The sequence below is a fragment of the Coregonus clupeaformis genome, chromosome 14 (assembly GCF_020615455.1).
Source record: "Coregonus clupeaformis isolate EN_2021a chromosome 14, ASM2061545v1, whole genome shotgun sequence".
NCBI classification, from domain to species: domain Eukaryota; kingdom Metazoa; phylum Chordata; class Actinopteri; order Salmoniformes; family Salmonidae; genus Coregonus; species Coregonus clupeaformis.
Genome location: NC_059205.1, coordinates 40,898,828 through 41,007,555, shown reverse-complemented (window position 1 = coordinate 41,007,555; position 108,728 = coordinate 40,898,828). Strand labels below are relative to the sequence as shown.

General features: G+C 42.8%; 3 protein-coding genes and 1 pseudogene across 6 annotated transcripts; 3 read left to right on the top strand and 1 right to left on the bottom strand.

The window, feature by feature from the left end:
- The first annotated feature begins 2,650 nt into the window (after positions 1-2,650).
- LOC121580888 (brefeldin A-inhibited guanine nucleotide-exchange protein 1) lies at positions 2,651-33,739 on the top strand. 2 transcript variants are annotated; one of them, XM_041896036.1, is made up of 39 exons: positions 2,651-2,936; positions 7,710-7,740; positions 8,854-9,010; positions 9,201-9,347; positions 9,992-10,171; positions 10,417-10,470; positions 11,200-11,560; positions 14,246-14,362; positions 16,729-16,919; positions 17,181-17,314; positions 17,842-18,076; positions 18,369-18,468; positions 18,790-18,929; positions 19,019-19,127; positions 19,712-19,916; positions 20,191-20,302; positions 20,520-20,725; positions 21,587-21,671; positions 21,771-21,936; positions 22,133-22,284; positions 23,512-23,799; positions 24,335-24,485; positions 24,845-24,935; positions 25,074-25,114; positions 25,348-25,517; positions 25,657-25,808; positions 26,066-26,238; positions 26,441-26,601; positions 26,897-27,027; positions 27,456-27,585; positions 27,757-27,892; positions 28,087-28,225; positions 28,340-28,406; positions 29,692-29,851; positions 30,610-30,749; positions 30,947-31,115; positions 31,718-31,856; positions 32,215-32,332; positions 32,604-33,739. In XM_041896036.1, the coding sequence occupies exons 1-39, from the start codon at positions 2,816-2,818 to the stop codon at positions 32,775-32,777; spliced, it is 5,733 nt and encodes a 1,910-aa protein (XP_041751970.1). In that variant the 5' UTR covers positions 2,651-2,815; the 3' UTR covers positions 32,778-33,739. The 2 variants fall into 2 exon arrangements, with proteins under 2 accessions (XP_041751970.1, XP_041751971.1); XM_041896037.1 differs by lacking the exon at positions 10,417-10,470.
- Positions 33,740-34,195: 456 nt separating this feature from the next.
- LOC121580889 (centrosome and spindle pole-associated protein 1) lies at positions 34,196-57,195 on the bottom strand. 3 transcript variants are annotated; one of them, XM_041896038.2, is made up of 30 exons: positions 56,966-57,192; positions 55,753-55,873; positions 55,525-55,600; positions 55,318-55,421; positions 55,020-55,085; positions 54,382-54,746; positions 49,251-49,409; positions 48,995-49,024; positions 48,626-48,717; positions 48,409-48,505; positions 47,484-47,813; positions 46,996-47,114; positions 46,593-46,734; positions 45,278-45,392; positions 45,158-45,196; positions 44,809-44,956; positions 44,503-44,637; positions 43,798-43,904; positions 43,208-43,357; positions 42,861-43,007; positions 42,345-42,461; positions 42,148-42,214; positions 41,922-42,048; positions 38,495-38,640; positions 36,937-37,089; positions 36,703-36,746; positions 36,523-36,583; positions 36,154-36,263; positions 35,703-35,853; positions 34,196-35,534 (listed from the first exon to the last, which is right to left on the bottom strand). In XM_041896038.2, the coding sequence occupies exons 2-30, from the start codon at positions 55,855-55,857 to the stop codon at positions 35,314-35,316; spliced, it is 3,723 nt and encodes a 1,240-aa protein (XP_041751972.1). In that variant the 5' UTR covers positions 55,858-55,873; positions 56,966-57,192; the 3' UTR covers positions 34,196-35,313. The 3 variants fall into 3 exon arrangements, 2 of the variants coding, with proteins under 2 accessions (XP_041751972.1, XP_041751973.1); XM_041896039.2 differs by lacking the exon at positions 45,158-45,196 and having other exon boundaries at positions 36,937-37,107; XR_006003144.2 differs by lacking the exons at positions 34,196-35,534; positions 35,703-35,853; positions 36,154-36,263 and having other exon boundaries at positions 36,536-36,583; positions 38,495-38,672; positions 56,966-57,195.
- Positions 57,196-59,272: 2,077 nt separating this feature from the next.
- Positions 59,273-66,720, top strand: LOC121580890 (deubiquitinating protein VCPIP1). Its single transcript, XM_041896041.2, has 3 exons — positions 59,273-62,170; positions 63,082-63,168; positions 63,318-66,720. Exons 1-3 carry the CDS (start codon positions 59,509-59,511, stop codon positions 64,151-64,153), a joined length of 3,585 nt encoding a protein of 1,194 aa, XP_041751975.2. The 5' UTR covers positions 59,273-59,508; the 3' UTR covers positions 64,154-66,720.
- Positions 66,721-68,669: 1,949 nt separating this feature from the next.
- LOC121581703 lies at positions 68,670-74,677 on the top strand (annotated as a pseudogene).
- The last annotated feature ends 34,051 nt before the right edge of the window (positions 74,678-108,728 follow it).

The following is a 108,728-nucleotide window of genomic DNA, read 5'->3' as shown; positions in this document are numbered from 1 at the left end:
TGCAGAATTCCTATACTCTTGTGATACTCACCCTCAAACCTACTGTTCCTCTGGAGCGAGGAGCTCTCTCTTACCTCCCTGTGTAGTGCTGTCATCAGTCATTGTATGTGGCATAAAACGAGGACTTGACCTGGATGCTACGATAAAGACTATTTCAGGTAGATTGTAGTTGTATCTTCTTTATCAGTATTGTATTTATTTCAATTCAAATGACAGTGTTAAATGCCAAGTTAATGCCTCAGCTATAGGGTTGACATCATAGAAAGAAAAATGTAGATTGTTTGCTGACACTGTTTACAAATGCCTTGGATACTTGACCTCTGTCAATAAAAAATTTGAAAAATAAATAAATCCAGTGTATTGAATCGGGATTTCTGTCTGATGCAACAAAAAGCCTGGAAGGTAGTTAAAGAAGTGCTTGTTGGAGCCGGTAATAAACATAACATTTGGGATGCACACGCTGTGTTTCCCAAACTCGGTACTGCCCCCCCCCCAGCAATTCAGCTGATTCAAATAACCAACTCATCATCAAGCTTTCATTATCTTAATCAACTGTGTAGTGCTAGGACAAAAACCAAAATGTGCATTCACTGGGGGGCCCCAGGACCGAGTTTGGGAAACCGTGCTCTAGACAAACCACAAGGTGGCAGAGTACATTTTACATTTTAGTCATTTAGCAGATGCTCTTATCCAGAGCGACTTACAGTGAGTGCATACATTTTTTTTTCATACTGGCCCCCCCGTGGGAATCGAACCCACAACCCTGCCGTTGCAAGCGCCATGCTCTACCAACTGAGCTACACGGGGCCTGTAGGGATGTGATGATGAATGATACATTTTTTATGTGACCAACGAAAGCAGTCACACTTTATTGTTAAAATTATTATTATTCTTTAGAACTCTAGTTTCCGTACACTGTGTAAGCTAGAAACGTAATTCAAACTTTAAAACGTGCAGAATGGTCTGGATTGAGTTGCTTGTATACAACCTTTTGTTACATTTATACTTTTTTAAACTATTACTTTTTGTCTTTCTCTATTCACTTTAATGGGATTTATTCAAATCCTAAAGCTTCAATTGTTAAAAACTCCCATGACTTCCAACGTTCTATTCACTGTAAACAATGTAACTTTCTACCCCCTTTTTCGATCTTGTCTCATCGCTGCAACGAAGGTCGAGGCATGCGTCCCCTGAAACATGACCTACCAAACCGCGCTTCTTAACACCCGCCAGCCGCACCAACGTGTTAACACCCTTCAACTGACAACCGAGGTCAGCCTGCAGGCGTCCTGCCCGTCACAAGGAGTCGCTAGAGCAAATGAGTAAAGTAAAGCCCTCCTGGCCAAACCCTCCCCTAACCCGGACGACGCTGGGCCAATTGTGCGCTTTGCTATGGGACTCCCAATCACAGCCGGTTGTGATACAGCCCGGGATCGAACCCGGGTCTGTAGTGATGCATCTAGCACCTTAGACCGCAGCGCCACTCGGGAGACCAACAATGTAACTTTTGACACAAATCAGTTACTTTGACCACTTTTCCAACAACATATGCAGAAACTTCGAACGAATTAAGTCTTATTCTACTTCTATGCTATTCAAATCTGAAATCAAATCAAATGATACAGCTGTTTTAGTAACCACATCAACTTATTTTCTCTCAACTTTTACAAACAACTGAAATGTTGACCAAAAAATCTGAACATAAATATATTCTACCAATCAAACTATATGTTGACTTAAGAGTTCAGCAAAGTTGGTAGAATCCTATTCAAACTGATTCACAGCTGTAATTGCTGCCAAAAGAGAACGTATTTTGTAATTTGGGCAGTGCTTGACTTGGGCAGGAGCTCACTGGAGCTGAGTACCGGCACCTCAAATGTTCTACTGCTTGAGCTCCTGTTCCTCTTATAAAATGTTAGATCAAAAGTATTGTGGAGCTCTTGCACCTAAATATAAACAGTACCGGCACCCAAAACGAATACTGACACCTATTTCAGTCCAAGTCAAGCACTGAATTTGGGTGAACTATTCCTTTAAGCTCCTATTTAATGGGAGTTATATTATATTTGATAGGAGATGGTTTAAACTTTATGGGTTTTCAAGGCCACTTTGGACAGCTGTAAATATGTAATATATGTTTTTTTTTTTTTCTGTATATAATACAGTGAAACTTAATGTTGGAACATTGATCAAACTGGACAGTGGTGATTCACAGTGGTGCAAAAGTTTTTGCTGTCCCTAGCTCTTGAGAACCCAAGGGGTACCAAGGGGTTTACAGCCAGTCGCCCTCTTGGGTTCTCAGTTTAAGATATGGACCACAGCTTGCTCCATTTGAATTACAATCCAGACGCTCTGTTTTAACGTTTATAAATGTCTCGCTCAGATTTGTTCCAAATGTTTCCAAAACAGTATCGCGTGTGAGGCATATTTGCGTTTAGACAGAGCATTTTGCCAGCGTCGGGGGATTTACCTCAGTCACCAGCATATAGCCAAATATTTTTATAACTAGCAATCTGTGATATAGCTATGTGGAATGACACAATGTAAAGCAATGGCATTGGAGTTACTCTGTCCCCCAACCTGCAGTAACAAGATACCATTGCTGACGTAAGTGACGGAATGACGTTGCTTCCTTTCAACATGGCGCTGACAGGTTGCTTATAGAAGTCGGTGGGATTTCCTTTCTGGAATAAAGGATATTTTTATGTTTCTTCTTAGTGCTCCAATATTACCCTCTGCTAAAAAATAAAAATAAGACTACAACAACACTATTCTGTCCTCGGGACAGCAGCTTTGAAAACAGTTCCATCACATCATGTATGAGAGTAAAACGAGAAACATGTTTTTAACCCGAGCACTGGAGAAGATTTTAGCCGATAAGGAGGTGAAAAAAGCTCACCATTCCCAGTTGCGCAAAGCCTGTGAGGTGGCACTAGGTGAGTTTTATTGTGGCAATGTGTAAGTTTGGGGTGTCATCGTCATTTGTCATAGGCTACACACATCGTGCTACTGCACCAATGACTATCGGTTCGAGACATTAAGTGCTTGGATACATTGTTGCAATTCGTTCATTGTAGTATCAATATGGGCTGCGTTCAAAACAAGTATTGCTTTTAAATCGCTGCAGAATCGAGATTCGATTCAAATGCTAGGCTTAAAACGAGTTTATCCCAAATCAAGCATGATCACTACCAGATATGTAGTTTGTTAGGAAATGTATGGTTGTTGTCATCTGGGGTGTAGCCTGGGAGAGCGCGCAGGTGTGAGAGGGTTCGTCCACTCCATTGTGACCACAGCAGTATCCCGTGATTGCCCTGTGCCTTCCAATGCCGGTGTTTAGTTACGAATCCATGCTAAATAATTCGTTTGATATGTTGACCAGCGCAAGACTATTTGTATGCTGCCATCATCGCTTTAATAATATTGGCAGATTCACACAGATGCGTAGATTGTATAGATTTTGATTTTATTCTTTAGGGAGAGAACATGGTAAAAATATAGTCTATTACAATATTTTAATTCAGGATTACCATTTGCAATTGATGCAATTATTCACTGATAGTTTGGTCCCACCCTTTGGAGACAGACAACAACATTACGGTGAATGATGTGGCTCAAGAAGGGTACTGTGGGCAGGACTGCTCAGTTGCAATGGGACAAGAGTTTGCTAAACAAAACTAGACAGGGGATGTATCCCAAATGGCACCATATTCCCTATAAAGTACATTACCTGTAACCAGAGCCCTATGGGCCCTGGTCAAAAGTATTGCACTATACGTGTGTGTGCGGGTGCACCACTAACCCACTAATTGTGTCAACGGTTTTGGTCTCTAGTCTAAATAGGCTATGATCCCAAAAATGTCCCAACTAGTGAACTATCCACAGACAGCTCTGATCCATAATTCCTTCAAGTCAGTCTGTGGTAGTGCTAAAAAAACATCCCGTGCCAGGAGGTTTATGCTTGCCAGCCGTTGACAACAATAACGAATATGCAATTGCATATACACTGAACAAAAATATAAACACAACATGCAACAATTTCAAAGGTTTTACTGAGTTAAAGTTCATATAAGGAAATCAGTCAATTGGCATAAATTCATTAGGCCCTAATCTATGGATTTCACATGACTGGGAATACAGATATGCATCTGTTGGTCACAGATACCTTAAAAAAAAGTAGGGGAATGGATTAAAAAACAAGTCAGTATCTGGTGTGACCATCATTTGCCTCCATAGCATAGAGTTGATCAGGCTGTTGATTGTGGCCTGTCGAATGTTGGCCCACTCCTTTTCAATGGCAGTGCGAAGTTGCTGGATATTGGTGGGAACTGGAACACGCTGTTGTACACGTCAATCCAGAGCATCCCAAACATACTCAATGGGTGATATGTCTGGTGAATATGCAGGCCATGGAAGAACTTGGAAATTTTCAGCTTCCAGGAATTGTGTACAGATCCTTGCGACATGGGGCCGTGCATTATCATGGTGAAACATGAGGTGATGACAGCGGATGAATGGCACGACAATGAGCCTCAGGATCAGCAAACCGCTCGCCCACAAGACTCCATACAGGCTGTCATTCATCTGCCCGGTACAATTGAAACCGGGATTAATCCGTGAAGAGCACACTTCTCCAGTGTGCTAGTAGCCATTGAAGGTGAGCATTTGACCACTGAAGTCGGTTACCACACCGAACTGCAGTCAGGTCAAGACCCTGTTGAGGACAACGAGCACGCAGATGAGCTTTCCTGAGACGATTTCTGACAGTTTGTGCAGAAATTCTTCAGTTGTGCAAACCAACAGTTTCATCAGCTGTCCGGGTGGCTGTTCTCAGGTGAAGAAGCCGGATGTGTAGTTCCTGGACTGGCATGGTTACATGTAGACTGCGGTTGTGAGGCCGGTTGGACGTACTGCCAAGTTCTCTAAAACGACATTGGATGCGGCTAATGGTAGAGAAATGAACATTCAATTCTCTGGTAACAGCTCTGGTGGATATTCCTGCAGTCAGCATGCCAATTGCACGCTCCCTCAAAACATGAGACATCTTTGGCATTGTGTTTTGTGACAAAACTGCACATTTTAGAGTGACCCTTTATTGTCCCCAGCACAAGGTGCACCTGTGTAATGGTCATGCTGTTTAATCAGCTTCTTGATATGCCACACCTGTCAGGTGGATGGATTATCTTGGCAAAGGAGAAATGTTCACTGACAAATTTGTGCACAACAGTTTAGAGAAGTAAGCTTTTTGTGCATATGGAACATTTCTGGGATATTTTATTTCAGCTCATGAAATATGCGACCAACACTTTACATGTTGCATTTATATTTTTGTTCAGTATAATAGGTCAAACTCAAACGGTCTCCTGTGTTGCACCCGGCCGTCTCCATTGAAGTCAATGGGTCTGCAATGGGTGGGACCAGTTCTAGTAATTATATTTCTATGGTTGCACCTGCTTCTAAGCTTGGTAAACATCTGGAACACACTAATACAACACTATATGTACCAGATGGTTTCTTGTGTCTCAGTTGTGTGTTGTTTAAGGAAGAAATCTAGAGGGGAATCGAGAGAATGTGTAGGTTAGACAGTATCTTACCAAATGAGTTCATCTTATTAGTCACTTATAATATGGACTTCTATACATAGGTTAAACATTCAGCTGTGCTATGAAAGTCATTCCAGAACAGAAAGGCCAGTTTGTCAAGACCCAAGACTATTTGCTTACTAATGAATCAGTATGACACATGCATAGACTTACATATTTTATGCACACAACTTCACTGTTAGCTATGTAAGCAGCCAGCCTAACATGCATCATTGCTTATACCCTCCTAAGTAGATCAAAAGTGAAATATTAATCTTTGTCCTGCTGAAGGAAAGACGTCCAAAGTACACATTTCCAGTCTAGATAATTAGGTAAAATTGTATCTCATTTTAATTGCCTCCTCAAGACTAGAAACCCCATTCAATAAATAATGTTGCCTATTATTTGAGACACTGATTAATTAATTATTGTTCACCTGCAATGGTAATGAGAGGGTTAACAAGTTTGACGTCTTTGTTTGCATCCCACATCGCACCCTATTGCTTATGTAGGGCACTACTTTTGACCAGGGCCCATAGGGTTTTGGTCAAAGTAGTGCACTATGGAATAGGGTGCCATTTGGGATGCAGCCCGGATAGAGTTGTTTGTGCTCCCCCTCTCCCCCTTCAGTTGATACAGTGCAAATGGCGGAGCTATGATGATGTGTTTTCAGTAGAGGCTGTCATCTTATCTCTAGACATCTAAAGCATGCTGATACAAAGCTGATGACGTATCACCTGAACAGAGAGCAGATGTAGTCTGCTTATTAGTATGAACTGTCTCTCCCCCTCTCCTAGTTTCAGAGACTTTATAATAAGGGAGCACTGTACCTATGCTAGAATGAAATATATGTTACCTGCATTGAACCCACTCAGCTTTGTTGTGGCCAGCCTGTAGATTCAAGAGAGCATTTATGTAGGCGCCATTTGGGATGCAGAATTAGTATTTTCCAACTTGATTGAACTAGAACAAAGGGTCACCACCGTTCATATGAGCACCCATAACCCCCTGCATCTGCAGTCTCAAATTATAATCATGCAGTACATTGGTCTGCTGGCTGCCATCCAAGATTAAACCTAGTGGATGATGACCATGACCCCAACCTCCCCTTCACTGGCTCCTGCTCCACCGATACTGGAATGTTTAATTAGCCGCATTAAACATCTGGATGATCTACTGCCTCTTAACTTGGAGTGAATGGTTTTTGGGGTAAAATGTGGTGCAGATTTTGGTGAAAGGATATTGATAAAAAACCTCAGACTTTTTCTCAGATTGTTTACTGATTGCCTATCAGGTTGACAAGTCATGGGGTGCATTTGTTTCCTCTGAATTCCACCAAACACTAGGTTTGTTATTTAGTTCGTCTTCATTCTGTATTGATTGTGTCTGGTACACTGTTGAGCGGTCAGTGCCTCCCATTCCTTTGTAATGTAAATGATGGAGGAGGAGTGGAGGTTATCTCTGTATCTGGTCCCACAGTGTTGCTCTTATTATTTATCTGGCCCAGAATGATACCCATCCTACAGGTCTTGATAGTATTCACTAGACACCAAACAGAAGAAAACCAACCAGTACAGGGACGGACCTATCAGAATTTGTCCAATAAGAAACTATTGTTTTCTTTTTTTCTTTTTGCAAAATGTTTTGCTACGGTGTGCACTAATGAATACAACCCAGGTTGGTGGAGGCCAGGGGTGATGATGTCACTTATGGTGAGGCCATTAGTGATGATCTCATCATGACTCATGAAGTAATCATAAAATGGACAGTAGCTCCTATGAGGAGATAATATTATATTACAGAATTGGATGTTTTTCTGTCCTGTTCACAGAGCGTCTCAACTGTAATTGTATTGCCAGCAGACGTCAATATATGTATGGAGTATTCAATTTGGCAGGATCTTCTATGAAGGTCAAGGGCAGGAATGTATAGTCGTGGAGGACATGGGCTAATTTGACAAAGTGCCCATGCCTTCATGTAATGAAACCCTCTACTGCTGCGATATAACGTTGGCTGTTGATGTACTGACCTTGATTATTGTCCATGTAGCTATAGCGGCATTATACAGGCCATGCAGGGCCAATATCAAAGGGATTTGGTTAATTGTTTCTATCTATCTGTTTTCAGAGGAAATTAAAGAAGAAACAGAGAAGCGGAGGTAGGTTTACTTTGAGATGTAGTGCGTGTGCATGCAAGCGTGTATGTGTCAAATGTCATCTGTAGTAAAACATTTTATGTTTTGATGTCTCCTTCTCTTGGCTCCTGAGAACAACACTCTTCCTTTCTGAACATGTTATTGTTTTGTCCCCCAGTCCCCTGGTTGGTTGGTTGGTTGGTTGGTTGGTAAACCAGATAGGCTTGAAGTTCAATGCAGCTCAGTGACCCGCACACCTCCTGTTGGCTTCTGTGTGGAGGTTTCATCCCTGTCACACCTGAGGTCTCACATGTCTTAGTCACCACCCCTAGGCTCCAGGCTGGAACACTGACCAGACACACTGTGATTCCCAAATGAAAGCCTACCCCCTATATAGTACACAACTTTTGACCAGGGCCCATTTGGAATAGGGTGCCATTTGGGACACACACTGTAGCACAGCAGTCTATAAAGCTTTCATCACTTCTCACTCAATGTTAAAAACAAGACACTTTTTTTTGTTGTTGACAAAAACAAATGTGCTTTGGGGAGATTAACGCCTCTCGAGTCTGCGATAATATGCAATTAAAGTTGATTATAAAATGACTCGGTAAATCTGCTTCGTAGCCAGCCTAATTAAAGTTTGAGTAAATGAGAGGGAGGGTGGAGGGTGGATGGAGCTGAGAAGTGTGATACAAAATAATGACTCAGTAGACTGGACTCAGTAGTGATGGTCAGCTTCCCCAGCTACTGTAACTGACAATGACTACATCCTGATTCTCTACCCTTCTCCCGAAATGTGTGCACTCGTACACTCCCCCTCATGGATTTAAAAGCATTGGATTGATGTAAGCATTGGCTGTAGGGAGTTCCGTCATTGTTCCATAGGAGGAAGTGTTCAAGTGCACACTTCTGGAGAAGGGGAAAGAATTGGAATGCAGCTATTGTGTTTGTGACATTGTCCACCAAGCAGACACTGGTACTCCTCCCCTGTACTCCTCCCGACCCCTGTAACCAGTTTGCCATTGCTCACCGAGGCACAAATGTCCCATATTAGATGGTTGAGTTCCTCAGACATGTTGTTTTTTTGGCCTAATGTTTTAACCATTTAGTTGCCATTGTATTTCCCCCCCTCAGTCCCCCTCCTGGAGACGACAACACTGATTCCAGTGCTCTACCACCGGTCAAGTCCAAGGATACCGTCATAGAAGCAGACAAGTACTTCCTGCCGTTTGAGTTAGCCTGCCAGTCCAAATGTCCTCGCATTGTCATCACATCTCTAGATTGTTTACAGGTCAGTGTAGGTTACACTACACGCATGCACACACACATACACACACATACACACCAAAACAAAAACAGCTTCATTAGATGTATGTCTAATCTTGGCAAATGGCAATGATCAAAATGTGTCTACAGTATTTATCTTTATTATTGTCCAATACAAACACCATTGAGGGTTAACCTGACTTTTCTTTCTCCAGAAACTCATTGCTTATGGCCACCTCACTGGAAACGCACCAGACAACACCACACCTGGTAAGAGGTTGATCGATAGAATCATCGAGACGATATGTGGCTGCTTTCAAGGCCCTCAGACAGACGAAGGTATTCAGCTGCAAATTATAAAGGTATGTGGTCTATGAGCTCCTGTCATCTCTTCCTCTCCTCCTCCAGACTGTGTGTGACAGACAGACCAGCCTGCCTCTCCTCTCCTCTCCTTTCATCTCCTCTCCTCTCCTCTCCTCTCCTCTCCTCTCCTCTCCTTCCCTCCCTTCAGTGTTAATCTTGTGTCAGGCCTGACTGGCCTGTGTCTGTCTGTCGTCTTGCCACTGAGCAGATAACACACATCAATGGCGTGTTCAGGCCCTTCCTCTCAAGGTTGTGCCAAACTGGTCAATCTAACATTTGGCAGATACATAGTGAACATAATCCTCAGTTGTTGGTTTTTACTGTTCAATATTACTGCCCACTAAGCAATGGCATCAAAATCATGATTTTCAGGGACAGGAGGCACCCATAATTGATTTGTTAATGATAGGAATGATTGAAAATGGCCATTCTCATGTTGTTATAATGCTTGGTTTGGTCATAAAAAGCCTATCTTGTTAACTGTGAGCGGTAGTGACTGTTAGTTCGGTGCCATAGAAATATAATGAGTAGAATGGGTGTCCACATTCAAGTCAGTGATGCCATAATAGGTATACCAGCAGTCATTTAGGGTGTACCCATAGGAGTAAAGTATTCTATTTCTATGGGTGCTGTCACTCTGCAGGCTCTGCTGACATCGGTGACCTCTCAACACATCGAAATCCACGAGGGCACAGTGCTGCAGGCGGTCAGGACTTGCTACAACATATACCTGGCCAGCAAGAACCTCATCAACCAGACCACGGCCAAGGCCACCCTCACACAGATGCTCAATGTCATCTTTGCACGAATGGAGAACCAAGCAGTAAGCTCTCTCGCTCTCTCTCTCTGTCATAATTGGGCCATAGAAATAGAATGACTAGAACAGGTATCACCATTCAAGTCAATGTGCCATGATGGGTGTACCAGCGACCATATTGAGTGTACCCATGAGGGCCTTTTTACCCATTCTAGTAATTATATTTCTATGATTTTGGCATCAATGGAAAAGAAGCTGGAACATAATTATTAGATATTTCAAGTTTATTTTAACTCTCCGATGATATCTAGCATTCAAATCACAGGATACGTTGGTCTGGGTCGTCCAGAAAGCAAGTGCGTCAGGTAAAGTTTGCAGCTGGGAAGTGCGTTGCGTTCCGCTGCTTGGTGTTGAAGTGGCTGATGATATATGAATTCTCCCCTGGGTGTGTGTGCATCTTGGCATGACTCGTTTTCTGCTATCTTTGCCAAGTGGGATTTTCTTTCCAGTAAAGACGCGCAGGCCTGCCTATCTGCTGGCTGCCAACCCGACCAGGGAACCAACCCTGACTAAGCCCCCTGCATTACAGAGATACAGTATAGCATTCCCTAAAGTATGTTGCCATGGTCAGTGTTTGCATTGCTGCACTGAATGCCTTGACCTTTTATGAGCTGTGACATAGCCACTCGGCAGCCAGTTGAGTTCAACAGATGGGTATCATCATTTAAACCTAATCTCACAATGTCAGTCAGAAATCAAGAATGTAACAGTGTTTATCATTTATGAGTTGAAGAAACTGGATTCAGAAAAATGTGCTTAGTACCAACATTGTGATTGGTTTTCCTTATATTGACTTGTATGCAGAATACAGAATACCAGACCCCATGAAAAAAAAAAAAAATGATGCCCAGTGCTGTTATTGTTTTTGTGCTTGGTTTGACAGTGCATGGTCTAAAATAGTTTGGCCTATCATTATGTTTTGTACAATCTAAGGCTAGGCATTTCAAGTAGGCATAAAGAGAAAACGTGTGTCTGTGTGTGTTTCCGTCTGTGTCCGTGTCTCTGTGTGTGTGTGTGTTCCCTTGTCTCACCAGCTCCAGGAGGCCAGACAGATGGAGAAGGAGCGTCTGAGACAGCAGCAGTCACCAGTCAGCCAACAGGGGCAGGAGCCTCCTGCATCGCCCCGACAGGACCAGGAGCCTCCTGCATCGCCCCGCCAGAACCAGGAGCCCCCTGCCTTGCCCCAGCAGAAACCTCCTGCCTCTCCTCATCTGGAGCCCCCTGCCTCCCCTAAACAGGAGCAGCACACCGCCTCACCCCCACCTCAGGAGGAGGCCACCAAGGTGCCTGAGCAGAACACTCGTGAGGACCTGGAGCCTGAGAAAGGCTCTGTGTTCTGCAGTGCTGAGAACGAGCAGACTGAGGCGGACCAGGCTACTGCAGCTGCTGCACAGGGTAAGTCTGTCTCTCTGTCTTATTCACTCACTCACTCACTCACTCACTCACTCTCTCTCTCACCCTCTCTCTCTCTCTCTCTCTCTCTCTCTCTCTCTCTCTCTCTCTCTCTCTCTCTCTCTCTCTCTCTCTCTCTCTCTCTCTCTCTCTCTCTCTCTCAAAGGTCGTCTACTGTATGTCTCTATGGAAATCACTGTTCCATATTTCAGTGTGTGTAACCTTCATCACTGCATTGGATTAGGAGACGTAAAATCCATGCACATGAATTAGTATTCCTATACATTCTCTGCTGAGAGAGAGAGAGGTCTGCCATGGTAGCCCTTTACTCAGGTTGAAAATGGCAGATTCTGTCACAGATAAGCGCCTAAATTGGAACGCAGTGGCTGTACAGTAACATGCTATTTTTTGTTGTCTGAGTGAGAGTAATGCTGTAAGTTAAGATGACTCGATGTATTTTGAAAGATGAGACGTTGAGGATTATAATAAATACCGCTTTGATGTCATACAAGCAAGCCAAACACCTGTGAGTCCAAATGTGCACTTCACATTTCCATATCATAAAACTCATGTCATATACAGTGTCAACAATGTTTGATGTAGAGTTACAAGATGACATGGCATCATACCCTGGGTTGTTCTGAACGGAATGAGCCTATGTTTGTCTATTGTGAAGAACATTTGCAGCAGAACACACACCTGAGTGCACTCCTTTCTATGCAAACCGAAATTATTATCTATAAGGTCGTATTTTAGAAATTAGCTAGCCATGTTGGCAATAGCACAAGCTTTCAAATTACACTCACTTTACCCAGATTACGATTTATAATGGGCTGTTTTTGGATTGCGTAAACAACAACAGTAATTGTGTGATGGCCGGGATGCAGGGTTGTGTTCCAAACAAAACAACTACAAGTGTGTTTTCTCTAGCTCCTCAATGGCACAGCTAGGAGAACTAAAAATAAGCATCTTATAGCTGAAGACTCTTCTTTGATTCATAAAAGTACATTGAAATGACTTAGGAACTGTGCACACTTTGGAGAGGTGTGGCCACTTGGAGACACCAGTTAGTCCTCTCACTCAAACCCTTGTAATTGTTTTGTATTATGTTGCACCTACCCCACATTTTCCAGGAATATTCTTATCATGTTACTGAATGTATCCAGAGTATTTTCAGATTTCAATATCAACAAATATGGCGAAAAGCAGTGGTAGAAAAAGGACCCAATTGTCATACTTGAGTAAAATTGAAGATACCTTAATAGAAAATGACTAAATTAAAAGTAATCTAGTAAAATACTACTTGAGTAAAAGTCAAAGTATTTTGTTTTAAATATACTTAAGTATCAAAAGTAAATGTAATTGCTAAAATATACTTAAGTATCAAAAGTCAAAGTATAAATCATTTCAAATTCCTTATATTAAGCAAACCAGACGGTACAAGTTTAGTGTTTTTTTAATTTACCGATAGCCAGGGGCACAATCCAACACTCCGACATAATTTACAAATGAAAGCATTTGTGTTTAGTGAGTCCGCCATATCAGAGGCCATAGGGATGACCATAGAGGGATGTTATCTTGATAAGTGTGTGAAATGCACCATTTTCCTGTCCTGCTAAGCATTCAAAATTAGTACTTTTGGGTGTCAGGGAAAATGTATGGAGTAAAAAGTACATTATTTTCTTTAGGAATAGAGTGAAGTTAAAAATATAAATAGTAAAGTACAGATACCCAAAACAACTACTTAAGTAGTACTTTAAAGTATTTTTTAAAGTACAGTAAATGTAAAATGCACATAAAATCAACAGTGTAATGTTTGGATTCAGTCTTGTGTCAGGTGAGCTGTTGTGTTCTCAACTTTAGTCTAATAATTTTCCCATAATCTCCAAACTGTTCCCTTTCAATTTCTACCATGCTTATGCATATTCTTTTCATATTTCTTCTGTAAGAAACATTTCAATTTAGACCTATCCATATAGCCCAATTACCACAAGTGTAAAGGGTTAATAGAGCTCTTAGATGGCGGGAAGGAGGTAATATATGAATCCATCAGAATCCAAGGGCTGTGTTCTAAATGGCATCCTGTTCCCTTTATAGTGCACTACTTTTGAAGTAGTGCACTTAGAAGTAGTGCACTTAATATAGAATAGGCGATCTCTGAATATGGCGTACATTCTAGACTCCTTGGTCTGATCAGAGGCAGTTAAACTCTACAAGGCATTACAAGGGAGAGGTCCTTTATTGGGATTCATAATGAAATGGGCCTCAGAGACCTCTGCATTTTAATATGTTTTGTACACATATAGTCGTGCCGTGGTAGCAATAGTGGAGTGATGATAAAATAAATGGAATGTCTCACAAAGACTTATGTGCCTTGGTTTATATATATATATATTTTTAATGTTTTACTGTCACATACACAAGATAGATTCAGTGGCGCCCCAGGAGCAAATTTGATTTAAGTGCCTCGCTCAAGGGCACATCGACAGATTTTCACCTTGTCGGCTCGGGTATTCGAACCAGCAACCTTTCGGTTACCGGCCCAATGCTCTTACCGTTAGGCTACCAGCCGCCCTTAAGTCCTACAATTTACATTTAAATCCTCAGAATATTGTCCTCTACTGAAACTTTAAAGTAATTGTAATCTGATTTAAGAAAGTATGGTGAAGTGTATTTACATCGCTCTAGGTTTGTCACAACAAGATGCTGAGGGGATTGTTGAGGAAGAACCAGTCAACTATGAGGAGCAGGCTCAAGAGATGGTCCAGACCATTCTGCAGGAAGTTGTCAATACAGTTGTTGGAGGTAACATGCCATTTTCTTAACTTTATACTCTTATATAGTCTGCCTTGTCTGTAGAAGATTGGACTCACTGTAGTTACAGTGGGGGAAAAAAGTATTTAGTCAGCCACCAATTGTGCAAGTTCTCCCACTTAAAAAGATGAGAGAGGCCTGTAATTTTCATCATAGGTACACGTCAACCATGACAGACAAAATGAGGAAAAAAAATCCAGAAAATCACATTGTAGGATTTTTAATGAATTTATTTGCAAATTATGGTGGAAAATAAGTATTTGGTCAATAACAAAAGTTTCTCAATACTTTGTTATATACCCTTTGTTGGTAATGACACAGGTCAAACGTTTTCTGTAAGTCTTTCACACACTGTTGCTGGTATTTTGGCCCATTCCTCCATGCAGATCTCCTCTAGAGCAGTGATGTTTTGAGGCTGTCGCTGGGCAACACGGACTTTCAACTCCCTCCAAAGATTTTCTATGGGGTTGAGATCTGGAGACTGGCTAGGCCACTCCAGGACCTTGAAATGCTTCTTACGAAGCCACGTTGCCCGGGCGGTGTGTTTGGGATCATTGTCATGCTGAAAGACCCAGCCACGTTTCATCTTCAATGCCCTTGCTGATGGAAGGAGGTTTTCACTCAAAATCTCACGATACATGGCCCCATTCATTCTTTCCTTTACACGGATCAGTCGTCCTGGTCCCTTTGCAGAAAAACAGCCCCAAAGCATGATGTTTCCACCCCCATGCTTCACAGTAGGTATGGTGTTCTTTGGATCCAACTCAGCATTCTTTGTCCTCCAAACACGACGAGTTGAGTTTTTACCAAAAAGTTATATTTTGGTTTCATCTGACCATATGACATTCTCCCAATCCTCTTCTGGATCATCCAAATGCACTCTAGCAAACTTCAGACGGGCCTGGACATGTACTGGCTTAAGCAGGGGGACACGTCTGGCACTGCAGGATTTGAGTCCCTGGCGGCGTAGTGTGTTACTGATGGTAGGCTTTGTTACTTTGGTCCCAGCTCTCTGCAGGTCATTCACTAGGTCCCCCATGTGGTTCTGGGATTTTTGCTCACCGTTCTTGTGATCATTTTGACCCCACGGGGTGAGATCTTGCGTGGAGCCCCAGATCGAGGGAGATTATCAGTGGTCTTGTATGTCTTCCATTTCCTAATAATTGCTCCTACAGTTGATTTCTTCAAACCAAGCTGCTTACCTATTGCAGATTCAGTCTTCCCAGCCTGGTGCAGGTCTACAATTTTGTTTCTGGTGTCCTTTGACAGCTCTTTGGTCTTGGCCATAGTGGAGTTTGGAGTGTGACTGTTTGAGGTTGTGGACAGGTGTATTTTATACTGATAACAAGTTCAAACAGGTGCCATTAATACAGGTAACGAGTGGAGGACAGAGGAGCCTCTTAAAGAAGAAGTTACAGTTCTGTGAGAGCCAGAAATCTTGCTTGTTTGTAGGTGACCAAATACTTATTTTCCACCATAATTTGCAAATAAATTCATAAAAAATCCTACAATGTGATTTTCTGGAAAAAAAATGCTCAATTTGTCTTTCATAGTTGACGTGTACCTATGATGAAAATTACAGGCCTCTCTCATCTTTTTAAGTGGGAGAACTTGCACAATTGGTGGCTAACTAAATACTTTTTTTCCCAACTGTATCTTTCTTTCTCATTCATTTTTAGCCCCACGGTTATGTTTTCTGAGATGATCCTTAGCTCTATTTTAGCTGACGGCCCTTTGTGTGTGCCTGCGTCCCTGTGTATTTGTATTTATTAAGGATCAGCAGCTACTCTTCCTGGGGTCCAACAAAATTAAGGCAGTTATACAATTTTTAAAACATTACAATACACTGACAACAGATTTCACAACACATTGTGTGTGCACTCAGGCCACTACTCTACTACCACATATCTACAATACAAAATCCATGTGTACATGTGTGTATAGTGCGTATGTTATCGTGTGTGTAAGCATTTGTCTGTGCCTATGTTTGTGTTGCTTCACAGTCCCCGCTGTTCCATAAGGTGTATTTTTATCTGTTTTTTAAATCTAATTTTACTGCTTGCATCAGTTACTTGATGTGGAATAGAGTTCCATGTAGTCATGGCTCTATGTAGTACTCTGCACCTCCCATAGTCTGTTCTGGACTTGGGGATTGTGAAGAGATCTCCGGTGGCATGTCTTGTGGTGTATGCATGGGTGTCCGAGCTGTGTGCCAGTAGTTCAAACAGACAGCTCGGTGCATTCAACATGTCAGTACCTCTCACAAATACAAGTAGTGATGAAGTCAATCTCTCCTCCACTTTGAGCCAGGAAAGATTGACATGCATATGTGTGTGTGCCTGCGTGTGTGTCTGCAGAATGCAGGGAGAGTGTGTGCAGCGCTACAGAGTGTGCAGACGATACGGCAGTCGTGGTGGAGGAGGAGGGCGGGCTGGGCAGGGACACAGAGAACGTCCATGCCAACGGTATCCCTGGCACGCCCATATCTACCGGCTTCACCCCCTCACTGACGGATGACAGGATCTCTGTCTCCTCTAACGACACTCAGGTGCCCACCCACACTGCTCCCCAACGTAGAACGGCATTGGCTGCATCCTAAATGGCAACCTATTCTCTATATAGTGCACTACTTTTGACCACAGTCCTTTGGGCCCTTTGGGATTCAGACATTGTCTATGGAGTATTAACAGATTCATTGATAAATCTAGGTCATAGTGGCATCAGTTTGGTGTATTAATGTACATTTGTGTATATGAAAATGTATACTTTTTTGTTAATATAAGATGAATCTGTGCGTTTTGTTTTCTAGGAATCTGGAGCTACGAGCGGTTCGTCTCCTGTTGCTAAGTTCTCCCATATCCTCCAGAAGGATGCCTTTCTAGTTCTCCGCTCTCTCTGTAAACTGTCTATGAAGCCACTGTCTGATGGACCTCCTGATCCTAAGTAAGCTCTCCTTCATACCCTGTCACACTTAGTTACTGTACGAATAGACCGGTAGGCTATGGCCACAGGAAATTACTGTGTGATTGAACCTCTTGTTAAAACTTTACTTAAAGCCTACAGGTATAATAACTTAGCTTTATAACTTGTTATAAACTTTTTTTTATAATATCTTGTAATAAGGCTTATAATATGTTACGTCCCTCTATGCCAGGGCTGTTCAATTCCGGTCCTGGAGGGCTGAAACACAACTAGTGTTTGTTTCTACCTGGTAGTTAATTGGTGTCCCAGGTCTGAATTAGTCTCTTATTAGAAGGAGAGGATGAAAACTAGAAGTGTTTCAGCCCTCCAGGACCAGGATGGAACAGCCCTGCTCTATGCATAACATTGTCCACTGTCTCACTGTCTGTAAGTCCGGATCATTATGAGATGATTGTGTGACATTATAAAGATGACATACATGCTCATGGCAAGTCTTAACATGCATTATATTTGGATGCTTTAAGTAAATGTTCTGTTTGTCTCTGTAGATCTCACGAGCTACGCTCCAAGGTGCTGTCCCTCCAGCTGCTCCTGTCCATCCTGCAGAACGCGGGGCCCATCTTCAAGACCAACGAGATGTTCATCAACGCCATCAAGCAGTACCTGTGTGTGGCGCTGTCCAAGAACGGCGTCTCCTCTGTCCCCGAGGTCTTCGAGCTCTCGCTCTCCATCTTCCTCACCCTCCTCTCCCACTTCAAGACTCACCTCAAGATGCAAATCGAGGTACTGTAACTGGCTCGAATCATTATGAATGCGTCCCAAATGGCACCCTTTTCCCTTTGTAATGCTTTAATTTTTGCGTAGGGCTCTGGTCGAAAGTAGTGCACTACATAGGGAATAGGGTGCCATTTGAGACACACACAATAATGAATACACAGTGCATATCAACACAACAAGATTACGTTAAATTATTGATTTGTGTTTGAATGGCTTTGTAATTACTGTGTAGTAAACCCTTTACAAAATGATTGTTAGCAGATATGGTGGAGTTTCATCACTGAGTTTTTTCCCTCAGGTGTTTTTCAAGGAGATCTTCCTCTACATTCTGGAGACGTCCACCAGCTCCTATGATCATAAATGGATGGTGATCCAGAGCCTCACCAAGATCTGTGCAGGTTGGTGTCTGGTCTGTCGACTATACTTCACACTACCAGGCCTTTGTCTATCTGTAAAACCCTGATGATGGGTTGAAGCACGTTGGCTGTTCCAATAAAAAAACATGTTTTATCAAGTTCCATTGTCCTCCAAAAGTTGCTGAATTCCGTCTTCACTTCAGTTTGCTCCTCTGTTCATGTACCTTGAAGGGAGAGCGAGGTAGCGGCATTATTCCTTTCTCTTTGTTTTTCTGTCTCCCCGGCCCCAGATATGATAAAACCTCACACTACTGAGAATTTGACAGACTGACACTCACCTCTGTCTCTTGCTTCTCCTCACAGACGCCCAGAGTGTGGTGGATATCTATGTCAACTACGACTGTGACCTGAATGCTGCTAATATATTTGAGAGGCTGGTCAATTACCTATCAAAGATAGCACAGGGTAGAGTGGGGCATGAGCTTGGCACCACACCTTCTCAGGTAAGAGATGCTTCCAATGGACACTCACCCTCCATAGATCTCCTTTCCTCTTGTGTGTCCATTTGAATGTGTGTTCTTTTTGTTTGTAGGAGCTGAGCTTGAGGAAAAAGGGTCTGGAGTGTCTGGTGTCCATCCTCAAGTGTATGGTGGAGTGGAGCAATGATCAGTATGTGAACCCTAACTCTCAGACCAGTCTAGGTAAGATACCACTTACTTACTACTGTTGAATAAGAGCTGCTGTGTTTCCCCTGAGACCAAGCCATCCTCATTCACAACCAGAGCTACTGCATTAGCCTTTCTTACTGATGCAAACCCTCTGAGGCGCGACCTTTAACTACACATCTGAGATCTCTCTCCAGCTCACACGGAACTACATTTTTGTTTATCGGTACATGTTTCACCACCATTACTGATCTGGATCTGTTTTGCTCTCCATCTTTGATCTTGTAAGGAAGAGCAGGTAGAGCAGGTAAATCCTGAAATGTATTCCTAGCCTTAGAAACCCATCGTTCCAGTTAGAGCCTGAGGTTGATCTTGATTATCAGTTTTAGCAGAAATCCCCCCTGGCTTAGTGTTAGGTAGTAGCTACCTTTCAGTTTGTTGTGTGGCCTTGTGTTTGTTAACCCGCTGTGAACACTGGTGTTCAGGCTTATAGCAGCAGACCTGGTACAGTAGTGAGCCCCTGAGATGATCCAGGTTGAGACTTCTAACAGTGTTTATAAAGGAAAGGGTTATTCTTAATATTATGGGATGTCCCTATGTGCCGCCCCTCTCCTCTGTAGGCCAGGAAAAGCATGTGGATCAGGAGCCCAGTGAGAGCACCAAGCCCCCAGAGAGTATCAACCACTACGGCAGCCTAAACTCTCTGGACTCCACCGCCTCCTCAGGCATCGGCTCCTACAGCACCCTCATGTCAGGAACGGACAACGCAGAGCAGTTCGAGGTCCTCAAGCAGCAGAAAGAGATCATCGAGCAAGGCATTGACCTGTAAGTGTGTTGGAGACTGGAAGTGTAGCCAGAGCAGCTATCAGTGGCCCAGAATGCTCAGTGTGGCTGTGTTTGAGAGCATCAATTCTGCTCAGTCCGACTGAGCAGACTGACTGATCTACAAATCATAATGATTAGTTATTTAGGATGCAAGGTGATTTGTAGATTAGTCAATCTGCTCAGTCTGTGATAAGTGACTGAGCAGAATTCATGCTCTCAAACATGCCTGTGTCATACAGATGCGTCATTTCCCCCTCTCTCTCTTCCTGTGCAGGTTCAACAAGAAGCCAAAGAGGGGCATCCAGTACCTGCAGGAGCAAGGGATGCTGGGTACCACACCAGAGGACCTAGCCCAGTTCCTGCACCAGGAGGAGAGGCTAGACTCTGTAAGCATCTGCTGAAATTACATGCAATCAATGAGACTAACTTCCTCTTAGCCTGTAAAAAGACCATCTTTATCGGATATAATATATATTTCTATGTACATATCTAGCTTGTGTTCTTCTTACTGATGTCCACAAATATATTGAATATACACTGTATTTGCATTGTGTTTGTGTATATTTAAATGCCTCTGAATGGACTTCCTTCTTCGCTTATCAGACTCAGGTTGGTGAGTTCATCGGGGATAACGAGCGCATTAATAAAGAGGTGATGTACGCCTACGTTGACCAGATGGATTTCCAAGGCAAGGACTTTGTCTCGGCTCTGCGTCTGTTCCTGGAGGGCTTCCGTCTGCCCGGAGAGGCCCAGAAGATAGATCGGCTCATGGAAAAATTTGCGGCCAGATATTTAGAATGTAACCAAGGGTGAGTCTCTATCTGCTTTCCATCTCAGTAGACAGGATGCATGGTCTGTGTCCCAAATGGCACCCTTTTCCCTTTATAGTGCACTACTTTTGACAAAGGTATAGGGTGCCATTTGGGATGCAATCCATGGTGTGACTTAATAGATGTAGGTTGTTCTAATGTTAGGCCAAGGCTGCAGATCCGAAGGTAACCGCCCCGTTCCCCTGGAAGCCTCTTCCCCAGAGCTGAAGATCCGAGTCACGTTCTGTTCATGTGTTTCTTTACCTCTACCTTACACACAAATGTTTGTGGTCACCCTCCCTTCACATTTCTCACTGTCAATCGGGAATGATAATTCTTCAAGTTTTACCCATATATCTGCATGCCAACCATTTGATCTCAATCAGTTTAATGATAATTTGCATTTCGATCTTCTTGAGATGTAGAGTGTTGTTACTAAGATCTTGTAAGCCTGGTGGCGCACGCTGTTGCGTTTTGGCCGCATGAGAGAGAAATGTGACCATTCGCATAATCATCCTGAAATCTCCGTAAGAAATTAGGTGGTATTTGTTGTCTTACAGTAACGTTATACAAGCTATTATATTCGGTTCTGTTATGTAGAATACTATCATTATGATCTTGCAGGCATTGATTCAGTGTTGATCTAACTTTATTAAACGAGCACCTTTCTCCATTCATCACTGAAATTCACCAGAGTAGCCTGTTCTCTGGGCAGCCGAACGAGTAGAGCAGAGACTGCGTAAAGCTTCTGACTTTTAGCTGTCTGGAAGAGGGTTCCAGAGAATTCGTATCCGCAGCCACTCCGATAATGTTATTACACAGTACATGTTATGACATTGGTGTTTTTCTCTGTTCCTTCAGGCAAACTGAGTTCGCCAGTGCAGATACAGCCTACGTCCTGGCTTATTCAATCATTATGCTGACAACAGACCTTCACAGTCCACAAGTAAGTCTCTCAAGCATTTTTAATGAGTGTTTATTGATTAAGAGAGGTCATTTTCACGTGTTAATACATGAGCTGTGACTAAACATTACATTTTTTTAGGTGAAGAATAAAATGACTAAAGAGCAATACATCAAGATGAACCGAGGAATCAATGACAGCAAAGATTTACCTGAGGAGTACCTGTCAGCCATTTACGATGAAATCGCAGGGAAGAAAATAGCCATGAATGAAACCAAAAAATTAACCCTCAAATCCAGCAAACAAAGTAAGTTGCTGGATGACAAAATGGCAAGGGTCAAGAAGAAACAAGCACACTAAATGGATCCAAAGCTAGTCTGTCCTCAGAGGCACAGTGATGGCATCAACATGGGGTCTTGTGTGGTTAGTTGTTGACAGTGTGTGTACAGTAGGTGTGTTTTGTATGTGAGAGCATGCCCACCAAGTCTCTGTTTCCTCTCCAGGTGTGGCCAGTGAGAAGCAGCGGCGTCTGCTGTATAACGTAGAGATGGAGCAGATGGCTAAGACAGCCAAGGCCCTGATGGAGGCAGTCAGCCACGTCCAGGCTCCCTTCACCAGCGCCACGCACCTAGACCACGTCAGGCCCATGTTCAAGGTAACTCACCTAGACCACGTCAGACCCATGTTCAAGGTAACCCACCTAGACCACGTCAGACCCATGTTCAAGGTCACCCACCTTGACCACGTCAGACCGATGTTCAAGTTACCCACCTTGACCACGTCAGACCCATGTTCAAGGTAACCCACCTAGACCACGTCAGACCCATGTTCAAGGTCACCTTGACCACGTCAGACTCATGTTCAAGGTCACCCACCTTGACCACGTCAGACCCATGTTCAAAGTCACCCACCTTGACCACGTCAGACCCATGTTCAAGGTCACCCACCTTGACCACGTCAGACCCATGTTCAAGGTCACCCACCTTGACCACGTCAGACCCATGTTCTAGGTAACCCACCTAGACCACGTCAGATCCATGTTCAAGGTCACCCACCTAGACCACGTCAGACCCATGTTCAAGGTCACCCACCTTGACCACGTCAGACCCATGTTCAAGGTAACCCACCTAGACCACGTCAGACCCATGTTCAAGGTAACCCACCTTGACTACGTCAGACCCATGTTCAAGGTAACCTACCTTGACCACGTCAGACCCATGTTCAAGGTGCCCTACCTAGACCACTTCAGACCCATGTTCAAGGTTACCCACCTTGACCACGTCAGACCCATGTTCAAGGTAACCTACCTTGACCACGTCAGACCCATGTTCAAGGTAACCCACCTAGACCACGTCAGACCCATGTTCAAGGTAACCTACCTTGACCACGTCAGACCCATGTTCAAGGTAACCCACCTAGACCACGTCAGACGCATGTTCAAGGTTACCCACCTAGACCACGTCAGACCCATAGAATTTGAATTCTAATTTTTTTAATGAATGAAAACAATTATAACACTCCTTCTATTTCTATGGTTAGACCTATGTTCAAGGTAACTCACCTAGACCTTCTCAGACCAATAGAATTCAAATGAATTACCGGTAGGACAAACATTTGAATGAATCTCATTCTGTTTATGTATTCAGACCAATGTTCATATGTTACCATTACTCACAGTACTAATGCATTCCTTTCAGTATAAAATGGGATTGTAGCTGATGCTGTAACCAAATGCAGAATACCATTTTAAGATCGTATTACACATTTTTACACTCAAATGTAGTTATATCTTTTTATATTTGTTGCACCAGCATCCTTGGTCTGGACAACCCTCATAAAATCCTTCTTTGTGTACTGACTTTGTGTGTGTGTTCTTCCCCAGTTGGCATGGACCCCGTTCTTAGCAGCGTTCAGTGTGGGTCTTCAGGACTGTGATGACACTGGGGTAGCCTCTCTGTGTCTGGAGGGGATCCGCTGTGCCATCAGGATAGCCTGCATCTTCACCATCCAACTGGAGCGTGATGCGTACGTCCAGGCCCTGGCGCGGTTCACCCTGCTCACAGCCAGCTCTGGTATCTCTGAGATGAAGCAGAAGAACATTGACACCATCAAGACTCTCATCACCGTTGCCCACACTGATGGAAACTACCTGGGCAACTCCTGGCATGAGGTTAGTCTCATTCTGTCTTCTATAGCAGTGCTTCTTAATCCTGGTCCCGGGGACCCCAAAGTGTGCACATTTAGTTTTTTGCCCTAGCACTACACAGCTGATTCAAATGATCAACTGATCATTCAGCTTTGATGATTTGAATCAGGTGTGTAGTGCTAGGGCAGAACATTCAATGTCCACCCCTTCGGGACCCCAGGACCAGGATTAAGAAACACTGTTCTATAGCATATTGTTACTGCATTTCAGTGGTTCACCTCTTGATCAACCAGGATATTAAGACAACATTTTCATTGACTTCTCTCTCCCAGTATATTGTCACTGTTTTTTAATTGTTGACCGACTTGGTTGTTGTCAGAAAATACATTTGTTTTCAATCACTTACCTGGCTAAATAAAGGTTAAATAGTAGTAACTCTCACTTCTCTCCTGCTAGTTCACAAATGAGAATGAGAATGTTTTTAATGACTTACCTATCTAAATAAAGGTTGAATAGTAACAAACAGTATTAATCCCAACTCTTCTGTCCTCTTTCACAGATCCTGAAGTGTATCAGTCAGTTGGAGCTGGCCCAGCTAATCGGGACAGGGGTGAAGGCTCGCTACCTCTCAGGGACGGTCCCAGCCAAAGGGGGCCTCCTGGCCAGCCTGAGAGAGCAGGCCTCAGACAGCTCAGAGTACCTGGGACTGGGTCAGTCCTCTCGCCTCTCCAAGACAGAGGCCGCGTCCCAAATGGCACCCTATTCCCTTTTCCAACCTAACCCCATAGGGCTCTGGTAAAAAGTAGTGCACTATATGGGAAATACTACGGTGCCATTTGGGATGCACCCAGGCTTTTAGATTAGATACTCTCTGGGCTATTGTCACAATGCCTGGTTTGGTTGTACATGTATATCAATGTTTATCTTATAATTAAATGTCCTATCATGGTTGATGTTAATTTTTTTGATATTTTTTACATAATGTGTAATGTATCATTTTCTGACTATTGGGGTTTTCTTAAAACATGTACCTTCAGCTATTTCTCATTACACATTGTTTATCTTGCAGTTGGAGGTAATGTGGACCGTAAACAAATAGCCAGTATTCAGGAGTCCATTGGAGAGGCAAGCTCCCAGAGTGTAGTCGTTGCTGTTGACAGGTAGGCTGATAGAATGGGCCCTATGATGGAATTGATTCAATATTTTGTTTCCTATCTCCAGTTTTATAATGCAAAAACCTCTAAAAGAAGTCACTATTGCAAATGGAGAAAATGTAATCTTATGTTGTTTTTTTTCAGGATATTTACTGGTTCTACCAGACTTGATGGCAATGCAATAGGTTGGTATTGATTGAAATGTCTCTACAAATAAATGCTGTGTAGATTTAACCTAATTTGTGCTGAAAGTAATTGTTTAAAAAATAATGGTTTAAACAACTAAATAAATCAGTTTGAATCGAGGGAGGTAGTTTGTACACTGAAATTATACAGGGTAGATGCATGATATATTCAAACATTGTTTGAATATACATGGATATTAACAGGTTGATATGCATTTGTTGTCTTTTTGCAGTTGATTTTGTCCGGTGGTTGTGTGCTGTATCAATGGACGAGCTTGCCTCACCAACACATCCGCGTATGTTTAGCCTTCAGAAGATTGTGGAGATTTCCTACTACAACATGGGCCGCATCAGGCTTCAATGGTCTAGAATTTGGGAAGTCATCGGGGACCATTTTAACAAGGTACTGGTTTCGTATTTTTTATTACGGTAGCAATTTCTGTTGAAAGAAATGCATCATCTGCATGTATTTATATGGTGCTGTTCAATTGCTGGTTTTGGGGTGAGACAACAGTGGTTGAGATGCATTTGTATCTGTACAGGTTGGATGTAACTCCAACGAGGATGTGGCTATATTTGCTGTTGACTCCCTGAGGCAGCTGTCTATGAAATTCTTAGAAAAAGGAGAGCTCGCAAACTTCCGATTCCAGAAGGATTTCTTGAGGCCTTTTGAACATATCATGAAAAAGAACAGGTCAGCTTTGTTTTATTTTGTAACCTGCACTAATTAGTGCATGGAATGAAATTCCAATGCTTGTCAAAATTGCTGCAATTGTATCCTTTGTGGCCTTCTAAAATGATTCAATGATTCAAACCGTGAAAACTATTCAGACCTTGAAACAATTCAGTGATTCAAACCTTGAAATTATTCAATGATTCAAACCTGGAAAATTATTAAAACACTGAAATGATGCAATGATTCAATAATGATTCAAACTGTAATGCCCACAGGTCTCCTACCATTCGAGACATGGTGGTGAGGTGTATAGCTCAGATGGTGAACTCCCAGGCTGGGAACATCCGGTCGGGGTGGAAGAACATCTTCTCAGTGTTCCACCTGGCAGCCTCGGACCAGGACGGGAGCATCGTAGAGCTTGCCTTCCAAACCACCGGCTACATCGTCAGTAAGTGTTGGGTTATCTGACTAACACTAGCTACTCCTTGGTCAATGACATGACTTACCAATGTAAACATTAAGAATAATAGAGGATGGTAGTGCAAAGAGAAACTCAAAGACACTTATTTATTACCCTTTCCTATTTCTAGATTTTTTTCAAAGTATATTTTGTGCAAGTCATTTCTCTGTTTTATCTTTTTGTTTCTCAGCTAACGTATTTGAGAAGCACTTCCCGGCCACCATTGACTCTTTCCAGGATGCTGTGAAGTGTCTGTCTGAGTTTGCCTGCAACGCCTCCTTCCCTGACACCAGCATGGAGGCCATCCGCCTCATACGCCACTGTGCCAAATATGTGTCTGAGAGGCCACAGGTGAGCAGTGAGCACTATATTGTGAAGGACTTGAAATACTCCAACAATAAACAGTTTGATGGTGTACATCAGAGATAAAACTAAGATTTTTAGTAGTTGGACAGAAGTTATAAAGTATTAAATACTCAAAACAAACAAACTATTGTAGGGGAAATCAGTGATAATGGAGATCACCTAAACTAAAAGGGAATGTATGGATTCAGGTATAATTTATTCAGGAGAATCCAACTCTCTGAATGGACATGAGATTCCTCTCTTACCCATGGATGTAAACCTCTCCTCCCTCTCTTGCCAGGCCTTCAAAGACTACACCAGCGATGACATGAATGTAGGCCCGGAGGACCGGGTGTGGGTGCGAGGATGGTTCCCCATCCTGTTTGAGCTCTCCTGCATCATCAACCGGTGTAAACTGGACGTCAGGACCAGGTAAGCCCCTTCTCATCCTACCTGGAACAAACTTCTAGGGAGTTTTTCCAGGCCACTGTGCTTCTGCATTGCTTGCTCTTTGGGGTTTATGCCATTTATCTGTAAAACACTTTGTGACAACTTCTGATGTAAAAAGGCCATTATAAAATACATTTGATTGATTTGATTGAATACCAGTGTCCCTAGTCCTTGTCTCATCTCCTGACTGGAGAAAGATGAGTCAAATCAAATATATAAACAATGAACTAGCAGCAATAGTCTTCTTTTTCCTTTGTCAACCTGACTCGAGGCATGAATAAATGAGTTTCACAAGTGATGTGATCATCCCTGCTTTTGTTGCCTTAATGAATAAAACAGCATAAAATAAATTTTTCTGAGTGTGGACCCTCTACTAATATATCATCCCTGTTTCCTTAACATTGCTCTAGGGGCTTGACTGTGATGTTTGAGGTGATGAAGACCTACGGTCACACCTACAAGAAACACTGGTGGCAGGATCTGTTCAGGATCATCTTTAGGATCTTTGACAACATGAAACTTCCAGAGCAGCAAACTGAGGTCAGATTAAGCTCACGATTTTCAGGAACTATGTGTCACAGCCATAAAATACATAGTGTGTGTCCTAAATGGTTGGGCACTATGGGTCCTGGTCAAAAGTAGTGCACTACAAAGGGAATAAGGTGCTAACTGCTACACACTAATGAACTTCCTTTTCCTCTTCAAACCCAGAAAGCTGAATGGATGACCACCACCTGTAACCATGCACTTTACGCCATCTGTGATGTCTTCACTCAGTACTTTGAGCCTCTCAGCGATATTCTCCTGGATGATATCCTGTCCCAACTGTACTGGTGTGTGCAACAAGGTGAGAGGAGGGAGCTGGTTGGTTCCCTGTCTCATCTCAAACACCTCAGAGTTTAGAACTCTCTCTTTCTTCCCTCTCTCTATCTTTGACCTGCTCTCCCTCCCCTCTCTCTCCCTCCCTCCTCTCTTCCTTTGACCCTCTCTCTCTCCCCCCGCTGTCTCTCCCTCCCTCTGACCTCTTCTGTCTCTCCTCAGACAACGAGCAGCTGGCGCGCTCAGGGACCAACTGTCTGGAAAATGTGGTCATTCTGAACGGGGAGAAGTTCAGCCCAGAGATATGGGACAAAACCTGCAACTGTATGCTGGACATCTTCAAAACAACCATCCCTCATGCGTAAGACACTTTTTATTCACAGGGAGTTATTACTACAGTTGAACCACTGTAAGTGTGCAGAGTTCATAGCAAGAGTAAATTGACTCTGTTCTCTATTGGGCTTGCTCTCCTTAGGTTACTGACGTGGAGACCAGCAAGAGCAGAGGGGGAGCTGATGTCACAGTACGACCTCTCAAACCTGGTAGGTTTACTGCTCATGTGTGTTCGCCATTCCATTTTGACAATTTATTTGGTTTATGTTTGAGAATTTACATTGACTTCCCAATACAGTACTTCTTAACGCTCAAATTAATCGAAACAAGATGCTAAGTTGTGATCAACGTTCCATCAATTTTTTGGCACTGAGCAAATTTCAGGTCTGCTGAGTGCAAACTTTAACCTTGTGAAATGTCTGTGCAACTTCCAGTGCTGGTTTACTGTGAACACTGAGGCTGTACCCACTTTAATTTACTGTTTTAACAGTGGCCAATCAAGCTGCTGTGGCTAACTGATCATAATGTAGGCCTACCAGAGTGGCCTACCATAAAAACAATGGAGAAAATGCAGCCTATCATTCAGCCTACAAAAGCAGCCAATGTGTGGTGTTCAATGTAGGCCTACATTACATTAGACCTTTGAAAAAAACATGCAGGGCTTGACATTAACCTGTTTATCCACTTGTCCTTCAGACAAGGAAGTGACTGAACATTTTGTTGTATTGTTTGATGCAAGAAACCACTTTACAAAATGAAATTGATTATTATTCCCATACCATTATGACAGAGAATCAGACAAATTATGCTACCCTCTGCCTATTGGCTACTTAGTTTATTCAAGCCTGTCTCAAAATACAACACTGCCCCTTTAAGACATAAAAATAAGCTCTTTACCTGAATTGCTATAACTGGGCTAATAACTCACTAACTAGCAAATAATATGAACAAATGTGCACAAGTGGCTACATACAGCTCTCACTTTGATCTCAAAACAAGCGCATAATAATCGCGACCGCTCATGCTGTAAAACAATCCAGTTCAAAGTGAATGGCACAAATCCACATATGGCAATGGTTTATTTGCATATAGGCCTATTGCAGCTCTGATTGGTTACGACACACCGTTCTGTGTAGAGTACGGGCTGAGTCTTGCCTGTCAATGCAATAGAATCCTACTCCGATGCGCTCTGCCTACAACAAAATCTCTTGCGTAGTTAGTTTTGCATACTAAGTCTTGCATAGTTTTGGTATGTTGCATTGAAAGTGGCTAATATTGCGTTGATTCGATCACAATTCCCACAGTAAAGGGAAACGTTGATAGTGTTAACTAACGGGGAAAACTATAGAAAGTTGAGTGAAGTTCAATCTCGTGCTTGGGCTGATTTTTCTTCTGAGCGGAAGTCCCTGGGGAGCTGCGCGAAGTTTAGAGGAAACATTGGTTGAGATTATGTATGATGAAGTGTTTGGTGTGGACCCTCTCTGGTGTTCTCAGGACTCCATATCCCAGAAGTCAGTGGACATTCAGACTCGTACGGAGGACCAGCAGTCAGTGTGCAGTGTGGACAGGATCTCCCTGGAGAACCAGAGGCAGAGGACGTACAGCGGCTCCTCGGGCACATATGAGGATGGCCCCAGAGCTAGGAACCCAGCCAGTGAGTTTGTATGGAGGTTTATGGGCAAGTCCTAGGCAGCCCTCCCCTGATTAAGTCTCTCCATTGTCAATGACCCATGCCTCTCACCTCTCCCCCGGTCCCTGTCTCTCACCTTCTCTCCCCCGGTCCCTGTCTCTCACCTTCTCTTCCCCTGTCCCTGTCTCTCACCTTCTCTTGCCCTGTCCCTGTCTCTCACCTTCTCTCCCCCTGTCCGTCTCTCACCTTCTCTCCCCCTGTCCGTCTCTCACCTTCTCTTGCCCTGTCCCTGTCTCTCACCTTCTCTCCCCCTGTCCCTGTCTCTCACTTTCTCTCCCCCTGTCCGTCTCTCACCTTCTCTCCCCCTGTCCGTCTCTCACCTTCTCTCCCCCTGTCCGTCTCTCACCTTCTCTCCCCCTGTCCGTCTCTCACTTCTCTCCCCCTGTCCGTCTCTCACCTTCTCTCCCCCTGTCCGTCTCTTTACCTTCTCTCCCCCTGTCCGTCTCTCACCTTCTCTCCCCCTGTCCGTCTCTCACCTTCTCTCCCCTGTCCGTCTCTCACCTTCTCTCCCCCTGTCCGTCTCTCACCTTCTCTCCCCCTGTCCGTCTCTCACCTTCTCTCCCCTGTCCGTCTCTCACCTTCTCTCCCCCTGTCCGTCTCTCACCTTCTCTCCCCCTGTCCGTCTCTCACCTTCTCTCCCCCTGTCCGTCTCTCTCCCTGCCTCCTATTCATCTCCCCCTGCCCCTCAAACTGGCTGTCCTGTGTCTGTCAATGTGTTGCAGAGGTGCAGGAGCAGAGGTTATTCTCAGCGCTGCTCATTAAGTGTGTTGTGCAGCTGGAGTTGATCCAGACGATAGACAACATGGTCTTCTTCCCCGCCACCAGCAGGAAGGAGGACGCAGAGAACCTGGCTGCTGCACAGGTAACCACAGAGTTTTTACTGAAGTCACACTGTTTCAATAACTGAAGCAAAGCCAGTAAGGGCAAAATGTATTTTATGGCAAATAATATTTTGAGAGGGGCTATAAATGTTATTACAACTGAAAAAAGGATGTGAATTAGTATGGCTTACTAGCATTTGGTTATAACTGAGCACTGTGTTGCTGTCAACCTCTCCAGAGAGACACAGTAGATGCAGATGTCCAGTTGGAGGCCCAGGACCAGGGAATGTACCACTATCTGACCTCGGATCAGCTCTTCAAACTGCTAGACTGTCTGCTGGAGTCCCACTGCTTCGCCAAGGCCTTTAACTCCAACAACGAGCAGAGGACTGTCCTGTGGAAGGCAGGTGGGTGACTCAGGACCCTCGATACCAGGGGTGTCAAACATGCGGCCCGGATACGGCCCTCGAGGGGGTCCAATGGATGGTTTGAGTAAAACATTTAATTAAACAAACAAATTGTATTAACTAATTCAATATACTTTAAAATGACTAAAACCAAATCAAAACTGTGTAGAAATGATAATGGGCCTTTATTCATACAGTTTCTTGACTGTCCAGTTCGCTAACAATCACTAGACTGTCAGGGATCATCAAAAATTCCAAACATTATGGATAGAGGAATTTAATTTTCTGTTGCCAATTTTGATGGCAAGGAAATCTAACAAATGTTTAGTGCGGCCCTCCAGACCTCGTTGAAGACCGAATGCACCCCCCGGGGCAAAATGAGTTCCACACCCCTGCTCTATACCTTCACACTATCACAGCAAACTCTAATCTAGAGCTGTATGTATCAAGCGTTGTGTCTATGTGTCTTTTAGATCATAATGAATAAGATTACATGGACAGGTAGGACCTGATCCCAGTTCAGCACTCCTACTCTGAGACACTTGATACATACGGCCTCAGACTAACATGCAGTTGGCTCACAGCATGTTGGTGTTTCTAAGGTTTCAAGGGGAAGTCCAAACCCAACCTGTTGAAGCAGGAGACCAACAGTCTGGCCTGTGGCCTCCGCATCCTGTTCCGCATGTACACAGACGACAGCCGCAAGGCAGCCTGGGAGGAGGTGCAGAGACGACTGCTCAAGTAAGAACATAAAGATAATGTTTTTTTTTTACTGTTCTTTAACAAGACACTGTTCAAGTAAGAACTTAGCTAGAGGAAATGGTGCTATTGACTTGTGTTAAGAGTTTGTCTGTTCAGCACCTTTTAGTGCCTTATTGTGGACAAGAGTGAATAGTACAGACTTTGAGGCAAGAACCTATATTTTGCTAGCCTGGTCAATCAGACTGACTGTTGCGCTCACATTTTGTTTAAAGTGAAACAGAATGTGAGTTATCCCGAGATCAGGCTGGGTTCCACCAGGCTAATATTCTGCTGCTCGGATCTGGAAATAAGTGCCACACTCACTCACTCTTCCTTAACGTGTCTCTGTCTATTGCAGTGTGTGTGGGGAGGCCCTGGCCTACTTCCTCACTCTGACGTCAGAGAGCCACCGAGAAGCCTGGACCAATCTCCTCCTCCTCTTCCTCACCAAGGTCGTAAAGATCAGCGATGACAGGGTGAGTCAATCAGAAAGTATAGCCACATACACCTCTGATGTGAAGTTTCCCCTAGGTACAGATCTAGGATCAGCTTCCCCTCCCCCAGTCTTAACCTTAACCATAGTGGGGGGAAATGTAAAACTCACCCAAGATCAGCGTCTAGGGGCAATTTCACCCTAAACCCCATATACAACACAGTACCAAAAAAATAAGATGTGATTTTCCCTTCCCATGTCTTTGATGGAGAATGAGCTAATCGGGTCCCCTCCTGTATCCCTGTACTATCCAGTTCAAGGCCCATGCATCCAGGTACTACCCGCTTCTCTGTGAGATCATGCAGTTTGACCTGATTCCAGAACTCCGGGCCGTGCTACGTAAGTTCTTTCTCCGCATCGGCAACGCCTTCGACATCTCACTGCTGCCTAGTCACCGAGAGGAGCAAGGGCCTGCTGGGAGCCAGTGACATCATCACTAGTGGACCAGCACAGGACACAGGCTGCTCAGTCTCTCTCTGGGGTGGGTGAGGGGAAGGATGCATCCCAAATGGCACCCTTTTCCTTGTGTAATGCACTACTTTTGACCAGGACTCATAGGGCTCTGGTCAAAAGTATTGCACTATATAGGGAATAGGGTGCCATTTGGGACACAGACGAAGAGGTGGAACCCTCTGTTACTGTGAACTCTGCCCCAGTGAGGGCCACAAGGGATTCTTAAAGTGGACTGCAGTTAGCTGGAAGTGGTGGATCCTGCAGAATGGTACTGGAAGCTCCTTCATGGATCCTCCAGGCTGCACACAGTGATGTTCCTGTCTGAGATTAACTATTGACAGTAGTGTGGTGAGTGGGGCCCACAAAAGCACTGAATGAATGGCTTCCTTGTACAGCATAGAAATACTCCACAAGATCATACAGATGGTTATAAAGGTGCAATTATTCTGGTCATTTCTCCCCCTCTGACCAGAGGGCTAACTAACATTATGGAGGGTGTGATGTGTGCTTTTTGGTATCTCTTGGCATTCTTTTATGGAACAGAGGTATGAAATTGTTAGTGAAAAGGATGAGTAACGTTAGCAGTGATTTTCTTTTGCACAGCCATTAGGTACCAAACAGCAGCCCTCAAACTAGACAATTAAAGTAGCTTTGTAGTATTGTAATATACTAAGGCTGTGTTTACAGACCAGACAGCCCAATTCTGATATTTTTTCCACTAATTGGTCTTTTCACCAATCACAATCAGATCAATTAGTGTAAAAAAGATCAGAATCAGGCTGCCGGTGTAAACGCAGTCTAAAACCTGTCATTTGTGTTTTCTTTTGAAATCTAACAGCACTTGTCATTTCATAAGCGCACTGGCATTTTCTCACTACAACTTATCCTTACCATGACACTAATGTATGAAAACGAGTAAATGTTATTCCATTCTGTATATACTGTAGTACTTTATTTAAATGTAAACACATTTGAATTTGCTCAATCTTGTCACCACACGTTTGATGTATTGTCATTTTCAAAAAGAAAACAATGCTGCATTGAATATATGGAGGTTAAATAGATGTCTGCTTGGGTTATGAAAACCAAGATGCACATGGTGTTTGAAGCTGTACTTTGAGGATAGTGTTTATTGGCGAGTCAGTTACATTAGGAAACAAGGTGTACATTAATGTTTTAATGTCAGATCAATACTGTACAACTCTGTACACTGTTGATTACCACCAAGAACATTCTCATTAGTCAGTCTTTGCATTGATGTTTAATAGAAGTTACTGACCGACAATTCACAGTTGCGTCACAATGCTTATTTAGGCTACTTGTCATGGCTTAGGAGCCTGTCGCAAATTAAACAGCTATCAGGTGAACTGAAACAAAGTACAAAACAACTTCCTTATTTAAAATATAATTTATTCAATCAAGTTGAAAAAGAGCTCACATCTAGGCCAAACATTTTCACACAGTACTTATAAAAATATTTTAAAACATGCCATTTGAACAATTTACATTAAATGTAGTGCCATTATTATACAATGAATTAAAACATGAATAAATATTGTAGAAAGATGTCCTGAACTGTTTCAAAGACTAAGGGCTCTATTCAATCCGTATCGTGGAAGTTCAGCGTGACTGAAATTTAAACGCAATGTTCAGAGGCTGCATGTGACTCAATCGGAAATGTCTTGCACAATCAGCGATACAGAATGTATAGAGTCCTAAGGCAACCCTAGCACACTGTCCAATTAGCAGCCTTTTAGAGGATGGCAACTGAGGCTGCAGTGTGTGCAGGCTTATTCCAGCACACTTCTTACACACCTGATTTAACAAATCAACTTCAATAGTACTTGACTGGCGCAAATGCCTGCACACAGTGTCCTTCTAGGAATGGAGTTGCTCTCCCCTGTACCGACTAACCATTCTCAGACAAGAATCTGCATATTTTTCATTACAGGTCCATGAAAGTACAATCTATGCGTTTTTCATAAGAAGCTCATAATTCTGCATTGCAAGAGGCATTTTCAGAGGTAGACCATGATACACAAGTCAAGCACTGCAAAAGTAAAGGGTTAAATTAGTCGACATCGATCTAGAAGCTAAAGCAGATGATCCTTCTGTGTTGAGGAGATACTGTATCTTCATGTACAGATTCTGCCAGCATGACCACTGATGTGGATGCATCAAGCCAAGTGACGGCAGTGTCCAAACGTAGGTCCCCTACACACTCAGGTTGTACAACTGATGTACAATGCATTTGACAGTAAAATACATATTTTACAGAGAGATGAATATTTATATATAGTTATATACTGTATAGAGTTGTGTATATTTTATACAACAGAGTTTTTCCTGCACAGAAATGTTTACACCACCATTATGTGGTTATTTTTGCACAGAAAAACTCAGGTCTAACACAGCTGTTATGTTAAAAGCGTTCAGTTGTACAACCTGAGTGTGTACGGGACCAAAGTGCTTTCAGTGACCCTGTTAAGGGGTAGAGGGGAGAGGTTTAGATTAGCCATGATAGGTAGAGGGGCCTTTCCAGTCCTGCACGGCCGACTCTCTGCTGGTCAGCCTCTCCCTGCGGGGGGTCTGACCAGTCATTAAGCGCTTCAGCGTCTCCGAGGTGTCTGGCCTCATCCACGGCTCCATGGCAACCGTATCCACAGAGCCCCGAGTGTCTTGGGCGCGAGGGGAAACCTGCAGAGACATGTCTTCATCACCAGACAGGTCTGCTGGAAGAGAGAGAAACCGTAAACAGAGACCTCCAACCCATCATCGTCATCAACCTAACAATGATTCATAGACAGATCTCCCAGGTAAGATGGCTGACAAATTGTTCCATTCCGGCATATTGGGGCACTGACAGCCTCTCAACAGTTGAATCTCTATCCAACACCCACCTCTTCTGAGGCCATGGCGGCTCATAGCCAGCAGCCTCTTGGTCCTATGGTGGTTACGCTCTCTGCCATGCTGCTCTGTGTTGAGACTGGCCTCTGACTGGCGGGAGTAGTTCTCTGGCTGGCCAACAGGCTCTCTGGAGCTCCCCCGCTCCTAAACAAGCCAGAGCACAAGGTATAATAATGGTAGAGGAATATATCATTTTCAATGGAGAGCTGCCACTGTCCTCTATTTAAGAAGTGAGGATATATTCACATAATATAGGGATCAGGGGTTGTATGTATCAAGCATCTCAGTGCCAATTTAGGATCAGTTTAGCCTTTTAGATGATGAAAAATATTACAAGGACAAGGGGTGCCTGATCCTAGATCAGCCCTCCTACTCAGATGCTTAGAGAATACTGTCCCAGATATCAGACTGAACTTTGAACTCTTTGAGGCAGAGGGTTCTTACATTGTGCAGGTCTGCCCTCTTGGCCAGCCCCCTCCTCCTCCTCTCCCTGGCTGAGAGCTGGGGCTTCTGCTCAGGTGGGGGGGACACTGGGAAGGCTTCACCCATGGGATCTTGGAGCAAACCACAGATAAATAGTTAGTGGTGTGATTCTCAAGGCGCTCCTTCCCTTACAACAACTGGTGTGCGTCCCAAATGGCACCCTATTCCCTATAGTGTACTACTTTCGACCAGAGCCCATCGGCCCCCCCCAAAAGTAGCGCATTATTTAGGGTATACGGTGACATTTGGGACGCAGCCTTAGTTGTGTGATTCTCAAAGCACTCCTTCCCATACTACACATGGATAGTAGTGAACCACAAGAGGCTTTACCAATGAAGGCACTGTCAGACTCCAACAGGGAACCTCTCATAGGATCCCCTACTGCATTCCTCTGGGGAGAATAGAGTGTACAGGCGTAGTGTCACACACAGACAAGCATGTACTGTACAGCAAAGATACTACTCTGTGGTTCAGGGCACTAGCTAAACAAACTGGCCAGTAGAAACTCACCAAATAATGGTTTTGTTGCTGGGGTGGTGACAGGTCAAAATAATCTGTAAAACAAAAAGACAAATGATTTAAGCCCTTAAAACGCAAGTGCTCCACCCATAAATATCCTCACGTTAGTGATGAAGCAGTGAACAGAGATGTGAACAACAGGTATTTAATAGTGAGTGTTTAAGCAGTTGGGTTGATAGAGTCTATAGGCAGTGAGTAGAGGTTGATATTGAGTGTGCTACTGACCGTCGGCAGGTTTCCTCCTCAGGCTGTTGTTGATCCTGCGTTGCTCCTCTCTGTAGTCTGCCTGTCTCTGGATGTCCACACACTGTCCATCCCTGTCCCTGTCGCTAGGGGGCTCACAGTAACCATGGCCTTCCTCCCCTCTGGAGTCAACGTCTGCAGTACAAACAAAGACTTCTCCACTCAATACACACATGACAATACTCATCACCCTGGTCAAAAGTAGTGCACTGAAAAGGGAACAGGAAAAAGGGTGCAGACACAGCCCCAGTTGCTGCATTTGTTTGAACACTGCTGTTAAAAGGGCAAATCCACCACTTTTCAACCTCATTTTCCTTATCTCCAGCACTATGAAAACGTATGCACTCACTAACTGTAAGTCACTCTGATAAGAGCGTCTGCTAAAATGACAAATGTTTACAAAAATACCAGTGGAAACATGTTTAAATGGCGCATTTCTACGTTTTGTAGAAAAAAAACATTTTAAAGACAGTGATGTGAAGAGCAATAAAATACCCTCCCGGGATGGAAACTCATTGCAGGTTTAGAAAATCACTTTTAATCCTACCCTGTGATGTGACCAAACTTTTTTTTGTAGGACTTTTCCTCTTAACAACAGATCATAGAAACACGTAGACACTGGTTTCGTGCTGGGAATTATGAATAGAAGGTTGAAAAGTGTCAGAATTGCCCTTTAAGACTTAACAATCAATGGCCTGGGTTACGTTCCACATGGTACCCCATTCCACATAGTGCATTACTTTTGACCTGACCCGATGGGCCCTGGTCAGAAATAGAGCACTACATAGGGCACGGGTTCTCAAATGTTTCAGGCCGGGGACCCCTTTTGTGATAGAAAATTCATCAGGGACCCCCTCACAACTCGAGTGAGATTACGATAGCAAAACAAATCATTTTACTATGACTTCGGCAACGCATGGCCGGACTAACCAAGTCTCGGGCCCTTGGAAGAAACCTTTTAAAGGCCCACCTCTTGGCATCGGAAAGAAAATGTTGCAGTTTTCAAGCTAATTCCCTGCAATTCTACACGCTTCTTTTGGTAAAAAGCTGCGGGATGGGCCTGGAGAAATGTAAGCACTCAAATTCATAGACAGAGCTATGGATGCAAGGACTGACCATCCATGATATCAACATTATAGTGTAACCATGTTTTGAGGCTATACAGTGTTTGTTTACATTTACATTGTTTACAAACATTGGAGTAAAACAAGCTTATATTTTGGGTTCTGATTAGATACGACAAGAACCAAACTCATTTATAAGTTATAGTCTTCAAGAATCAATGGGTATATATCATGGTATTCCATACCAAAAATGGATGTAGCAACTAAGGATTCTAGCTTTAAATTACCAACCCCAGAAAATGGGATGTTAAGTTGAAAAATGTATAATTGGTGGAGCACTGTGGATACCAACATATTTTTTTAAATATATTTTGAGATCTGTCCGCAGACCCCACTTTGACAACCTCTGACATAGGGAATAGGGTGCCATTTGGGACCGGCCCATTATTCATCAAACAGTCACTTTATTCCTTTACCTCTGTATCGGAGCTGTAGCGAGTCGTGGATTCTATGCAGGTTGTTAGGCTCCGTGTTCCTGGAGGAGGGTCTCCTGACGGGGGCCTGCAGCCGCAGTCTGGCCATGTCAAACACATCCACCTGGGGCCGCTCCCTGTCTCTGTGCCTGGACACCAGCACACAGCCACATCGATCAGCCTGGACACACAGCACTGGGGCTAACATACAGCCTGGACACACAGCACTGGGGCTAACATACAGCCTGGACACACAGCACTGGGGCTAACATACAGCCTAGACCAGGAGCAAAATGCTGCTTTTTTGGGGGGGATTTATTTTTTTATTTTTATTTTCTTTGGCCCCCAAAGTTTTTGGTCAGAAAAAGACTAAAACCACCAGGAATTCAGCTAAAATTTTGTTTAATTTCGGGAAAACTCTTACAAAGTATTCCCAGGAAGAAAATAAAAAAAGAGAGATGTGATCGTGTCTCAATGTAATCAAGATATGATTGTTATTTTTAAATACAATTTATTTTAGGGCTTAGTTGTGGTCAATTTGCAGTGTATAAATTATTATAATTATGTTCCGGCCCCCCGACCATCCACTCTGACAAAAATCGTCCCACGGCTGAATCTAGTTGCCTACTCCTGGCCTGCACTACAGCCAACATGCAGCCTAGACAACGGCACACAGCTCCGGTCAGCCTGGACACACAGCACTACAGCCAACATGCAGCCTAGACAACAGCACACAGCTCCGGTCAGCATAGACACACAGCACTATAACAACACACAGCCTATAGACAGGACACTGCAGCTATCACCTAACTTAAAGTCAACAAAGAGCACTACAGTTAAACGCACAGTAGTGGTGCGCGGGTCCACTGTTTGTTCACCCGCACCCGCCCACAATTGCTAATAACCCATCCACAACCGCCTGACTATATGTGATAAAGTGAAAATCGGAGTTCCACCTGACCCTAACCGCTAATATAGAAAATGCGCTGTAAGCTACAGTCAAAGACAGCAGAATTATTTTGACAGGGGGTGCAGGATTTTTTTTGCCTGATTTAGATATGTTTCTGCTTATAATTTCCAGCATTTCAAATCAAATCAAATCAAATTTTATTGGTCACATGCGCTGAATACAACAGGTGCAGACATTACAGTGAAATGCTTACTTGGTAGGCTATTTGTTAGTCAACTTGTCTATAATTAGATACATGCAGCTTCTCTTCTGTCATTAATGCCCTAGAACACTAAATAAACCCTTGCTCACCAGAATGTCATACATCAATAGAATGAATGCTTCAATCTACACTGAACAAAAATATAATACATGTAAAGCGTTGGTCACGTTTCATGAGCTTAAATAAAAGATCCCAATCCATCTACCTGACAGCTGTGGAATATCAAGAAGCTGATTAAACAGCATGATCATTACACAGGTGTACCTTGTGCTGGGGTCAATAAAAGGCCACTCTAAAATGTGCAGTTTTGTCACACAACACAATGCCACAGATGTCTCAGGTTTTGAGGGAGCGTGCAATTGGCATGCTGACTGCAGGAATGTCCACCAGAGCTGTTGCCAGAGAATTGACTTCATGTCTCTAACATAAGCCACCTCCAACGTCGTTTTAGAGAATTTGGCAGTATGTCCAACTGGCCTTACAACCGCAGACCACATGTATGGTGTCATGTGGGCGAGCGGTTTGCTGATGTCAACGTTGAGAACAGAGTGCCCCATGGTGGCGGTGAGGTTATGGTTTGGGCAGGCATAAGCTACGGACAACAAACACAATTGCATTTTATTGATGGCAATTTGAATGCACAGAGATACCGTGACGAGATCCTGAGGCCCATTTTGAGGCCCATTTTTATTAAGGTATCTCCGACCAACAGATCCATACTGTATCTGTATTCCCAGTCATGTGAAATCCATAAATTAGGGCCTAATTTATTTATTTCAATTGACTGATTTCCATATATGAACTGTAACTCAGTAAAATCTTTGAGATTGTTGCATGTTGCGTTTATATTTTTGTTCAGTATAGTTGACAAGTTCTCTGTAATCTTCTTTCGTGGAGGACAGACGTTTAGGGAACGGGGAGAAAGTGCAATAACTCAACAACAAAAAACTTGAAAGATTTTCAGAGCAAAATGTCCAAATTACATCAGTTTGCCCGGTTGTAAGGAAATAGACATCTGGGGAAAAGTCCCAAACATGTTTCTGATACAATTTCAGTTCGGCTTGGATGCATATGTTATGTGGTTGAAATACTATTAGCTTTTATGATGCTGATAAAGATAGATATCGTCTCCGGCCTTGACCAGGAGTCCCATAGAGCGGCGCACAATTGGCCCAGCGTCGTCTGGGTTAGGGGAGGGTTTGGCCGGGGGGGTTTTACTTGGCTCATCGCGCTCTAGTGACTCCTTGTGGTGGGCCGGGCGCCCGCAGTCTGACTTTGATCGTCAGTTGAACGGTGTTTCCTCCAACACATTGGTGCAGCTGGCTTCCGGGTTAAGCGAGTGGGTGTAAAGAAGCGCGGTTTGGCGGGTAATGTTTCGGAAGACGCATGACTCGACCTTTGCCTCTCCCGAGCCCGTTGGGGAGTTGCAGCGATGAGACAAGATCTTAAATCACGAAATTGGGGCGAAAAAGGCGGCAAAAAAATGTATACTGTCTGTAGAGGTGCTAACTGAGCATTCGCATTCTCTCAAGATGCTGAAAGAAAAATCATATTTCTCCACTGCTGTTCCAGAGTCAAAATGTTGCCTACATTTGGTGTATAACTTTACTGCAAGAAATGCTTAATTCTGCAGAAGTTAATATTAAGGCTATGCGAGCGGTTATAGACCTACAGTCAGTGTCCAGATTTCACTTTCCATTTAACCCATCTGAACAGTAGGCTACAGTTCCCTTGACATGCCATAGGCCTATTTGAAGTCCCAGTCTTGTGACAATCAAATTTGTATAGCGCCTCACAATCACCACACATAACACTGCTATCATCCTCTTTTACCACTTCACCAAATCTTTCCCAAACATTACTTTTCTGCCCCTCCCTTCTATATAATTTCCAACGGGATTGATGTTAACTTTTTCTGCCCATTCCCAAAAGCATTTGGCGATTGGTGTGTAGGCTATTTGGCACGCGTACAGTTAGGCCCTAAAGCTCACTAGATATAAATTGTACAAGAATTATACATTTATTGATTTAAGGTATTGTTTTCTCTTTTTTCAACCCACCCGCCACCCACTCTTCATCCACACAATATTTAATTACCCTAAACCTGTCCGCCCCACGGATATAACTGTGGGGACTGGGGGTTATGAGTCAAACACCGCATCACTAACGCACAGCACTACAAATAACACACAGCCTGAACCTTTGGATTGCTGAAGCCACGCGACCAACAGTGGAGGGTATCACCTCACCAGCCTTACCTGTCACTCATAGAGGAGTCCAGCTCCTCCCACTCTGACTGCAGTAGCTGGCCCTCCAGTCGTTTCTGCTCGCTACGCAGCTGTCTGCGCAGCTCCGACAGCTCGCTGATCACACCCCGCTGGTCCTCTGGCACACACATACACACACACGTCAGCATCACAGACGTTGAGAGATAATGGAGTTTCTACCTGCTGTGTACTGTACAATAGTGTGAGGCAGTGTTACCGGCAGCTCTCAGCTGGTTCCTGCGAGCTGGGACTGGGGGGGACTGGAGGCCTGACAGAGAACGCTCCTACAGGGGGAAGAGAGGGTGGAAGACAAGATCCAGTCATTATGCTCCACTGACATCTCCTCACAGTCAAACGATTTCCCTCCATGGTGGTGTGGAAGAGGACATACTGTGTGCTCTGGAAGTCACTCACAGACAGGGGGACGGTAGCAGCGCGAGGGCTGTCCATGGACGGAGGTCTGGGGGTGTACTGGGGAGCTTGACGCCTCTTTTGGAGGGTGGGAATGGGGGGAGACGGCTCCCTTGGTACCTTCAGACAGACAACCACATGAATGTCATCACTTATCTCATATGAATCTCTCAGGGCCTGCTTCCTGACTAAAAAGCCCTTTCAATAGAGATTCTTCATTTAGCATGCTTTTTAGTCCAGGACTAGGCTTATTTGGGCCAGTAACCGAAAGGTTGCTGGATCGAATCCCCAAGCTGAGATGGTAAAAATGTGTCGTTCTGCCCCTGAGCAAGGCAGTTAACCCACTGTTCCCCGGGCGCCGATGACGTGGATGTCGATTAAGGCAGCCCCCTTCTCCTCTCTGATTCAGAGGGGTTGGGTTAAATGTGGAAGACACATTTCAATTGATGCATTCAGTTGACTAGGTATCCCCCTTTCCCTTAATGTTCAGAGGGTCAAACAGTCTTCCAGTGAGCTCACCTCTAGGCGTGCCCGTCTCTCCTCCTCATACCGCTTCCTCAGGGCAGAGTTCTCCATCTCCTCTACCTCTTTCTTCTTCTTCTTCCTCTCCACCTCTTTCTTTCGCTCCTCAGCCAGACGGATCAGCGCCTCATTCTTGGCTTTTTGCTGGAGGGAGAAAAATGTTGCTCAGTCCCCTGAGTGAGTGAGTGTGTTGCAATAAAGTTTACTGAACTGAATGACTCATGTCAAACGATAGCATTCAGCTGATAGCAATGTTACTCGTAGTACTAGATATGAGTATTGCAGTGTAATCTAATGCTAAAGCCCCCTTAGTGAATCCAAGCCCTGGTCGAGTTAATACTGACGTCCATCTCCTTGCGTTTCTTCCTATCCTGTTCTTCTTCATACTCTCTCTGGATGCGTTCCCTCTGCTCAGCCAGCCTCTTCTCCTCCTTCTCCTCCTCCAACCTCTGGCGCTCTCGCTCTTCCGCATCCTTCCTCCGCTTCTCCTCAATCTTAGGCAGCAGGACAGACAACCAGGGTCATCAGTGAGACAGTCTGTATGTGTGTATCCAATCACATATCAAAGCTGAGTGTAAGGTTAACCAAACCATCAATGCGCTTTAGTACAACATTGTGAGTTTAAGCTCTGTAATAAGCTTTTTTTAATGTGATTTCTGATCACGCTTAGGGTAAGGTTTATTTCAGCTGATAATATGAAAACGCTACTCTAGCCATCTTTCACACAGTAATAATAATAATAATAATAATAATAATAATAATAATAATAAGCCATTTAGCAGACGCTTTTATCCAAAGCGACTTACAGTCATGTGTGCATACATTTTTACGTATGGGTGGTCCCGGGGATCGAACCCATTACCCTGGCGTTACAAGCGCCATGCTCTACCAGCTGAGCTACAGAGGACCAGCACTGATGTATAACATCCAGTACCTGTTGTTTGAGGTAAGCCTTGTACTTTTCCTGTTCATGGACCTGCAGTGGAGTGGGCAGGTTCCCAAAAATATTGCCTCTGGCAAACGAAGGGGCCTGAACAAAACCTGTTGAGAGAGAAACCCACCAGACAAAACAACATATTAGCTGAACCTGACAGTGAGTTGGACAGGTTGAGGCTGTAATCTCTCGTGGACAGACTACGTAAACATAAATAGTACCGTAGGTCTGTCATGATACAACGGGATGCGTGAGATAACGACAAGCATTAGTTCCGGTGCTTGGGTTTTACGTCACTGATTATTTGGACAAATCATGATTTCGCAGGTGTTAGCATCTTTCGAATTTCCGAAGGGGAGGGGACATTTGGCCCATAGACTTGCAAAGAGAGAGAGGGTGGAGCTCTTCATTCCAGTTCCGATCCTCATTCTCGCTCGCTCTCTTCTCTTAACACGTATGGACCCAGACCTTAATCGTGCATCTGACCAATTACACAAGACTTTAGATCTGGGTTAACAGAGATTACTGAGGGTGCCACTACCACTTTGGGTTGTGTCCCAAATGGCAGCCTAGACCAGGACCCATAGGGCTTTGGTCAAAAGTAGTGCACTATGAAGGGAATAGGGTACCTTGTGGGACAGCTTTCCTCTCTGTCCTTAGACTCCTGATAGAGAATCACATCAATGTGAAAACTACTGTATCTACCTGAGACTCTGTGGGTGGAGGGAGGTCTAGTGTCCTCCTCTCGGAGTACTGCCATGGTGGCTGTTGCGCTCTTCTGCCATGACTTGGGGTTGATGTAGGCCTCTTCATTATGCTTGTGCATCTGGTGCAGATCGGCTGGTGACACAATTCACACGATTATGATTAGCAATAATCTTAACAAAGATTAAAAAACATTACACATTGGCTTTTCTCTGCTATCAGTCTCCAAAACGTATGTACTGAAACAAAGTTTAGAGAATATGTGGACCATAGTGTGGAGGGAGGGAAATAGCAGAGGGAACACACTGATGAGGTTGCCCCTGCTGTCTCTGAGAGGGGCTCCTCCTCCTCCTCTCCCCCAGGGGTTGTGGTTCTTCATGTCTGCCTCCAGCTTGGCCTCATAGCGATCTGCCTCCTCCCTGTCCAGCCTCCGCCGCTCCCGTCTCTCCTGGATCTGGAGTCAGGTTAGGATGGAACACTTTGATCAGAATACCATAAACACAAATAACGGGTCATCACCGGTCACACAAAGAAGGCAATGGAAGAGGCTGGAATGCAATAGTATATTGTTGTTGGAATGTCTATACATATTCAGTTAAACACTTTTTATAACACTTGTAATATTCTATATCAATCTACAACTCATCTATGTTACCTGGCAAAAAATCTGACTCCTCTCTTTCCTGGTGTCTCCCTGCCGAAATAGCACACTCTGTGACAAAATGTATGTAGGCGAAAGACACTGCTGACTTCCACAATCACATTCAAAATGTACCTGTTGTCTTAGTGCCTCCTTGTAACTTATCGCACTCTCTTTAGATGGCTTGACCTGCTCTGCAGGGAATAATCCAATCCCTGAACCCATGGTAGCAGCATCACTGGCAGGTCTGCTGAACGAGAGTCGAAATGTTAATTCACTCATGTATTCCTTCTGTTCATTACTATAAAAAGCTGATCAATTTGAAATGATCAATACTATGCAAAAAGGTATGGGAAACGGGAGACACAATTGGTGGTTTGTCACTTTTCATGCCTTATGTAATGAATGTCAATGTATCACTGTGAAAGATGTTTATGCAGCCACTAGGAGGCGAGAGAGCGAGAGAGAGACAGCTCAGAGCAGACCAGACCAGTGCAGGCTGCAGCAGTGACTAGGCAGGGAGGGAACAACACTCCCATCTGTCCAGACCAGACCAGTGCAGGCTGCAGCAGTGACTAGGCAGGGAGGGAACAACACTCCCATCTGTCCAGACCAGACCAGTGCAGGCTGCAGCAGTGACTAGGCAGGGAGGGAACAACACTCCCATCTGTCCAGACCAGACCAGTGCAGGCTGCAGCAGTGACTCAGCAGGGAGGGAACAACACTCCCATCTGTCCAGACCAGACCAGTGCAGGCTGCAGCAGTGACTAGGCAGGGAGGGAACAACACTCCCATCTGTCCAGACCAGACCAGTGCAGGCTGCAGCAGTGACTCAGCAGGGAGGGAACAACACTCCCATCTGTCCAGACCAGACCAGTCCAGACCAGTGCAGCAGTGACTAGGCAGGGAGGGAACAACACTACCGTCTGTCCAGACCAGACCAGTGCAGGCTGCAGCAGTGACTAGGCAGGGAGGGAACAACACTCCCGTCTGTCCAGACCAGACCAGTGCAGGCTGCAGCAGTGACTAGGCAGGGAGGGAACAACACTCCCGTCTGTCCAGACCAGACCAGTGCAGGCTGCAGCAGTGACTAAGCAGGGAGGGAACAACACTCCCGTCTGTCCAGATGGCCAGTGGGCATGACCTTCTCATAATAGAACACTGGCCACCGATAGGGGGAAAAGCTCTCTGTTTGTAGCTTTAGAGGAGCCCCCTACTGGTGAATAGGGGATATACTCATTTGTAGGTGTTGAAAAGAAACAGTCCAAATTCTCTACCCTTCTCCAGAAGTGGGCACTCGTTCACTCCCCCATATTCCTCACAGCAGTCCATTCCTTTTCAATCAATGAGGGGGAGTGTACAAGTGCACACTTCAGGAGAACGGTAGATAATCGGAATGTAGCCTAGGTGTTGAAGGGAAGAGAAAGAATGTAATAGGTACGGCACATACTGTGGAGGGGTCTCTGGATGGCTGCTCCCACTGTGCTGGCTGTGAGGGCTGTGTTGACCCATCTGGCTGGGATGAGGCCCTGCAGGAGGCAGGCTTAGGTAGGACATGGGCTGCACCCCTCCTGTCAGCGGGATCTGACCATCTAACAATGAAACACAGAACACTCATTAGGCTGGATCAGAGAACACATGTATTGTATCCCAATGTCTAAATGTGTCCACTACTTAGTATGAAGTGACGCATTTCCTATGCATACTAAATAGTATGCTAGTATGGACATTGGGACAGTAAATTGCTTTCACTCCAATATCCATTTCCTTTTTTCTAAGTGTATTGTAACATGGAATCCTTTTCCAGTGTTAATATAGACTATATAATAGGCTGGTATGTAGGTGGTGCTTACAGTAGGCCAGGTTAGGGTCCAGTGGGTTCCTTGCACCATAGTAGAGATGGGCCTCGTCATAGGGACTTCTATAGGCATCTGCCAATGTGGATGGTGGATGAGGACGGAAACCTGGAATCCTGAAACAAATTCAAAATCATACAGCAATGTTTCATTATGTCAGACAAAACAATAATGTAGTGAATTTATCAGATTGTCTATTCAAAATGGCGCCCTTTTTCCTATATAACGCACCACTTTTGACCAGAGCCCGGGTGCCATTTGGGAAGCAAGCCAGGATTACTGTCATAGCTACCTAGGTGACAGGTAGCCTAGTGGCTCGAGCGTTGGGACAGTAAGCGAAAGGTTTGTCGATTTGCCTTTGAGCAAGGCACTTAACCCTACTTTGCTCCAAGGGCGCCGTACTACTATGGCTGACCCTGTAAAACAACACATTTCACTGAACCTATCCAGTGTATGTGACAATACAACATATTTTCTTTTTTTACCTGGGGGTATCCATGCTCCTGTGAATGGTCTGGCTGTAAGAGGAGATGCCTCCACTGCTGAGCCCCAGGGTGTGGCTGTAGTCCAGCAGGGGGGACTGGAAGGCCACGCGGGGCTGCTCAGGGGGAAGCCTCTCTCTGTTTTCCTCACTGGGTCTCCCATTCAACTCATCCCCTGGTAGGTCCACAGCTTGGCCTGGTGGGTACCAGCTGTCTTTTCTCTTTCTGGCATGGTCGCCAACATTCACTGCTCCAAACGGTTTGATCCGATCTGCCTGTTTCTCCGGGTCAGTCGCCCCTGTCACAGCAACTCTGAGCTCCAAATCCTTCTCCCTAATACGACAAAGGATATAACAGACAGCTCACATGAGGTGTCCATATCGGTTTGAAACCCTTAAATTGTCTATCTTAGTGAGATGGGCTACATGATCTACATAGACACATTTTAGCAGCATTGTGGTCAGAGGTAGATTTGTTTATAAGCTGCGTTTACACAGGCAGCCCAAATCTGATATTCTTTAAAATTATTTTCATTTATTATTATTTATTTATTTATTTTACTCCATATACAAACGTATACATATGAACAACAACTTACAGACGCACACAACCAATGACTACATCTCATCTGCCCAGACCCGCATGCTCACACCCCCATCCCTAGTGCCTGCATTATTGTTTGCCACTTGGCCTTTAAATGTTTTTCTCGTCACCCCATGCTATTTCAATATTTCAATAATTATTGGCAAAAGATCTGATCTGATTGGTCATAATATCAGAATTGGGCTGCCTGTGTAAAGGCAGCCTTATTAACAAATCTACCTCAGACTACAAAGCTGCTAAAATGTAGCCCATCTCACTAAGATGGAAAATGTAAGGGTTTGTTCTTTATCAGACAGCAGAATCAAACACAGATATTGACACCCACCTCTTCTTATTCCTCTGCTGTTCAGCTATCTGCTCCTGCAGCTCCTGCCTGTACCTCTCCTTCCTTCCCTGCAAGGCAGCATCTGCATCTGCAGCCCCTGTCAGATCATGCCATGTCACCGCATTTTAGAAGAATATCATCAAATGTTCAATTAGTCCAGAAAAAAACAATGTCGTTTTAATCTTAGTATTGAACTTCAGAACAGAGTTGGTCTTACCAATCATCAGCCCGGTAGCGAATTCAAGCTCTTCCTTCTTGGTAGAGGATCTGGATCTTCCACTTGGTCTCATCCCTGCTGGTACCTGCAGCCTGGCAGATAGGACGTCAATCAGCACTCACAGTACACTCATCATACCTCACAGACAATTATCTCTCTGTATTCTTCAATGTTCGTTTAGTGAGCGAGGGGTTGAATTGTGTGAGTGAAGGGTAAAACACGCTTACAGTCCACTATCGGTTTGTCCGATTTCAGGCTGGCTATGGGTTTTAATATGATCTTATTGTAGGAGCGGAATCTAAATCTCTACGAATAGCTGGCACAAGAAGCTTCAACAAGCCATGATCCGGGTACAGTGTGACATCAGACCTTTCATCTGTACTTTTCCATCCAATGTCCCTTAAAATTGAAAAATAAATTGTTTTATCCAGATTAGATTAGAGTAGATACTTTGTCTACTGTTTACATACATTTACTTTACATAGAGATGCTTTATAAAATCCATAACAAAAAGAGACATGGCAATCAAATCGTGTTCACTTGTCCAAATTGGTTTTAGAAGAATCCTTTGGAAGTTTGAGTTATCAAAATTATAGGTATAGTTATTCAATACTACTTGACGTACTTGGGTTTGGGGGTTACAGATGATGTCCCCCGGCGTGCCTCAGAATAATCCTCATCAGGAGCAACAGACCCGTTAGTCTCCTTCCTGTCTGCATATTGACTACTCTCTGTGTAATCATCAGGCAGTTCAGCACCCCTGTTCCGGAGCCTTGATATGTCCCTGGGCAAAAAATAGGAAGAAGATGAACAATACTTTTTCAAACAGACATAAAAACATATAGCAAATACCATGTCAGTAGAAATAGTTAACCAATTACATAGCTAAAAACGGAATCCATTAAAGGTAAGTGTAACATCATTAACAACTTGGGCCAACAGGGAATGGGTGGAGGGAGGGGATATAATGTGAATTGTTTTAATATTATTTTAATATTGTATGTTTTTGTGCCTTTTGCTTTGTTTGTTGCTCAGTTAAGAAAAAAATATGATATATTTGTACTTACTCATGTCAAGAATTGCATGACCATGGCAACGTGACTAGGAACATGGTCGTGTACAAACAGACCGCCTATGACCTCCGTAAATCAAGAGGCTAAACCACAGTACAGGGACAAAGTGGAGTAACAATTCAACGGCTCAGACACGAGACATGTGTGGCAGGGACTGCAGACAATCACAGATTATAAATGGAAAGCTAACCATGTGGAAGACACCGACGCCTCGCTCCCGGAAAAGCTAAACACCTTCTTCGCCCGCTTGGAGGAAAACATTGAGCTGCTGACACGGGCCCCCGCCGCTCACGAGGACTGTGTGCTCTCGTTCGCCGTGGTCATTTAAGCGTGTTAACCCTCACAGGGCTGCCAGCCCAGCCGCGTCCTCAGCATGTGCAGACCAGCTAGCTGGAGTGTTTATGGACATATTCAATCTCTCCATATACAGTGCTATGAAAAAGTATTTGCCCCCTTTCTAATTTTCTCTACTTTTGCATATTTGTGATACTGAATGTTATCAGATCTTCAACCAAAACCTAATATTAGATAAAGGGAACATAAGTGAACAAATAACACAACAATTACATATTTATTTCATTTATTTCATAAACAAAGTTATGCAACACCCAATTCCCCTGTGTGAAAAGGTAATTGCCCTCTTACACTCAATAACTGGTGTGCCACCTTTAGCTGCAATGACTCCAACCAAATGCTTCCTGTAGTTGTTGATCAGTCTCTCACGTCACTGTGGAGGAATTTTGGCCCACTCTTCCATGAAGAACTGCTTTAACTCAGTGACGTGTGGCTTTTCAAGCATGAACTGCTCGTTTCAAGTCCTGCCACAACATCTCAATTGGGATTAGGTCTGGACTTTGACTAGGCCATTCCAAAACCAAACTCTGCATTCCACAGTAAGAACATCATACCAAAGGTCAAGCATGGTGGTGGTGGTGTGATGGTTTGGGGATGCTTTGCTGCCTCAGGACCTGGACGACTTGCCTTAATAGAAGGAACCATGAATTCTGCTCTGTATCAGAGAATTCTACAGGAGAATGTCAGACCATCCGTCTGTGAGCTGAAGCTGAAGCGCAGCTGGGTCATGCAGCAAGACAATGAACCAAAACACACAATCAAGTCTACATGAAAATTGCTAAAAAGCAAGAAATTTGAGGTTTTGGAATGGCCTAGTCAAAGTCCAGACCTAATCCCAATTGAGATGTTGTGGCAGGACTTGAAACGAGCAGTTCATGCTTGAAAACCAACACGTCACTGAGTTAAAGCAGTTCTGCATGGAAGAGTGGGCCAGAATTCCTCCACAGTGACGTGAGAGACTGATCAACAACTACAGGAAGCATTTGGTTGGAGTCATTGTAGCTAAAGGTGGCACAACCAGTTATTGAGTGTAAGGGGGCAATTACTTTTTCACACAGGGGAATTGGGTGTTGCATAACTTTGTTTATGTAATAAGTGAAATAAATGTGTAATTGTTGTGTTTTGTTCACTTATGTTCCCTTTATCTAATATTAGGTTTTGGTTGAAGATCTGATAACATGCAGTTTCACAAATATGCAAAAGTAGAGAAAATTAGAAAGGGGGCAAATACTTTTTCATAGCACTGTACCAGTCTGTTGTCCCCACTTGCTTCAAGATGTCCACCATTGTTCCTGTACCCAAGAAAGCAAAGTTAACTGAACTAAATGACTATCACGCCGTAGCACTCACATCTGTCATCATGAATTGCTTTGAGAGGCTAGTTATGGACCAAATCAACTCCACCTTAACCGACACCCTAGACCCACTACAATTTGCATACCGCCCCAACAGATCCACGGACGACGCAATCACCATTGCACTGCACACTGCCCTATCCCACCTGAACAAGACAAATACCTATGTAAGAATGCTGTTCATCGACTACAGCTCAGCCTTCAACACCATAGTGTCCTCCAAGCTCATCACTAAGCTCAGGACCCTGGGTCTGAACCCCTCCCTATGCAACTGGGTCCTGGACTTCCTGATGGGCCGACCCCAAGTGGTGAAAGTAGGCAACAACACCTCCACCATGCTGATCCTCAACACAGGGGCCCCACAGGGGTGCATGCTCAGCCCTTTCCTGTACTCCCTGTTAACCCATGACTGCGTGGCCACGCACATCTCCAAATCAATCATCAAGTTTGCTGACGACACAATAGTGGTAGGCCTGATTACCAACAACGACGAGACAGCCTTCAGGGAGGAGATGAGAGCCCTGGTTGAGTGGTGCCAGGAAAATAACCTCTCCCTCAACGTCAACAAAAAGAAGGAGCTGATCATGGACTACAGGAGACAGCAGAGAGCATATCCCCATCCACATCGACGAGGCCGCAGTGGAGAGGGTCAAAAGCTTCAAATTCCTTGGCGTGCACATCACTGACGACCTGAAATGTTGCCTTCACACAGTGTGGTGAAGGCGGCACCACATCACCTCTTCAACTTCAGGAGAATGAAGAGGTTCGGCTTGGCCCCCAAGACCCTCACAAACTTCTACATATGCACCATTGAGAGCATCTTGTCGGGCTGTATCACTGCCTGGTACAGCAATTGCAACGTCCGCAACCGCAGGGCTCTCCAGAGGGCGGTGGTGCGGTCAGCCCAACGCATCATCGGGGGCACACTTCCTGCCCACCAGGACATCTACAGCACCCGGTGTCAAGGGAAGGCCAAGAAGATCATCAAGGACCCCAGCCACCCAAGCCACGGCCTGTTCACCCCGCTACCATCTAGGAGGCAGAGACAGTACAGGTGCATCAAAGATGGGACCGAGAGACTGAAAAACAGCTTCTAGCTCAAGGCCATCAGACTGTTAAACAGTCATCACTAGCCTGCCTCCGCCCAGTACCCTGCCCTGAACCTCAGTCACTGTTACTAGCCGGCTACCACCCGGTACTCTACCCTGCACCGTAGAGACTGCTGCCCTATGTACATAGTCATTGAACACTGGTCACTTTAATAATGTTTACATACTGTTTTACCCACTTTATATGTATATACTGTATTCTAGTCATGTCTCATCCTATACAACTACTGCTTTACACACCTTTTCTATTAATATGTTGTCTAAAAGTCACCATTGGTGACTTATCAATATATTGATAAAAGTCACCTTGTCCGAGAGAGATTTACATGGTTATCAAAACGTCACGGCAGGGTAAGCCTACACGAAACACAGCCCTTATTTTAAGTGTTTCAAAAATTCCCTATGGGAAAAATTAATGGTGGAAAAACTATTGGAACCAATTCCCTGTTTGACCGCTAGGTTTTATGGGTATTATGACACCTCCACTGTGGGGTTCTTTACTCCATAATGTAAAAGTGGAATTATGTTTAGACATTTTTATAAATTAATAAAAAATGAAAAGCTGAAATGTCTTGAGTCAATAAGTATTCAACCCCTTTGTTATGGCAAGCCTGTGAATTTCAAGCACAGATTTAACCACAACGACCCGGGAGGTTTTCCAATGCCTCGCAAAGAAGGGCACCTATTGGTAGATTTAAAATAAAAGAACACATTGAAAATCCCTTTGACCATAGTGAAGTTCTTAATTACACCAAGTCCCTACAAAGATACGTGCGTTCTTCCTAACTCAGTTGACGGAGAGGAAGGATACCACTCAGGGATTTCACCATGAGGCCAATGGTGATTTTAAAACAGTTACAGAGTTTGATAGGAGAAAACTGAGGATGGATCAACAACATTGTAGTTATTCCGTAATACTAACCTAAATGACAGAATGAAAAGAAGGAAGCCTATACAGAATAAAAATATTCCAAAACATGCATCCTGTTCGCAATAAGGCACTAAAGTAAAACTGCAAAAAATGTGGCAAAGAATTTACTTTTTTGTCCTGAATACAAAGCATTATGTTTGGGGCACATCCAACACAACACATCACTGAGTACCACTCTTCATATTTTCAAACATGGTGGTGGCTGCATCATGTTCTGGGTATGCTCATCATCGGCAAGGCCTAGGGAGCTTCTTTTTTTTTATAAAAAAAAAAGGAATAGAGCTAAGCACAGGCAAAGTCCTACAGGAAAACCTGGTTCAGTCTGCTTTCCAACAGACACTGGGAGACTAATCCACTTTCAGCAGGACAATAAACTAAAACTCAAGGCCAATTATACAATGGAGTTACTTACCAAGATGACATTGAATGTTCCTGAGTGGCCTAGTTTTGACTTAAATCGCTTGAAAATATATGGCAAGACTTGAAGATGGCTGTATAGCAATGTTCAACAACCAACTTGACAGAGCTTGAAGAATTTTAAAAAGAATAATGGGGATATATTGTGCAATCCAGGTTTGCAAAGCTCTTAAGAGACTTACCCAGAAAGACTCACAGCTGTAATCGCTGCCAAAGTTGATTCTAACATGTATGGACTCAGGGGGTTGAATACTTATCTAATAAAATATATTTGTGTTTTATTTCCATTAAATTTAAAAAAGCTAGCATTTTTCTTCCACTTTGACATTAAAGTATTTTGTGTAGATCGTTGACAAAAAACGAAAATTAAATCAATTTTAATCCCATTTTGTAACAACAAAATTAGGAAAAAGTCAAGAGTGTGAATACTTTCTATTTATATTCTGGACTCTGACATTGCTCGTTCTGATATTTATTTATACTTTATTTGAATCACATAGGAAGTGTAAAAAAATACCTTAAGTCTGTTTTGTAGTGTCTTCTTTGCCACGTCCGCTCTTCTACTCTCTCTAGCCCCATCTGTTTTGGTCTCCTTCTCACCATCAGGTCCAGCTCTTCCTCTGTGAGGTCCTCCTCAGAGTCAAAGTTCACTCTCACCAGCCTGGCCCTCTCTCTGGGAAGCAGCAGCTCATCCTCAGGCCACATGCCCTCCATCTTCCTGCCCTCCACTAGGCAGCGTCCTCCCTTATGCAGCCCCCTCCTTCCCTCTGTCAGCGTGTCTGCGTCTCTCCTGGAGGGGGCCCGCTTGGGGTGCACCGGAGGTCTGGGGCTGCAGTGGACAACAGGGAGGTCTGGAGGAGCTCTGAGAGAAGCAAGCTGCTCCTGTATGTATGAGGGGGAAAGGACAGGTTAAAGATGATCGACTTTTGGTTCCAAGCACCCTTTTTACTTTCAGAAGAAGATAGAGTTGAGCATGTTCTCTTCATTTACTGAGACATGTTTAAGATGACCTGATGTCTAAAGTTTACCAGCGCTCTCTCTCTCTCTCTCATAAGCACTTGGCTGTCTGATTTGACTGGTTGGAATGAACTCTAAGCAGCCTCAGTTGACTGAGCATGGTATAATATAGGCTATATGCAGAACTGTCTAGGTTACCTTAGCAGCTCTCCTCTCACCAAGGGGAAGGGATGGGTCTGGTTCAGCAGCATTGAGATGTTTTTTCTATAATTAAGGGACAAAATTGGCCAAATCAGCCCAAAGCAGAGATTATTGTTAAATACGTTTATTGGTTGAAAAATATTTGGAAGAAAACTGCACTGACTCCTTGCACCCGTACCATTCCAGTGATCTTGTTTATTGCACTCTCAAGTAAATCTTGTGGCCCATGCATGGATGCTGACAGGTTACAAAGTAGTAAAAACAACATAACTTTTGGCATTGGTAATATTATTACCTGAGCCATGTAGCATCTGTAGTCCAGACGGAGCTCTTGCTGTAACTTCTGTTTCTTCCTCTCATAGTCTTCACCCAAAGGTAAACTTACACAACAATTCTCCTCTGAAAAACATACATGAAATAAAAAGACCTCCCAACAGTCAGGATTTAGATCTACCACAAAGTGCTAACAAATTGGGTTCATAACTTCAAATCTATACTGTACCCTTCCCTTGTGCTGTGGACGACTTAAATGTCGGGATATTTGTGAGTGTGGGGTCATGGGCCTTGTGGTCTTCTGTCTGTTGATCAGTAAAATCCAGTCACAGGTCAGAAAATTGCAATAATTTGCTCAGCTGTCACCAAACACAAAGTAGCATGCATTGCACCCATGTCCAAGTCCAACATTTTCAGTATTCTAGCACCACAGTAAAAAAGGAGCATTGAAACACACCCTTATTTCAAGGTAAGGTGGATCCCGTTCCAAGCTGGCTTTATCCTCTGCCACTCTGGCCTTCTGTTGCTGGATGAATTTCTCAAGTTCATCATCCATCTCCATTTATAATACAGGCTCACTGAAAGACATTAAGTGACAAAATTAAATAATTTCTAAATACAGCTAAAATGTACTAGCAACGTACCCACATTATAACGTTATCTAGCTAGTAAACAGCCACTTCAATGGTTCTGTAAAATGGTTAAAATAATAGTGATGTTGTTGACGTTAGCAAGAAAGGTCTTGAATTGTAAACATGTAGGCGCTACTAGTAGCTAACTGGCTACATTAGCTACAGCGTAGTAGCAGCTAGCTACCCCAATGCTAGTTACCGGTACCGTTACCGAAACAGCACGTCTTTGGACTCAAGAAGTCTAACGTTAGCTATGTAGCTAACGTTACTGTAACTAAACCATCTAACTTATGCTGTTGTAATATCATCTGATCATCTCATTGACATTGGCAAACTTTAACTTTCTAGCCAGAAATGGGCACCATGTAGCTCAGTTGGTAGAGCATGGCGCTTGCAACGCCAGGGTTGTGGGTTCGATTCCCACGGGGGGGCAGTATGAAAAAATAAACAAAATATATACACTCTAACTGTAAGTCGCTCTGGATAAGAGCGTCTGCTAGATGAATAAAATGTAAATGGCCCACTGTCTCTTTAATTTCCGTTGTCAAGCAACCACTGAACAAAAAAAACAGGTTTTAGCGAGAGCCATGTGATCGTACTTCGTAACTCTTGCTTTGTGTAAAAAAAGAAAGAAAGAATGCCCAGTCAGCGGTCCCCGTTAATTGGTGTTTATTCTGAAGATAGACACAAGGAAGCGCATTAGAGTCAGACACTCTGGTTTACCTAGCTAACTATCATTTAGGCCATGCCTAGCTAGCAAGCAAACTGTAACGTTATGTAATGACATTACACGCAAACATTAATACTTTTACACGAGTTAGATAGCATGCCAGAATCTCATTATAAGCTCAATTAGTTAGCTAACGTTAGTAGCTGGCTAGCTAACTAAGTTACCTGCTGTCTCTAGTTAACCTGTTGGCTAGCTAGCTAATGCTACAACAACAAATAAATGCAGTCAGGCGTAGACTAGAAAACTGTTGCTGGGCTGGTTTTCTAACACGCCAAGCGAAATATTAAAATGCCATAAACAATACTCACCATTTGAGCAACGAAGTTAGTTAGCGAGCATGCTAACCTTTGCTACTCAGGTAGCTAAAGCTACAAGGCAACAGCAAAGATGATGGATATACTGACAAGATACACGTCTCTCCGCCCTAACAATAGAGTACCACGGTATGAGTCATAATCAAATGTTCCCTCTAATATTTAAATGTCAGGTCTGCTGAGCGCAAACTTGAACCTTGTGAAATTTCTGTGCAACTTCCGGTGCGCGTTTACTGTACCCGCTTTAATTTACTGTTTTAACAGTGGCCAATCAGGCTACCTGATCATAATGTAGGCCTACAGGGGCCTACCATAAAAAACAATTAAGAAAACGCATCACATAACATTTTAACATGGAAATAGCGGTTCTATCATTCAGCCTACAGTAGCAGCCAATGTGTGGTGTTCAATGTAGGTCTACATTCGATGTGGCTTCCCTTCCAACATCTCTGACCCTATCAAACAACCTCTCCCTTTCTACATCATAGATTTCACAAAATAATAATACATGTTCAACTGTTTCCTCTACCATACATCCATCACACATTCCAGTACCATGTTTCCCTATCAATTTCAAAGATGAATTCAATACCTTATGCCTTAATCTCATCCTACACAACATAATCTCCTCCCTTCTGTTCCCATTATATGACACTATCTCCCGTACAGATTTCCTTGTACTATAAAACATGTCTGCCCTTACTACTTTCATCCCATTGTCTCTGCCAGCAATCTAACCCATTTTCCCCTCTACCCAACTGCACCTGTATATCAACAATATTATTTTTCACTGCTCTTTTTGCTATTATATCATTTCCATAAACACCTGTATGAGCCGGAATCCAACATTACTGAATTTCAATAGCATTTCTTTGTAACCTCAAATGAAACGCTAATTAGCTGCTAATGTGGCTATCATAAAGAACTACAAATGCCATGATGATCTAGACGAGACTGCCGAATTGAGGCAAAGGTAAGACTCTCTGGATAACTATCTAATGTTTGTTAAATGTAGTAATGAATAAATTGGCTACATTTCTTTAAATTGACAATTATGTGAACTGTCTTGTGCAAGTTTTAAATTGACACAATACCTGTTAGCAAAGGTGTCAGCTAGAGATGACGTGCAGGAACTTGCAGGGATTTGTATGATGTCTACTTTGATGCTAGTTAGCATTTTCAAATCTGAGCGTAAATAGAGCCAAATATATTAATAAAAGTCACCTTGTCCGAGAGAGATTTAGGTGGTTATCAAAACGTCACGCCAGGGTAAACCTACACGAAACACAGCCCTTATTTTAAGAGTTTCAAAATCCCCTATGGGAAAAATTAATGGTGGAAAAACGATTGAAACCATTTCCCTGTTTGACCGCTAGGTTTTATGGGTATTATGACACTTCCACTATGGGGCTCTATTGGGAGTCGTTGTCCACAAAGCGACATATTCAATGGAGAGAGATGCTGTAATAGAAATAAGAATGAATAGAACGGGCTTGGAAGCTCTAACCCTGGCAATTGACTGGTAAACTCATGGGTACACTCGCAATGGCTGCCTGGTATTGCGATGCAATGATCAACTGATGCGATGCAATGATCAACTGATGCTGGATTGCCATGGTAATGTAGAATGTTCATTAAAATGATGCTAACTGAACAAACCACTGGACAGATTGAAGGGTACACTTCCTGCTTTTACTTCTTGGCATGGGTACACTCAAAATGTCTGCCAGTCCATCCATTATGCCATCATTTACTTGAATGGAGACGCCCTTTCTATTAATTATTATTTATATGATGATACTAGCCTCATGACATGAATATGCATAGCCATCTCGAGACAACTCCGATATTGTGTTTTTGTCAAAGTTGCCGGGATGTCACGTGTCCTACTTATGTCAGTACACTCTTAACAACTTAAGCATTACGAAACTTCTATTCGATCAATTAAACCTCATGTAGCAAATAAGCCATTCAATTTTTTGTTGACCAAATTCGACACTGTCATTGACCTCCTTACAAAAACTTGCTTGGTGGGCGAAACAACGAAAAAAACGTCACCTGCTGGAAGGAGACAAGATTTTCCGCCGAGTTGGGCCTCTTCCTATTCCTCTCTGAACAAAAACCCAACAAAACCAAAATACATCATGGTACTTGTAGTCAATTTGAAGCTAAATACACAATTAATTTATCAAATGTTATTGTAACAAGCATAGTTACGCAATAAGATTGACGCAATACGATAATAAGTCTTGCTTAGTATTTGTTAAATTATGGTATGTGCCTGGTTTGGACTATTATCAAAAGATAAACTCTAGCGCACCAACGCGCAGTTTAGAAAACTACATGCACCACAATCCATTGCAAACTAGGTTTCGCAACAGAAAAAACCAACCACTTCCGTGTTGTTATTCTGTTATTCTGGCAAATAGCTAGCTAGCTAAATACGTGAGTCAAAGTGCAATTGCTAGCCAGTTAATTGGTGATTTAACCATAATGGTTTTATAAGATCAATACCTAGTGTAGTTTTATTCGCCAGAATGTCGTTGCTACAAGGCTCCAAGAAAAAGGACAAGCGTATTTTGTCCGGTACCTGCCCAGACCCGAAATGCCAGGCGAGGCTATTCTTCCCTGCTTACGGCTCGATCAGCATTGAATGCACTGAGTGTGGCCAACGCCACGAACAGAATAATCTTTTAAATGTGGAAGAAGTAACTGATCCAGACGTTGTACTGCACAATTTATTAAGAAATGCCCTACTCGGTGTCACTGGGGCCCCAAAGAAGGGAACCGAGCTGGTGAAAGTGATGGGGCTTTCCAACTACCATTGCAAGCTCCTCTCTCCTATTCTCACAAGGTATGGAATGGATAAGCAGACGGGAAAAGCGAAACTTCTGAGGGAAATGAATCAAGGAGAGATGTTCGACTGCTCACTTCTAGGTGATCGGGCGTTTCTAATCGAACATGAGCATGTATCTACAGTTGGCTATGGCAAGGACAGATCCGGGAGCCTGATATACCTTCACGACACTTTGGAGGAGATTAAGAAAGCTAACAGCAACAAAGAATGCCTAATTCCTGTTCATGTGGATGGAGATGGACATTGCCTTGTTCATGCTGTGTCCAGGGCCCTGGTAGGCAGAGAACTGTTCTGGCATGCCTTGAGAGAGAATTTGAAACAGAATTTCAAGCAAAATCTGGATCGCTACAAGGCACTCTTTCAGGATTTTATTGATGCAGCCGAATGGGAGGACATCATCAACGAATGTGACCCCCTTTTTATCCCACCGGAGGGTGTGCCACTGGGACTTCGAAACATTCACATATTTGGCTTGGCCAATGTGCTGCACCGCCCCATAATCTTGTTAGATTCACTGAGTGGAATGAGGAGCTCTGGGGATTACTCTGCAACTTTTCTCCCAGGGCTTGTACCGGAAGAGCAGTGCAAGGGGAAAGATGGGAAGTTCAACAAGCCTATATGCATCGCCTGGAGTAGCTCAGGGCGTAACCACTACATCCCTCTAGTCGGAATAAAAAACACCGTCCTCCCCAAGCTGCCGCCGAAGCTTCTCCCCAAAGCATGGGGGGTCCCACAGGAGCTCATCAAGAAGTACATTAAGCTGGAGCAAGATGGGAGCTGTGTCATCGCGGGAGACAGGCGCTTACAAGACAAGTATGTGATGAGACTGGTCAATGCCATGGAGGAGATCTTCATGGAGAAGCATGGCATCCACCCCTCCCTGGTGGCAGACGTGCATCAGTACGTTTACAGACGGACCGGTATGATCGGCGTCCAACCCGAAGAGGTGACTGAGGCTGCCAAGAAATCAGTCATGGAAAACCGGCTACATCGCTGTCTGATCTGCAATGCACTCTCTGAGCTTCATGTGCTACCTGAGTGGCTGGCTCCAGGTGGTAAGCTCTACAACCTGGCTAAATCCACCCATGGGCAGCTCAGACCCGACAAGAACTACAGCTTTCCATTAAACAATGTGGTCTGCTCTTACGACCCTGAGAAGGACATCCTCATTCCTGACTACAAACTGAGCACATTGAACACCTGCAACTGGTGCCACGGCACCTCAGTGCGTCACATCCATGGCAATGGCTCTGTGGTGTACCTGGATGGAGACAGAACCAACACCCGCTCCCAGGGGGGGAAGTGCGGCTGCGGCTTCAAGCACTACTGGGAGGGAAAGGAGTACGACAATCTGCCAGAGGCTTTCCCCATCACTCTGGAGTGGGGTGGGCGTGTCGTGAGGGAGACAGTGTACTGGTTCCAGTATGAGGTTGAGGTGACCCTGAACAGCAACGTCTATGATGTTGCCATGAAACTGGTTACCAAGCATTTCCCTGGGGAGTTTGGGAGTGAGCTCCTCGTGCAGAAAGTGGTGAACACCATTTTACATCACACTGCCAAGAAGAACCCAGACGAGTATAACCCAGTCTCTATTGACGGGGCGCATGCTCAGAGGCTCACAGACGTGGTGGAAACCCAGCAGGCTGTTGACACACAGCCACCGACTAAGATCATACTAACTGGGCAGAAATCAAAGACCATTCACAAAGAGGAGCTGACCATGAGTAAAGCAGAGCGGAGCCTTCAGCAGAGCATTAGCGAACAGGCCCTAGTGACCCAGAAAAGGAGGACAGATCGACTGAAGCAGGAGCAGAAGGGAGTCCAGGGACACGGGCGGCCATCCTCTCCAAGTGCTGCTCAGGAACCTTCCTCCTCCGCCCCAGCCACGCCCACCAAATCCTCCTTCACCCCCACTGCCAGTAAGGAGAAGAAGATCCGTGTCACCACTAGCGACGGGCGGCAGGCCATGCTCACTCTACAGGCTCAGACCACCTTCTCTGAGCTCCAGAGGAGCATTGCTAACGAGTTCATCGTGCCTCCAGCCCAGCAATGTATTCGACATGGGTTCCCTCCCAAAGAACTTTTGCCTCCCAAGGATGGAGAGGAGAATGAGCCTGTGGCCCTCCAACATGGGGACAGGGTGACTGTGGAGATCCTGAGAGGTCCAGAGGACCACAAGGTCTCCGCCCCAAGTGCTTCCAGTTCCCATTCATCCCTGCATTCCCTCCACTCTGTGAAGAGTGATGATCCAGTGACTTCCAGCAGAATGAATACTAGCAGAGAGCTGCAGGACAACATTGACCTTGAGATGTCCTCCCTCTGTCTCCTAGCAACCTTAATGGGTAAGAAAGGGGAAGGGTGGGAAAATATTTTCTTACTCAAATCAGTAGTAATCTTTACTTTACGTCATTATTTACTGTAAAAAAAAAAAAAAGACAATCTAGCAACATGTAAGTGGCATACCTGTTTGAGTTATGCAGAACACTGCTGTGATGTCATTACAAAAAGTAAAACATGACTTGCTGTACAGGGGAACCTGTTTGTTTATTCACCTTTAAGACTATAGTTACAGGCATGCCACCTTAGATCATCCCCTCAGTAAATATAAGGCTAGCAACAGAATGTGATGGGTGTGATTGTGAGAGTGAGAGGCTAGTAACTGATAGGCCTATAGGCTTTACAGACGGTAGCGTTACACAGCATAAGGGCATGCTGTTCTTGGATTGGTTACAAGAAGCAGGATGAATGACAAAGTACTACAGGTATTGAGTGACTGGTGGGCTTACCAGGGATGGATCAAGGCCTAATCTTTGGGGATAATGACTTTTTTCCATTTGAAATAATTATAATATATCCAAGTGCTTTCTCTGTACCTCAGCGACGTGGCATTTGGATTTCATTGAAACGCATGCAGCAGCAGTCTCGAGGAGAGAGGAGAGGGTAGACTGTATGAAAGTGCTGATGTGGTCATCTCCACTCCTTCACCTACCAACAGAGTCTGAGTTCCAGTCTCTGGACACTCTTCCGCCTTCACCGTCTTACTAGCATATTGCAATGCAATCTTATCTGGCCCGTAATATTAGGGCCAGTAATGTAAGTTGGAATAGAAGCTAATTGCAAAGGGTGGCAAGGCAACCTATTTTTGCTGCATAATTAGAATTTTGATCTGAGGAAAACCACATGATGGCTTGTATTCTATTAATTTATTTTCATGTTTCACATGCTAATTGCAGTATTTTTTTTTCCTACGCAGGAGAAGATGTCTGGTCATATGCAAAAAAACTGCCCCACTTATTCCAGCAAGGTGGCGTTTTCTACAACATAGTGAAGAAAGATATGGGTATGTAGACATGTTTTCTGTTATTGTGCCCTTTTCATTTTGCATAACTTAAATGACAACTACAGTATATTTTTTACATTCAACTTTTGCATGTGATATGTACTGATCTGTGTTAACCCTACCTATAATGGCTCTTGTCTCGTCTGCAGGCCTGATGGATGGCAAACACTGCACCCTCCCACACCTGACTGGAAAGACGTTTGTGTACAACGCAGCAGAGGAGTGTCTGGAGCTGTGTGTGGATGCAGCGGGACACTTCCCCGTGGGCCCTGATGTGGAGGACCTCGTCAAGGAGGCCCTGGTGCAGCTCCGCTCTGAGGCTGCCTCCAGGAGCCGGGAGGGAAGCCCCTCTCACAGCCTGCTGAGGCTCGGGAGTGGAGGCGTGGTGCGCAAGAAGGAGCAGCTCCAGAGTGTCAACGCCTTCCAAGGTAAGGGCCACTCCCTGGGCACCGCCCCAGGTGGCTCTCCCCCTGAACACAAGCCCATCACCCGCCAGCACAGCAGCGGGGTGGACCTGAGCGCCAGCGTCTCAAAGGGACCCGACCTCTCTGACATCTCAGAAGATGCAACCAAGGAGCTGGTGCGCATGGCTCCCGGTTTCGTCACCATGAAAGACAGCCGACACCTGGACCCTAGTATGATCGAAGAGCAGAGGAAAAAACTACAGGAGATGGTCTCATCCATCCAAGCCTCCATGGACAGGCACCTGAGGGAGCAGAGCAATGCAGGGGCAGGCACTGGGGGCCCTGCAGAGAGGACAAGTGGGGCTAAGATGAATGCTTCCCAATCTGCCCCAGGGGTAGGTGACCAGGAGGCCTCTTCTATGGACGTATCTACTGCTGGTGCTCATGGCACACCACATGGCACACCAGTGAAGGCAGGGAACAAGCCTGATGGAAAGGATGCAGCGTCAGAGGAGCTGGAGGAAATGGATAGCCAGGATGCAGAGCATAGCAACGCCCTGGAGCCAATGGATCATTCCTGATGGGAAAAGGGCCCGGTCCTATAGTTTTCTCAGTCATGATCAGTCACCCCTCTATCTGGTTGGCATTTGTATGTGAATGCTTCAGGTTGTATCAATGCTTTGATATTCATTGTGTTTTGTTGTCTTTACTGCATGATTGACAGAGGTTGACCATTTCTGCCTTTGGTGACAGACTAATGTTATTATACAGAAACATGCACCAAGCTCCAAGGAGCAAAGCTGGTTCTCATGTGTGAAATGCATTCCTGTAGATATCCTCCATGTCTTAAGACAAGAGGTACAGCTTGAGTTGATGAGATCCCACGCCAGTATTGTAATGTCTGCAAACATCCACTTCAGCAAAGTGCACACTGTAAATGTAACATGAATACCATCATCACATTTTCTGGTTTACCATCATATTTGCTATAAACAACAACAGTGAAATATTCCAAATTAGTTTTTTTTTCTTGAACTTTGCTCTCCATGTGAACGTTTGCTGTCTTAATTCCTAAAGGAAGGAGTCACATGCCCTTATAAGCATATGCATCAATTGACATTTGTTGTCGGAAAACCAAGTGATCTTTTTTAGTTTGCATTTGGGCCATTTTATAAGAATTTAAAGATTCTGTTTAAAATGATAATTTAAATGTGAGTGCCATTTGAAAGAAAAAGTGTAGCACTGTTCTGAAAATAACCAAATTGATTGGTGGAATTTAGAGATTGACAGTGAAGTGTGTGCACTGATTGGGGAAAATGCCTGTTGATTCTTTTGGGTTCAAGGTTCATGCTACTTACTGATGTTTGAAGAGTTATTTATGTTACTTTTGATATTTCTCATTAAACCCAAACGAGTGGCCCAAGTTAAGTGTGCTGTGCAAGTGCTGAACTACTTGATGTGATGCTGTATTCTGTTGGAAGGACCTGCATAACATACCATACACACCTGGGAGTATATTCCATTACTCAAATGCAATTTCCTCAATCACTTTTTTGGCTTTAGTGAAAGATGGAATGCAGCGCAGGATTATACTTTTTTGAAACACACAATTCTAAAGTAAGACTTGATTTGTGAATTTTCCTTTACCATATCATTTTTTTTTTACATAGTTCAGGTTTATAGATTATCTTTTTAGGAATGATAAATCCAAGAATAGCGGATAATTATTTTTCCATGAACTGCCTGCAGTTTTTGTTGTTTTGTAAACATGCAATGCTGGCATTTTATTGTTCAATCTAAAAAATACATTTATGTTTGTACTTGAATTCCAGAGATAGAAATCAACAATAAGGCATGTTGTTGTGCAGGGGTGTGTTGAGCACTGTAGGCTCCCTTTAGTGTTCTTACCATTCATTCAGATATAAACTTGGGATGAACAACCATAGAAATATAATGATTCATTCTAATTTAATGGAAACCACAATCAGCTGGTAATACTAAGAATTGTACTGTATGTCTAGTTACTTTATGGCTATTCAGCTCTAGAATTTCAACACAACATCCACAATTTGAATTACTCAAAAGACAACTTGAACAATGGGATATTTTAAAGTGCTGTGAACATTTATGTTGCCGAATGTAACATGAGATGTCGTATCTTTTGGTTCCCTTGAGAAATCCTTGAAAGAGATGTCATGGAGGTTGTACATTTGATATCTCATAAACAAAGTACTACATCTTTCAGTGGTGTGAAGTATATTTCCAATTGGTTGTTCATCCAATCCAGTTGATTGTAAAGTTATAAACAAACCGTGTAGTACCATGTTGCATTCAGATCAGTTTTTGTGGCATTCAATTCCTCTCCAGACATTATATAACGTAACTCTTGGTTTGTTTGTTGGAATTTCAACAAAAAAGTGGGTTGGGGTGTTTATAGACCCTCACATTGGAAGGCAGAGGCCTCACTGTTAACTCATTTAAGTGGCCATCAAGATATAGGCTTAATGGGCCACATAGAGTTTACACTTTTGTTGCCAACCCAGATTTTGGAGTATTCCAAATCACCTTGTTGTTCTAGAATGACATGGTATCTTTGGATGCTGCCATTATCAGCTTATGGCCTTAAATCCTTGAGTCTTACTGATTCTTGTCCTGACTTCTGGACAGGGTTTCGTATTATGGCAAAAAGCAGTTCTATTTGTACCTGCTTTGAAAAAAGAAAGAAATTGCAGGTAATTAAAAAAAAAGCTCCACAGCTTTTCTTTCTAGTGAACAAAATGTAAAACTTAGCACTTTCAGAAAAATAGGAAATATTAGAATAGAACATATACTAGATATACTCAAATTATAGATATTGTCAGTCCAAGGAAACATTTAAAGGAAATATTACACTCAGACAACACTGTTTTGACAAACTTGAAGTTTGTTTCTTTGTGACTGCTGTACTAATTACATATATTGTAAGCCAGTTGTATTATAATAGTATATATTGTAGTATACTTTGATCTGTACAGAAGTTGTTCAGTTCTTTCATTTTTTGTTAACTTTTTTTCTTGTTTGCTAATAAAAGATTGAAGATATCATGGCTACAACATTGCTGTTTGCATGTGTGATGACCTTTCAACCCAACAATAAAGTAAATGCTTCACAATGTTGTATTGTGGTCACTAATACTGTCTTAACTACTTGCCTTTGAATTCACTTACACTTTTTTCTTTTAAAGAATCAATCATGTAGACCCACTTGATCAATAGCATACGTTTGATCCCATCATCTTGAAGTTGGTTTCTTATCAAAAGTTTGCCGCCCTATCAAATCACATTTTATTTGTCACGTACACAGGATACAACAAGTGTAAACAGTACAGTGAAATGCTTACTTACAAGCTCTTCCTCAACAATGCAGTGTTCAATATCAAAGGTAAAGAAATATAAAATTCTGAATAGGATCTTAAAAAGAGCACGGAATCAATACAAGGTCAGATAAAATTAAAACACAAAACAATGTATGCTATATACATGGCCAGTACCATATCAATGTGCAGGGATACGGTGGTAGTTGAGGTAGATATGTACATGTAGGCAGGGGTAAAGGTGACTGGGCAGCAGGATAAATAACAATAAATAGTAGCAGCAGCGTATGGTGAATGTGTGTGTGTGTGCATAGATAGAGTCAGTGCAGATAGTCCGTGGGTGAGGGTGGGCAGCATTGATTCAACCATTGATTGCCCTACACATCGGATGTGTGTCTGTTATCTACTTGACGGGTCTATCTTCATTTCACCAGGGATGGGTAACTGCATTGTGGCGCACAGCCATGAACGTGACAGAATATCAATTAGACTCATGACAGGCAATAATGAATTCAAGGTTCTCTGTTATCTGTCGTCCACCAGGTGGTAGCATTGCGTCAACTTTAAAATATCAGAAACGTTCCACGTTCCATCTTTCCCCTGTCATAATGTAATTGTAAGATTTTCATGAATGACTTGTTGACCAACAGCTCAGTTAAAGATACAGGTGTTGTCGTGGGCTTTGTAAAATACCTGGCTGCTTGAAAATTATTTTGATATCTTTGACAGGGCTGATTTGCTTTGAGATTCTGAACAATGGGAAGAGAGAGCGCGTGGGGCTGCTGATCCAAGCACCTCTCTCGAAGGTGTTGGGCGCGAGAATCGGCGGTATACACATTTCTGAATAAGTGTCCCCGAAAGAGACAGTACTAGCTAACGTTACCAGTATCTTTGGTACCACGGAGCTGTCAACAATGAGTGGCTTGGAAGGAATCAGTGACTAACTTGCAAAGCAATCACTAGCCTGCTATCCAATGGAGTGGGTGTGTGGTCCAAGTCTGAGTTTAAGGGTCTCTATTTCCAAGCTTAAAAGGATAAACATTCAACATTGGCTATGCTGTCAATCCAGCATGACTTTTGACGTGCTCAAGACAACTGGGAACTCGGAACAAAAAAGACTGGGAAAATAAGTTTTGAACGGTCATCCAACTCGGAATTGCAAGTCAGGAACTCGGGCCTCTTTCTAGAGCTCTGACCTGAAGATCACTGACGTCATCATGATTCAACCTTGTTTTTTTCAGAGTTCCCAGTTGTCTTGAAAGCACCATAAATCCAGAGAATGCCAGACTTTGATGACAAAGTTTGATGTCAAAATTTGCCAACGAAGGACCGCCGCGACACCTTCCTGTTCAAGTGAGCAGAGCACAACAAGGTGAGTCAAAAAGTGTCTTGTATGCTGCTGCATAAATGATGTAATATGCGAGGGAGATATGTGTACTGTAGCTAAGAAAGTAATACTAAGTGTATGTTGTGTAGTAAACTGTTAGTAGCCCATGTGCCTCACCCTAATAATTTGGTAAATTTTCCCTTCATAATTTAGCCTACTGTTCTGACTTGGTGGTGCACATGTAGCCTATAGCCTGTTTGTAGAGAAATGTAATCATTGAATATTGTAAGAGCTTTCATTGTCTGCTTATATGCCCCCTTTATTTATCCTACGGTTCTGACTTGGTGTACAGGGAGAATACTGTAAGAACGGCCCATGTTCTGAATTCTGTCGCTGAGTTTGCCCCACCAAGATTTACATGCTAAAATTACCACTGAAGAGGCTTGTGGATGAACATGGAGCAGATGATTGGAATGTGATCGCAGATAATTTCAAGGTGTGTTTAGATAGTTGCCATGCACTGCCTTGCCTTTTCCTCAGTAGAGAATCACCCACACAAAATATGACCAACTCTGACATCTTTGTCCCTTGTGTACCAGTACATTGGACTGATGTCTTCCTCCTTTCTTTGCATTTCTCCACTCTTGACAGAAAGGTTGGCTTCTCAGTGTCAGTACCGATGGCAAAAGGTGCTCAACCCAGAGATGGTGAAAGGGCCATGGACCAAGGAGGAGGGTGAAAGGGTGAAGACAGTTTCTATTCTGTGTGTTCTGTCTACCAAATAGGTTTATCACATGCTAAATTCTTAAACTCACTGTGTGTAAACGTATCTGTGCACAGGTCATCGAGTTGGTGCACAGGTATGGCCCCAAGCACTGGTCCATCATTGCCAAGCATCTGCACGGGCGTATCGGCAAGCAGTGCCGGGAGCGCTGGCACAACCACCTTAACCCTGAGGTGAAGAAGTGGTGCTGGACTCAGGAGGACCGGATCATATACGCTGCTCACAAACGTATCGGGAACCGCTGAGCTGAGATATCTAAGCTGCTGCCTGGCAGGTAATAACACTCTTATAATAAGTTATAACAATGTTATAACAAGCTATAACACTGCTTGTGTCCCAAATGGCATCCTATTCTCTATATAGTGTACTACTTCTGACCAGGGGCCATAGGGATCTGCTCAAAAGTAGTGCAGAATGTAGGGAATAGGGTGCTATTTTGGACGTAGTCTGATATGCAGTTGATACGACTGATATGCAGTCAATCTCATGATTGGTAGGCTGTCATTTTAAATAATAATTTGTTCTTAACTGACTTGCCTAGTTAAAAAAGCTATAAAAAAAGAAAAAAAAGATTGATCAAATATTTTATTTGTCCGAATCGCAGAGATATATAACAAATAACAATCAATATACTGTTGACAATATAGAACATAATATTGTTCTAATTCAATTTATTTGGTCTGACTCCCCATAGGACAGACAACTCTATAAAGAATCACTGGTAGGGCGGCAGGTAGCTTAGTGGGTAAGAGCGTTGTGCCAGTAACCGAAAGGTCCCCGAGCCGACTAGGTGAAAGATCTGTCGATAGCCCTAATTGCTCCTGTAAGTCGCTCTGGATAAGAGTGTCTGCTAAATGACAAAAAAAAAGAAAACATACAAAATAAAAACTCCACCATGTGTAGGAAGGTGGAGCATGAGGGCTACCTGCAGGACGTCCCGACGCAGGTCTACAAGACCCAGGCTCCCATCAAGAAGGAACAAGTCCTCCTGCTCCTCTAAGGGACTGCTGCGGAGCCAGAATCATTATGTCATGACTATCCCCACAAAGGTGATCACTGAGCACACATCTATGATTTTTACCGGTCACCACTGAAATCTATGATTTTTACAAATCACCACTGAAATCAGGATGAAATCAATCCCAAACTGTTTGTTCATTTTATGACACAAATGTTGTTTGTCTTGTGAATGTATGTTTTGGTAGATTTTAGGATATTCCCTTGGCTTGTTGGATGGCCAGTACATGGACAGTGTTCCTGAAACCTCTTACTTTGACCCAGTGAGTGTCCCCTCTCTGCACTCACTCAGCTTAGCTTAACCATGTTGCAAGTGAACCCCTTCCCTACCACCATCGTACAGTAGCTCCTCTGTAATTCAGCATCCATTGTAAGATAAGAGAGGAATAAGACTTGTAAATGAGTAAATTAGCTGTTTTTCCTTTTCCTGACCTCCAATCTCTCCCAGGCTACGTGTACCCCAGGAGTTGTTCACTGATGGCTCTCCCAACAAAGAGTAGAGAATTAAGGAACTCGAGCTGCTCCTTATGGCAGCCAAGAGTGAAGTCAGGAGACGGGCAGCTTCATGTGTAAGACAGAACCCTTGTATGTGTAGTCAATAGTGTAGTACGCTCTAGAACACAGCCCCACCACCCTCCCCATCCTCCATCTCACTCACCTCCGGTTAGCTGCCCCTCCTAGCTGCTACCATCCCTCCCTGCTTCATACTGCAGCATCTAGCAGTGAGTCATCATTAACAGCTTATCATAGTAGCAGTGGCTGTTCATCTGTTTCTGCTCTTGCCAACTCCATTGTTGTCATTATCAAACCAAACATAATCTTGGTTAACCTAGAGGTAAAATCATGTGTAATTTGGTCAGCTGCGTGATCAACTTCTGTGTTAGAAATTGACCGTTCCGGCAAAAACTAAGTCACCACCCGCGCAAAATGAAACTCTCAGCCAAAGCCCCCCCCCCCCTTCCCATCCATGTGGGCACACGCACTAAGCACTCGAGGCGAAGCAGTTCAAGCACCGCCTTCGCCCAATCCTGATAATCCCATTCAGTCCTGGCAGATTCTTTCGGTCTACACGCAGAATCTACCCACGGGAGATTAAGCCAAACATGACAATTGGCATGACAGTTGCATGAGGAGTTGGCAGGGCAGAATCAGACTGGCACCCTGGCTAGCTGTTCAAAACACCTGTGAGGCCTCTTTGGATAGAAGTGGACCTCTATTGAAAATCATGTAGATTTTCACTGCTGTGCAAAAATGCACAGTTCATGTTAAAGTTTTGGAATGAAACTGAGGCTCCTGCTCATGTCCACCCTTAGTCTCATTACATTTATATTGGTAAATGTACGTCTCGTGGTTAGGGCCAAGAGTTTTTCCCTGGCAGATTATTTAATCTGGGAAACTCCTGGCCCTCACATCCCTACTCATCTCTGGTTCTGACCTTCCCCTAGCTCTGGTCCAGGGCATTACGTACGGCTTGCTTACGCTGAGCCTTCAGCATCAGCAAGCTGCATGTAACACCCTGGACCAGAGCTAACCTTTCCCTGACCTCTCGCTTCCTCCCGCTTCATAGCACTCAGTGTCACTACTCCAGCTGCTCCAGCAGTCTGACAGACGACTGCCTGACCAACACGACCCTGAGCAGCTTGGGACACCAAAGTATGGAGGGCCATGGCTCGGCTGTCTACATCCCAGCAGGATCCTGACCGTGGAGACCAACGCTGTCCTCCACTCCCTACAAACCATCCCTGAGTTTGCAGAGACCCTGAAGCTCATAGACTCAGTCAGTGTTCCTCTAGTCTTCCTGTTCGTGACATTTCTGCTCTTTGTCCTCCTGTCTCTTTGTCATGTTGATTGTAAAACTGTAAAACTATGGGCCCTGGTAAAAGTAGTACACTGTATATGGAATAGGGTGCCATTTGGGACTCAGACAGACCACTGGCTCAGTTTCTTCCTCCAAGGAACTGTGTCATGATTGAGTTTATTGAACATACACTGTTAGGTTGTATAATTCTGGTTAACAATCAAATACAGTTAGTGATAGTCATTGTGTTATAATCACGTTTATGTCATTAATATCCCATTCTGTCTGGTCTGACCCTGTAGGACCCAGTGGCTTGGAGCGAGTTTACCAGTTTCAGCCTGAAGGAAATGACCTCACCCCTGAAACAGGAAGTGATGGCGTCTGTGTCCCAGGTGGCGATGCCAGAAGGAGCTAGCTACCATTTTGATGACTCAGCCATAATTGACCTGAGTAAGAGCTACACTGAGCTGATGCCTGCCTCTTCACCCACCTTGACCATGCTGAGCACACCTCCCTCCATCCTGAAGAGGAGGAGGAGGAGGGTGAGGGGGGAGCAGTCCCCTGCCAGTGAGTGTCACAGCACCTCCTTTTTGGACAACAGCGCCTCCTCACCTAGGCTCACTCCTGTCAAAGCACTGCCATTCTCTCCCTCCCAGGTAGGATTTCCTGTTCAAATAATGTCTAATCTAATACCATTATGCAAACCACTGATCTATGATATTAAAGTGTGTTTGTGAAATACAGCAGAGTACGTTTGTGATATATGATATAATAATAATATAATAATAATAATAATAATAATAATAATAATAATAATAATATTATGTTATTATTATTATTATATTATTTATTATATAAGTACATGGTGCAAAAACTATAAATCCCTATTTACTTGATGGTTCTGTCTGTTTCTCTCTGTAGTTTTTCAACGTGTCTGAAGTTGAGGATTTGACTCTAGACAACCCGGCTCTGACGTCCACCCCAGCGCGTGGTCACAAACGTGCCAACACCACCCCCCTCCACAAGGACTTAACACACAAGCATCGGAAAGAGAATGCTGGGTAAGTATGTTTTCTAGGGCAGTTCTGTGTTGATATTTCATTACATCCAGAAGTTCTCATATACACCATACATGTACTGTCGGTGTTACAAATGTTCAGGACCCCCAAGGCTGGTAAAGCCGTCATGCTTCCCATGCCACTAACTCCAACGCCCTTCAAGATTGCCACGGCCACCCAAGAAAAGATGCAGGGCCAGTTGAAAATGATGGTATGTTTATTATAACACATTAATGACACCTTTTAATGTCTTCAGTCTGTTTGGTGTATTGTATTGTGTTCAGTGTGTGAGGGGATGCTGTACTCTGCAACCGTACCTGAGTGTCTGTGTGTGCCCTTGCCCATGCTTCTGTGTGTGTGTGTGTGTGTGTGTTCTGTTAGATGCAGCAGCCCCAGTCCCTGGCCTACCTGGAGGAAGAGGTGCTGAGAGCAGAATAAGGTGGATATATTAATTCATGGAGAGACACAGGCTAGCTTCTGCTCCTCCTGGAAACATGAGGTATCCTAACCCCATAATCATCCATAGAGATTTGTACCCAGTAATTATGAAGTAATTCAATTCAAATAACTTTATTTGTCCCCTTAGGGCAATTATGTCAGGGTTATAGCTGTGCTTCAGACACATTCAACAAACAAAAAACAAGCACTAGAGACTAAATAGAACATGAGAGGTAATGACTTCAAAGTGCTGTCCAATAAATATGAGTATAAAACATAGATGGAATTAAATCAATGTTACAGTCCTATCCATTCCATGTTTTATAACCCAGGTTGACGCATCGTCCAGGAGAGTTAGGAAATCCCTGGCTGTGGAACCCTGGAGTAAGGACTGCCAGAGTGCTCAACTCTACTCCCAAGAACACCTCAATGTGAGAGGAGAGGATTAGTGAGAAGATCATTCAGTATTCAAGTTAACATCAGAAACACTGAAAATGAGACTCATACAGACTGTTGTAGATGAGGGTGGCAAACTAGTGTGAGAGGTGATGTACATGGAAACACAGGAGAGGATTGAAGAATGAAACAGTACTGTAAAACAGGTCTCTCTCTCAGATCCATGGGGAGAGCCTGATGACCAATGCCCCCCTGAGGTCATCAATGCTGGGCTGTGAGGAGCTGGTAACACTCCCTGTCCCCCATAGCAGGACCAGGGAGAGAGGAGCCATGATGTTACCTGCCCCACAACACCGTCGCCATCAGGAGAGATGGCAACCCCGATCTGATCCGGATCCCTCCTCTACACCCAGACGCTGCATACAGCCAATCAGAGGTGAGTCAAGAGAGACGTCTGAGAATATCAGGAAATCCCCAAGTCATTGAACTCCCTAGTATTTTTAAGAAGGAAACATCACAGTTGAATTAAATGAAATGTCAGAGATTTGTACGATGAGCATAATATCACAGGTGCAACAGTTGCTTTTTTTCCTCACTCACAGTAGCAACCAGCTCATAGAAATGGAATTTATCCAGCATTGTTTGCTTTCTGAAAGACACTGAACTTTATTCTAAGTTCCTGTGTTTCTCATGAGTGTTTGACTGCTTGTTGACTGGGTTGTATTTATTAGTGCACATCGTAGCAAAACATTTAGCAACGGAAAACAAAAACAAGTGTTTCTTATTGGACAAATGTGTTGTCGTTTCAGGTGAGCTGTGAGTGGGAGGCTGTGGCATTTGGGAAGACTGATGACCAGATGATCGTAGCTGAGCAGGCCAGACAGTTCCTTAGCTCCCAGACACCTGGCTGTGCCTCCAGAACCTTGGTGCTCTGACAGGACCTAGCTCCCAGACACCTGGCTGTGCCTCCAGAACCTTGTTGCTCTGACAGGACCTAGCTCCCAGACACCTGGCTGTGCCTTCAGAACCGTGGTGCTCTGACAGGACCTAGCTCCCAGACACCTGGCTGTGCCTCCAGAACCTTGGTGCTCTGACAGGACCTAGCTCCCAGACACCTGGCTGTGCCTCCAGAACCGTGGTGCTCTGACAGGACCTAGCTCCCAGACACCTGGCTGTGCCTCCAGAACCTTGGTGCTCTGACAGGACCTCAACACTACTTAGTAGCTAACAGTTAGCCTGGTCCTACTTTTTGTGCTGTCTGGCTTGACACTGAGTTGGCAAGAGAGCACAAACAGATCTGGGACCAAGCTAGTGAACAGTCACTCAGATAATTTTTACCCAGATGTATAATACTACTAGACAATCTTACTGTAGGTAGAACACATCAGATTTCCTAAAAAAAAATGTGTCCATGGATTCACACAAAACAACCAGCTGTATTATTTATTTGTCTGTTTTCGCTTAGAGGTTGATATGAAAATTACATGACCACATGTAGCCAATGGTACTTACATACTGGTACTTACCATACTTAAATATTTCTATGTAAAAACCTTATTCTGAATGTGGTCCATTTGCACTTATTATTTAAAATGTAAATATGAAGAGAAATTCATAAATTTAAATCTTGAAGACCATAATTGTCACGTTGTATAAGGATTTGAAGACAGGTGCAGGAATACGCAATAGGGGTTTTATTTTCTCCACCCAACACAAGGTACGTCATGAACAACGACGGGGACGAAGCCCAAAACAAACACGTGTGTGTGTATATATATACAGTGAGGGAAAAAAGTATTTGATCCCCTGCTGATTTTGTACATTTGCCCACTGACAAAGAAATGATCAGTCTATAATTTTAATGGTAGGTTTATTTGAACAGTGAGAGACAGAATAACAACAAAAAATCCAGAAAAACGCATGTCAAAAATGTTATAAATTGAGTTGCATTTTAATGAGGGAAATAAGTATTTGACCCCCTCTCAATCAGAAAGATTTATGGCTCCCAGGTGTCTTTTATACAGGTAACGAGCTGAGATTAGGAGCACACTCTTAAAGGGAGTGCTCTAATCTCAGTTTGTTACCTGCATAAAAGACACCTGTCCACAGAAGCAATCAATCAGATTCCAAACTCTCCACCATGGCCAAGACCAAAGAGCTCTGCAAGGATGTCAGGGACAAGATTGTAGACCGACACAAGGCTGGAATGGGCTACAAGACCATCGCCAAGCAGCTTGGTGCGATTATTCGCAAATGGAAGAAACACAAAATAACTGTCAATCTCCCTCGGCCTGGGGCTCCATGGAAGACCTCACCTCGTGGAGTTGCAATGATCGTGAGAACGGTGAGGAATCAGCCCAGAACTACACAGGAGGATCTTGTCAATGATCTCAAGGCAGCTGGGACCATAGTCACCAAGAAAACAATTGGTAACACACTACGCCGTGAAGGACTGAAATCCTGCAGCGCCCGCAAGGTCCCCCTGCTCAAGAAAGCACATATACAGGCCCGTCTGAAGTTTGCCAATGAACATCTGAATGATTCAGAGGAGAACTGGGTGAAAGTGTTGTGGTCAGATGAGACCAAAATGGAGCTCTTTGGCATCAACTCAACTCGCCGTGTTTGGAGGAGGAGGAATGCTGTCTATGACCCCAAGAACACCATCCCCACCGTCAAACATGGAGGTGGAAGCATTATGCTTTGGGGGTGCTTTGCGTTTTTCTAGATTTTTTTGTTATTCTGTCTCTCACTGTTCAAATAAACCTACCATTAAAATTATAGACTGTCAGTGGGCAAACGTACAAAATCAGCAGGGGATCAAATACTTTTTCCCTCACTGTATATATATATATATAGATATATATATAACAGGGATTTAAACCAAACAAAAGACTGAAGTGTAAACCTCTAAACAATACAAGGGACGAGACCCGTAATAACAAGAGCACAATACATGGTACTCACGAGACCAACGGACATGGGACAATAATCCACCAGGACAATGGGTAACAGAGGGCACATATATTCACATACTAATCAGGGGAAATGGGAACCAGGTGTGCGTAATGAGACAAGACAGTCCGGGGTTGGTGGTAATGAACCAGATCTGTGACGCCTAGAAGGCCGGTGAGGTAGACCTCCGGAGCTGGTGAACGGAATGAGCAGCAGTACCGGGGGGATCCGTGACAATAATTCTGTTGAGATTGCACTATATGAGATTCATCTGTATATGATGGATACTGTAGCAAGAGAAAGGTGTAGGCATTTAATGAAGGTTTTCTGCATTAAAGGTGCAGAGAAATTGGAATTGGTACCTCTTTAATGTGTTGCGCAGAAGCTTTTGAAGATTTTCTCATCCAAAATAATATTTATATTGGACATCTGAAGGTGTTAATGCTGTTTTACTGCTGAACAAAACCCCACCTGATCTTAATTTGTAACACTTAATCAGTGAATCATGTTGAATACTGAATGTATAGTTGCAAACAACGATGTATCTTTAAAATGTATTTTATAAAAATAGAATATATACAATATAATTAAAGTGAAGCAACAGTGCAAATAACAATTGATTAACAATTAGGGGATCAAATAGGGGATCACGTATGGCTATTAACTGTAGAAAAGAAGACTGACAGAAAAAGTGCCTTTGCTTTAGTCTGATGGCTCACACTTAATTATTCCGCTGCTCTGTCATTCGCTACATACTTTAGTCTGAGACTGCCATCATTGAAGTCGTTTGTGGTGACAAGGGGCACAAGGACGTTGTACAAAAATAGTTTGTCATTGGATCGTCTCTAACCAATCATAATCAAAGCCAATGACACATTTTCAAACCGCCACTCTACCCACGTGTGTTCTGGCTCTGGCTCAACCCATCGGTTTCTGGACCAATCAGACGGCCCCGAATGTGTTCGCATTCGGTGAAGGGTCGTGGAAGTAAAACAATCAGTCGGGTTTGAATGCTACATTGATGGAGCCATTGATGAAGCAATTGATATCTCCCAGTCCCTAGGTGTCACTCCTCATCCGGTGACCCTTGGACAGCACAGGGTGCAGCAGGCTGGGGGAGCTGTGGGCTGAGCCTGACCCTGAGGAGGCCTTGTGTCCCAGAGCCAGGAATAGGCCCTCTTTCCCAAGCCTGGGGAAATGTTGAGTACTACAACCCCTACATACATAAAGAGGGAGACACAAACACAGAGGCCCTCTTGTTGATTCTCTGTAACCCAATTTCTAGAAGTTTTTTTCATATTTAAAACTGTTAAACAAATGACTATACTGAGGAAAACTACAATCAACTGAAGTAAATTAAATTGAATCCTCTATTCATACCACTTCAAGGACATTATAGGAGGTACAAAGAAAATACACTATTTCCCCTCTATGGGATTTTGGCTCAGGTTTGTTGAATAGGAAGGAGCTGGGGTGGGATAGGATAAGATGTTCTCACCTTACAAGCTTGGATTAGCTTTTACTGGCTCATGATCATCACTCTGAAAACACAAACAGAACAATGTCAGACATGCCAAAATTAGACCACCTGGTCTACTTCCATGACTACATCATCAAGGTTTTGTCCAACAATTAGTTGGGAGGGTTTATTTATGTTGTGTTAATTGGCAGTAGGCTATATTCTATCTACATGGTAAGTTTTAGACTGTAAAAACATGGTTGAAATCTCTTTTTAGTGCAAATCTCTGGATGAGGAACCTTAAAATGAAGGGTGGTTTGCACCAAGAAATAGACATGATAAAAGTTGGGAGGGACTATCAAATACTTGTTCTCCCCACTGGATGTGCACCTGTGTGCGTTTGAATGAGAGTGTGTGTATATGTATGTGTACACGCGTACAAACACCTGCACGGCATCAGCCTCAGGCAAACAGGCATTAGATGTAACAATGCTACATGCTGTGATGTTTAACATACAATTTTAATCTATCTAATCGAGTAGAATCCACAGATTGCGAGTTGAAGATAAATAATTTTACTAAGACTATTAGTATATTAGTAATTGACTGACCAGGTCTCTCCAGATCTCCCAACAATGCTATTTCTAGAGTCAATTTTAGATTCATGTTATGCTTTTTCAGCCATTCCTGAACCTGAGACCAGAAACATGCTACCTGAGGGCAATACCAAAACAAATGGTCTATCGACTCTGTATCCTCACAACAAAATCTGCAGAGCTGCGATGATTGTATGCCCCAAATATTCAACATTTTGTTGGTGGCAAGAATTCTGTACAATCATTTTAGCTGAAAAGCACGAAGTCTTGAATCTTGCGTCATTTTATATATCAACTCATACACCCTGTACCATGGAATCGGTACATCAGAAATCTCTTCCCAACTATTTTGCTATCTGTATGGCACAGCTGTCAACATCCTGGTCCTCAAAGGAAACTGGTACACTTTCCTATTTAAACTATTTTTATTCCTTTGCCAGTTTTGATCCTTTATATTGGGCAGACAGACCAGTTCCCTAACTCTTCCCGCTGCCACCTGCCTCCTCCATTTTTGGGGTAATGCTGTAATCAATTGGTTGTAATCTTGGATTGAGCAACCTTCCCATACAATTCTGATAACTCCATGAAAGACATAACTATACCATTCCAATTTACAATATCATTTAAAAATGAAATACCCTTTTCCCATAAATACAGGTATTTTATCAACCAGCACATTTGAGTTCAGCCATAATATTTGTTGTAATATTTGTTCTATCTTTTCAGGGGGATGAAATTGAAATTGTAATCAGCTCTGCAATGCTTGTTTGAAAAAGAGAGATACTTTGAAAAAGGTTTCATTTTCAATTAATCGAAAATGAGACATGGCAATCTGCACAAAGGCAAAAAGGCCATGTTTAAACAATGGATGAGCTTTTCTTAGTAATCTACTTGAGAACCATTTAGGGTTCAAGTAAAACTTTTGTATAAGTAAAGCTTTTAGAGAGAGGTTTAGTGCTTTTATATTTAATAATCTCAACCCACCCAGTTCATATTCATTATATAGATAGGCATGCTTGATCTTGTCTGGTTTAGCATCCCAGATAAAGCGAAATATTTTTTGCTCATATGATTTGAAAAACTAATCATCAGGAGTAGGCAGCGCCATAAGTAAGTGAATAAACTGAGTTATGACTAAGGAGTTAATCAGTGCAATTTTTCCATAAATAGACAGGTATTTACCTCTCCATGGTTGCTGGATCTTGTCTATTTTTAGCAGTTTTCTATTGAACTTGATTGTGGAGAGCTCATTTATATATTTTGTGATATGAATACCAAGTATGTCTACTTCACCATCAGCCCATTTTATAGGTAAACTGCAGGGTAATGTAAAAGTTGTATTTATTAAAGATCCAATATGTAATATTGTACACTTATCATAATTAGGTTTTAGTCCATCGCACTCTAGCGACTCCTTGTGACAGGCTGGGCACCTGCAGGCTGATTTCTCATCAGTTGAATGGTGTTTCCTCTGACACAATGGTGTGGTTGGCTTCCGGGTTAAGCTGGCCGGTGTTAAGGAGCGTGGTTTGGTGGGTCATGTTTCAGAGGACGCATGACTCTACCTTTGCCTCTCCCGAGCCCGTTGGGGTGTTGCAGCAATGAGACTGGATTGCAATTGGATATCATGAAATTGGGGAGATTTTTTGTTGTTGTTGTTCTTCCTCTGTAATTTGGCCTTCGCACTGATCTTTTTGTAAAAAATGTTTGGGGGGGAAATAATTCCTTACATTAATCGTCATTCAGAGGGTGAGGATGAGATGGAAAAGAAAACATCTGCTTAAAATATTTAGCTTCCTCTTTTAAAATATAATTCGGAGAATCATAGATGACTCCGTCTTTATTCAGGAAGAATTTGGTAAATTTTTCTCCATATTCCATCCAGTTTGCTTTATTTAATAATTACAGTTAACTTATTTTGTATCTCTATAGGATAGTTTTTATTGCTATCTACCTAACTATTAGTTCATGTATTTCCCTTGTTAGTCTTGTCTCTTTAGACAGAAACGGCTTTTTTAATATTGATGAATATTGAATTGAATGACCTCTGAAGGTACATTTAAAAGGTATCACAAACAACAAGGGGATTTGCTGAACCTATATTGTACTGGAAAAATTCAGTTATAAATAATTTTGTCTTAGTAAAAAATAAATTGTCCTCCAGTAGACTTTGATTAAATGTCCATTATCCCCGTCCACGTGGAAATTCTGTAAGAGTTATGTGAAGGCCAATTAGATGATCCGATCGCATTCTGTCTCCTATCAATACTTTTTTTACCTTTGATGCAAGAGAGAAAGAGACAAGAAAGTAGTCAAGACGACTAGCTTGATTAAGTCTCCTCCATGTATATCTCACTAGGACAGGGTTTTTTAGGCTACAAATATCCACTATTTCTAATGTGTCCATAATATTTATGATTTCCTTAAGGGCACGGTGACGATAGTTTGTAGAGTGATTTCCTTTACAGTCCATTGAGGTACTTAACACTGTATTATAGTCTCCCACCATAATTATTTGATAATTTGTTGCCTGTAAGTTCAATAAATTGGTATAAACATTTTCGAAGAAGAATGGATCATCCTGATTTGGACCATATAGATTAATGAGCCAAATCTGTTTTTCATCCACTTAAAAATAATTAATATCATCACACCTTTTGAGTTCCTTTGTCCATGACTTCATCTAAGGATGTAGAGTGAGTTTCCTGTAAACAGTATATGTTACATTCCTTTTATTTTAGCCACGTAAAGACTGATCTTCTTTTTCTATAATCTGCTAAACTTTTACAATTATAACCGGCTATACTTATTTCACCCCTTACCATAACTAGATACTATTCTCAGTCTAAACTGACCATAATTAGTGCTTGTAAAGTTACTGCCATAAGAGGTATTATGACTGTCAAAATTAGAGATTTCAAATGTCTGATGTTTAGAATTCAAGAAACCGATTCTAGCAATATTTTTTTATTCCCTTGCCTGTTTTCCTGTGAGCCAATGCCACAGATGTTATAAAATTGAGTCAAGATATGTGTGTAGTAGATCTGAGTAGGTTGATGTGTGTGATATTGGATGTGATTTAGTGAGAGTGTATGATGTCTGGGTAAGAGTACGACTATAATGTGTGATGTCTAAATAAATAATAACCCAGCCAATTTGCATGGTTGAGTGTCTATGTGTGTAACATGAAGTAAGTATGTTAACAACTGAGCTTATACGTTAACAACTGGGTCAGTACTAAACACATTCAGGATTTTCATTGCCATTCAATATGTAGTAGTAGACTACATGTAAATAAGACTCTCCAACAGAATATGCTCTACAAACAGTAGTTAGTGACAGTACAGTTTATGAGCACAGAAGTTAGATAAGAATGGTTACTGAAGACTAGCCAAAGAGAGGGATACGGAGTCTCTCGGTCTCCTGTTCCTCATGTCTGTCAACAGTCCAAGGTTCTCTGGAGTTGATCTCCTTTAATTAACCCGTTGAGAGCTATATACACTCTTAGAAAAAAAGGTGCTACAGTGCCTTGCAAAAGTATTCATCCATCTTGGCGTTTTTCCTATTTTGTTGCATTACAACCTGTAATTTAAATGGATTTTTATTTGGATTTCATGTAATGGACATACACAAAATAGTCCAAATTGGTGAAGTGAAATGAAAAAAATAACTTGTTTCAAAAAATTCAAAAAATATATAACCGAAAAGTGGTGCGTGCATATGTATTCACCCCCTTTGCTATGAAGCCCCTAAATAAGATCTGGTGCAACCAATTACCTTCAGAAGTCACATAATTAGTTAAATAAAGTCCACCTGTGTGCAATCTAAGTGTCACATGATCTCAGTATATATACACACCTGTTCTGAAAGGCCCCAGAGTCTGCAACACCACTAAGCAAGGGGCACCACCAAGCAAGCGGCACCATGAAGACCAAGGAGCTCTCCAAACAGGTCAGGGACAAAGTTGTGGAGAAGTACAGATCAGGGTTGGGTTATAAAAAAATATCAGAAACTTTGAACATCCCACGGAGCACCATTAAATCCATTATAAAAAAATGGAAAGAATATGGCACCACAACAAACCTGCCAAGAGAGGGCCGCCCACCAAAACTCACGGACCAGGCAAGGAGGGCATTAATCAGAGAGGCAACAACGACACCAAAGATAACCCTGAAGGAGCTGCAAAGCTCCACAGCGGAGATTGGAGTATCTGTCCATAGGACCACTTTAAGCCGTACACTCCACAGAGCTGGGCTTTACGGAAGAGTGGCCAGAAAAAAGCCATTGCTTAAAGAAAAAAATAAGCAAACACGTTTGGTGTTCACCAACAGGCACATGGGAGACTCCCCAAACATATGGAAGAAGGTACTCTGGTCAGATGAGACTAAAATTGAGCTTTTTGGCCATCAAGGAAAACGCTATGTCTGGCGCAAACCCAACACCTCTCATCAGCCTGAGAACACCATCCCCACAGTGAAGCATGGTGGTGGCAGCATCATGCTGTGGGGATGTTTTTCATCGGCAGGGACTGGGAAAATGGTCAGAATTAAAGGAATGATGGATGGCGCTAAGTACAGGGAAATTCTTGAGGGAAACCTGTTTCAGTCTTCCAGAGATTTGAGACTGGGACAGAGGTTCACCTTCCAGCAGGACAATGACCCTAAGCATACTGCTAAAGCAACACTCGAGTGGTTTAAGGGGAAACATTTAAATGTCTTGGAATGGCCTAGTCAAAGCCCAGACCTCAATCCAATTGAGAATCTGTGGTATGACTTAAAGATTGCTGTACACCAGCGGAACCCAACCAACTTGAAGGAGCTGGAGCAGTTTTGCCTTGAAGAATGGGCAAAAATCCCAGTTGCCAGATGTGCCAAGCTTATAGAGACATACCCCAAGATACTTGCAGCTGTAATTGCTGCAAAAGGTGGCTCTACAAAGTATTGACTTTGGGGGGGTGAATAGTTATGCACACTCAAATTTTGTTTTTTTGTCTTGTTTCTTGTTTGTCTCACAAAAAAAAGTATTTTGCATCTTCAAAGTGGCAGGCATGTTGTGTAAATCAAATGACACAAACCCCCAAAAAATCTATTTTATTTCCAGGTTGTAAGGCAACAAAATAGGAAAAATGCCAAGGGGGTTGAATACTTTCGCAAGCCACTGTATCTAGAACCTAAAATGGTTATTCGGCTGTGTCCATTGGAGAACCATTTGAAGAACCATTTATGGTTCCAGGTAGAACCCTTTTGGGTTCCATGAAGATCCCTTTTCAGAGGGTTCTACATGGAACCCAAAAGGGTTCTATCTGGAACCAAAAAGAGGGTTCTCCTATGGGGACAGCCGAAGAGCCCTTTCGTAACCCTTTTTTCTAAGAGTGTATAGATAGATTCTAAGAGTGTATAGATAGACATTAACTGTGGAAAAGGGAGAGGGGGTCAAATCCTGCCTGGAGGAATATAAGCTAAACCACACAATAGGGAGCAACACTGCTTCCCTCAGTCATTCCCTTATGTCACTTTCTGCTGACAGTCCACCCTCACCTGTTTTATCAACCAATCACATCTTCTCCTGACTAATCTTGCAAAAGCAATTATTTTCTCTTCTCTGACTTTTACTTCTTGTAGATCTACTATACTCCACTATATACTGTTTTCACTTTTCACTGTGTTCATCTTATCATCCATAAATGTTTTTGCTCTCTTCCTCTAGTTTAAATGACAACACATCTTGGTCCTATGCAGAACATCACCCTGACACTCTGGATCGGTCACATCTGGAATTGTGATAAATTGGATGTTCTGGTTGCGACTTGCTATACATGACGCTCTATCAATGAGAAATCATTAACATACCTTCTCTGCCTCCCTAAGCCTGTATCTTGTTCTTGCTCTGCAAGCTGATAAAAAATTGAGACATTTAGATATGAAGTCATATAGAGCTGTTAGTCAAAATGAAAGCAAAACTATGATAGTCTACCGAAAAACAGTTAATGACAATATCCTTAAAAAGCAAGTCAATTAATCTCTATGCACAAGAATAACCGCAATAAAGACCCGGAAAGTATGACAACATGAGACTAGCACATACAGTACCAGTCAAAAGTTTGGACACATCTACTCATTCAAGGGTTTTTCTTAATTTTGATGACAGCTTTGCATACTCTTGGCATTCTCTCAACCAGCTTCACCTGGAATGATTTTCCAACAGTCTTGAAGGAGTTCCCACATATGCTGAGCACTTGTTGGCTGCTTTTCCTTCACTCTGCGGTCCGACTTATCCCAAACCATCTCAATTGGGTTGAGGTCTGGGGATTGTGGAGGCTAGATCATCTGATGCAGCACTCCATCACTCTACTTCTTGGTAAAATAGCCCTTACACCGCCTGGAGGTTGGGTCATTGTCCTGTTGAAAAACAAATGATAGTCCCAAACCAGATGGGATAGCGTATTACTGCAGAATGCTGTGGTAGCCATGCTGGTTAAGTGTGCCTTGAATTCTAAATCAATCACAGACAGTGTCACCAGCAAAGCACCCCCACACCATAACACCTCCTCCTCCATGCTTTACGGTGGAAACTACACATGCGGAAATCACCCATTCACCCAAATCGCGTCACACAAAGACACGGCGGTTGGAACCAAAAATGTCCAATTTGGACTCCAGACCAAAGGACAAATTTCCACCGGTCTAATGTCCATTGCTCGTGTTTCTTGGCCCAAGCAGTTCTCTTCTTCTTATTAGTGGCCTTTAGTAGTGGTTTCTTTACAGCAATTCAGGCCTGATTCACACAGTCCCCTCTGAACAGTTGATGTTGAGATGTGTCTGTGACTTGAACTCTGACGCATTTATTTGGGCTGCAATTTCTGAGGCTGATTGATAACTCTAATGAACTTATCCTCTGCAGCAGAGGTATCTCTGGGTCTTCCATTCCTGTGGCGGTCCTCATGAGAGCCAGTTTCATCATAGCGCTTGATGGTTTTTGTGACTGCACTTGAAGAAACTTTCAAAGTTCTTGAAATGTTCCGTATTGACTGACCTTCATGTCTTAAAGTAATGATGGACTGTCATTTCCCTTTGCTTATTTGAGCTGTTCTTGCCATAATATGGACTTGGTCTTTTACCAAATAGGGCTATCTTCTGTATACCCCCTACCTTGTCACAACACAACTGATTGGCTCAAACGCATTAAGAAGGAAATAAATTCCACAAATTAAATTTTTGAAAATTCATTCCAGGTGACTACCTCATGAAGCTGGTTGAGAGAATACCAAGAGTGTGCAAAGCTGTCATCAAGGCAAAGGGTGGCTATTTGAAGAATCTCAAATATAAAATATATTTTGATTTGTTTAACACTTTTTTGTTACTATATGATTCCATATGTGTTATTTCTTAGTTTTGATGTCTTCACTATTATTCTACAATGTAGAAAATAATAAAAAATAAAGAAAAACCCTTGAATGAGTAGGTGTGTCCAAACTTTTGACTGGTAGTGTAAGAGAATCTCCAGAGTCTCAGAGTACTTTAAGATCAGGTACTTCCTGTTCTTGCATTCTTATTTATTGTGATGATCTACAAGGCAAAACTGATTCTTATGTAGCTCTCCTACACTTGAGAAACGTGATACATCCGGCGCCAGAGAGGATTGCAGGTGGCACTCACCTTATGAGGAGAAGACAGTGGTGAACACCTTACAACTCTGCATGTACATCTGCTGCATCCTCCACTGTCTGGGCGCACAATTGGCCCATGAGGCGGCGCACAATTGGCCCATTGTTGTCCGGGTTAGGGGAGGGTTTGGCAGGCCGGGATGTTGTTGTCCCCTCGCGCTCTAGCGACTCCTTGTGGCGGGCCGGGCACATGCACGCTGACTCGTGTCGCCAGTTGTATGGTGTTTCCTCCAACACATTGGTGCGGCTGGCTTCCGAGTTAAGCGAGCAGTGTGTCGAGAAGCAGTGCGGCTTGGTAGGGTCGTGTTTCGGAGGACGCATGGCTCTCGACCTTTGCAGCGATAATAACCTGTTTCACTAATCCCACTGCACAGAAACACACATCCTTTCTCTTCAACATACAAACACACCTCGCAAGTCGCACACAAGTGTTAATTTGAACTCGCTGACTATTTGTATCTGTGATCGGTTATTTTGATTCAAACAAATACAATGATGCAAAACAAAACTGAGCTCAACAAAAAAGGTAAATTGGTCCACCATTAACATTTGAAATAATTACCATGTAAAAACAAGGACAATGTACTGCAGCTTTATTTTATAACATTTGTGTCCATTCATCATTCATTTGTAGCCCACATACAAAACGTGGTTTCAATGAAAGGTTACAGTAAAAACATTCCACCCATTGAAATTACTATTCATTAATTCATTAAAATACTTAATCTATTGAAATTCTTATTTTCTTATTCAGAAAAAAGAAAATGTAAAGGCCCTGATATACTCATATCTGAACAGGAGTGAAAAAACATTGCCCAGGCATTCTCAGAGGCAGCAAAGAAAACAGAAGCTAAAATGATTTTGTGATTTTAAGGGATCGGAGTCATGTACAGTTGAAGTCGGAAGTTTACATACACATAGGTTGGAGTCATTAAAACTCGTTTTTCAACCACTCCACAAATTTCTTGTTAACAAACTATAGTTTTGACAAGTCCGTTAGGACATCTACTTTGTGCATGACACAAGTAATTTTTCCAACAATTGTTTACAGACAGATTATTTCACTTATAATTCACTGTATCACAATTCCAGTGGGTCAGAAGTTTACATACACTAAGTTGACTGAGCCTTTAAAAAATGATGTCATGCCTTTAGAAGCTTCTGATAGGCTAATTGACATCATTTGAGTCAATTGGAGGTGTACCTGTGGATGTATTTCAAGGCCTACCTTCAAACTCAGTGCCTTGACATCATGGGAAAATCAAAAGAAATCAGCCAAGACCTCAGAAAGTCTGGTTCATCCTTGGGAGCAATTTTCAAACGCCTGAAGGTACTACGTTCATCTGTACAAACAATAGTATGCAAGTATAAACACCATGGGACCACGCAGCCGTCATACCGCTCAGGAAGGAGACGCGTTCTGTCTCCTAGAGATGAACGTACTTTGGTGCGGAAAGTGCAAACCAATCCCAGAATAACAGCAAAGGACCTTGTGAACATGCTGGAGGAAACAGGTACAAAAGTATCTATATCCACAGTAAAACGAGTCCTATATCGACATAACCTGAAAGGCCGCTCAGCAAGGAAGAAGCCACTGCTCCAAAACCGCCATAAAAAAGCCAGACTACGGTTTGCAACTGCACATGGGGACAAAGATCGTACTTTCTGGAGAAATGTCCTCTGGTCTGATGAAACAAAAATAGAACTGTTTGGCCATAATGTCCATCGTTATGTTTGGAGGAAAAAGGGGGCTGCTTGCAAGCCGAAGAACACCATCCCAACCGTGAAGCACGGGGGTGGCAGCATCATGCTGTGGGGGTGCTTTGCTGCAGGAGGGACTGGTGCACTTCACAAAACAGATGGCATCATGAGGAAGGAAAATGATGTGGATATATTGAAGCAACATCTCAAGACATCAGTCAGGAAGTTAAAGCTTGGTCGCAAATGGGTCTTCCAAATGGACAATGACCCCAAGCATACTTCCAAAATTGTGGCAAAATGGCTTAAGGACAACAAAGTCAAAGTATTGGAGTGGCCATTACAAAGCCCTGACCTCAATCCTATAGAAAATGTGTAGGCAGATAGCTTAGCGGCAGGTAGCTTAGTGGTTAAGAGCGTTGTGCCAGTAACCCAAAGGTCGCTGGTTCTAATCCCCGGGCCGACTAGGTGAAAAATCTGTTGATGTGCCCTTGAGCAAGGCACTTAACCCTAATTGCTCCTGTAAGTCGCTCTGGATAAGAGCGTCTGCTAAATGATGTAAATGTAAACTGAAAAAGTGTGTGCGAGCAAGGAAGCCTACAAACCTGACTCAGTTACACCAGCTCTGTCAGGAAGAATGGGCCAAAATTCAAACAACTTATTGTGGGAAGCTTGTGGAAGGCTACCCGAAATGTTTGACCCAAGTTAAACAATTTAAAGGCAATGCTACCAAATACTAATTGAGTGTATGTAAACTTCTGACCCACTGGGAATGTGATGAAAGAAAGAAAAGCTGAAATAAATCATTCTCTCTACTATTATTCTGACATTTCACATTCTTAAAATAAAGTGGTGATCCTAACTGACCTAAGACATTTTTACTAGGATAGAATGTCAGGAATTGTGAAAAACTGAGTTTAAATGTATTTGGCTAAGGTGTATGTAAACTTCCGACTTCAACTGTATGTGTAGAATTCAAATGATTCTGTCTATACTTGTTGTAACCTAAAAGGTATTGATTTTGACACCCAGTTATGTCCTGATTTACATCAGGACGTAACAGTAATGAGTGTAAATCTATTACCATGTTATTAAACTGTCTCTATAATAAATAATGAGAACCTATTCATATTCTGTATCATATTGATACCTTCACTTGGCTCTATTGCTCTCAATGGACCTTAAATGCCCTCCCAGTGTGCTCTCCAGGTTTAACCCACTTAAAAGCAGCAAGATCAGAGACTTTCTTAGCATTTGGGCAAACTTTACACAACAGTTAACCTGAGTCATCTGGAAACTAGATTAAACGTAGTACTCTTCTAAGAATGACTCAGCACTACCATAACAGTTTACATTTACATCATTCTTATCCAGAGTGACTTACAGTAGTGCACAAATCTTTCAGTACTTTGTTTTCATACTGGGAATCGAACCCGCAACCCTAGCATCGAACCCACAACCCCTGAGCCACACAGGACCAGTATAGTCCAGACCAGTACAGTACTTTCTATTCTCAAATGAATGGGGAGAGGAACGTGTAGTAGATACTATATTGTAGAAGATACGAATCAAAACTTACATTTGAAATATTAGCAATGGGTAATATATAACCAAGTTCAAATATGGCACCTTATCATGTAATGGTATCAATAAAAGGAGGATGGGATGGCAAACCAGTGAGAGGCTTTGTCTCAAATGGCACCCTATTCCCTCTATATATATATATTTTTTTTGTTCACCTTTATTTAACCAGGTAAGCCAGTTGAGAACAAGTTCTCATTTACAACTGCGACCTGGCCAAGATAAAGCAAAGCAGTGCGATAAAAACAACAACACAGAGTTACATATGGGGTAAAAAAACATAAAGTCAAAAAATACAACAGAAAATATATATACAGTGGGGGAAAAAAGTATTTAGTCAGCCACCAATTGTGCAAGTTCTCCCACTTAAAAAGATGAGAGAGGCCTGTAATTTTCATCATAGGTACACGTCAACTATGACAGACAAAATGAGAAAAAAAATCCAGAAAACACATTGTAGGATTTTTTATGAATTTATTTGCAAATTATGGTGGAAAATAAGTATTTGGTCAATAACAAAAGTTTCTCAATACTTTGTTATATACTCTTTGTTGGCAATGACACAGGTCAAACGTTTTCTGTAAGTCTTCACAAGGTTTTCACACACTGTTGCTGGTATTTTGGCCCATTCCTCCATGCAGATCTCCTCTAGAACAGTGATGTTTTGGGGCTGTCGCTGGGCAACACGGACTTTCAACTCCCTCCAAAGATTTTCTATGGGGTTGAGATCTGTAGACTGGCTAGGCCCCTCCAGGACCTTGAAATGCTTCTTACGAAGCCACTCCTTCGTTGCCCGGGCGGTGTGTTTGGGATCATTGTCATGCTGAAAGACCCAGCCACGTTTCATCTTCAATGCCCTTGCTGATGGTGGCTATTTGAAGAATCTCAAATATAAAATATATTTGGATTTGTTTAACACTTTTTTTGGTTACTACATGATTCCATATGTGTTATTTCTTAGTTTTGATATCTTCACTATTATTCTACAATGTAGAAAATAGTAAAAATAAAGAAAAACCCTTGAATGAGTAGGTGTTCTAAAACTTTTGACCGGTAGTGTAAGTTAGATATTAAACTATCATAAATTTAAGTGCATTTAACAATCTTGTATTTGTTTATTTCCGCAATTAGGAATCAATTACGCTGCTTTTTTCAAGTTGCCTGAGCAAATGCACAATCCTGTCGCGTCCTGCCATGTCCAAGTGTTTCACCTTCGGCTTTTGGTTTTACTTATGGGTTCAACTCAAAGGGGGTCGAAGTCTGGAGTTTGAACTGGTACATGAGCGCCCCTTACTACACCGAATGTAATATAGATATATGAGATATAGCACAGGGGTCATATAAAGGCCTTTGAGGTCCACTCAAGTCTCTACCACTCACGTTTTGAATAGCCTAATCATGATGAGGAAAACAACATTACAGGCAGTAGGGTACAGTTCACAAATTGTAAGAGAAAGATGGCCTACAATTGAAAATAGAAATGAGGGTAGGCAATATATGAACGTTTAATATCAAGTTCAACTCATAATAAGAAAAGGAGGATGACTGGCAGCTGAAATCATAACCTGTCTCCTGGGGGTTTAGATTGATTCACTGCAAATCTTAAACTATAACTGAATCTTAGTTTTCATACTTGGATGAATAACAATTAATAAAAGCATCTCTGTCCCATATTCCCTAGGAGTGACATTCAGGCATGTCACTCACTATGTACATCAAGTGATGTGAGGAAGAGCATTTTAGACGGCTTGCCTCATGCAAAACACGCAGAGTACGGACTGTCAACCCCAAAACATCTCAAAGTTGCCCTACCAGATAGGCTACCAGTGCTACTGTTGTGGTTGTCACTAGAATCTTTGCTTCTGATGTCCCCATAATAATCCTGTGAGTGCCTACCTTACATTTATATTCCTTCTAAATTCATTCTACATTATTCCATTGAGCTTTTATTTTATTTGTATTCGTTTTAACTGACATACTTTATTCTTATTAATGTCACACTGTTGAGAGGTGAACCTGCAAGTAAGCATTTCATTGTACTGTTTACACCATGTGTATTCTGTGCATATGACAAATAAACTTGACTAGATTTGACTTAACTCGACTTGATTGTGCATCTAGCTGCCTCTTGCTACAGAAACAGGCTCCTGCCCAATGGGATGTTCTGGCTTGGACAAGACTTGCAGTACTTACTTACTGTAACTAAATTAGTGATAAGAGGAAAGTCAGTTCAAATTGATAAATTACTAAAAGAGTTTAAGACATCCTAATACCTGTTTATGTGTCGTAACGGTGCTATTTGGGATCCTTGGATCCTACCCTAAACCTAACCCTCTAAATATCAAAGGGGTGGCATCAGAGTTGGGACATCCCAAGGATCCCTTTAGACTTTTCTGTGTAGTAACTGTCTTGTAAAGGACCTCAATCTATTTTACATACTTTTATATTTTAGTTATTTAGCAGACATTCTTATTCAGAGTGACTTATAGGAGCAGTTAGGGTTAAGTGCTTTGCTCAAGGGCACATCAACAGATTTTTTGGGGGGCCAGCGACCTTTCGGTTAGTGGCCCAACGCTCTTAACCACTAGGCTACCTGCCTACCTCTAACTCTGATAGTTTCATTCAGCTGGATGGGTTTTTTCACCCAAATGACACACATTGATTTAGTACCTGTGCTGTGTGCACTTGCACCACTACACTACATGTCAGCTATGACCTGTGTTAATCAGGGCATGGGGAGATCTGTGTTGAGCTGTGATGATGGCTATCAAAGGGGACAGACTAGCCAGGCAGTGAAAGAAACTCCATGTCCTCAGCCAGCTCTAAAAAGAGCAATTCCTCTGTGCCCTTTCAGGATCAGCGTGGGGCAGCCAACACCAATTCTCTAAGACTGTGATACCGGTGGGCATCCCAAATGGCCCCCTGTTCCCTATGTAGCATACCTCTTTTGACCAGGGCCAATAGGGAATAGGGTGCCATTTAGGATGCGTACACAGTGTTAATGCTACAGTATGACGGTCCCAACATGCTGCTGCTGGAAGGGGCTCCCCTATTTAGTGGCACCTAGCAGATCAGCAAATGAGTGCCTTAGAATAAAAAAATATTTTATATATATATATATATATATATATATATATATATATATATATATATATATATATATATATATAATTATATATATATATTCATTGGAGTAGTATTCTGTGGTGTGGCTTTCTTGAGCAGCGTTTGGCCAATAATTTTATTTGAATTATGAAATAGCTGTTTTCATACATATTTAGCAGTTGAGCATACTTCAGTGCTATGGTTCCCCTCATTGAAATACATGATTAACTAACTCCTTCCTTTTCAGAAACATGTTTATATCAGGCTGAATAGTGTGTAATGCCCTTTAATTAATCATTACAGCATTTCATTTTATAACACAGATAATGAAAATGATATAACGTGCATGATATCCATACTGTATGAAGATCATCACTATGGGATACACACGTCTTGTTCCCTCCATCACACTATGATGGATCTAATTACAGCGGTGCGTTATGGGTCAGTGGAGTGCTTTTGACATGAGACTGATCACCAGAAACAATGTTAATTGGATAGACATGCCACATGATGCATTTGCAATATTAATATCACACAATAGTGAGAATATGGAAGGGAGTCTCCATGCAAGTGCTCAGCTCCATGCAATATATTTTGGAGTAAATAAATAACAGAAATATTCAGTTGATTTGAATTGACGCAAGTAAGTGTCTTAAAGTGAATTCATGCAGTTAATGAATGAGTAGTAATAACATGCATTTGAATGCATGGCTTGAGAGTTTCTCCCAAGCATGAGTTCCTTCTCTGGATGAGCAACGAGAGGAAGGAGAGAGTCGATAGCGCCGCGAAAGGTCAAGCTGTCACATGCAGCTCCTGGGTGAAAATGTCTTCCGCCACAAATGATGGCATTGTAACACCTTGTGACTGGTGGCACCTTGGATGAGAGCAGAACGTCGTGAGTAATGAATCACTGAGGGTGCGACCCAAATTACACCCTATTGCTTGTGTAGTGCATTACTTTTAACCAGGGCTTAAATAGGCCCTGGTCAAAAGTAGTGCACCATACACTGAATGAAAAGCAGAGTTTCTGGGTAAATCGGATCTGCTATATTCCCGTGAAATTTGAGGTGCACGGTCGTGGGTGGGAATTTCCCAATGCGAGTGTACGGACTCCTATAGATTTCCACACATCCCTTAACACTTGCATGATACGGGAATTTCTGGGATAATAAATTCAAATTATGCATTAATACGTTTCTGGACATTTCTGGACCGTTCACCTCACGTAAATTCTCAACTGCCACAGGCGTGCCTCTCTCTCTCATGTGTTGGAAGAGAAGCCCAGTGAAAAGAAGCCAACTCTCTCTGTCTCCTTATCTATCCTGTTTTCAGGTTTGTAACATTTATGAGCACGCTTTCGTCTTCAAAATCAAGAGATAACTTCCTTTCCTCCTTAACCACTCCCTGCGGGGTGATCCGGTATCGCAAGAAGGAGTCAGCGGCCTGATGGAACTGGCACTTCTCCGCTTTGACATACAGATCGTTCTCCAGGAGGCGTCCCAGGACTACCCTTGAGGAAGATCTAGACGTTGAAGAACGCGGAGGACATCATCCATAGCCGTCCCCAGTTGCGCCAGCTGGTCGTGGTGTTGGCAAAGTAGGTCCTCCTGTTCGTCGACCATCTGGGAGATGTCTCAGTTGGCTGCTGCTTCCATTTTGCGAGGCAGTATTCTGTGACGAAGACGCAGGGAGTCAGGAAGAAGGTAAGATGCAGGGAGTCATGAAGCAGGTGCAGTCGGTGAGTTTAATCGGAACGAACATAGAGTGAATACAAAAACAGGTGTTGCTTCTGAACATGAAAACAGAAACAATACTGCCTGAATGGTGATACAACAGAGTGCTAGATAAAGGGGAAGTAATCAGGGTAGTAATGAAGTCCAGGTGTGCTTAATGATGGGGCGCAGGTGTGCGTAATGATGGTTGCCAGGTGTGCATAATGATGGGTTGCCAGGACCGGTGGTTAGTAGACCGGCGACGTCGAGTGCCGGAGCGGGAGTAGACGTGACAATTATCTGTAAGGTCCGTCAGTCGAGCAGTGAATTTCAAACTCAGATTCATCCACAAAGACCAGGGAGGTATTACAACGCCTCACAAAGAAGGGCACCTATTGGTAGAGGGGTAAAAAAAAGGCAGACACTGAATATCCCTTTGAGCATGGTTAAGTTATTAATTACACTTTGGATGGTGTATCAATACACCCAGTCACTACAAAGATACAGGCATCCTTCATAACTCAGTTGCCGGAGAGGAAGGAAACCGCTCAGAGATTTCACCATGAGGCCAATGGTGACTTTAAAACAGTTACAGAGTTTAATGGCCGTGAAAGGAGAAAATTGAGGATGGATCAGCAACATTGTAGTTACTCCACAATACTAACCTAATTGACAGAGGGAAAATAATTAAGCCTGTACAGAATAAAAACATTCCAAAACATGCATCCTGTTTGCAACAAGGCACTAAAGTAATACTGCAAAACATGTGGCAAAGCAATTCACTTTTTGTCTGAATACAAAGTGTTATGTTTGGGGCAAATCCAATACAGCACATGACTGAGTACTGCTCTCCATATTTTCAAGCATATTGGGGGCTGCATCATGTTATGGGTATGCTTGTAATCGGTAAGGACTGGGGAGTTTTTCAGGATAAAAAAGAAACGGAATCGAGCTAAGCACAGGAAAACCTGGTTCAGTCTGCTTTCCATCAGACACTGGGAGATTAATTCACCTTTCAGCAGGACAATAACCTAAAACACAAGGCCAAATCTACACTGGAGTTGCTTACCAAGAAGACAGTGAATGTTCCTGAGTGGTCGAGTTACAGTTTTGACTTAAATATACTTGAAAATCTATGGCAAGACCTGAAAATGGTTGTCTAGCAATGATCAAAAAACAATTTCACAGGGCTTAAAGAATTTTGAAAAGAATAATGGGCAACTGTTGCACAATCCAGGTGTGGCAAGCTCTTAGAGACTTACCTAGACATACTCACAGCTGTAATCGCTGCCAAAGGTGCTTCTACAAAGTATTGACTCAGGGGTGTGAATACTTATGTAAATTAGATATTTCTGTTTTTAATTTTCAATAAATATGCAAACATTTCTAAAAACATGTTTTCACTTTGACATTATGGGGTATTGTGTGTAGATGGGTGACAGAAAAAAAATTATTGAATCCATTTTGAATTCAGGCTGTAACACAAAATGTGGAATAAGTCAAGGGGTATGAATACTTTCTGAAGGCACTGTAGTATCACATGTAAAATGTGTAGCTTTGTATGATTATGAAGACCTTTGGGTAGGTGTTTGTGGGTGATACATCGAGTGCATGGAGCCAAAGACATGTGGAACCCCTTTCAACCAGGTGGATGGAATTCAACTATTGTTTTCACAATAGTCCTATAATAAGTAATTTCACAAGATATCAAAACCTGTTTGGCGGAACTACAATCAAGGTAAGTGATAAATGTTGGAATTCCCCTATATCATCTGTCAATCTGGAGTTGTTGGGGTTGGTGGGGTAAAGTTAAGCTTTTATATGAACTATATGAATATGTATGACTTGAAACTGATGCATTTGTTTACTGTGTTCTATAGGTTCTAAATGCACAGTCGAGAGTGCTTTCAGAGGATGAGAGAGACATTTGGACAGGAGTTAATGTGGACCTGATGAGCGATGAGGAGGATGGCCTGCAAAACGGCAAACCAGTGTGGTTCGTCAAGCCCCCCTACTTCCGGAGTGAGGTGCTCACTGCCATTAGTCAAGAACTACAGAGCCGCTTGGAGAGGGACCAGAGCTACTTGGCGAGCCACACCACACGGATCATGTCTGGGGAGTTTTCATGAAGGCAAGCTATATCCCTCTGACCCCTCAACCCTCAACCCCCAATGGAGGCTCGCCCTGGGCCAAGCTGGATGACTCCTGTCAGTACTGTGCTTGATTCTTTAGAAAACAATTTTGTTGATCTTTGAATTTTGAATAGGCTCGTACATATTCCTCCATATCAGGTATAACCCCCACCCCCTTTTAACCCATGTAAGCAGGTAAGCACCACATTTGAAATGTTAAGATTAATTAAAGCGCTTTCAAAAGAAGCCAAGTACTGGCAGGAGTCATCCAGCGTGGCCCAGGGAACGCCTCCATGGGGGTTACATTAGTTTAAGGCCCTGCTTAGCCTAAATGTCCGCTTTCTCCTGCTCTAATGAAATGAATTGTCATCCTTCAAGAAGTGTATTTGTGTGTTTTATTCAAGGAACAAAGAAAGGTTTTAGTATAGCGATGTCGTGAAGTGCTGGAAAAACCTTGATAGTGGTGCTTGAATTTTATTTCTGAAAAGGTGTGATATTAATAATAATAATGCAAATAGTTTAAAATCATTTATTTATTAATTAATTCCTAATTCACTGTAATTTATTCATTAATTGTGTTTTTAATATACCAGTGACAGCCACTAAGGCAAGCTATCATTAGCATTCAGTGGGGGGAATAAGCATGTGCAACCTTGTGCACAGCCATTTACTGACATTCATGGGAGAGATGTGGGCAGACATGGACTAAAATGTATTGCAACTGTAATCAAAGGCGTGCACTGGGATTTCAAGATGTGTCCTGGTAAGTGGGTGGACGTGTGTGGCCATTTCTGGGGATTTACTGAACTGTTTCCGGACATATACACATCTGTGCACGTCCGCGCACAAAATTGGTCTATTGTGCAGGGCCGAACATTGCTGGACGTGCCCGCAAATTTCCAGAAATGGTGCGTTTTTGTACCTTTTCATGAAGTGATATAGGGAATAGTGTGCCATTTGGGACGCACAGGCTGAAACACGGATGTCACATAAGTGGAGGCTTAGTATTGGGAAATGGGCTGTCAGATCTGTCACGTCTTGCTGACACATTGTTTCTGACCCATTGTAACCTGGAGAAAGGAGCAAGGATGGAGAGCGGGATGGAGTGAGGGATATGGAGAGAGGGTAGAAGACAAGGGACCTTGTGGAAACACTCATGTCAACACGCTGTGATAAAAAAATCCAAGTGACTTGATGTGGTCAAAATGATTTCATTATTGTTGTCCTTGCATTATAAAAATAGTCAGATCACTGACCTATTTAGAAGAAATGTGTTGGTTGCTTCAGGGGCATGACCACCAGCATACACAGTTTATTTTGGTCCGCTGTCTTCATGTGCTTAGACTCAAGAGTTAGTGGCATTGTGTGACCCAAGTACCACCCTAGTGCACAACTTTTGCTGTTAGAGAATAGGGTGCCATTTGGGAATAGGGTGCCTTTTGGGATGCACCCATAGCTTTGTCCTCTGTATTAAGCTTAGCTACTACTTCTCTTAGTGATCCTGTCACTGTGTCTCCCTCCCCAGTTGACTCTACGAGTAATCAATTACAGGTGTAGGATCTTAATTTGATCAACCTGTTGCGGGAGAACTTTACTGCAATGCAGGACATTTAAAACTTATAGTGTATTTGAGGTTTAAAAAGGCTTCTGAAGTTTGTAATTTCCACCTTGAAATTTTAGACTTGATTTTCCCTTACGAAAAATGTATCAACCACATGAATTATAATCCACATAATAATTCACATTTTTCTGTTGCTGCAGGATTATTTTCCTGCTGTAGCAAACTGTCTCAAATAAAAATCCTACATCAGTAGTGTGACAACGCAAAAGCATTACATTAGGATCACACTCAGTCACTGTCTAAAGTGGTCTGTCAATGAGCAATAGAAAGAGGGAAGCACCTCTATGCTGCTGACAGAGAAGGGATTGTTGCACCCAATAGTTTTTAGTAAGAAGGGCGGAAAATTGCTGAGGGTTGTTTTTAGTTCGCTTTTACGAACTCAGATATGCCCAATTTGATGGCAGCATTCTTTTCAAAGAATGTCAGCGATGATTTAAACATTTGTTAACTTTTACGGTTCATTTAAAATATCATCATTGAAAGACATCTTAATTATCACTTAATCATTTCTGGGCCATAGATATAATTATCACTTTGTCATATGAACAATTTTGGGTTAAGCTTGATAATAGATTCATTCTATTGTGTGTCATAGGCCAATGAGGTATGAGCAATTTTGAGAAAAGTAAAATCTTAGTAGCATCAAGCAAGCCAATAAATAAGTTTGGACTTTAAATCTGCCATCTGAATCTTGGCTCGATGACAGTAGTAGATTTTTTAGATCTGGATTCGGTTTTCCTATTGATAACAGCACCTTTCCTTAGAAATCCCCCACGCCTATCTTTTCATTTGACATTTGATTATTTTGTGACTTTATATTACTATAACAGAACTTTGTCATGCTTGTCACTTGTATCAGGATATATAAATATTGTTGGTTAGCAATTCTTCACAAACAGTCATGGGGGTTTGGCAACAATTCAGCAATTATTCTGTCCAAGGTAGCCATATACGCATTCTAGCCTAGAATAAAGGTTTTCAGCTAGTTGGACCCCATCAAGGCTGGATGACCGTTGCCTCTGGGGGATTCTAGACTGCGCCCAAATGGCACCCTATTCCCTATATAGTGCACTACTAGGGCTCTGGTTAAAAGTAGTGCGCTATGTAGGGAATAGGGTGCCATTTGGGACGCAGACCTAGAGTGAACACCTCCCTCTTTCTGGCTTTGTGCTGCACTGGTTAATTGTCAGGACCACTCTCTGTAATGTCATTATGCACAAATGTAGCAATTGCCTCGTGAAAATGTATGCACTCACTAACTGTAAGTCGCTCTGGATAAGAGCGTCTGCTAAATGACTAAAATGTCAAATATGAGGAGAAGTACAGATGTAGGATCTTAATTTGACCTACATAGTCACAGCAAAATAATCCTGCAGCAACAGGATTTTAACGTTTAGTCCAACCACAATGTTGCTTGATTGGTGGTTAGGCTATAAGCTGGCCAAAAGTAGGCTACATTAAAGTGCAATACTGTTAATATAACCGTGTGTTGGTGTGGGTTTTCAGTAGAGGGACCTCACGATAGCCTACAATATTATCAAGATGCTTAGGTGCCAATACGATATGTATTGTGATTCTCACCATTCTATTTGCATTGCGATCTAATACTGTCATTTCATTGTGATTCGATGTTCCGAACATATTGCTCACATTTTACAGTTTAGTAATTTAGCAGACGCTCTTATCCAGAGCGACTTACAGTTAGTGCATACATTTTCATACTGGCCCCCCCTGGGAAACGAAACCACAACCCTGGCGTTGCAAGTGCCATGCTCTACCAACTGAGCTACACGGGGCTCACCATATGCTGCAGAGGGACAAGAGAGAGCATGAGAAAACGAGTTTTGATCAGTCATGGAAATAAAAGGGCTGAAAACAAATTGGCTCCCTATTTAAAAAGAAGATGGAGAACAGCTATGAAGGAAAATACTGGGGTTTTGGTAAAGGTACAGCCAACTAGCACAAACATAATATTGCGATATTGTCAAAACGATGTGATATATCATTACAAATAATAGCCTGATATGTAACTGCATCGATCACTAGTTTTCAGTGAATTTATATAAATCACGAAGCTCATCTGCATTTCCTGCAGTGCAGGAAAATTCTCAGCAACAAAAGAGTGATCAAAGTACACTGAACACAAATTTTAAAGCAACAAGGAAATCAGTCAATTGAAATAAATTCATTAGGCCCTAATCTATGGATTTCACATGACTGGGTATACAGATATGCATCTGTTGGTCACAGATACCTTAAAAAAAAGGTAGGGGCATGGATCAGAAAACCAGTCAGTGTCTGGTGTGACCACCATTTGCCTCATGCAGCGTGACACATCTTCTTTGCATAGAGTTGATCAGGATGCTGATTGTGGCCTGTGGAATGTCCCACTCTTCAATGGCTGTGCGAAGTTGCTGGATATTGGCGGGAACTAGAACATGCTGTCGTACAAGTCGACCCAGAGCATCCCAAACATGCTCAATGGGTGACATGTCTGGTGAGTATGCAGGCCATGGAAGAACTGGGACAATTTCAGCTTCCAGGAATTGTGTACAGATCCTTGCGACATGGTGTAGTGCATTATCATGCTGAAACATGAGGTGATGGTGGCGGATGAATGGGACGACTATGGGCCTCAGGATCTCGTCACGGTATCTCTGTGCATTCAAATTGCCATCGATAAAATGTAATTGTGTTTGTTGTCTGTAGCTTATGCCTGCCCATACCATAACACTACCGCCACCATGGGGCACTCTGTCACACAACGCCATACATGCCATCTGCCCAGTACAGTTGAAACCGGGATTCATCTGTGAAGAGCACACTTCTTCAGCGTGCCAGTGGCCATCGAAGTTGAGCATTTGCCCACTGAAGTCGCTTACGACGCCGAACTGCAGTCAGATCAAGACCCAGGTGAGGACTACGAGCATGCAGACAAGCTTCCCTGATAAATTCTTTGGTTGTGCAAACCCACAGTTTCATCAGCTGTCCGAGTGGCTGGTCTCAGACGATCCCGGAGGTGAAGAAGTCAGATGTGGAGGTCCTGGGCTGGCGTGGTTACACATGGTGTGCGGTTGTGAGGCTGGTTGGACGTACTGCTAAATTCTCTAAAACGACGTTGGAGGGGGTTTATGGTAGAGAAATTAACATTAAATTCTCTGGCAACAGCTCTGGTGGACATTCCTGCAGTCAGCATGCCAATTGCATGCTCTCGCTCAAAACTTCAAACATTTGTGGCATTGTGTTGTGTGACAAAACTGAACATTTTAGAGTGGCCCCAGCACAAGGTGCACCTGTGTAATGATCATACTGTTTAATCAGCTTCTTGATATGCCACACCTGTCACATCGATAGATTATATTGGCAAAGGAGAAATGCTCACTAAGAGGGATGTAAACAAATTTGTGCACAACATTCGCGATAAGCTTTTTGTGTGTATGGAACATTTCTGGGATCTCTTATTTCAGCTCATTAAACATGGGACCAACACTTTACGTGTTTTGTTTATATTTTTGTTCAGTGTGTTATGTAGGCCTACCTATTTGAGCTCCTGTTAGACAGATTCAATTTAATTTCTCAAGGGGAGGCTGTACAGTCTTTCCCTCTACCTGTGTCCGTTCAGATAGGACAGGTTAAGCCTGATACAGAGGATATTTGTTTTGGACTATTGCTTGTGTATATTTGTTCAATCTACTTGTATATTTTGTATGATAAGGCGCTTTCACCATTGGATCACCAAGCTCTGTAAATAAATGTACACTCTGAGCACATCAACCTGCCTTGCCTTCTGCTGATTTCATGGCCTTACGACAGCTACAAGGTCCCTATTTTACAATTACATAGGCTAATCAAAATGTGTTGTAGACAAAATAAGGAAAAGGGCTGTCTGATAGCCTCAATAAATAGACAAAGATTTGAATTTGAACAAGTCATTGCATGTATAGATTTTGTTTTTTACTTGACTTGAGACTTGACTTGAAAACTTGTGACTCGACTCGCCTCGACTTGACTTTTTCTTAGAATGCATGACTTGGACTTGACTCCAATCTTGACCCGTTCTACTTGGGACTCAACTTGAGACTCAGACCTTGTGACTTGAGACTTGCTCAAATAATAGTGACTTGGTCCCACCTCTGTCTGATGGACAAATGGACACAAGAAGAGTATTCTACCAGTTCTTCACCCACCAGGTAATTACATCTTGTATTTAAATGGAATATTCCATGGGATGTACATAATAATAAAAATAACTGAGGTTCATCCCAAATGGCACCCTATTCCCTATTTAGTGCACTACTCTTGACCATGTCCCATAGGGTGGCTCTGGTCAAAAGTAGTAGTGCACTATATAGGGAATAGGGTGCCATTTGGGACGCATCCTGAGTCTCTTGGACATGACCCCACAGACAGAGTAATAATGTCAGTGAGGTAGTCAACATCAGCATTCCCATTGGTCAATAGAGTGACACAACAAATGTGACCTTCTGTGTCACTCAGTGTGTGTGTGTGTGTGTGAGTGTGTGTGTGTGTGTGTGTGTGTGTGTGTGTGTGTATACCAGAGCATCATCAGGAAGGCAGTGACAGAGAAATGAGCAGTCTTCTCTCACCACTAACCTTAACTGTCAGGGTGCCTCCTGACTACATCATTAGCTGGTTCCACACTTAGGATTTGGCCCAGAGGGCACCAACCCCTGGTGATGACGTATATGCACGTCTGTGGTTGTGTCCCAAATGGCACCCTATTCCCTATATGGTGCACTACTTATGGGCCTTGGTAAAAAGTAGTGCACCAGGGTGCCATTTGGGACACAACCTATGTTTTCCCTTGACATTGCCACCGCCACCCTTCGAACTGCAATTATTAGCCACAAATAAATAAATAGCCGTAATCATCGGTGTCTTATGAGGGGAACTTGTTCAATGGGTTTTTCGGGTGAGGAACCTTATAGGAAACCAGTGCATCAATTTACCAACATCAGGAACCTGTGATTGTGTGCATGTGAATCAGACTCCCGACTTAAAGGTCAAAGTAGGTTTACACACCTTCCTGAGACATCCGAATTTACCCTTTGAAAAACAATCCCCTTGTGGGGGAATGTCTTAGATTGTTAAAACATTGAGGATGCTCAGTAAATTAGGTAAGGTTTAGCATTGTTTTACATATTGCTGTATGTTCTATGTATTCCATAGGGGAACAAGTAGATGAATGCCTGTATTGCATCTTAATCAAGTGATGTCTTTGATCACCATATCATGGAGCTATTTAAGCTTGTCAGGTCCATTACAATTGGATGTATCAAACCAATGAGAGCGAGCTTGGGACGTTTTGTCATCAGCAGTCACTCGTTGGCCGCTAAAATTCAAAGAGTGGTGGCGATCAGGCAGCACACCACACAAAGAATCAACAGACAAAGGAGAGGAAAAGGCCAGAAAGCATGGATTTGTTTACCATCATTGAAATCAGATCATGAAACAAAAATTATCATTATTCATAGAAGAATCGCAATCACTATACCTTGTTTACCCTAAGTAGCAACATTTATCATATTCAAGTGGTTAAACATAATGCAATGTGAATTTTTTTAAGCCTGTTTGCAGCCAGGTGGAGTGATTAAATTTAGATAGTACATTTTACTGGTTGAGTGACCTCATGCACACATAGGCTATGTGTGTCCCAAATGGCACCCTACTCCCTATATAGTACACTACTTTTGACAAGAGCCCTTTGGGAACCTTTGGGCCCTTGTCAAAAGTAGTGCACTATATAAACGGAATAGGGTGCCATTTGGGACGCACACCAAATTGAACTTCACCATATAGATGAGGTCCACCAATGACCCCCTAAGCACAGTTTCAAGTTTCTAAAGGGTTTCTATAGGGACATCCGTAAGGGGTAATCCATTTTGCCACCAGCAGCTGTTGATGTATATGTACGTTTCATCATTAACACCTAATTATGATTCGTACCGCATGTTAATTATTCATATTAATTCCATCAGATGACAAAAATAAAGTATTTAATAATACATTATGTATACTGCCTATGGATAAATCGAGCAACTGCAAAATGGATGAGGCACATACAAAAGACTAATTGATTTTAACCTGAACATTTTCTATATTCTGACCATAGCCTTAAATTTAGCATAACATTTATATTTAATCCCACATTTCAGCACAAAACAAAAGAAGAACACATTTCCTTATATTGTTCAATCTCACACTATCAAGCAGGTGTTTGAAAAGCTTTTTGTGAATGTAGTACGAGGATAAGAGATACCAAAAATACATGTCGTATCTATCTTGTTATCATCACTAGAGACACATAAATATTGGACAGCATACAAATCCATTCTCCCATCTGTGCCCAGTGGCGGTCCAGCAACTGAGGAGCTGATTACGATTCTGATAGGGAGGTGGAAAGTTGTAGGGAGGGAAGTATTGTGTCTTGAAAAGCTGAGTGAAGAAAGCAGAGATGATGAATTGGAAACACTCATATTCATGTATTGCCTTAATGGTATTCCTGTCTATTTATTTTCCTGTATCTAGTGGAACGTTTTGGTTGAAAAGCTGTTTGAATGTCTTGGTCTTTGTTCCCAATGGAGTCAATTATGACTGTAATTGCTGAATCAATAGTCTGATACAACATGAATATTGCATTTCATTCCAAATGGCACTCTATTTCCTATTAAAGTGCACTACATTTGACCAGAGCGCTAAGGGCCCTGGTCGAAAGTAGCGCACTAACCTGGACTTACAGTATGTGTTGTGGGAAGAGAATCATTCAACAGCTCTAATTAGTGCTAAGAACATTTGAGGAAACTTGGCTCTTGAAGGGATGCATGAAAGGTCTTACAGACCAGTGTGACTGTTCATTCAAATGTCACCCTCACAAACCTACACTTTGTGCATGGGTGGCATAATGCTAGGGTTTTCAGGCTGATTTATACTCACACCTTTATAATGCTGTGGATGTTGCTCATCTCTTCTCTGTGCAGTCAGGTAAACATACATGCTTGCAGTGTATTTTCAATTGAGACATGAACAGATTTAGACATCTTACATTTATATGTTACATTTATTGTCATTTAGCAGACGCTCTTATCCAGAGCGACTTACATGAGCAATTAGGGTTAAGTGCCTTGCTCAAGGGCACATCGACAGATTTTTCACCTAGTCGGCTCGGGGATTAGAACCAGCGACCTTTCAGTTACTGGCACAACGCTCTTAACCACTAAGCTACCTGCCGCCCCATTCATATCTTTCATTATATAGTATATGAATTACAGTGAGGGAAAAAAGTATTTGATCCCCTGCTGATTTTGTACGTTTGCCCACTGACAAAGAAATGATCAGTCTATAATTTTAATGGTAGGTTTTTTGAACAGTGAGAGACAGAATAACAACAAAAAAATCCAGAAAAACGCATGTCAAAAAGTTATAAATTGAATTGCATTTTAATGAGGGAAATAACTATTTGACCCCCTCTCAATCAGAAAGATTTCTGGCTCCCAGGTGTCTTTTATACAGGTAACGAGCTGAGATTAGGAGCACACTCTTAAAGGGAGTGCTCCTAATCTCAGCTTGTTACCTGTATAAAAGACACCTGTCCACAGAAGCAATCAATCAATCAGATTCCAAACCCTCCACCATGGCCAAGACCAAAGAGCTCTCCAAGGATGTCAGGGACAAGATTGTAGACCTACACAAGGCTGGAATGGGCTACAAGACCATCGCCAAGCAGCTTGGTGAGAAGGTGACAACAGTTGGTGCGATTATTCGCAAATGGAAGAAACACAAAAGAACTGTCAATCTCCCTCGGCCTGGGGCTCCATGCAAGATCTCACCTCGTGGAGTTGCAATGATCATGAGAATGGTGAGGAATCAGCCCAGAACTACACGGGAGGATCTTGTCAACGATCTCAAGGCAGCTGGGACAATAGTCACCAAGAAAACAAATGGTAACACACTATGCCGTGAAGGACTGAAATCCTGCAGTGCCCGCAAGGTCCCCCTGCTCAAGAAAGCACATATACAGGGCATTCTGAAGTTTGCCAATGAACATCTGAATGATTCAGAGGAGAACTGGGTGAAAGTGTTGTGGTCAGATGAGACCAAAATCGAGCTCTTTGGTATCAACTCAACTCGCTGTGTTTGGAGGAGGAGGAATGCTGCCTATGACCCCAAGAACACCATCCCCACCGTCAAACATGGAGGTGGAAACATTATGCTTTGGGGGTGTTTTTCTGCTAAGGGGACAGGACAACTTCACCGCATCAAAGGGACGATGGACGGGGCCATGTACCGTCAAATCTTGGGTGAGAACCTCCTTCCCTCAGCCAGGGCTTTGAAAATGGGTCGTGGATGGGTATTCCAGCATGACAATGACCCAAAACACACCGCCAAGGCAACAAAGGAGTGGCTCAAGAAGAAGCACATTAAGGTCCTGGAGTGGCCTAGCCAGTCTCCAGACCTTAATCCCATAGAAAATCTGTGGAGGGAGCTGAAGGTTTGAGTTGCCAAACGTCAGCCTCGAAACCTTAATGACTTGGAGAAGATCTGCAAAGAGGAGTGGAACAAAATCCCTCCTGAGATGTGTGCAAACCTGGTGGCCAACTACAAGAAACGTCTGACCTCTGTGATTGCCAACAAGGGTTTTGCCACCAAGTACTAAGTCATGTTTTGCAGAGGGGTCAAATACTTATTTCCCTCATTAAAATGCAAATCAATTTATAACATTTTTGACATGCGTTTTTCTGGATTTTTTTGTAGTTCTTCTGTCTCTCACTGTTCAAATAAACCTACCATTAAAATTATAGACTGATCATGTCTTTGTCAGTGGGCAAAAGTACAAAATCAGCAGGGGATCAAATACTTTTGTCCCTCACTGTAACTATATTCATAACCTACTCTGGGCGATAATATGATTCTGTGAAATACTGGGGAAATTGCTTTATTTTCTCCCTCAAATGCTACTTCTCCCTCGTAATCTGTTCTGAAATTTCTGGTTGTCCTGTGTGAAATGTTAGTGATTCAATCCAAATCATTTCTGTTGGAAAAGGTCACAGGTGTCTTTCCTGTGTTCCGTAAGTGCAGGCCACCCACCTCTTGCCAGTTTGGCAGGCAGGTAGGTGTAGCTGGACCTTTGCCGTTGCGTTGACCCTTTACAAACTACATGTTGTTTAGATATAATAGTCACATCTACTTGGCACCCATTTTGAAACAAACAATATTTGGCAAAGGCCATATTTCTGATCGATCTCTGCAGCCAATTAAAAATACATTCCTTACTTTATTGTGGGGGAAAATCTGCATTCATGACATCCAACTGATGATGTTCGGTTGACTCTTACTAGAGTGTGGTAGTGGTGAAGATGATGAAGATTGTATTTTACTATTGACCCTGTACCACTGTCCATAACATTAATCAATTAACTTATTAATTAATGCAGGAACAAGGCCACATCCATAGTTAGTTGAACAATGGCACTCTAGATTCTGGAAAACGACACATCCCAATTAGACATACTGTATGACTCATTTGATATTAACCCCACTGTGGACTGAGGGACGCTCCCCATTTATATTCAGGTATTGCCTTTACGTTAGCACTTGCGCACAGGGGCATCATGCACCCCAAAAATCTAAGGTGGCACAAAGTACGTGAGGATGGCTGGGGGGTGGTCCAGAGGGGGGCTAGGCCTCCGACCATAAGTTGGAGCATTTTTCCTGACACCTGAAACAGCTTTTTCCTGCAATCTAGAGCCATAACCATTATGCTTAATTCTATGTTAAAAAATATATGTATATTTTTCTGCATATCTAAGCAAACCTCTTGAGTTGTCTATTCTCCTGACTACCAACCTTGCCAGCAGGCATGCCAGCTTAGATATTTAGACAAGCTAGCTACTCTAACTTGATTGATAGCCTAGAAATGGCTTCTTGGTAGTTGTGAGGTTGGGAGATTGGGAACCTATCTGGGCTAGCTAAAGCCAACTTCATAAAATTGCTAGGTGGCTAGTAGTATTACAGAGAAACAACAACAAAAATAAAAAATACATTTTTAAAAATCAAATCAAATGTTATTTGCCACATGCGGCGAATACAACAGGTGTAGACATTACAGTGAAATGTTTACTTACAGGCCCTTAACCAACAATGCAGTTTTTTAAAGAAAAAGTAAAATACAAAAAGTTTTAAGTAAAAAAATAAAAGCAAATAACTAAAGAGCAGCAGTAAAATAAAATAACAGTAGGGAGGCTATATACAGGGGGGTACCGGTACAGAGTCAATGTGCGGGGGCACCGGCTAGTCGAGGTAATTTAGGTAATATGTACATGTGGGTAGAGTTAAAGTGACTATGCATAAATAATAAACAGAGTAGCAGCAGCGTAAAAGAGGGGGATGGGGTGGGGTGGGGTGGGGTGGGGGGCAGTACAAATAGTCTGAGTAGCCATGATTAGC

Bases quoted from the DNA above. Each gene is read 5' to 3' on its own strand.
- LOC121580890 (XM_041896041.2), top strand. From the start codon at position 59,509: ATGTCGTTGCTACAAGGCTCCAAGAAAAAGGACAAGCGTATTTTGTCC. The intron at 62,171-63,081 runs GTAAGAAAGGGG...TTTCCTACGCAG, and splicing joins TCTCCTAGCAACCTTAATGG to GAGAAGATGTCTGGTCATAT. The intron at 63,169-63,317 runs GTATGTAGACAT...TCTCGTCTGCAG, and splicing joins CATAGTGAAGAAAGATATGG to GCCTGATGGATGGCAAACAC.
- LOC121580889 (XM_041896038.2), bottom strand. From the start codon at position 55,857: ATGGAGATGGATGATGAACTTGAGAAATTCATCCAGCAACAGAAGGCC. The intron at 44,957-45,157 runs GTAACATAGATG...ACCTGACTCCAG, and splicing joins GGAGTCAGATTTTTTGCCAG to ATCCAGGAGAGACGGGAGCG. The intron at 43,008-43,207 runs GTCAGTATTAAC...TTCTCCCTCCAG, and splicing joins AGAAACGCAAGGAGATGGAC to CAAAAAGCCAAGAATGAGGC.
- LOC121580888 (XM_041896036.1), top strand. From the start codon at position 2,816: ATGTATGAGAGTAAAACGAGAAACATGTTTTTAACCCGAGCACTGGAG. The intron at 19,128-19,711 runs GTAAGATACCAC...TCTCCTCTGTAG, and splicing joins TAACTCTCAGACCAGTCTAG to GCCAGGAAAAGCATGTGGAT. The intron at 31,857-32,214 runs GTAAGAACATAA...TGTCTATTGCAG, and splicing joins GTGCAGAGACGACTGCTCAA to TGTGTGTGGGGAGGCCCTGG.